The following is a 144179-nucleotide window of genomic DNA, read 5'->3' as shown; positions in this document are numbered from 1 at the left end:
TTCTTCTATCTAGAAAAATCTTTCAGCATTTAAGTCACTTGCTATTAATTGTAGCCAGAAGAGTGGAGCCACCTTCAATTTTTCTGCCTGAGAGATCCTACTGTATTATGGACACTGTAAATATTTGAAGAAACTTACGAGGAGAGCCTGAGTTTCAGGCATGAGAGAATTTGGCATGGGTTAAATGAATTGCCACGTGGGGATTTTTTTAACATTTAATTTTGTATTGGGGTATAGCCAATTAACAATGTTGTGATAGTTTCAGGTGCACAGCAAAGTGACTCAGCCATACATATACATGCATCCATTCTTTCCCAAACAGAGTTCCCTGTGCTATACGGTAGGTCCTTGTTGGTTATCCATTTTAAATATAGCACTGTGTACCTGTACATCCCAAACTCCCTAAATATCCTCCTCCCCCCTTCCCCTCTGGAAACCATAAATTCATTCTCTAAGTTTGTGAGTCTGTTTCTGTTTTGTAAATAAGTTCATTTGTATCATTTCCTTTTAGGTTCTGCATATATGATAGCATATGATCTTTTTCTGTCTGACCTACTTCACTCAGTATGACAATCTCTAGGTCCATCCATGTTGTTGCAAATGGCATTATTTCATTCTTTTTAATGGCTGAGTAATATTCCATTGTATATAGGTACCACATTTTCTTTATCTATTCATCTATTGATGGACATTTAGGTGGCTTCCATGTCTTGGCAATGTAAACAGTGCTGCAATGAACATTGGGATGCATGCATCCTTTTGGATCAGGTTTTTTTCTGGAGTGGGATTGCAGGGTTGTATGGTTGCTCTAATTTTAGTTTTTAAAGGACCTTCCATACATTCTCCATAGTGGCTGCACCAACTTACATTCCCACGAACAGTATAGGAGGGTTCCCTTCTCTCCACACCCTCTTCAGCACCATCAGCCACTCCCATTACTTGAAATGCTCTCCTCTCTTGAATTTGGCGACCCCACTTCTCTTAATTTTCCTCTTATCTCTCTGGCTAATCCTGTTTAGCCTATTTCCTAGCTAATCCTCCTCTACTAAGCCAGCACATGTTGGAGATTTTAGGTCTTCCTTTGTTTCTACTCTATAATTATTCCCTGATTGACTCCATTAGGACTCATAAGTTCTGATTTTATCTATATGCTGTTGTTGCTGCTGCTGCTGCTAAGTCGCTTCAGTCGTGTCTGACTCTGTGCGACCCCATAGATGGCAGCCCACCAGGCTCCCTCATTCCTGGGATTCTCTAGGCAAGAACACTGGAGTAGGTTGCCATTTCCTTCTCCAATGCTAATGATGCCTAAATTTCTGTCTATAGAAGACCTGTAAACCTAGCTGGCTACTTAATGTGTCCACTTGAATGTCTCAAAAGTAGGCCAAACTCAGCATTGCAAAACCACATTCAGGACATCTTCCCTCTGGAAGTGTTCCCTTTTATCATAATTGGCACTGTCAGCCATCCATTTATTCATTCCAAGAGCTGAGAAACAGTCTTAACCATCTTATCTCTCTTAATTCCCACTATCAAGTCCATTAATTTCTTGTTGATTTTACTCCCTAAAACATTTCTCAAACCCCTTTATTTCTTCCTCTTAGTCTAAACTACTATATTGGCCTCTGTCATGAGCTCAACCTGAATCCGATTCCACTTGGCACCCCCACTTCAGTACATCTACTCAGGAGCCATTGTGAAACTTTCTAGGCTTACATAGCATCATGTTAGTCCCTTCTTAAAATACTTCAGTCATTTTCTATTGCTCACAGGACAAAGACCAAAAGGTTCAACTGGCCTTGAAGGCCCTACAAGGGCTGGGCATTACCATCCTCTTCAGCTTTACCACTCCTGCCTTTTCCCCCTTCTTTTTATGTTCCAGCCACTTGGACCTTTCCTCTGTTCCTCCTACTCCCCACACCCACCCTGCCAATAAGACTTCTGCAGCTGAAGATTACCCAGACCAATATCTGCTCACTCCGTCCTTTACCCATTTGATTTCAACTTATGGTTTGGACCTTAGATTAAATGCCACTTGCTCATGGAAGCCTTCTTTGACAACTTAGATCATACTGTTGTTGTTCAGTCACTAAGTCATGTCTGACTCTTTGCAAACCCGTGAACTACAGCTCTCCACGTTTCCCTGTACTTCACTATTACCTGGAATTTGCTCAAAATCATGTCCTTTAAGTCAGTGATGACATCCAACCATCTCATCCTCTGTCATCCCCTTCTCCTGCCTTCAATCTTTCCCAGCATCAGGGTCTTCTCTAATGAGTCGGCTCTTCACATCAGGTGGCCACAAGTATTGAAGCTTCAGCTTCAGCATCAGTCCTTCCAGTGAATATTCAGGACTGACTTCCTTTAGGATTGACTGGTTTGATCTCCTTGCAGTCCAAGGGACTCTCAAGAGTCTTCTCCAGCACTACAATTTGAAAGCATCAATTCTTTGGTGCTCAGCCATTTTTATAGTTCAACTCTCACATCCATATATGACTACAGGGAAAACCATAGCTTTGACTAGACGGACCTTTGTTGGCAAAGTGATGTCTCTGCTTTTTAACATGCTGTCTCGGCTTGTCATAGATCATACTAGAGCTCTTTATTATATGTCCCTCTAGCACTGGATTCGTTTCCTTGAGGGTACTTTGCACAGCTTATAATGACCCATCTGTTACAATGATTCTTTGCTTAAGGTTCATCTACCCCACTGGATTGTAAGTAATATGACAAGAACAGTGCCAATTTTTGCTCCTGGTTGTGTAGCAAGGGTGCTTGGTACTGTCTGGGGCACACAGTTCAGTTCAGTTCAGTCACTCAGTCGTGTCCGACTCTTTGCGACCCCATGAATCGCAGCACGCCAGGCCTCCCTGTTCATCACCAACTCCCGGAGTTTACTCAAACTCATGTCCATCTAGTTGGTGATGCCATCCAGCCATCTCATCCTCTGTCATGCCCTTCTCCTCCTGCCCCCAATCCCTCCCAGCATCAGGGTCTTTTCCAATGAGTCAACTCTTCGCATGAGGTGGCCAAAGTATTGGAGTTTCAGCTTTAGCATCAGTCCTTCCAATGAACACCCAGGACTGATCTCCTTTAGAATGGACTGGTTGGTTCTCCTTGCAGTGCAAGGGACTCTCAAGAGTCTTCTCCAACACCACAGTTCAAAAGCATCAATTCTTCGGTGCTCAGCTTTCTTCATAGTCCAACTCTCACATCCATACATGATCCCTGGAAAAACCATAGCCTTGACTAGACAGACCTTTGTTGGCAAAGTAATGTTTCTGCTTTTGAATATGCTATCTAGGTTGGTCATAACTTTCCTTCCAAGGAGTAAGCGTATTTTAATTTCATGGCTGCAGGCACCATCTGCAGTGATTTTGGAGCCTCCCCAAAAACAAAGTCTGACACTGTTTCCACTGTTTCCCCATCTATTTCCCATGAAGTGATGGGACCGGATGCCATGATCTTCGTTTTCTGAATGTTGAGCTTTAAGCCAACTTTTTCACTCTCCTCTTTCACTTTCATCAAAAGGTTTTTTAGTTCCTCTTCACTTTCTGTCATAAGGGTGGTGTCATCTGCATGTCTGAGGTTATTGATATCTCCCGGCAATCTTGATTCCAGCTTGTGCTTCTTCCAGCCCAGCGTTTCTCATGATGTACTCTGCATATAAGTTAAATAAACAGGGTGACAATATACAGCCTTGACATACTCCTTTTGCTATTTGGAACCAGTCTGTTGTTCCATGTCCAGTTCTAACTGTTGCTTCCTGACCTGCATACAGATTTCTCAAGAGGCAGGTTAGGGGGTGTGGTATTCTCATCTCTTTCAGAATTTTCCACAGTTTATTGTGATCCACACAGTCAAAGGCTTTGGCATAGTCAATAAAGTAGAAATAGATGTTTTTCTGGAACTCTCTTGCTTTTTCCATGATCCAGCAGATGTTGGCAATTTGATCTCTGGTTCCTCTGCCTTTTCTAAAACCAGCTTGAACATCTGGAAGTTCATGGTTCACATATTGCTGAAGCCTGGCTTGGAGAATTTTGAGCATTACTTTACCAGTGTGTGAGATGAGTGCAATTGTGTGGTAGTTTGAGCATTCATTGGCATTGCCTTTCTTTGGGATTGGAATGAAAACTGACCTTTTCCAGTCCTGTGGCCACTGCTGAGTTTTCCAAATTTGCTGGCATATTGAGTGCAGCACTTTCACAGCATCATCTTTCAGGATTTGAAATATCTCAACTTGGATTCCATCATCTCCACTAGCTTTGTTCGTAGTGATGCTTTCTAAGGCCCACTTGACTTCGCATTCCAGGATGTCTGGCTCTAGGTGAGTGATCACACCATCGTGATTATCTGGGTCCTGAAGGTCTTTTTTGTACAGTTCTTCTGTGTATTCTTCCCACCTCTTCTTAATATCTGCTGCTTCTATTAGGTCCATACCATTTTTGTCCTTTATCGAGCCCATCTTTGCATGAAATGTTCCCTTGGTATCTCTAATTTTCTTGAAGAGATCTCTAGTCTTTCCCATTCTGTTGTTTTCCTATATTTCTTTGCCTTGATCACTGAGGAAGGCTTTCTTATCTCTCCTTGCTATTCCTTGGAACTCTGCATTCAAATGGGTATATCTTTCCTTTTCTCCTCTGCCTTTTGCTTCTCTTCTTTTCACAGCTATTTGTAAGGCCTCCCCAGACAGCCATTTTATTTTTTTGCATTTCTTTTTTTGGAGATGGTCTTGATTCCCGTCTCCTGTACAATGTTACGAACCTCCATCCATAGTTCATCAGGCACTCTGTCTATCAGATCTAGGCCCTTAAATCTATTTCTCACTTCCCCTGTATAATCATAAGGGATTTGATTTAGGTCATACCTGAATAGTCTAGTGGTTTTCCCCACTGTCTTCAATTTAAGTCTGAATTTGGCAATAAGGAGTTCATGATCTGAGCCACAGTCAGCTCCTGGTCTTGTTTTTGTTGACTGTATAGAGCTTCTCCATCTTTGGCTGCAAAAAATATAATCATCTGATTTTGGTGTTGACCATCTGGTGATATCCATGTGCAGAGTCTTCTCTTGTGTTGTTGGAAGAGGGTGTTTGCTATGACCAGTGTGTTCTCTTGGCAAAACTATTAGCCTTTGCCCTGCTTCATTCCATACTCCAAGGCCAAATTTGCCTGTTACTCCAGGTGTTTCTTGACTTCCTACTTTTGCATTCCAGTCCCCTATAATGAAAAGGACATCTTTTTTGGGTGTTAGTTCTAAAAGGTCTTGTATGTCTTCATAGAACCGTTCAACCTCAGCTTCTTCAGCGTTGCTGGTTGGGGCATAGCCTTGGATTAGTGTGATATTGAATAGTTTGCCTTGGAAATGAACAGAGATCATTCTGTCGTTTTTAAGATTGCATCCAAGTACTGCATTTCGGACTCTTTTGTTGACCATGATGGCTACTCCATTTCTCCTAAGGGATTCCTGCCCACAGTAGTAGATATAATGGTCATCTGGGTTAAAGTCACCCATTCGAGTCCATTTTAGTTTGCTGATTCCTAGAATGTTGCTGTTCACTCTTGCCATCTCCTGTTTGACCACTTCCAATTTGCCTTGAATCATGGACCTAACATTCCAGGTTCCTATACAATATTGCTCTTTACAGCATCGGACCTTGTTTCTCTCACCAGTCACATCCACAGCTGGGGTTTTTTGCTTTGGCTCCATCCCTTCATTCTTTCTGAAGTTATTTCTCCACTGATCTCCAGTAGCATATTGGGCACTTACCGGCCTGGGGAGTTCCCCTTTCAGTATCCTATCATTTTGCCTTTTCAAACTGTTCATAGTTATCCAAAAATGTGTGTTAAATAAATACCTTAGAGAATGGGTTGAGTCAAGCTGTATTATATTGTGTCTCATGGAGGGGTATTGTAGAAGCCTAGGTATACACAGTGGCTTTCTGGTCAGCAATGCCAGCTAAGTATGTGAATAAATATTCCAACCAGAGATTGAAAATTGGGGATCCTAGGCTATATAAAGTCTGGTAGAAATGTTTAATTTGGTCTGCACAAGTTTTTTTTTTTTTTTTTTTTGAGAAAAACTTGAACTATATGCAAACATTTCAAAATCTGGAGTTTTCATGTAAAAGTCTGAATTTCTGGCTTTCCCCTTTTTCAGGAAGCTCTGGCATTACTGGGCCCACATTTGCTTGAAGCACTAACAAGCTGGAGTTGAATAGGGGCTGCCCCATTTTGATAGGCACTAGTTCTTTGATTCATTATTGTTACCACCTAGTGTCCCTCACTTATTTAATTACCTGCCTGGCTCATAGAAGCATATCGCTCATTGAGTTTGCTATTCTTGGTCTAAGCTTCCTTTATTAGAAATGGTTGGATCCAACTAATTAGGTAGCATGATAAAAATCCCTGAACTGTTGGCATGAAAAACCACACCATCAATTTCTCTGACTAATTCTTAGGAAATTACCTTAAAAATGCAGAATTCTTTCATCTTACCCTTTCACTTTAGAGATGAAAGAGCGGAGGGCAAGAGTAGGTATTAATTTGCCTCAGCTTGCAAAGCCTGTTCTTTGACTCTTGGCTGATGTGCTTAGAAATATCAACAAAAATATTTAGGGATATGTATTATTTCATAGATTTGCCATTTAAATTTTTATCTTCCTAAATCTGGAAGAACTAATTTAAACACAATAATTGCTTTTCTAAGTCTCAATTTAATCTCATTAGTTTTTTTCTTTGTCTTGTTTGGGAAACTTAGTGTCAATTTTGTAGAAGCGGTGGTGTAAATAGTAGTAATAACCTAATCCAGTGTGTGAAAGTGTGAATTATTAATACTAGGCTAATAATTTCCTCTTGTAAAGGCTACTGATTTCTTTCTTTGTTTTTTGAGCTTGTGAATTTTGATTCCAGTTTTATTTTTAGCTTTTTAAAAATTATGGTAGGAAATGTCCCTGGAGGTCCAGTGGTTAAGATTCTGTGCTTCCAATGCAGGGGGCATGGGTTTGATCCCTGGTCAGGGAACTAAGATCTGAGATGCTGTACAGTGTGGCTAGAAAAGGAAAATTTAAAAAACTATGGTAAAACACTCAAACACAGGGCTTCCCTGGCGGCTCAGCAGTAAAGAATCTGCCTGCAATGCAGGAGGTGCACGAGACAAGGGTTCAATCCCTGGGTCAGGAAAATTCCTTGGAGGAGGGCGTGGCAACCTACTCCAGTATACTTGCCTGGAGAATTCCAGGAACAGAGGAAACTGGCTGCTACAGTCCACTGGGTCCCAGAGAATTGGAAACAACTGAAGCGACTGAGCATACATGCAGACACAGAGACACAATGATGAAACCTGTCGCCATAGCTGTACCCATTCTAAAGTGTACAATGCTGTGGCATAAGTGCATTCTCAATGCTGTGCAGCTATCAGTTCTGTCTAGTTTCAGAAATTTCTCATTACCTCAGATGGAAACCCTGTGTCTGATTAGTGTATGCTCAGTTGCTTCAGTCTGTCTGACTCTTTGTGACCCCATGTATCACAGCCTGCCTGGCTCCCCTGTCCATGGGATTCTCCAGGCAAAATACTGGAATGGGTTGCCACGCCCTCCTCCAGGGGATCTTACCAACCAGGGACCGAACCCGTTTCTCTTATATCTCCTGCACTGAAGGCAGATTCTTTATCACTGAGCCACCGGGGAAGCATATCTGATTAGTTGTCTTTCCCTATTCCTGCCTACCCTCAGTCCCTGGCAAGTACTGCTAATCTGCTTTCTTTGTCTATGGATTTACCTGTTCTGAACTTTTCATATATTAGTAAATGGAATCATACAATGCATGATCTTTTGTGTTTGGCTTCTTTCACTCAGTATAATGTTTTCAGTGTTCATCTGTGTTGTATCACGTATCAGTACTTTATTGTTTTGTAGTTAAATGACATTCCATTGTATGGATATACCACATTTTGTTTATCCATTCATCCATTGATGAATATTTGGGTTGTTTCCAGCTTCTGGCTATTGTGAATAAGGCTGGTATGAATGCTTGTGTATAAGTATTTTTATTCCACTTTTTAAAATTTGTATTTAAGGATCCACTTATCATTTCTGAAAGGCTGCTTGCCTATTGTGAATGAAGTTAAAAAAGGAGTTGGCAGGCCAACCGGGTATAAATTTCTATTGACTTCTCTTCTGCATCTCTGGGTCTGGCTTGAAATTGCAGTTATATTTACAGGCTACAAACAGCTCATTTTAAGTAGGCATCTACCTGGAAAATACCGGATGCTTTAAACAAATTTACAAAGAAGAAATCAAACTAACCAAATGGTGTGGCAATTATTAGCTATTAAATGTTATGGGGAAAGTATGGATCTTATTCAGCAGGTAATCTACTGAAGAACAGTTTAGCTTTGACTCAAGGTATGTTTGTTGAGCTTTTTACTTTCTTTCAACAACATTTAACAAATACATATTGAGTGCCTCTGAGCCTGCATGAATGGAGTTTAGAGTCTAGTGAAGAAATATAGATATTAATTAAGTAAATACACATGTGTAATCATAGACAATCCTCAATGAAAATGTGTAAGGAGTATGAGAGTATATAATGGTGCTATCTGCTCCCTTCTGGGGACCGTGAGATAGCCTTGCTGAGGAAGTGACTTTTGCCCCAAAAGACAGGCAAATAAATATCGAGGGTCTAACAGTTATTGCCCTAAATGCTCTGGCTTTAAGGATTACTAAGTGGCTTCTGTCTGGGCTTCCCTGGTGGCACTAGTGGTAAAGAACCTGCCTGCCAGTGCAGAAGACATAAGAGACGTGGGTTTGATCCCTGGGTTGGGAAGATCCCATGGAGGAGGGCATGGCAAGCAACTCCAGTATTCTTGCCTGGAGAATCCCATGGACAGCAGAGCCTGGCAGGCTACAGTCCAAGGTGTCACAGAGTTGGACACAGCTGAAGTGACTTAGCATGTGCACACCAGTGGTCTCTGTCCACAAGAAGTTTTGTCTTTTTGAGCTGGTTAAGTAAAATCCCTGCTGACTCATTCAGTAGTCACCTATTTGGCTGTATCCCATTTATTTTCCCAGAGGTTTTTAGGGGTCTCTCAGGGACAGGCTCAGAGAGGGTGGAGTAATTTTGACAGGAAAGTTCTCAAATTGTTCAACTGTGATTCAGGTCTACGTTCTGATAGGCTCACTGACAAACAAAGGATCCAGCATGAAGTAGTGAAATCAACAAAGAGGTGACTAGTTGATTTCAGCATTTTTTCTTGGGCAATTGTCATTCTATTACCTTTAACAATGAACAGCTGCTTGCTTCTTGGAAGAAAGCTATGATAAACCTAGATAGCATATTAAAAATCAGAGACATCACTTTGCTGACAAAGGTTTGTATAATCAAAGCTATGGTTTTTCTAGTAGTCATGTATGTATGTGAGAGTTGGACCATAAAGAAGGCTGAGTGTTGAAGAATTGATGCTTTCAAATTGTGATGCTGGAGAAGACTTTTGAGAGTCCCTTGGACTGCAAGGAGATCAAACCAGTCAATCCTAAAGGAAATCAACCCTGAATATTCATTGGAAGGACTGATGCTGAAGCTGAAGCTCCAATACTTTGGCCACCTGATGTGAAGAGCTGATTCATTGGAAAAGACCCTGATGCTGGGAAAGATTGAGGACAGGAGGAGAAGGGGGCAACAGAGGTTGAGATGGTTAGATAAATAGCATCACTGACTCAATGGACATGAATTTGAGCAAACTCCTAGAGATAGTGAAGACCTGGTGTACTGCAGTCCATGGAGTTGCAAAGAGTCAGACATGACTTAGGGACTAAACAACAACAACAGTGAACCCTCCCCAGCCTCTACATAGATGGAGCCCACACCCTTATTCAATGATCTCCTTCTCAAAGTCAAGCCAAGGTTGATAGGGCAGTGTGTGCGGTGCACATAGAAATAAGTATTGGGTGGTTCAGAGAAGTCCTGATCAGTCAAGATGCATTATCTTTGCAATGAGGCCTCATGCTGTGCAGTGTTCTGAGTAGAATAATGAGAAACGACTAGAATAATGAGAAACATAGGCTATTTGGTCAATAAGGAAATGGAGCCAAGTAGAATGTCAGATAATGCCAGTTTGCATTGTTTGAAATAGATCTGGGGTGAAATATACTATTCTCATGGAATAGTGCCTTTCTTTGGAGTGCGTGCATGCTTAGTTGATCAGTTGTGTCCAACTCTTTGCAATCCCACAGACTGTTGTCTGCCAGGCTCCTCTGTCCATGGGATTTCCCAGGCAAGAATACTGGAGTGGATTGCAATTTCATACTCCAGGAGATCTTCCCCACCCAGGGATTGAACTCATGTCTCCTTTGTCTTCTGCATTGGCAGGTAGATTCTTTACCACTGCACCACCTGGGAAGTCCTGCCTTTCTTTGGAGATCATTTCCTAAATGATTTTTACATCCGTCAACATCTGCTCTGCACTTCAGATCTTCCCCAGCTACTGAAATGTGAGGGTTCCTTTCATAGGAATGGAGATATGAAGAATATGAGAAAGAGTATTGCTGACTTGTATTGTTGTATTATTTTGAATATCAGGATGCATTTTTATTTTAAGGTTTCATTTTAGATTTCAGAAGGATGTCTTCTGGAAAGTTCATTCAAATGCAGTGACAGATCACCTGATTTGGGGAAATCTTAATTTAGAGGATGAAGAAATTTAAGCAATTATTTGATGTATAAAAGGTCTCACAGTGAGATTTCTCTAAGTGGCAAGTCCTCATGTTCATGGTAAATATGATTAAGTTAAGAGTGATGTGTCTTAAAACTTTTTAGGAATTCCTTTACTGAGAATGAGGTTACTGAGAATAAATTGCCATGGACATGCTCCCATTGTAGAATGTGACTGTAATTCTAGCAAAGTTGTTGCTCATTCCTGGAATGAGAGCCTCCAAAGAAGTGAGGTATTGTGTGTGGAAGGCTTAGTAGTCCTTTTGAGAAGAGCAGGGATTAGGGAAAGGGAGGGTGAAAGCAGAGAAAGAAGGAAAAGAGTAATGTGAGGGATGAGTAAGATGGAGAGTCACATGACATTACCTTTGTCATCAGTCAGTTACCTGGAGATTTTGGGGCCTGACAATTTGGGCTAGTGAGAAAAACCATTCTCTGAAGCCTGTGCCTGTTAAAGCTGCTCTTTTTGATTAGATGGTTCTAGAATCTCTGTGGTCCCACCCTATTTGAGATGACTGGAGCTATTTCGACAAAAGCAAAGACTCTCTTCTATGCTGGGGAGTAGTGAGGAGCATAAAGGGGAATCAGAAAGAGCACACATCTTCCTCAAGAAGGCATTAGAGAAACAAGATCTGGAGAGAGAGAGAGCAAGTGAATAACAGAATTAACACAGACAAAATACAAAATCATTGGGTACAAAGAGAAACTGGAAGAAGATAACAGAGGTGATTGATATTATGGTGATAGAATTGGAGGTCTCTTTCATTTTGTCCAGCGTTTTTGTGGCATGATTATATCATGTTTTTCATTTTAAGGGAAAGTAATTCATTCCAGTAGGGTGTGTCTGTGTGTGTGTACTTGTAGTCAGATGTTCTGAGTTCAGCCTCAGTTCTGTTACAAACTACTCGTAGAGTTTGGGGTTAATTATTCAACCCTTCTTGCCTTGACCTCTTTATGTTGAGAACTGAAACCCATATAAGTTCCTGTTCCTGTGTTTAACAACACTGCATGCACGCTAAGTCGCTTCAGTCATGTCTGACTCTGTGTGACCCTATAGACTGTAGCCCACCAGGCTCCTGTGTCCGTGGGATTCCCCAGGCAAGAATACTGGAGTGAGTTGTCATGCCCTCCTCCAGGGGATCTTTCGAACCCAAGGATCGAACATGCATCTTTTAAGTCTACCTCACTGGCAGGTGGGTTCTTTACCACTATCACCACCTTGAAAACCCCTTAACAACGCTAGGACTGGGCATATTTTCTTGTCCTCATGATATAAAATACTGAGAACAAGCAAAAATAACTTAAGCACATGCTTCAGGAAATAATAGTTCCTAGAAGCTACAACTATTAACTATCAATAAAATAACTACTTACTTAGATTACCAGCTTGCTCATAATGTCTTGTTCAAAACCCTTCTTTTGTTGTGTCCACAAGGCCAAAGCTTAAATTATGCCCCAAACTTGGCCCCGTCTCAGCCACCTTGCAAAACCCACCTTAAAATCATCCAGGTAAGACCCTAAAATGCTACAAAGATCCTTGACAACTTCTAAGTTACTATTAAAACTGTCAAGATGGTGTTCTGTCCTCCTGAAGTGAGTCTGATAAATGGCTTTACTTGATAACAGATTTTTCTGGGAGTTTTTCGAGGACTTGAAAATATGTAAAAGAAGATTGTTGGACACTATACTCTTGAAAATTCCTTTTATCTCACATTCTCAGATTCATGCTCGTGACATTTTCTCTTGGCTCTCTTTCATCCATGGATTCGGCCACTTCTGCAAAAAAATTTTAAGGTTTTACTGTTTCCTTTTACCCTCTTTAACTTGAAAGCACAATTGAAGCTGGACATTTCAGAGGAACACTCCCTGGGAGGTTTTAGTTGCAATTAAGAAGGAGAGATGAATGGTGGTGACAGTTGTAGAACAATGTGGATGTACTTAATGCCATAGAGCTGTTCGCTTAAAAATGGCTAAAATGATAAATTTTGTGTTGTGTGTGTTTTATTGTAAGAGGAAAAAAAAAAAAAAAAAAAGAAAAAGACACTTAAGGCAACTCCCTCCTTGCAACCTTTGTACAGGCACCATAGGATCCCAGGAAAAGTCTGCAGGAAATGCTATCTCCTTCTAGATTAAATGACATACATGAAGGCACAGTGGCTGTTAGGGAGTAAGGAAGTGCTCAGTGTTTCTAGCCTTTCTTCTCCTTCTTCTGCGACAGGGTGGAGTAGGGCAGTCAACTCTTTACTTCCTTTTTAAAGTAACTGGATTTCACACCTGAATTTCAATACCCAGAACCTGGTTCAGGAAGGCCTTAGTTCCATATTTCTCTCTATTCTGACTGCAGTTTTACACTAATAGATGAGTAGTGTGATGGCAGGAGGGGTAATGCAGGATGTATGAGTATCAGTTTTTTGGCAGTGAAAGGGAAGAAAGACCCAGGTTTTTTTTTTTTTTTAATGTAAGTATAACCCCTGTGAGTCTGGGTTTTCTAGTTCTCATCATGAGGCCCATCCAGGGTCAGCTCTATAATCTGTGGTGCAAAATGAGCATGCAAAGTCCCTTGTTCAGAAAGCAGGGGAAAGTGCAGTTAAACTTAAAATACAAAGCCTTTTCCTTTCTCCTGTGGTTGACCTCTTCACTTTCCTGATGGTTTTTATTTGCTATTTAATGTGGGTCTGAGTAAAGAAAAATTAAAAATTTAAATTGTCACGATGAATTTTACCATTCATATTTATATTGAAGAATGATAGCTTTAAATGCAAACATAAGAACATTTAACTCATGTGTGGAATCATCAAATGACACAATTTGTATTTTGTGGTTTGTGTATATATATATATGAATTTCATTCTTATTAGAATGGCAGAAATGCTGCGCAAAAGGAACCCAACCATTTTAATTTCACTGCTTGGTTCGTATGCATTCTACTCACTCTCTTTACCTTTGGCTCACTGACTAGTAAAGAAAGCCTGAAAAGAAAGGAAAAGGGTTTGCCCTATCTTCCTCTACCTTTTTAAAAAAATGTTTACCCTGTAACTGGTTGACTAATACAGAGAAGTAACACAGTAAGAAAGGACATGATAGGGCTCCTTAGTCATTTCTGTTTCTTCAAATGGGATTGAAGCCAGTTCAGCTTGCTTCATGCTTGAAGCAAGTTCTGGTTTATATGGAAAACAAGGCCTCTCCAGACCACTTAGTCAGTTGTAGACATCACACACTTACCTTATATGTACTTTGAGTCTCACTGAACTCCCAAGCATCATGGGTCCATTAGAATTCTGTGCTCATGGGGGCATCACAAAAGCTCTACATGAATGGAGTAGCAAGAAACGGTGGACGACCATATTGCATGTACTGCTTAAGCTCAAGCACATGCTCCTCTTGGGCTTCATTTATGAAATATATGTTTAAAGACAAAATTATTTAGAATTTTAAGGCGGCAACAGCAAACATTAAACCAATCTCTCGGGTCTTTCTGAACATGGGTCCCTGTGGGACTATATATGTTGCATGTTCATGAAGTGGGCCCTGGACCCATTGTAGCATTATGTGCTGTGCTAAGTCGCTTTAGTCGTGTCTGACTCTTTGCAACCCCATGGACTATAGCTCACCAGGCTTCTCTGTCTGTGGGATTTTCCAGGCAAAAATACTGGAGTGAGTTGCCATTTCCTTCTCCAGGAGATCTTCCCGACCCAGAGATCAAACCCGAGTCTCTTATATCTCCTGCATTGGCAGGCAGATTCTTTACTACTCGCGCCACCAGAGAAGTCCCTATCTTGATATCACATCCAAAAAATTAAAAAAAAAAAACCCAAAAAACAAAAAACCCAATACTCTCCAGCGTCCAAAAAATCTGTGAAATTCAACTTTGTTTTCACTGAAATTTCCTTGAGACTACTAGGAGAGGGTGTCAAAGCACATTACCAAGTAAAATTTTCCCCAAATCCTTTTTAAGTTTCTCTCTCATCAGATTTCTCCTGTTTCAGGCAGCTGCTATGTTGGCAGGCCCTGGCCCCTGGAACTCCAGGCTCATCCCAGGATGAATGAGGGACAGGATGGGTTTACGGCTGGACACCTAATTGGTTACAAACACCTACTTCCCCAAGGAAGCCAGTTGCTGAGGGAGAATCAGTTTTGTTGTTGTTGTTCAGTTGCTCTAACCAGTAGGAATATGAAAAGAAAGTGAGTCACTCAGTTGTGTCCAACTCTTTGCAACCCCATGGAATGTAACCTGCCAGGCTCCTCTGTCCATGGGATTTCCCAGGCAAGAACGCTAGAGAGGGTTGCCATTTCCTTCTCCAGGGGATCTTTCTGACCTAGAGATTGAAGCCAGATCTCCCACATTGCAGGCAGGCAGATTCTTTAGCACCTGAGCCACCAGGTGGACTGATAAACATAGTTCCCCTTACTTCGTCAGAGCGTTTAACCCATTGCTCTTTTAATGAACATATAAAGCAACTGCATCCATTTTTGGTAAGTTTTGAAATACCAGAGTGGGCTTGAAGGGAAAACAAAAGTTATCAAATCATCTTAGGGCATGGTGCAACATGGAAGCTCACTGGTAGCCCCAAGGTGAGTGGCACCACTGGAATTGGAACCCAACTCTCTCCCTCTGAAGCTGGACTCTTTCCTCTTGATTATGTTGGTCCCCATAAAAAGGAAGAAGACAGCCATTGAGCACCCACTGTGCCCCCAAATGTATAAGCTGCTTTATGTAACAGCTATGTGATGGAGGTATTAACTATTTCCCATTTTCCTGATAGGAGACTAAGGCTCAGTGCATTTCATAACCTTGCCCAAAGTCACAGAGCAAGTAACTGACAATGTCAGCACCTTGAAGCTCCAGGCTCATTTCTGAGCCCAAAATTCATGATGTCTCTCCAATTGGCACAAGGCTAGGGGAGAACCCAGCTTTCCTAGCTTCTCCTTCATTGATCTTTCTAGAATACCTGGCTGCTTCTATTATTAAACTCTCATTGGTTGATTGATTGATTGAAAAAAGTTACAGCAATCAAAACAGTAGGGTCCTGGCATAAAAACAGACACATAGATCGATGCAACAGGATAGAAAGCCTAGAAATAAACCCATGCAGTTATGGTCAATTAATCTATGACAAAGGAGGCAAGAATATACAATGAAGAAAAGACAGTCTCTTCAATAAGTGGTGCTGGGAAAACTGGGCAGCTACATGTAAAAGAATGAAATTAGAACATTTTCCCATACCACATACAAAAATAAACTCAAGAGCTAAATGTAAGACTGGATACTATAAAACTCCTAGTGGAAAACGTAGGCAGAACACTCTGATTGATCATCTCAAGGGCTGTTCTCGACTTGTCAAGGGACATAAGGCTTGATGTGGAGGAAGAAAGAAGAGTTCCACCAGTTGCCTCTTTGATTCAGTTCCTGAACAATGAAGCCTCTTCCCCAGTCCCTATTAACTTTTCTGCACCTTGGCCCTCCCTGAAACATTAGCTGGTGGGGCATGGTGGAGAGGGGGTGGGAATGGTTAGGAATGAGGAAAGAAGGCCATACCTGCAGTTCCTTTTGTCCTGTCCCAAGCTCTGTTGGGATATTTCTTCAAACATGTTCAGTGGCCTGTCACCACAAGAATTTGCTTAGTTCAGTGGAAACAGTCTGAACTTACATAGGATTTTAATTTCAGCTGCTGATGTTTAACCCAGATAGGTTGGAATTTTAGTGCATGTAGCCAAAGGCTATCAGAAAACTTCTGGAGTAAAAATCAGTTTATGACACTTTCTTCAGAATAAATTGTAAAATAAAAACAAAGAAGTAGTACTTCTAGCTTCTAAGTATGATAACCCATACTTGACATGAGCGTGCATACGTGCTTAGTTGTGTCCGACTCTTTGCCACCCCATGGACTGTCACCCACCAGGCTCCTCTGTCCATGGCATTTTCCAGGCAAGAATATTGGAATGGGTTGCCATGTCCTCCTTCAGGGGACCTTCCTGACCCAGGGATTGAACCAGCTTCTCCTGTGTCTCCTGCACTGTAGGCAGATTCTTTACCACTGAGTCATTGGGGAAACACCCACCCCCATCGCCCCGCACCATACTTGATGTGTAATGGTCTACAAGCTTTTTGTGGGAGGTCTACTTTTATTTCTTCATGCCTGAAAAAATGAAGAAGGCGAGGGTGAAGAATAGAGAGAGAAGAGAACTCTGCTGGAAGCATCAGGTGAGGTCTGTGAGGTGAAAATATTTCTGGGTCTCAGCCTCTGTGATTTGTTTGAGCATTTTGGATTTTGTACTGATGGCTGACTCTCAACTAACTAGAGTGGGAAGTTTGTCCTAAATAATATCTTCCTGCAGAAGAAGGAAGGCATGGTGGTAGGGTCAATGGAGAGAGGGAAAAACCCATCCTTAGGGTCTTCCTTCTTCAGACTGCTGGGGCTCCAGGGAGGAATGGCAGGTAGGAGCCCCTGAGTAGAGTGAAAAGGGTTGATGTCTAAAATTTTTTTCTTTACGCATCCCCGCGTGCATACTAGGCTGTTCATTCCTGGGTGCGGCCAGTGGCCTGTGGCTTTCAAATGTCAGCTCCTGTTGGTTTTGTCTACAGGTTTTCTCTGACTGTGGACACCTGCCTGATCCATACCAGGAGCCAGCCAGAAATGCCAGTTAATTCCTCCATGCCCCCCTACCTCCATCATCCTTCCATAATGACTGATTAGAGTTGGTGGACAAATACTTCCACTTCCCGGCTCCTTGCCAGGGAAACCTCTATGGTGTATTCTGTCCCATCTCCCAGAGCTCCCTAGCAGGCTTGAGCTCCACTGGCCCACAGCCTCAGCCCTTGCCAGCTTTATAATAAATGTCTTATCAGCTGCCTTCCTTTCTTATACCTCCTTTCCCCTGTCTCCTATGGCTGCTTCTCAGATCGACTCTCAAATAAAAGACTTGTACTTGAAGTCTTGTCCTCAGGGTTGGACTCTGAGGAAGCCTGGTAGAAGACAGGTCCTTTGTAGGCAAAATGACAAAAATCTGGAGGGCGTCTTGGCACTCCAGGTGTCACTGAGGGTCTCAGTGCTGCCACACGGAAATCAGGCTCCCTCCTGGGGCGCTCGGGCAGGGCTGTTTTCTTTCTGTGACTGGCCACATAAAGTGCAAAGCTGCCTGGAGGTCAGAAGTGCTTGATGACCTTGCACTTCTGTGATGTCTCACTTATGCTTTCAAATTCATCATAGGGTGCTGTGAAAGCTAGGAAGATGGCAGGTGCCAGCCCGTACTTTCTACTAGTTTATGATCTCCACAAATAGAGCAAGCAAGGTGTTTCAAGAATTTTCATACATGGCAGAAAGGAAGGGAAAAAACAAGAGTATTCCATAATTTGAGTGTTGACCATCAAGGATTTTTTTTGGGGTGGGTCGGTATCTGAGATGGTAACTTGAGGCAACTGAAAATGAACGGGGGCAAGAATTGCTTTCACTAAGTGGCACTGTTATAGAAAAAGCAACTTTTGAATCATAGAAAATAATGCAGTTGCATAATCAGAAGACTCACATGAGACTGTTGGTAAAGACTGAGTAGCAGAAATGTAGACTGAGAAATCTTTCTTGAAGTTTATAGTCCAAAGGAGCCACTTTATTTTAGGTGAGTAGATCAAAGAAAGCTGTAATATTTTAAATTATTGTTATTATTCATAACAATACTTTGAATTTGTATAGTACCTTTCTTCTGAGGAGCTTGAGGCATTTCACATATATTATCTCATTTATCTTTTATACCATCCCAGTGGGAATATGTATTATTAACTTTCTAGTGCCATGGGACTGAATCTTTTGCAAATTCTTTTTCCTGGGGATGAATGGAGCTACATCATTATAGAAGCAGATGTTGACTGAAGACACCCACAACTTGCTACTGAATGTGAGCTAATTATAATAGCTCGATTCTCTGACTTTACTTTGGGAAACCATTTTGCCTCTCTGCCTCAGTGTATAGGAAAATGAAGGAGCTTAGTTAATCAGCTTAGTTGATATGAAATCAACCCATAACTATAAAAAGAAAAAAAGTAGAAAAACCTCATGTGCAGTTAATTAATACATGTAGAGTTTGTTAGTTACAGCTAAATATTGACATAGTATTTTCAGTAGGAAAGGTTACATATGAACTTTGTCTGCTACCCTCTTTTAAGTGGGGAAATCTTCAGTTAACTGAAATTGCCTGGTTTTGGTCTTAGCTGAAAGGTAAATTTCTTTGTCAAGTTCAGGAACACTGTGTCCAATCATTATTGAATAATAGTGTTTAAATCCTGTTTCTATTGCACCCAAGAGGAAAATTTAGATATGGTTTTTCTCATTAACTGGAAACACTACAAAGTTCATCCATGACTTCTTCTCCATAAATTACTGTCGAGTAAGGTTTGCCAGAAAAAGTCAAAAGAAAACTTCTTTTTCTAAGTCACATCTGAGGAGTAGCAGGGTTTCTGAGAAGCTTTGCAGAACTCTCAGAGCCTCGGTCATATCTGGGTGTGGTGATATGGGTGCTAATGGCCAGGGAGGAGAAATGCCCCTTCTATTCCCTGTAGTTTGCATGCCTTTCAAGCTTCAATCTGTGTTGGAATCTGCCATTAAACACACCAGAAAGTACTTCTCCCTCAATCTGTAAAATCTGGGTTAAGAGAAGCCTGAAATATTGTCAGGCTTTACAGTCTGAATTCAGGGCGACCATTTTTAAGAATTTGTCATATTTCCAATCTATAGCAGGTTCCATAGGATTTGCAAATGCCTCTTTCATTGAAATGGCCAGGAGAATGGAAATAGCTGTCCTGTGAGACAAAGCAGAGGAGGCTCTGCTCCTCAAGGAAGCTTACAGTTGTCCCGTTGCCTATTTGGACAGGGCTAGGTTGGTGTCTTTGTTGATTTCAGTGGTGTCTTTGTTGATTTCAGCTCAGCTACTTTCTTCCATGTCTGATTAATGGAGGTGACTTGCTTCCAATTTCATGCCAGGGCTCATACTGCATTTGGTCAGAAGATTCTCCAATGGTCATACTAGACCTCTTGCTAGGCTTTAAGGAGATAACTTTATAAGCTTCATATATTCTTTTCTATAATCTTATGGTCATCTATAAAAATGATTAAGTGAATCTGGCCTCTTTTAGTCCTTCTGATTCAACAGAGTTGTCTCCTGTTTATAAATCCATTTCCGTAATCTAATCCATCTGGCCATCCCTTGTGGCCTCTGGACTTCCAACAGCTACCAAAACTGTAAATAAAGGGCCCCTGGATGCTTAAACAATCCATTTCTTCTGTCAAGAAACATGTGCTGTATACAAACTGAAAATGGAGCATAAGGAGAAGTAGGTGAGGTAAGAGGAAGAAGAATAAATATGTCATTGATTGGAACATACTAGGTATGCTCTAAATATGTACTGACTGCAATAAAAAATTAAAATACTGTCTGCAACATAAGTTGGATCTTTCTTTAGCTTTTTTGTGCCAGAAATGAGGGTCTAATATACCTAGAATGGCATAAATGATTGGCCAGGAGGGCTAGTAAAACGTTTAAGCTGATACATTCTGGCAACATACACAGTAAGGACATTTTGCACGCGTGTGTGTTTTGTTTTGTTTTGTTTTCACAGCATCCCTGACAGTCCCAAAAGCTTCTTGGGTGCTCATTGTATGCAGGGTGTGGTCTGCCTTCCAGTAGGATCATGAGCGAGAGAACACAGAGACCATACAACTGAAAGGTACACAATGTCATTTAATGATGAACAATGAACAATGACAACCGCACTTCTGTCATTTAATAGCATATTGTAAACATTTTTGAAACATAGAAAAAAAGGAAGACAGTATGTGATTTGGAGATTATAAGCATTCTTACTTTTTACAAGCTAAGAATTGTGATATAGGTAAGCACACACTACTATGCAAGCGCAGAAAAAGGGATCTTGGCCTGGCCTAAAGGTTCAGTGAAAGCTTCCTAGAGGAGGGATAGCCTGAACTACATCCTGAAGGATGTATTGGACTTAATCAGACCAAGAAAAGAGGTAAGAATGATATGAACAGCAAATCTAACTTGAAGCAAACCCAGAGGCCTTTGCATAGGAGGATCCTGGCATTTCAGTTTTACTAGAGGGTGGGAGAAGAAATTGGGTCATGGAAAGTCTGATATTCATGCATTCATTTATTCATTATTTCATTCAACAGATAACTGACTCAGTGTCTGCAGTGGGTCAGGTAGTGTTCTAGGCATTTTGGTTACAGTTATGAACAAGATGGGCAAGATTCACTTCTCAAGGAGCTACTGGTGGCAGGAGGTCCTAGAGATTTCACTAAGCAACCAGGTCTTATCCAATAGAATAGACATCAGGGAGTCACTGAAGGGTTTTAAGTAGCAAAATGATTTCTGTTTTAGAAAAATCATGCTAGTCTAGACAGATATAATAAGTGTGGCTCCAGTTCTTGGTGGCTATAATCAGAACAGTTAGAACAATGCTGATGGGAATTTTTGATGATTGGCTTATTTAAGTACAAGAGACATTAGGGCTTATAAGAAGAAAGAATTTACAGATGATAAAACATTGAAATATGGAAGGGCTTGTCATTCTATCTCCTAGAATTGTTCACGAAAAGAATGTATATCCTCTTTCTCTGAAAAAAAATGATGGGGACTTCCCTGGTGGTCCTGTGGCCGGGAATCCACACTCCCAATGCAGAGGCCTAGGCTTCGATCCTTGGCCCGGGAACTATAAGCCTACATGCCACAACTAAGAACTGCTGCATGCTAACTGAATAAATATTTTTGAAAAAATGATGAAAATGTCTTAAATGGTTCAATTGTTTTCTTAACTGAAGAGAGAAGGTTTAAAGGTTTAACAGATGACCTTTTAGAGTTTTTTAAATGACTTTATTTATGATTTACGAAGTGAAAATGACTACCATATAAACTGTACTTAAGACTGGGAGTAAGGCTGTGATCAAAGTTTTGCAGGCCCTGTCAGGGTAGGAAGTTTAATATTTTTCTCTTTTATAGATAAACTATTTACACAGAACTTATCACAGGACAGGTGGCCCATGAAGTCCTCAATATTTATTATTTCTAGTTGTTGCTCTCCTTCCCCTCCCCTCCCCTGCCTCCCCATTTCTTCTCCCTCTACTTCTTCCTCTTCTTTCTCTTCCTCCTTCAGTCCTACTATTTTCATTTATCCTAGAGGGATGATATTCCTCTTACCATATTATTGTGCATATTTTAGTTAAGTGGAAATAGTAGGAATGTCTGCTACATGGATTTCATTTTTATTCACTGTGGATGACTGTATGTGCTGTGCTTAGTCGCTCAGTCATGTCTGACTCTTTGTGACCCCATGGACTGTAGCCCCCAGGCTTCTCTGTCCTTGGGGATTCTCCAGGCAAGAATACTGGAGTGGGTTGTCATGCTCTCCTCCAATGAATATATAATTGTTCTCAATTACTCAATCCTACTTTCCCTGTAAGAGAATTATATATCTTCACCTATTGCCAGGTAAACTTTCCATGGCTCCCTGAGGAGAACTCTATTTCCCCATCTTGTTGTTCATATTTGACTAGGTGACTTGTTTTGGCCAATGAAATATGAACGGAAGCTTTAAATGCACCTGCCAGCTCTCTTATTCTTTGTTCTCTGTCCCAGATAGGGGAGACCCTTTTATTTGGGGCCCTAGAATGACAACAGAGAGTTGGAAGTGACCCATGGCAGACATGGGTGAGAAATACCCTTTGTTGACATAAGCCACTGAGATTTTCAGATTCTTTGTTACTGCACCATAACATAGCAAAAGTTGCCCAATACACATAATCAAGTGAAAAGTGTTAGTCACTCAGTCATGTCTGACCCTTTGTGACCGCATGGACTGTAGTCCACCAGGCTCCTCCGACCATGGGATTTCCCAGGCAAGCATACTGGAGTGGGTTGCCATTTCCTTCTCCAGGGGATCTTCCTGACCCAGGGTTTGAACCCAGGTCTCCTGCATTGCAGACAGACTCTTTACTGTCTGAGCCACCCAGAAAGTCAGTGTAGTCAAGAGATGTTAATTTCAATTGCTATGAAAGATAGTGACAATAAAAATATCTTAATTTTTACAAATTTCTAAGGTTTGTGCTAAACAGTGTTTATTTATTGCAATGAAATTCTAGTTTCTTGCAACCCCAAATTTACAGCATCCCTTGATATTCACTTGTCAAACACTATCCTGTGGTCCATATTTGCACAAAAGAGTTCACCCTATGAAAGGATTTGAGAGTTTAAGTTGTTCTGTTTTTTTCCCTAGCTTTATTGAGATGTAACTGACAAATATGCCTTGGTTGTAAATGAATAGATCATATATGCATGAATTTATTTCTGAGCTCTCTGTTCTATTCCATTGATCTATGTGAATGTTTTTATGTCAATACTATACTATTTTGATCAATCTAGCTTTGTAATTTGGTTTAAATCAGAAAGTGTGATGCCTCCAGCGTTGTAATTTTTCAAGATTGCTTTGACTATTTGGGATCTTTTGTGGTTCCATAAAATGTGGTGCTGTGTTTTAACACATAAATGAGCACTGAATTCTGTTTGAATGTGAGCTAGTGGGCCATAGTGTAATGCCTGAATTTCCCATTGTATTTAGAAGTTGGATAAAAGTTGCAAAATGTTGTCTCAGCTCCCTAAATAGCCAAGGATTAAGTGTGTGTGCATGCGAAAATTGTGATATTCAATTAATTTGATGATCTTCTGGTTTCTCAGTCCTTTGGTTTCTGAATGGTCAAATTTTTTGATGCTGAAGATGATTGTTTTTTTAAATTAATTGACCTCCCTACTCTCAGTGTGACATTTGTAGGAATGTGGCACTATTAGGACAATCTCCTGGAATACTTGGTCTGCTTCTTCCCATACCTGCTGTCTGAAAGGGCCACTTCTTTACTCTGGTCAGCTCCTCTTTCTGTTTTCTCCCCCTAGTTTATGATGCTTTAAACTAACTGGGCTTCTTTTTTTTTTTTTTTCTCTCACACACTATTAAGGATTCTTTGATGGAAGCAAATGTATGTAAAGTTTAAATCACCATAACTTTTAATGGAGTATAATCTGTGAAACTACTGAATCACTGTGCTGTACACCTGAAATAAATATAATATTGTAAATCATCCATACTTCAATAAAAAAAGTCATGAATGAATATTGAACTGTCTCAGTGAATGATGTAATTGTCTCCAAGGATTTGAGTGGCGTGATAGAATTGGCCGCCAGAAGAAGGAAGGAAAGTTGTGAGGAAAGGGGGACTATATGCTTACCTTCACTCTAATCTGAGGGATCCCATGATAGGCCACTGAACCAGCCTATCCCCTAGGCTACCTTAAGCTATGTATATGTGGAACATATAAAAGGACTGCTCACTATCTACTGTTGGGAGAAAAACTTTTCCTCTATCAACTTATAGTTGGGGAACTCTTGGTGAGGGTGAAAGAGGAGAGTGAAAACTTGGCTTGAAACTCAACATTCAAAAAACTAAGATCATGGTATCTGGGTCCATCACTTCATGGCAAGTAGAAGGGGAAAAAGTGGAAGCAGTGACAGGTTTTTATTTTCTTGGGCTCCAAAATCATTGCAGACAGTGATTGCAGCCATGAAAAGACACTTGCTTCTTGAAAGGAAAGCTGTGACAGACCTAGACAGCATATTAAAAAGCAGAGACATCACTTTGCCAACAAAGGTCCATCTAGTCAAAGCTATGGTTTTTCCAGTAGTCATGTACAGATGTGAAAGTTGGACCCTGAAGAAGGCTGAACATCGAAGAATTGATGCTTTTGAATTGTGGTGTTGGAGAAGAATCTTGAGAGTTCCTTGGACTGTAAAGAGATCAAACCAGTCCGTCCTAAAGGAAACCAACCCTGAATATTCATTGGAAGGGCTGATGCTGAAGCTCCAATACTTTGGCCTCCTGATGTGAAGAGCCAACTCACTGGAAAAGACCCTGATGCTAGGAAAGATTGAAGGCAAGAGGGGAAAAGTCGACAGAGGATCACTGACTCAAGGGGCATCACTTTGAGCAGACTGGGAGATAGTGAAGGACAGGGGAGCCTGGCAAGCTACAGTTCATGGGGTCGCAAAGAGTTAGACACAATTTAACAACTGAACAATGGCAACAAGTTGGGAGCCTGCAAATTAATTGGCAGAGACATGTTAACAAGAGGAAAGCTTATTTCACATGCATGTGGGAATCCAAGAAGAGTTGGCTTGCTGAATAGCCAGGGGTAAGTGTTATATACCAGTTTAACAAAAGGGGGATTTTTTAGGGCTTCAATGTGCAAATAGGGAGGGTCCTATTGGTCTTTTTTATTCCAATGCTAATGAAGAGTCTCCTTCCTAACTGGAAGCTCCCTTGGAGGGGGATTTATGGGAGCTGAATTCACACCTCCCAGGTGCTAAGGGTCAGTCTTCTCCCAAACAGGAAACATCCTTGAAACGGGGTTAATGGCAGCTGTATTTCAGGAGGCTCTGCATCTGTTTAGAGAAGGTTTCTTTTCTGTGACTGCTGTTTGTTCAGGTGTTTTCAGTTTAGAGTTATCTTCATGCTATGCTGGTGGGCTATTGGTCCCTTTATCTATTAATACTATCTATCTATCTTAGGCTTCCCTGGTAGTTCAGATGGTAAAGAATCTGCCTGCAATGTGGAAGACCCGGGTTCAATCCCTGGGTCGGGAAGATCCCCTGGAGAAGGGCAACCCACTCCAGTATTCGTGCCTGGAGAATCCCCTTGGATTCTTTCTTCTATAGCCTGGTGGGGTACAGTCCACGGGGTTACAAAGAGTAGGACACAACTGAGTGACTAAGCACATCTCTCTATCTGTCATCTGTTAAAAATTACTAATAAGTTCAGAGGTAGAACAGTTTGAAGGCACAGGGACAGAAAAGAGGTGATTGGGGTTTACTTTGTCTCCTTTTCTATCTTTTTACAAACTCTTTTCATCTAGGAGGACAGAGGATGAGATGGCTGGATGGCATCACTGACTAGATGGACATGAGTCTGAGTGAACACCGCGAGTTGGTGATGGACAGGGAGGCCTGGTGTGCTGCGATTCATGGGGTCGCAAAGAGTCGGACATGACTGAGTGACTGAACTGAACTGAACTTTCATCTAGGAGGACTCCTAGCTGAGCACTACTGGCCCAAACTCACATCTTACCAGGTAGGCAGCTCAAGCAGGGAGAAAGACTTTCCCTCCATTCCTCCAGTGGTAAAGTCCCAGAGAGGATGCCAATTTATGTGATTGGTTACATGTGCCCATACTTGACTCAACTACGATCAAGTGGAAGGGGTCCCCTGGCCCAGTCTTAGGGGCATTTGCCTTTCTTTTGATGTGTAACCACATGAAATGAGTTCTTCTGTTTCTAGAAGAGGTGGGCTTCTAGGCAGGGAATTTCCCTCTATGACTCTCCTGCCTATCTTCTTTGCCCTCTAATCTCCACCTCCATTTTAATGAAACTCCAGTAAAATAATTGGATGTTTTTGAGGAAAATGCTGTATAATCAGTGAGACAGAAAAAAACCCTGAAGTCATATTTAAAGATGTGTTTCTCCCAGACCTAGTGATTCTTGTGTTAAGTCTTAGAGCTTTTCTCTCTTGAGTTTTGTTTTGAGCTTGTGACTTGTTACTGAGATATACAATCGGCCACTTCACTTTTCCACCTGATAATGACACACTGTTAAATTAAGACAATGATAAATTCATAGGGGTATATAAGGGCTAATTAATTAAGGCCTGTAAAGTTCTTAGTGATTCTTCAATCAAAGGTACTTTATGAAATTACAAAACGGTAATGTTATGAGGAAAGCTCATGATAATAAACTTCAGATCTTTTTGTTGTATTGAAATCGATATCAAGTATCATTAGAAATACATGGTCTGGAATCCAGAAATCATTTTAGTATACAGAGAGTATGTCCTCTCATGGTTTGATTTGTATTACAGCCTCTAAATAGTTGTGAAATTCTCTTTGACAGATGGTCAACTGAGGCGGGCTATCTAATTTAACTGAAAATTAACATTGGCAGCTGTTCCTGCTGAAAAGATAATCTATCTCTCAAATTGAGTGGAGCAACGCTGACCTGTTTCCAAGTCCTTTCCTATAATTGTGGGCAAATGACAGTTTCCCTTCTGCAAACACTAAGCTCATACATGCTGGGCCCTTCATTCTAGGTCAAGTCAAATGGGATTCATAGCTGCCCTCTGTAGTAACAGCCACTGATAGCAGTTGTGGTTTCTGTTTAACCCTGTTTTCATCATAATTCTCATTGAGTGAGACAGGTCACCACTGGCCTCTTGTTTAGTCTTAATACCATCTAAAATCCTTCTAATTATCTTTACTCACAATATAAGGAATTCTAATCACTCATGTTTGGTGGGTATGGATTTCCTTATGTTTTTTAATTGGGGGAAATGTGGAAAACATCTTTCTTAGGGAAACCCAGAGTCTGGGTTCCCTGAAGCCAGACTCTGAGATGGGGAATTGTACACAGGAGGTTTATTGGGGGCTGCCCCTGGGCATATCATCTGTGAGGGAGTGAGGGAATAGGCTTAGGGAGCGGAAGACGCTGGGCTGCAGTGTAGTTACAGAGGCCTCTGCGGAAGCCATGGGCAGTTCCAGAGTTGGGCTGGCCCTTCAGAGATGTCTCAAATGATGGAAAATGGGACACATTAAGGAAAGCTATACCCCTATATTGATTAGAGATTGATGAGGGCTGTCCTCAGGCTATCCCTTCAGTAGAGAACAATGCCTAGAGAGAGCCTCAACTATGAGTCATCAGCAGTCAACACTCCTGGCAGCTGGGAGATGAAACACCCTGTCCTAAAGGGGAGATCTGGTGATGCACTACAGTCCACTGTAGTACCAGAAAGTACAAAGGCCCATCACCCTGACTCCTTTTACCTGCAGTGAACACCGGTGACATTTTGACACGTTGGATTCCTGTCTTTCTTCTATGTATATATTTAAACATTACTCAAGTAACATGAGCATAACCTTCTAGGAGTTAGAACATTACAAGTGAAGTTCCTTTGACTATCCCCTCCATTTCCAGTCCCTTGAATGCAGCATTGAAGAGGGCACCAGAAAAACCCAGAAAGATACACAGGTGTAGGGAAAGAGCAATTGGCCAAGATGGTGGTGGTCAGACACCCTTACCCTAAGGCCTCTCTCATGCTCTCGCCCCATGTTTTGTAAATAACGGCTATGTAACAGCTGAGATCATTTATAGCACCACACATATCCGTAACTTATAGAAGCACCACCTAAAAAGTCCTTGCGGCTGCATCTGCTGGGTCAACCACAAGCAAATACAGCATGTATGCTTTGTTTTGGTGCCAGCCAGGAGAGGATAAACACGTTTGCAGTTCCTATGGTTCCTCGCATCTTCTTCCAGCTTCCTAGCTCGGGCCTTGCCTATGCTGGGTTTAACCATCAGCGAGACAACATGGAACAAAACCAATGTCTGCTTTTAAGCAGCTGCAGAAGCACCAGCACTGCAGCCACAGAGGGTTTCTCTGTCCAGTGTTGCTCCCACGGGGCTACAGCATGGGGAATATCTTTGTAAACCTCTTCCAAGGGCCTTTTTGGCAAGAAAGAAATGCCTGTTCTCGTGGTGGGTGTAGATACTTTGGGAAAGACCACCATCCTGTACAAATTGAAGCTGGGTGATCTCATGACTGCCATGCCCACTGTAGTCTTCAGTGGGAGACTGTGGAGTATAAGAACATCAGCTTCACCATACAGGCCTTGGGTGGCCAGGACAAGGTCTGACCACTGTGGTGCCAGTACTTAAAAAGAAAACAGTATTTGATGTGTTATTTTCAAAAATCAAAAACTAGTGTAAAAAGGGATATATATATATAAATATATATATAAATATATATATAAATATAAATATATATAAATTTATTTATTTTAATTGGAGGCTAATTACTTTATAATATTATAGTGGTTTTTGCCATATATTGACATGAATCAGCCATGGGTGTACATGTATTCCCCATCCTGAACCTCCCTCCCCGTCCTATCCCTCAGGGTCATCCCAGTGCACCATCCCTGAGCACCCTGTCTCATGCATTGAACCTGGACTAGATATCTGTTTCACTTATGATAATATACGTTTCAATGCTGTTCTCTCATATCATCTCACCCTCACCTTCTCCCACAGAGTCCAAAAGTCTGTTCTTTACGTCTGTGTCTCTTTTGCTGTCTCATATATAGGGTCATCATTACCATCTTTCTAAGTTCCGCATTTATACTGTATTGGTGTTTTTCTTTCTGACTTACTTCACTCTGTATAATAGGTTCCAGTTTCATCCGCCTCATTAGAACTGACTCAAATGCATTCTTTTCAATAACTGAGTGATATTCCATGTGTATATGCACCACAGCTTTCTTATCCATTCGTTTGTTGATGGACACCTAGGTTGCTCTCATGTCCTGGCTATTGTAAACAGGGCTGTGATGAACATTAGGGGTACACGTGTCTCTTTCAATTCTCGTTTCCTCAGTGTGTACGCCCAGAAGTAGGATTGCTGGGTCATACGGCAATTCTATTTCCAGGTTTTTAAGGAATCTCCACGCTGTTCTTCATAGTGGCTGTGCTAGTTTGCATTCCCACCAACAGTGTAAGAGGGTTCCCTTTTCTCCACACCCTCTCCAGCATTTATTGTTTGGAGACTTTTGGATAGCAGCCATTCTGACCGGCATGAGATGGTACCTCATTGTGGTTTTGATTTGCATTTCTCTGATAATGAGTGATGTTGAGCATCTTTTCATGTGTTTGTTAGCCATCTGTATGTCTTCTTTGGAGAAATATCTATTTAGTTCTTTGGACCATTTTTTGATTGGGTCATTTATTTTTCTGGAATTGAGCTGCAGGAGCTGCTTGTATATTTTTGAGATTAATTCTTTGTCAGTTGCTTTGTTTGCTATTATTTTCTCCCATTCTGAAGGCTGTCTTTTCACCTTACTCATAATTTCCTTTGTTGTGCAAAAGCTTTAAGTTTAATTAGGTCCCATTTGTTTATTTTTGTATTTTTTCCATTACTCTGGGAGGTGGGTCATAGAGGATCCTGCTGTGATTTGTGTCAGAGAGTGTTTTGCCTATGTTTTCCTCTAGGAGTTTTATAGTTTCTGGTCTTACATTTAGATCTTTAGTCTATTTTGAGTTTATTTTTGTGTATGGTGTTAGAAAGTGTTCTAGTTTCATCCTTTTACAAGTGGTTGACCAGTTTTCCCAGCACCACTTGTTAAAGAGATTGTCTTTTCTCCATTGCATATTCTTGCCTCCTTTGTCAAAGATAAGGTGTCCATAGGTGCATGGATTTATCTCTCAGCTTTCTATTATGTTCCGTTGATCTATATTTCTGTCTTTGTGCTAGTACCATACTGTCTTGATGACTATAGCTTTGTAGTATAGTCCGAAGTCAGGCAGGTTGCTTCCTCCAGTTCCATTCTTCCTTCTCAAGACTGCTTTGGCTATTCGAGGTTTTTTGTATTTCCATACAAATTGTGAAATTATTTGTTCTAGTTCTGTGAAAAATAGCATTGCTAGCTTGATAGGGATTGCATTGAATCTATAGATTGGGTAGTATACTCATTTTCACAATATTGATTCTTCTGATCCATGAACATGATATATTTCTCCATCTATTTGTGTCCTCTTTGATTTCTTTCATCAGTGTTTTATAGTTTTCTATATATAGGTCTTTTGTTTCTTTAGGGAGATTTATTCCTAAGTATTTTATTCTTTTCATTGCAATGGTAAACGGAATTGTTTCCTTAATTCTTCTTTCTGTTTTCTCATTGTTAGTGTATAGAAATGCAAGGGATTTCTGTGTGTTGATTTTATATCCTGCAATTTTACTGTATTCATTGATTAGCTATAGTAATTTTCTGGTGGAGTCTTTAGGGTTTTCTATGTAGAGGGTCATGTCATCTGCAAACAGTGAGAGTTTTACTTCTTTTCCAATCTGGATTCCTTTTATTTCTTTTTCTTCTCTGATTGCTATGGCTAAAACTTCCAAAACTGTGTTGAATAGTAGTGGTGAGAGTGAGCACCCTTGTCTTGTTCCTGACTTTAGGGGAAATGCTTTCAATTTTTCACCATTGAGGATAATGTTTGCTGTGGGTTTGTCATATATGGCTTTTATTATGTTGAAGTATGTTCCTTCTATGCCTGCTTTCTGGAGGGTTTTTTTTCATAAATGGATGTTGAATTTTGTCAAAGGCTTTCTCTGCATCTATTGAGATAATCATATGGTTTTTATCTTTCAATTTGTTAATGTGGTATATCACATTGATTTGTGAATATTGAAGAATCCTTGCATCCGTGGGATAAAGCCCACTTGGTCTTGATGTATGATATAAAAAGGGATATTTTGATGAAAGAAATATCAAAATTTTAAATATAGGCAGGATCAGTCACCATGTTGTACTGAGTCATAGGGCCTGAGGCAAAAGGGAAAATCTGTAAATTTTCAGTCTGTATTTAAAATTTCAGTATTTTGTTCATCATATATTCTTGCATTAATTTTGATTTTTAAAAAACAATTACATTAAAATATTATCTTGATAACTGAGTATTTTGATATGCTGGTAAATTTTGTGCCTCACTCCTCTTACCCTAGTTCTAACCATGAGATGTAGTTACTGTTATACCTTTGGTGCATATATTTCCAGGCCTTAAAAAAATCCTTTTACATATATACTTATAGCTATTAGTATATATCTATATCTATCTACACCTATACGTATCTATCTAGTCATTGGCCATCCTGTTGACTTTATCTCTAAAGCAGATCCCCAGTCCTCAATCTCTGCGTCCCACCACATCCCAGATCCAGTCTCCATCTTTTCCCAACTTTTGCAACACCCTCCTAACAACTTGTGTAATAACTTCTACTCTTATTTTGTTGAGCCCTTTGTCTACAATGCAGTGATGTTTTAAAATCATAATTCAGGGCATGCCACTTCCTCATTTAGACACCCTCCCTCTCCTAGTGTCATCCCATTTCCTTTAAAACATAAGCTTCCAATATCGCCCCCAATGGCCCTACATGATCTGGGACCTGCCTATTTCTCTGTTCTCAGTGTGATTATTGTTACCCTTGCTCGCTGAGCTCAAGTCACGCTGGTTTCTCTTTGCTTCTCTATAAAACTATGCTTTGTCTTCCCCTAATGTGGCCTTCATACCATCTGTTTCCTCTGAATGGCCTGCTTTCTGTCCTTGGCTCAATGTGGAAGCATCCTTTTGTCATTCACACCTGAGGTCTTCTCTGACCAGCTAATCAAAATAGTTCCCAGTCACATTGAAACATACATCCTGTCTTGTTTTCCTTGCAGCATTTATTACTGCTGGATATTTTTGGCATATGTTTGTTTGTATGCTCCTCCTTCTGCTATTAAAAGAATATTCAGTTCAGTTCAGTCACTCAGTCATGTCTGACTCTTTGCAACCCCATGAATCGCAGCATGCCAGGCCTCCCTGTCCATCACCATCTCCTGGAGTTCACTCAAACTCAAGTCCATCGAGTCGGTGATGTCATCCAGCCATCTCATCCTCTGTCGTCCCCTCTTCCTCCTGCCCCCAATCCCTCCCAGCATCAGAGTCTTTTCCAATGAGTCAACTCTTTGCATGAGGTGGCCAAAGTACTGGAGTTTCAGCTGTAGCATCATTCCTTCCAAAGAACACTCAGGGCTGATCTCCTTTAGAATGGACTGGTTGGATCTCCTTGCAGTCCAAGGGACTTCAAGAATCTTCTCCAAAACCACAGTTCAAAAGCATCAGTTCTTCGATGCTGCTCAGCTTTCTTCACAGTCCAACTCTCACATCTATACATGACCACTGGAAAAACCATAGCCTTGACTAGACGGACCTTTGTTGACAAAGTAATGTGTCTACTTTTGAATATGCTATCTAGGTTGGTCATAACTTTTCTTCCAAGGAGTAAGCGTCTTTTAATTTCATGGCTGCAGTCACTATCTGCAGTGATTTTGGAGCCCAGAAAAATAAAGTCTGACACTGTTTCCACTCTTTCCCCATCTATTTCCCATGAAGTGATGGGACCAGATACCATGATCTTAGTTTTCTGAATGTTGAACTTTAAGCCAGCTTTTTCACTCTCCTCTTTCACTTTCACCAAGAGGCTTTTTAGTTCCTCTTCACTTTCTGCCATAAAGGTGGTATCATCTACATATCTGAGGTTATTGATATTTCTCCTGGCAATCTTGATTCCAGCTTGTGCTTTTTTCAGCCCTGCGTTTCTCATGATGTGCTCTGCATATAAGTTAAATAAGCAGGGTGACAATATACAGCCTTGACGTACTCCTTTTCCTATTTGGAACCAGTCTGTTGTTCCATGTCCAGTAAAAGAATATAAGCCCCATGAATATAGGACATTGTTAGGATCTCATAGTCTTGTTTACAGTACCTGGTTCACAGTACCTAGAACTGGGTCTGGCATATAGTCAATGTTTAATAACTGTTTCCTGAATAACTTAATGTAGTTATAATAAATATGTAGGATATGTTGGTTTTTCCTTTTTTTTTTTTTTTAAGTAGAACTTTTGTTTTTCCCTAACAGTTGTAAGTTCACAGGAAAATTGACTGGAATATACCGAGTGTTCCTATGTATTGTCTGTCCCCACACATGCACAGCCTCTACCATCATCAACTCTCTGCATCAGAATAGTACCATTTGTTCCAACCAATAAACTTATACTGACACATCATTATCACCCAATGTCCATAGTTTACACTAGTGTTCACTCTTGGTGTTGTACATTCTGTGAGTTTTAACAGATGTATAATGATGTGTATCCACTATTATAGTATCATGCAGACTAGTTTCACTGACCTAAAAATCCTCTATGCTCTTCCTGTTCATCTCTCCCTCTCAATCCCATGGTAAGCACTGATCATTTTACTGTCTCCATGGTTTTACCTTTTCCAGAATCCCATATATTTGGAATCATAAAATATGTAGCCTTTTCAGATAGGCTTCTTGCACTTAGAAATAGGCATTTAAGATTCCTCCATGTCTTTATATGGCTTCATAGCTCATATCTTTTAAGTGGTTAATAATATTCAACTGTCTGGATATACCACAGTTTATTCATTCACCTACTAAAGGGCATCTTGGTGGCTTCCAAATTTTGGCAATGAAAAATAAAGCTGCTGTAAACATCTGCTTGCAGGTTTTTGTGTGGACATAAACTCTTATCTCATTGGGTAAATAATAAGGAATGTGATTGCTGGATTGTATAGTAAGAGTATATTTAGTTTTGTGAGATACTGCTGAACTGTCTTCCAAAGTGGCTCTACCGTTTTGCATTCCCATCAGCAATGAGAGTTCCTGTTGCTACACATCCCCACCAGTGTTTGTTATTATCAGTATTCTGGATTTTAACCATTCTAATAAGTGTGCAGTGGTATCTAACTCTTGTTTTAATTTGCAATTCTCTAATGATATATGATGTGGAACACTTTTTCGCATGCTTATTTGGCCAAATAAGAAGGCTTTCTCTACCTGTATATTATAAAGTTATAACTTTACATTTTCTTATAATAATTTGAGATATGTATTTGTTTGTTGATATTTATAGGTCTTTTATCGACCTGGAATTTATATTTCTGTATGTGAAAGATTTAATTTTATTATTTTTGATTAATGAAATTCTAGTTATTTGCTTATGCTCTACACATTAACTTTTCTTTCCACCGAGTTTATCTTTGTGGCCTGTATCTTGGTGAACATGATGTACAGGGCACTTATCTATGGAGTCTGAACTTAACTATGTTTTACCACGTGGTAATTTACCCACTTACCACATCTTTCTGCAAACTGTAAATACGTAGATTCTTAGTAGTCATTAGCTAAAAAGAAGAATGTGTGTGCTAACTCACTTCAGTCATGCCCAACTCTTGGTGATCCTATGGAGTGTAGTCCATCAGGCTCCTCTGTCCATGGGATTCTCCAGGCAAGAATACTGGAGTGGGTTGCCATGTCTTCCTCCAGGGGATCTTCCTGACTCAGGGATCAAACCCACATCTCTATGTCTCCTGCATTGGCAGGTGGGTTCTTTTCTACTAGAGCCACCTGGGAAGCCCCAAAAAGAGAATACTAAGGCACCAAATGGTGAACATGGTTAAATTGTCCATTGAATCAGGGCAGGCTACCCAAGGTCTGACAAATATCTTTGGGTCTAGACTGAAGAAAATATTTCCAGAAATTCCTTGAGGAATACAATATAGCACAATGCCATTGCAATCAGACAGAGCTGGGTTTGAGTATTAGCTCTGCCCTGAATCTGTATAATCCCGGGCAAATTTGTTAATCTCTGAAACTGAGTTTCCATATCCTTAAGAAAGGTAATAGTAATTCTTATTTTTTAGGTTAGTTGTGAAGATCTGAGATAATCCTTATAAAGTATTTGGCACGTGTTTAGTGCTCTTTTAAACCATTATTATTTCTAATGGTTTATGATGATGACTTCTGCAGAGATGTGAATTCTGGGGGTGGGGCAGAGGAAGAGAAAGAATTGAGAAATGACAACCAAACATTTTTTTCAAATCTATTCTATTGAACTACAGTTGATTTACAATGTGTTAATTCATGCTGTACAGCAAAGTGGTTCAGACATATATTTACACAGATATATACATACACTCTTTTTCATTTTCTTTTCCATTATGATTTATCACAGGATATTGAATATAGTTCCCTGTGCTATACAGCAGGACCTTGTTGCTTATCTATCTTATATATAATTATTTAGAAATGCAACTAATCTTGAAGGGTTGAGGTGGAATAGATGTGAAGCTGTTGACACTCTCAGAGAAGCCCAAGAGAGGTTTTGTAGCCCTACTACAACAGTCAAACACCCATGCTAGGCCAGTAAGAAAGCACCTGGGGCTTGAGGCTCTTGGCTTGTTAAACAAAACCATTAGTCATGACCTTGGGAAAGAGTGTGGGACCTAGAGAAGGAATGTATGAACAGATGGTCTATTGTCTGAGAGCAAATAAACTGAGGATATATTCAGGTGGAAGTGGAACAAATTGTCCCATAAGGATGGCTTAATAGGGCTTAATAGACAGTTCCTAGGGCCAAATCTGAGAGCTGCAAAAAAGAACCCAAAGGGATGCCAAGATGGAGTGCACATGGAGAATCCCTTCATGCGTCTGAGAGCCTTGTTGGTTGGCATGGGGGAAGCCCTGTACCATTCTCTAGGAGGCACAGAGGCTCCTGATTTGCTGGTGGGCTTTGGCTGAAGTGGTTCAGATGTGGTAAAGACCAAAGAGGGAGGTGTAGATTCTGGAAAACATGGTTGTAGAGCAAATCTTGGTGACCTGTGTACTTCATAGATCTTTTGTACTCAAAATGGAGTCCATAGGCTGGCAGTACAGGCCTTCTCTGGGAGCTTACTAGAAATGAAGGCTCTTAGGTTCCACTCCAGACCTACTGAATTAGAATCTGCAGTTCACCAAGATTCCCAGGTGATTTGAACATATGCTAAAATTTGAGAAGTGCTTGTTTAGGTCAGGGACAAAACAGGCTCAAGTGGAAGAAGACGTTTCTTAGAAGATTTGTTGATTAGATGTCTCAAAAGTGAATACATTCTGTTGTGCGGCATGAAACACTTTTTTTTACCCTAAGATTTCAAATATTCATATTCCAGAAGTGTTGCATCTATTAGTGGTCAGGTAAAGAATACTTTGGCCTGGGATTATTTTAAAACCCAAATAAACCATTTTCTTACTCTAGATGAGAAAGAAATCCTACTTTAATTTTTCCACAGGGCAAAAGACTTATCAATATTAACAAGTACTATGTTTAATTCTTTTCTTTATTTTCAATTGGGAATCATCCTTAGTTATTGAAATGCTGTGTGAGAAAGAAATGCGTATTAGATATTTACTGAGACACTTAAATCTACTCAGTTGAAGAATTTTGCTCAGATGGGATCACCTCAAACACTAGGTCTTAACATTAAAGAAACTTCTAGAGTTTTCTTTTCATTTTGGTAAGTCCAGGGGAAAGTGCCTGGTGAAAATTCATTTTGTTCCATCTGCTACATTCTGGAATAAAAGCAAAACTTCATTTGGCTCCTTACCTTCTAAGAGCATATTCTCAAAGTTTGATCCTTGGACTAGCAACATCACCTGAGAACTTGATCAGTTCAGTTCAGTTGCTCAGTCATGTCCGACTCTTTGTGACCTCATGAATTGCAGCACGCCAGGCCTCCCTGTCCATCACCAACTCCCAGAGTTCACTCAGACTCACGTCCATCGAGTCCGTGATGCCATCCAGCCATCTCATCCTCTGTTGTCCCCTTCCTCTCCTGCCCCCAATCCCTCCCAGCATCAGAGTCTTTTCCAATGAGTCAACTCTTTGCATGAGGTGGCCAAAAGTATTGGAGTTTCAGCTTTAGCATCATTCCTTCCAAAGAAATCCCAGGGCTGATCTCTTTCAGAATGGATTGGTTGGATCTCCTTGCAATCCAAGGGACTCTCAAGAGTCTTCTCCAACACCACAGTTCAAAAGCATCAATTCTTTGGCGTTCAGCTTTCTTCACAGTCCAACTCTCACATCCATACATGACCACAGGAAAAACCATAGCCTTGACTACACGGACCTTAGTCGGCAAAGTAATGTTTCTGCTTTTGAATATGCTATCTAGGTTGGTCATAACTTTTCTTCCAAGGAGTAAGTGTCTTTTAATTTCATGGTGGCAATCACCATCTGCAGTGATTTTGGAGCCCCCCAAAATAAACTCTGACACTGTTTCCTCTGTTTCCCCATCTATTTCCCATGAAGTGATGGGACCGGATGCCATGATCTTCATTTTCTGAATGTTGAGCTTTAAGCCAACTTTTTCACTCTCCACTTTCACTTTCATCAAGAGGCTTTTTAGCTCCTCTTCACTTTCTGCCATAAGGGTGGTGTCATCTGCATATCTGAGGTTATTGATATTTCTCCTGGCAATCTTGATTCCAGCTTGTGCTTCTTCCAGTCGAGCATTTCTCATGATGTACTCTGCATAGAAGTTAAATAAGCAGGGTGACAATATACAGCCTTGACGTACTCCTTTTCCTATTTGGAACCAGTCTGTTGTTCCATGTCCAGTTCTAACTGTTGCTTCCTGGCCTGCATACAGATTTCTCAAGAGGCAGGTCAGGTGGTCTGGTATTCCCATCTCTTTCAGAATTTTCCACAGTTTGTTGTGATCCACACAGTCAAAGGCTTTGGCATGGTCAATAAAGCAGAAATAGATGTTTTTCTGGAACTCTCTTGCTTTTTCAATGATCCAAAGGATGTTGGCAATTTGATCTCTGGTTCCTCTGCCTTTTCTAAAACCAGCTTGAACATCTGGAAGTTCACGGCTCATGTATTGCTGAAGCCTGGCTTGGAGAATTTTGAGCATTACTAGCATGTGAGATGAGTCCAATTGTGAGATAGTTTGAGCATTCATTGGCATTGCCTTTCTTTGGGATTGGAATGAAAACTGACCTTTTCCAGTCCTGTGGCCACTGCTGAGTTTTCCAAATTTGCTGGCATATTGAGTGCAGCACTTTCACAGCATCATCTTTCAGGATTTGAAATAGCTCCACTGGAATTCCATCACCTCCACTAGCTTTGTTCGTAGTGATGCTTCCTAAGGCCCACTTGACTTCACATTCCAGGATGTCTGGCTCTAGATGAGTGATCACACCATCGTGATTATTTGGGTTGTGAAGATCTTTTTTGTACAGTTCTTCTGTGTATTTTTGCCACCTCTTCTTAATATCGTCTGTTTCTATTAGGTCCATACCATTTCTGTCCTTTATCGAGCCCATCTTTGCATGAAATGTTCCCTTGGTATCTCTAATTTTCTTGAAGAGATCTCTAGTCTTTCCCATTCTGTTCTTTTCCTCTTTCTTTGCACTGATCGCTGAGGAAGGCTTTCTTATCTCTTCTTGCTATTCTTTGGAACTCTGCATTCAGATGCTTATATCTTTCCTTTTCTCCTTTGCTTTTCACCTCTCTTCTTTTCACAGCTATTATTAAGGCCTCCCCAGACAGCCATTTTGTTTTTTTGCATTTCTTTTCCATGGGGATGGTCTTGATTCCTGTCTCCTGTACAGTGTCACGAACCTCATTCCATAGTTCATCAGGCACTCTGTCTATCAGATCTAGGCCCTTAAGGCCATGCTCACAGAAAACTAGTCAATCTAATCACACTAGGACCCCAGCCTTGTCGAACTCAATGAAACTAAGCCATGCCCACGGGGCAACACAAGACGGGCTGGTCGCGGTGGAGAGGTCTGACAGAATGTGGTCCACTGGAGAAGGGAATGGCAAACCACTTCAGTATTCTTGCCTTGAGAACCCCATGAACAGTATAAAAAGGCAAAATGATAGGATACTGAAAGAGGAACTCCCCAGGTCAGTAGGTGCCCAATATGCTACTGGAGATCAGTGGAGAAATAACTCCAGAAAGAATGAAGGGATGGAGCTAAAGCAAAAACAATACCCAGCTGTGGATGTGACTGGTGATAGAAGCAAGGTCCGATGCTGTAAGAGCAATATTGCATAGGAACCTGGAATGTCAGGTCCATGAATCAAGGCAAATTGGAAGTGGTCAAACAGGAGATGGCAAGAGTGAACGTCAACATTTTAGGAATCAGCAAACTAAAATGGACTGGAATGGGTGAATTTAACTCAGATGACCACTATATCTACTACTGTGAGCAGGAATCCCTCAGAAGAAATGGAGTAGCCATCATGGTCAGCAAAAGAGTCTGAAATGCAGTATTTGGATGCAATCTCAAAAACAACAGAATGATCTCTGTTCGTTTCCAAGGCAAACCATTCAATATCACAGTAATCCAAGTCTATGCTCCAACCAGTAACGCTGAAGAAGCTGATGTTGAATGGTTCTATGAAGACCTACAAGACCTTTTAGAAGTAACACCCCAAAAAGATGTCCTTTTCATTATAGGAGACTGGAATGCAAAAGTAGGAAGTCAAGAAACACCTAGAGTAACAGGCAAATTTGGCCTTGGAATGCGGAATGAAGCAGGGCAAAGGCTAATAGAGTTTTGCCAAGAAAATGCACTGGTCATAGCAAACACCCTCTTCCAACAACACAAGAGAAGACTCTACACATGGACATCACCAGATGGCCAACACCAAAATCAGATTGATTATATTCTTTGCAGCCAAAGATGGAGAAGCTCTATACAGTCAACAAAAACAAGACCAGGAGCTGACTGTGGCTCAGATCATGAACTCCTTATTACCAAATTCAGACTTAAATTGAAGAAAGTAGGGAAAACCGCTAGACCATTCAGGTATGACCTAAATCAAATCCCTTATGATTATACAATGGAAGTAAGAACTTGTTAGGAGTGCAAAATTCTCCGGCCGCATCCAAGATCTACCAAGTTAGAACTTCTAGAAGTGGGGCCCAGGAAGTTTAAACATTTAACAAGCCTTCCAGGTGATTCTGATTCACGCTAAACTTTGAGAACCACTGTTAGAAGCCATTCGGGCCAAGAGGTGAGCGGTCAAATGCATTCACATTTGTGGCAGTTGGTACAGAAACTGTGGGTTCCATTCCCATCTGTGACCTTCACCATGTGACCTTGGATAAGGCATCACATTACTCCAGGCTTCAGTGTCCTCATTTTTAAAATGAAGGAGTTGGACTAGATGATATTTAAGTTTCCTTAAGTCTCTGATAGATCAGATACAGCTATTGAAACTGTGAGTTTTCATTCAGGCATCCCCATCTGGAATTAACAAGATAAAAATAACAATCTAAAAATATCTTTAATGTTAAAGCATAGACTGTGAAGTGATCCCAACTGAGGGAAAAGGTTTTTGAGTACATTTAATGGTCTCCATTCATATATCAGATGTCTGTTCTTGACAGATAACATTGCCAGTTATGTATCAGGTAATCATCCATGGATCCACTTTACTACAGGTTAGGTCTGATATTTGACTCCTTGTATGACAAACACTTTTAAGTTCTAACTTATGAGAATTTACTTCCCTTTCTGAAACAATTCAGCTATCACCTTGGGATTATACTAAATATGTCCCCATGTGGTTGAAATAATTATTGAAAAGTCAAGGTAGTCAAGCTCATTTTATTATTTTTTTAATTTAACTTTTATTTTATATTATAATTGATTCAGGGCTTTCCTGGTAGCTCAGCTGGTAAAGAATCCACCTGCAATGCAGGAGACCCTGGTTTGATCCCTGGGTTGGGAAGATCCCCTAGAAAAGGGATAGGCTACCTACTCTGGTGTTCTTGGGTTTCCCTGGTGGCTCAGTCAGTAAAGAATCCACCTGCAATGCTGGAGACCTGGGTTCGATCCCTGGATTGGGAAGATTCCCCTGGAGGAGGGCATGGCAAGCCACTTCAGTATTCTTGCCTGGAAAATCCCCATGGACAGAGGAGCCTAGTGGGCTGCAGTCCATGGGGTCACAAAGATTTGGACTCAGCTGAGTGAATAAGCACAGCCACAGCACATAGTTGATTCACAATGTTGTGTTGGTTTCAGGTGTACAGCAAAGTGAATCAGTTATACGTATACATTTATATATTCTTTTTAGATTCTTTTTCCTTTTAGGTTATCATAGAGTATTGAGTACAGTTCCCTGTGCTATTTATAGTAGGTCCTTGTTGGTTATCTCTTTTATGTATAGTAGTGCATATGTTAATCCCAATCTATGCCCCCTGCCCCACACCTTTCTTCTTTGGTAACCAAAAGTTTGCTTTCTATATTTGTGAGTCTGTTTACATTTTGTAAATAAATTTATTTGTATCCATTTTTTTAGATTCTACATATGTGACCTCATATTGATGTTCATCTTTTTCTGAAGCCCATTAAATTTTTAGCACACTTGGTTTCATGGTTTTCCTGGCACATGGGTGATTAGAAACAACCAGCTGTAAGGTGATATCAGTAGTCATCAAGAAGGGGCTGCACCCTGCTACTGGGAAGCAAAGATGCTGACCTCCCAGGATATGGGGAAACTACAGAAGTAGGTCCAAGTACCAACAGGATAGCACCATTTACTAAAGAGGACATCTTTCTGTTGCTCTAGGTGATCATTGATGTTTCTACTAGCAACTTTCAGTGATGAAAATATTAAATATTAATTTAAATATTAATTTACCTTTGGAAGGTAGAGATTGTACAATTAGAATATTACTATCAAAGCCTTATTTCTCAAAGAATTATGTATCAGTTATCTGGAAGCTGAATTTATGTAACACACTGATTTTTCTAACAATGATGGATTGAGTCACTACTGTACTGAGGATAAAAAGGGAAATGGGTACAGGCAGCAAATGGCGATATACCACATCAAATAACTGAACAGCTTACTTGGTCATTTTAGGAATAGCGTTTATTGAAATGCTTTGAAAAAGGTACTTGTATGAATGGATTCAGATGTATTTTATGTGTTGTGGGGTATCATGTGTGATTTCCATAAATAGAGACAATCCTTTTATTAAGCTCTCATATTTTTTCTCCCCAGAGATTATTCCAACAGGTGAGCACTTGGAATAAAAATGGAAAAAAAAAAAAAGTAACAGAGCATTATCACCTAGGTTTTGGGTAAATAGAATTTGGCCATTGTTGTTCTTTGTCAGTTATACGGAAAGAAACCTACCCCATATCACTGAAAGTCAGGGGACTTGGGCTCTTAGCGTAATTTTATGCCTTGGGAAATTCATAGATACTTTTTGGGTTTCACTTCTTTTACCTGTAGAATGGTAAAGACTAGATAAAATATAAGGTTAGATTCAGTTCAGTTCAGTTGTGTCCAACTCCTTGTGACCCCATGAACTGCAGCACGACAGCTTCCCTGTCCATCACCAACTCCTGGAGTTCACCCAAACTCATGTCCATTGAATCAGTGATGCCATGCAACCATCTCACCCTCTGTCATCCCCTTCTCCTCCTGCCATCAATCTTTCCCAGCTCAGGGTCTTTTCAAATGAGTCAGCTCTTCGTGTCAGGTGGCCAAAATATTGGAGTTTCAGCTTCAACATCAGTCCTTCCAGTGAACACCCAGGAGTGATCTCCTTTAGATTAGATAAAATATAAGACTATAAGATAAAATGTAAGACTATATAGTGTAAGACTGTAACCTCTACCTAGTTTAGACTAGATAAAATATAAAATTCACTTCAAGGTTGGGATTCCATAATTTTTTATTATGCCCTCCAGCCCACTTCAGCTACATTTTGTCATGGCCATGTTCAATGGCTTTACCCTCTTCAGGCTCTTAATCTGAAGCACCTCAACTGTTTGACAACTACCTCCATGTTTTTAGCTTGCTTCTTTAGATACACTCAGTCCACAACTCTTTGATCCCACTAGGATCTCCAATGCATTGAGTGTACTCCTCATTAACGTCCTTATATGCCCTTGTAAACCTTAATTAGAATCCATGGTCTATGTTTACAATCTTCCCCTTGTTTAACTTTCAGTTCCCTTACCTGTCTCTTCTCTATCATGATGATTTGGTGCAATTGTATCCCTGGTGTCTGAGGGCAGGATCACTAGGAACTAGACTCAGATTTGCATGCCAAGAGTTTTTCGGGAGTGCTTTGGGGAACATCACGTGTGAGGAGTGAAAGAAGCAGGATTGGGCAGAAGGATTTGAACTGCGATGCCTTTGCAATAGAGGCTTCAGTTGATCCTACAGCGTATGCAGAAGAGCTGGGATGTCCCCACTGTCTCACCTTGGGATAAGATGACTGAGCTTTTTTTTAAGAAATCCCTTTCATTGATCAGTTATTAAGTGCCAGAAGTCCTTGGAAGTGGGCACAAGGCAACTTTTTTCAGTTAAGGGCGATTCCTGGAGAGTGATTCAGCTGAGAGCTGTAGGTGTCCCATGCTCCCAGCTGGGAGCATGAGTGTCTCAGTCCCGCAGGGGGAATCTGGGTGGTACAGCACAACACCCACGACCCCTAGTTAAGGCCAGCTCTCCACCTCCTCCAGGTCTGCAGCTGAGCAGCTGATGGAGGCTGAAAGAAACTTGGAACCAGGCTGAATAGTCTCATTTTAAATTCATCACCACCAACTGCAAGTAAGCTTCAGTTCTACCCACAGCCCTACTGCATTTCCCTGTTTCATACCTTTACCTTATTTTTCCAATACCCTTTCCCATCTTCACTCTTGACTCGTAACTGTGACTCACTTGAGAAAATATAGAGAACTTTGGTATTTTTCCTCCACCAGGATAAGAGTGTACACACAAACATATCCTTTTACTTTTTGGTATTTTGCTTTTACTTTTTTTTACCATTTTTGGTAAATTGTTGATATTCTTCTCTAAGTCCAGTTCCTCCTTGCACTGAATTCCGTTCATTCTTACCTACTCAAGGGCATCCCTTTTACAATTTTCCCTATTCCTCTCGCCTGATTATTTTTTTCCCCTTGCATTGGATCACTCCCATCGACCAAAAAACACGTGTGCAACAGTTTCCATCTTAAAAGTACCCTGCCATGACCCACATCAGTCTTCAGCTGCCAAAGTCACCGAAACTGTTGTTTATACTCTCTGACTCCCCCTTTCTCCACTTTACCACTTTTGTTCTCATTCTTTCTTAAACCCTATCCAGTAACTCCTACTACCTCAGTGATAATCCATTTGTCAAGGTCTCTAATCTCTTCATATTGCCTTACTTGGCCTGCAGTAGGTAATCTTTCTTTCCTTGAAACACTTTCCTCATCTGGCTATGGGGGTACCGTCATCTCCTGGTTTCCCTCGTATCTCACTGGCTGCTCCCGTTCAGTCTTCTGTTCTGGATTATCCAGTCTGCCCAATCTCTACATTTTGCACCGCTTCAGTGCTGAGTCCTTGAACTTATTTCTGTATCTTTCTACACATAGTTGCTAAGTGGTTTCATGCAGTGCATATCCTACTGCCTATTTGATATCTCTACTTGGATAATAATAATAACTAAAGAAATCGAATGTTTCCTATATACCAGGTATTGTTCTAAGCCCCTTATGTATATTTATTCAAATAACGTGTCTAATAGACACCTAAAACTCAGTGTATCTGAAACTGTACCTCTGACTCTCGTTCCCACTAAAACCAGCTCCTCCCTCAATATTAACCACTTCAGTGAATGGCAGAACCTTTGATCCAATTGTTCAGCCTCCAAACTGCAGTATGATCCTACCTCCACTCTTCTTTTATACCCCACGGGCAACCCATCAACAAATTCTGTCAGCACCGTTTTCAGAATATGTCCCCAATCCAAACAGTTCTTATCACCACCCCCTTGATTCAAGGCTCCATCATCTCTTGCCTGGAATATTGCCTCCTTACTGGTCTTTTTGCTCTCACTATTGCCCCTCTCCAAACAGAGACAGGGCTTCCCAGGTGACTCGGTGGTAAAGAATCTGCCTGCCAATGCAGGAGACACAGGAGATGGTGGGTTTGATCCTTGGGTTGGGAAGATCCCCTGGGGGAGGAAATGGCAACCCACTCCAGTATTCTTGCCTGAAGAATCCCATGGAGAGAGGAGCCTGTCTGCATCCGTAGGATCGCAAAAAGTCAGACACAACTGAGCATGCACGCACACAAACAGCAACTACAGTGAGCCTTTAAAAACATGTCAGATTGTATCTTTCCTTTGCTCAAAATATACAAATGCCTTCTCATCTCACTCTGACAAAAATTCAGTTTTAACTGTGGCTTGCAAGGTTTTATGGTAGGCCCCTGGCTTCCCTGGTGGCTCAGAGGTAAAGAATCCACCTGTGATGCAGGAGATGCAGGAGGTGTGGATTCGATTCCTGGGTCAGGAAGATCTCTTGGAGCAGGAAACTGTGACCTACTCCAGTATTCTTGCCTGGAGAATTCCATGGACAGACGAGCCTGGAGGGCTACAGCCCAGAGGGGTTGCAAAGAGTCCAGTACAGCTGAGCAATTGAGCACACACCCCCCCACATGTCAGGCCCCTAGTTAACTCTTTGCCTTCATCTTCTGCCTCTCTTTAATTCCATCACTGTTGTGCTGCACTGGCCTCCTTGCTGTCCCCTCCCTAAGAAGGCTTCCATTTTAGCACCAGTGCAATGCAGTTCCTTCTATAGGTTGACATAGGTATCGGTATGCTTAATTAAAATTGGCATTTGAAGATTGTTCCCTGGGACATTTTTATTTGCATGTATGGTCTGATTATTTTGAACTCACAAGCAAAGCCATGAAGTTATTATTTTTGCTTGACCTTCTTACGTAAACAGACATTCTCTGTATAGAAGTCAAAATATAGAAAGCAGTTAAATATAGAATTGCAGCTTAGGTTATGTCTCTCTACTATTAAACTCAACAATGATGATTTAGTTTTGAATTTTATTGATTCTGTAGTTTCGTTTGCATTTAATTTCTAAATTACTTCAGCTTTATAGCTGAATGAGTGATCAGCATAAGTTTATTTTTAGTTTTATGTTTGTGACTTTTAAAGTAATATTATGATAGAAATAATGAAACAACGCTGGAGTCTTTAAGCATATTTCTCCTTTAAAAGAAATCTGTGTATTAAATCAAACTTGAAAAACACATTGTAGGTGATTATGTAATTATTTTCACAATAAAAATTCCTTATAATAGAGAAATCAACAGAGAAAGCATGAGAAACTTAAATATTTCAGACTGAAGTTAAAAAATAAGAAAAGTGTTGGTAGTTCATTTAGCCAATTATAAAGAAAAAGAAATTGGTGAAATTGAAAAAAAAGTTTCCTGGATAAGGAATTATTAAACATTTAGAGCCAAGAAAGAAGTTTATAATAATTTTCCAGACATTTTCTATTTTCCATTTCTCTATTCCATTAAATACCACGCCCTCTATAAGAAAAAAAGACAAAAACAAACTAGAGACCTGAAGATGAAATAACATTGATAATTTTGAAAGGTTTTTTTTCCCTATAATAAAGCTACGTGTATCCTTGTCTTTTTTATCTTTCTGGAGGTAATTCTCATAAAGAGATGTTTGAAGTTCATGTTATGAATATCTGGAAGACAAAACAAAAACACAAAGCACCTCTATAAACTTAGCTTTCGTTTCAAAGAAAGACTTGAAAGGAGTTTTGAAAACTTTCAAAGTTTCTCCATAATTTGACTCCCCTCAAGTCACTGACAAAATGAACAAACTTTATAAAACCCAGTTAAAGTCATTGAGCAATTAGTTAAATCAGTATTTGGAATTATTGAGAAAGAAGTTGCAGGAGACAGAATTCCAAGATTCTGGATCCCTGCGGTACATGCCCTGTCTCCCAGTTACTCACTCAAATGGTAAAGTAGATACTGTTGTGAAAGGATCTTGCAAACGTAATCAAGGTCTTAAATCAGTTGACCTTAAGATTATCCTGGGCTTAGCTCAAATGGTAAAGAATCTGCCTGAAATGTGTGAGACCTGGGTTCCATCCCTGGATTGGGAAGATTCCCTGGAGAAGAGAATGGCAAGCCACTCCAGTACTCTTGCCTGGAGAATTCCATGGACAGAGGCACCTGGTGGGCTACAGTCCATGGGGTCGCAAAGTGTTGGACATGACTGAGTGACTGACACTTTCACTTTCACTTAAGATTGTCCAGGTAGACTTGACCTAATCACATGAGTTTTTTAGAAGCAGAATTTTTCCCAGTGGTCACAGAAGAGAATGTCAGAGAGACGTATTTTCTGGTCTGGAAGAGAGCAAACATCCACAGGAACTGCCTATGGAGGCCACATGGCAAGGAAATTTGGATGGCTTCTAGAAGCCTAGAGCAATCCTCAGCCAACAGCTACCAGGAAAAGAGGACCTCAGTCTGATAACTGCAAGGCAATGAATTCTGTCAACTTCCATTGAATTTTGAATAAGACTACAAGCCTCAGAGGAGAAACACAACCCTTGATGAACACTTTGATGTCAGTCTGGTGATACCTGAGCAGAGTCAGTCACATTGTGCCCAGACTGTCACCTACAGAACTAGGAGATAAGAAACGTGTGTGCATGTGTGTAAAGCTCCTAGGTTTGTGATAAGTTTACATAGCACTGGAAAACAAATGCAGAAATAATTTCTCTTTTTAACCAGTTATATCAGAATCATATAGGAACTGTCTATGTTGCCTCTTGGAGCAGAGATGGGTAGAAGTCAAAATTGCTATTTTTATTTAATCCATAATCTGACATTTCATTAAGATAGGACTGTGTCCTAAACAAACTTCGGACTGTCAAACAATACAGAATAAATAATGAAAACTGAACAGCAACAGGGAAACCACAGGGTATAACATGGGGTGCTGAGTTTTCTGCAACTCCAGCTGTGGACCTCCAGCTGGGAGTCTAGACGTGGTCTCTAGGAACCTCTGATGCACCATACTGAATTACAGGTATATGCTCAGATAATAAGACCTCAGGGGATGAAGCTCATTTATACAAAGTCAGTTTTAAATAACAGAAACTGTGATAAATCAACAATATAAATTCTGCATGCAAAGCATACACTGAGTACTATGAAGGTAGAATTGTTGGCATTATTTTGCTTGATGGAAAAAAAAAATCCCTCTGAGTAAAAGTTGAAGAGTATCTCTTGTCTTTCAAATTTATACAGTAGGAGACTATCTATACCAGGGGTTGGCAAACTTTTTCTAGAAAGGGCTAGATTTTAGGCCTTGTGAGCCATGTGGCCTCCATTGTAACTACTCAACTCTGCTGCTAGAGTGTAAGAGCTGCCAGAGATGATTGTAAATCAATGAGTGTAGTTGCATTTCAATAAAACTTTATTTACAAAGAGGGGTAGTGGGCTGGATCTGATCAGGGCTGTAGTTTGCAGACATGGCTGAGGAGGGCCTGAACTGGTGGTGGCATCTGGGGGACAACTGAGCACACACACACATGCACACAGACATCTGAGAGACATTGTGGAAACAACTCATGGGGCCTGACAACTAACTGGCTTTGAGGGGAAGGAGAAGATGGAAGAGATAGGGCTGCATGTTTGTGTGCATGTGTGTGTGTGTGTGTGTGTGTGTGTGTGTGTGTGTGTGTATGTGTGTCAGGGTGGGGGCTGTGGAGAAAGTGAGTTGGGTATTGAATTAATAAATTTGAGGTGACAGAATGTTTTTGTGGGAAAGTCTAGGAAGCAGATAGAAGTAGAACTTGGGTGCACATGAGAGAGACAGAGAGTGTGAGAGAGAGGCAGAGAGACAGATTTAGGTGATTTGGGAGTTATCTCCATGGAGATGATGTCTTGAAGCCATAGATATAGGTAGGATCACACATGGAAGGTTTGTAGAATATGAGCTAATGTATATAAAAGTGCTTTCAAAACTGTAAGGCATTATCCAAATGCAAAATAGTCTTATTATTAAATGTGACAAACAGAAGCATAAAAGGCAGTAACAACCATTTTATGTCTCAGAATCCCTGCTAGTTCCCAATTATTGCATTTTTATCCTGTGATGGCCTTTGAACAGCTTGTTTTCCTCCCCTTGCGTGCACACTGAGAGTATAATGCATTAAACATTATCAGTGTGGTGGCATAATGCCTTTTTTCCCCCAACAGATACTTTCAAACCTCAGTTGGTAGACATGAACTTCTAAAGGGGGTGGGACAAAGACACAGAGACACTACTTTGATATTAGGCTGGAATGCTAGAAGTTTTATTTAAATGAGGAATGAATGAGGCAGCAGGTTTAGGCAGATCAATATTTAATCACTTAGGAAAAGAGAAACAGAATGTAGGGGCAGAGTAGACTGAAGAGATGATATCAAGTTAGAGTTGAGGAAGCCCTGAATTCTTTTTTAAAAAAATTATTTATTTATTTTTGGCTGTGCTGGGTCTTTGTTACTGAAAGGGCTTTTTCAAGCTGTGGGAGTGAGAGATCTACTCTTTGTTGCGGTGCAAGGGCTTCATTGCAGTGACTTCTCTTGTTGCAGAGCATAGGCTCTAAGGTGCTCAGGCTTCAGTAGGTGTGGCAAGTGGGCTCAGCAGTTGCAGCTCCTGGGCTGTAGAGCACAGGCTCACTGGCTGTGGTGCATGGGCTTAGTCACCCCATGGCATGTGGGATCTTTCCTGACTAGGTATTGAACCCGTGTCCCCTGCGTTGGCAGGTGGACTCCCAACCACTGGAAGCCTCAAGCCCTGAATTCTTGAAAAGTCTTTTCTGTGGGGAATCACTCTTTTCTCTAATCTCAAGGACAGCAGTGCTATCCCTTAAGCAGTCTTGACTTCCATTTCCAGGGTATTTCAGTTACTTAAAATGGCTCAACAAATGATTCTAAAACTTAGTGGCTTAGAACAGCAACCATGTTATTAAATGTCATGATTTTGTGAATCTGGAATTTGGCTATGCCTTGGCAGGTTGATTCTTCTGTTCCATGTAGTGTCAGTGGAAGTCATTTGTTAGTATTCAGATGGTGGATGGACTGGTCTGAGATGTCAGAGACAGTTTCACTCACATGTCTGGTACCTTGATCAGATGGAAGGCTGGATCCAGCTGGGAGGGGGGTCTGGGGCACTCGGCGGAGGTGGGGGGAGTGCTGGGGCACTTCTGTGTGGCCTCTGTAGCATGGTGCCCTCAGGATAGTCAGATTTCTTAGGTAGCAGTTCAAGGTCCAAGAGTGAGTGACCTGGCAAAAAAGACATATGTTGTGTTGGTTTTCATGACCCAAACTTAAAGTCCTATTGTGTTACTTCTGCCATATTCTATTGGTTAAAGTGGTCATGAATCTTTGAATCTTCCCATGTTTAGGAGAAGGCTTCCCTGGTAGCTTGGATATTAAAGAATCTGCCTGCAATGCAGGATACACTAGAGATGGCAGGTTCAATCCCTGGGTGGGGAAGACCCCCTAGAGAAGGACGTGGCTACCCACTCCAGTATTCTTGCCTGGAGAATTCCATGAACAGAGGAACCTGGCGGGTTACAGTCCACGGGGTCACAAAGAGTCAGACACGACTGAGTGACTTACACAACACTACCACTATGTTTAAGGGAAGAATGATAAACCCTACCTGTATATGGAAAGAGCATGAAATAATTGGTGGCTATGTTTTAAAACCACTACAATGTCCCTTTGGCAGAAGGATGTGTCTTCTTGATTACAGCTCAGATAATATGGATGCTAGGAAACTCTGCTCTCCTAGGCCTAGCATTTCTTGGAGTGATGGAGGTTGCAGCATTCCATGTGGGTTGCATATTGGTGGGATAGGTTCCTCTACCTAGAGAGCAGATCTTGAGACCAGAACTTGGATACAGGTAGTTTATTTTAGGAACTGATCCCAAGAAGCAGAAGTCAGAGACTGGGAAGAGTGAAACAGGGAAGGAGCTAAAGCCATCCCAGTTTGTGCTGTTGAGTTGGTCACTGCTGTGGGTTTTTAGGGCACAGTCCTGTTGATATCTTCTAAGTTGCTGTGTCATTGCACCTTGGAATTGTGTGTTTGCAGGACAGAAGATAAATTCACCAACTCCCGTCTCCTATTGGTAAGGGGCTGCCCCATGGGATGTTGGCTCTCTTTTACTTCGGGCTGTACCCATGTGTAAGTCTTGATGGGATCCCATATTGTAACATCAGACAGATTCTGGCTCAGACAGCCAGACACCCAGAGGGCTGAATTAAGGTACTGTCAAATTATACTTGCATAAAACTGGTTGCCATAGCAACGTATGGGGTAAAAGGTGGGCTGGGAGGATGTGAGATGGTCACAAGAGGTACCTGATATGCATGCACGTGCTTGAACATTCCCATTCATTAAACCAAGGATACAGGCTTTAAAGCAAGGGACTACACAGCATAAACAGATGCACTATAGCTGTTTCAGTTTTTTTCCCCTTCTTCTGGATCCCCAGCTGTGATGAACATGCACGTGCTAGGAACATTCTCCTAAAGGCTCATGTCATCCTTCTGGAAGAACTTCCATCAGTAATCAATGAACTCCTTATTTAAGAAAAGATTTGTACAGATCAGACTTTTCCTGGTTCATGAATAATCAGCTCTAGCAAGGGTCATATTCTTATCCCAGAGGACAAACCAGAGTCAGTGACCTGTCCAGGTGTTCCTAAATAATGCCCCTGCCCTCAGCTCTCCAATGGACAGGAAAACTTAATTCCCTCAGTACAGAGTAATAACCATTCCCCACCCTCTAGTCCTAAGAGGGGTGTTGACAGCAGTCCTGATTGGCAATGTTTATCATTACATTTGCTTGACAGTATCAGAGGACAAACCAATGGATGGAATTGAAGGAGCCAGGAAATCAATGTAGTTTCAGAGGCCAGTTTCAAGGCACTTAGTGAGGGAGATGATAAGTTTATCCCATTCTAAGTGAACCTACATGTGAAATCCATATTTCTATATAAAAGAAGGATGGTTCATCTCTTTACCAAAGAAGTCTTCAGGGGACTAATTTGCCTGTTGAGCTCCCCTGGGGAATTTCATTTGTGGTTTCATTTTATTGAAAGCATAGGCCTGCGTAGTGTGCTGTAATGGTTCTCAAAATGATTCTAGACCATGGATATTCTGTTTCAGCAAAAAATTTTATGAAGGTTCAACAAGTGAATCTGATGGAAAGGGCTACTCAGCTTCAAGTAGGGGGTAGATACTTGTAATTGCACATTTTTTTCTCAGTCTCTCTTCATCCCTCCACTTTCCTTGATCCTTGAGAGAGATCAACATACCTTGTATAGCTCCTAAGATCACAATTTAGAAGTCTCTGATATGTAGTACAACTTAGGAATGTGTCCTGCTGCAAGCAATAGAAAATGGGACAACAGTGGCTTAAAGAAATAGGGAATTACTTTTTACTCCTTTATTGAGAAGCCAGGAAGTGGGTGAACACTATTGTTTCAGCAACTCCGGTCCTTTTCCTATTTTTGTTATGCTTAGTCTATTGACTTATTGCCTCAAGACTGAAAAAGAACTACAGCATCTCTGGGTGTCACATGAGTTCAAGGCAGAAAGAAAGTTGAGGGTGAATTTTCTTTTTGCCCCCTGAGTCTTCATATTTGGGGAGGGTGGGGGAAGTGACACATTACCAGAAGACTGTCATTTAGATAAAGAATCTGCTTGCAGTTCAAGAGACCTGAGTTCTATGCCTGGGTTGGGAAGATCTCCTGGAGAAGGGAATGACTTCCCACTCCAGTATTCTTGCCTGGAGAATCCCACAGACAGAGGAAGCTGGTGAGCTACAGTCCACGGGGTCACAAAGAATCGCAACCAACGGAGCGACGGACACTTTCACTTTCAGCCAGAAATAGCTCACAGGCCCATCATAGACCATTACTGACTAAAGGGCATGAATAACAACTTAGTTCTTGTGGCTAATGGAGGAGACTTTCCTCTCTGCAATCACAGAATCTCTGCCTGATTCTTGAACAATCAGGATTTTCTTAACAGGGAAGTAGGGAATAGAGAAGGGCAGTTGAATAGACAATTGGATAGATGACAAAATGCATCTCTCAGAGCCAGTGGGCCAGGAGACTTGATTGTGAGTTCTAACTTGGCCACTTAACTGATTGTGAAACATGGGACAAGCCACTTGACATGGCCTGGCTGCAGTGACCTCATGTATAAATTGATGAAAGTGAACAACTTCAGTGCCAAGTTTCCTTCTAGCTCCTATATTCAATGGTTTCAATTTTAATAACTTCCTGAATGTTTATGGCTAAGCCAAAACCAGTTTGTAATTGAAACAGATGCCCTAATGGAGCTGTTCTGGCTCTGAAGAACTGGCTGCTAGTATTTTCATGCTGTAGATTATGTGCTGTGAATTTCAAAGAAATTCCTACTTTTTTTTTTTAAACTTGGAGGAAAAATCAGCTCTCTGTTCCCCTCCACCCCATAGTTAAGTCTTATATTTGAATAGTACAGCTTTCTTCCATGTAATTCTTATTTAAAGTTTCTTAAAAAAAAGAAAGAAAAAGAAAATCAACTTTCCTATTTGGTATAAAGCTCCTTCTAAGAAACAGGAAATTATTGCCAGCCCTCTGTTTGATTGTACAATATTAAAATAAATAAAATAAATAAACAAAGTCTTAAAATGTATATAATTGCAATTAGTGTTTGGCTGTGTTGAGTATACAATTTTCACCAGTTGTTAATAAAAGTGAAACCTTAAGGTTCTGAATGGGTGATATACCTGTAGTTAGTATCGTGTGTGATTTTGGTAATTACTCAGTGTTTTTTTTTTTTTTTTGAATCCCCAAATTATGAGAAGTGCAAATGAGCCAGAGTTGACTAGGGTAGAATTAATCCCTCAGAGTTAGATTTTCATAGTTTTAATATCCTTGATGTTATAAAGGAGGGCATTGGAAAAGAGCTTACTTGAAACATTTGATTGATAGTTTATATTATTTGTACATTAGTCAATGTACAAACAAAAGTCAGAATTAGTGTAGCACGCCAGTTCAATCACCTTCTATTAAGTGTCCTCTAGGTGCTGAGCACTCTCACAGTAGTGCGGTACAACGGTGAATGAGCAAGACCATGATCCCTGCTCCCATGGAACTGCACTCTAATGGAGAAGGCAGGCAATAAATAAGCAAGAACTATTTCAAGTAATGGTAAAAACTATGAAGAAAATGGAACAAGATAACGTGGTAGATAGTGGGTGAGTGAGCAGCATTAATTAAGGCAGTCACGGAAGGCTTTTCTGAAGAGTTGGTATTTGAGCTGAGACCAGAAGGGAGTTAGCCCCATGAAGATCTGAGGGAACAGTGTTCTAGGCAGTGGAAACAGTTAATTGCAAATGCCTTTTGGTGGTAATGAGCCTGCTGCGTTTGAAGATGAATAAGAAAGCCAGTGTGACTCAAGCGTAGTGGACAAGATTAGTCAGGAGAGGTGTCCAAGGGCTAACCTGTACAGAACCTTGTAGAACAAGGATATTATTCTAACTGTAATGGACTCTATGTAGGATTTTAAACAGGGGGAGGACATGGCCTGCTTTAATTTTTTAAAAAATATTCTATCTTCTGGGTCAAGAATGGATCAGAGGGGGGAAGACCACACACAAAGACATCAGTTCAGTGGCTATTGCAACAGTTCCAGTGGGAGAAGACATTGCCTTATGAGCAGGGAGATGGGGAAAAGTAGATAGGTTGTATATCTATTTTGGAGGCACAGCAACAGGACTTGCTAATGGATTATATGTGGGGATTGGTGATGGATGGAAAGGAATGAAGCATGGCCTCTACGTTTTTGGCTGAAGTGAGTGGAAAGAAGGGGTGACTTTTTTTTCCTGATCATTCAAAAAGGGTGGGGAGAAGCCACTGGGGTGGGGGTGGTGGCTGGCAGTCAGAAGTTCTGATTTAGAAATGTTAGATCTAAGCTATGCCGCAGACATCTGCATCTTTAAAGTCTACTTTGAAGAGGGGCTTTACAAAGGCATCCTCTTTGGAATGCAGTGGTTAAAGATGGAAGAAAAGGAGTAATACTTAACAAACCTCAAATAACAGAATCTCCACAATGCCAGGTCTCTCTCTTCTTAAATAAACAGAGATAACTCTTCCAAAATAATCTCCCTGATCAAGAAAAGAATTGAGACCACAAAAGTTTAAGACCTTTGATATGGGCTTCCCTAATCCCCTCTTCACCTTTTTGATTGGCCCAAGTGCTTACCTCGGCAGAACAATCTAAGCAAATAGAGGCAACTTTGTAGAGAAATGAATTGTGAGGAAGTCTGCTAGGATTACCAAGATTAAAAGAAAAGAACAGAACTGTCCTCAGATAAGCACAAGATAAAATACCAGAATGATACAGGGAACAAACCAGAAAAGAAAAATTCCCAAATCTAAGGTTATATTTTCATTTTAATATAGTCAAAATGTGTAGGCAGGAAATTATTTTTGAAACATATTCACTTGGTGAAGCTGTTCAAATAAAATCTACATACTTTTAATTATAAATTGAACAGAAAGGGTTTTGTGTGTCTCTAAGTTTAGGATCAGAGTTTTATGTTCTTGATGCAGGTAAAGGTTTGAATGCTAGAATGTGCCCGATCCGAGATCTCATTGGGCCCCCATAATGTGTCTTGAGGTGGTATTAAGGCAAGGTGAATCTGATAATGGCCTAGTCATGATACTCTAGTCCTAGGAAAACATGAGACTTTTCTTAGAATCTCTTGTTTTCTGGATATATTGCTAAGAATTCTCTTATTCAGTCAAATGGATTGCTTCTCTTTTTTCCCACCATCCTTAGGGCCAGGTTCTGGCTAATGAACACTTGAGTAGGGGTCACTCACTGGGTGACCCACTTGGGCAGGCTTTTAGCTTTCTCTTTCTCCTTCTTCTGGCAGGTGAATAATTGGAGAGTGAGGGCATGATCAGGCTGGCTGGCACTTGACTTTGATGGACTGGTCTACAGAGGTCTTTAAAGTTTCTTTAGAGTCTCATCTCAAATGTGACATTTACAGGTTTTATAAGCAATAGTGTTTTTTTATTTTTTTAAATATAAATTTATTTATTTCAATTGGAGGTTAATTACTTTACAATATTGTATTGGTTTTGCCATACATCAATATGAATCCAACACAGGTATACACGTGTTCCCCATCCTGAACCCCCACCCCTCCTCTCTCCCCGTACCATCCCTCTGGGTCATCTCAGTGCACCAGCCCCAAGCATCCGGTATAATGCATCGAACCTGGACTGGTGATTCATTTCATATATGATATTATACATGTTTCAATGCCATTTTCCCAAATCATCCCACCCTCGCCCTCTCCCACAGAGAGTGGTGATCCATTAATATGTCATGAAATGGATTTAGTGCTATTGACCAAGATATTAAAGAGAAAAATAAGATAAATAGAATAAAAATGTCAGTGTGCATTGTGCATAATAAGGTTAAGTATCCTTTTCATTATAGGGGACTGGAATGCAAAAGTAGGAAGTCAAGAAACACCTGGAGTAACAGGCAAATTTGGCCTTGGAATGTGGAATGAAGCAGGGCAAAGACTAATAGAGTTTTGCCAAGAGAATGCACTGGTCATAGCAAACACCCTCTTCCAAAAACACAAGAGAAGACTCTACACATGGACATCACCAGATGGTCAACACTGAAATCAGATTGATTATATTCTTTGCAGCCAAAGATGGAGAAGCTCTATACAGTCAACAAAAACAAGACCAGGAGCAGACTGTGGCTCAGATCATGAACTCCTTATTACCAAATTCAGACTTAAATTGAAGAAAGTAGGGAAAACCGCTAGACCATTCAGGTATGACCAAAATCAAATCCCTTATGATTATACAGTGGAAGTGAGAAATAGATTTAAGGGCCTAGATCTGATAGATAGAGTGCCTGATGAACTATGGAATGAGGTTCGTGACATTGTACAGGAGACAGGGATCAAGACCATCTCCAAGAAAAAGAAATGCAAAGACATAAAATGGGTGTCTGGGGAGGTCTTACAAATAGCTGTGAAAAGAAGAGAAGTGAAAAGCAAATGAGAAAAGGAAAGATATACCCATCTGAATGGAGAGTTCCAAAGAATAGCAAGAAGAGATAAGAAAGCCTTCCTCAGCGATCAATGCAAAGAAATAGAGGGAAACAACAGATTGGGAAAGACTAGAGATCTCTTCAAGAAAATTAGAGATACCCAGGGAACATTTCATGCAAAGATGGGCTTGATAAAGGACAGAAATGGTATGGACCTAATAGAAGCAGAAGATATTAAGAAGAGGTGGCAAAAATAGACAGAAGAACTGTACAAAAAAGATCTTCACGACCTGGATGATCACGATGGTGTGATCACTCATCTAGAGCCAGACATCCTGGAATGTGAAGTCAAGTGGGCCTTAGAAAGCATCACTATGAACAAAGCTAGTGGAGGTGATGGAATTCCAGTGGAGCTATTTCAAATCCTGAAAGATGATGCTGTGAAAGTTCTGCAATATGCCAGCAACTTTGGAAAACTCAGCATGGCCACAGGACTGGAAAAGGTCAGTTTTCATTCCAATCCCAAAGAAAGGCAATGCCAATGAATGCTCAAACTACCACACAATTGCACTCATCTCACACGCTAGTAGAGTAATGCTCAAAATTCTCCAAGCCAGGCTTCAACAATACATGAACCATGAACTTCCAGATGTTCAAGCTGGTTTTAGAAAAGGCAGAGGAACCAGAGATCAAATTGCCAACATCTGCTGGATCATGGAAAAAGCAAGAGAGTTCCAGAAAACCATCTATTTCTGCTTTATTGACCATGCCAAAACCTTTGACTGTGTGGATCACAATAAACTGTGGAAAATTCTGAGATGGGAATACCAGACCACCTGACCTGCCTCTTGAGAAATCTGTATGCAGGTCAGGAAGCAGCAGTTAGAACTGGACATGGAAAAACAGACTGGTTCCAAATAGGAAAAGGAGTACGTCAAGGCTGTATATTGTCACCCTGCTTATTTAACTTCTATGCAGAGTACATCATGAGAAATGCTCGACTGGAAGAAACACAAGCTGGAATCAAGATTGCCGGGAGAAATATCAATAACCTCAGATATGCAGATGACACCACCCTTATGGCAGAAAGTGAAGAGGAGCTAAAAGGCCTCTTGATGAAAGTGAAAGAGGAGAGTGAAAAAGTTGGCTTAAACTCAACATTCAGAAAACGAAGATCATGGCATCTGGTGCCATCACTTCATGGGAAATAGACGGGGAAACAGTGGAAACAGTGTCAGACTTTATTTTTTGGGGCTCCAAAATCACTGCAAATGGTAACTGCAGCCATGAAATTAAAAGACACTTACTCCTTGGAAGAAAAGTTATGACCAACCTAGATAGTATATTCAAAAGCAGAGACATTACTTTGCCGACTAAGGTCCATCTAGTCAAGGCTATGGTTTTTCCTGTGGTCATGTATGGATGTGAGAGTTGGACTATAAAGAAAACTGAGCACCAAAGAATTGATGCTTTTGAACTGTGGTGTTGGAGGAGACTCTTGAGAGTCCCTTGGACTGCAAGGAGATCCAACCAGTCCATCCTAAAGGAGATCAGCCCTGGGATTTCTTTGTAAGGAATGATGCTAAAGCTGAAACTCCAGTACTTTGGCCACCTCATGCGAAGAGTTGACTCATTGGAAAGGACTCTGATCCTGGGAGGAATTGGGGGCAGGAGGAGAAGGGGACGACAGAGGATGAGATGGCTGGATGGCATCACCGACTCGATGGACTTGAGTCTGAGTGAACTCTGGGAGTTGGTGATGGACAGGGAGGCCTGGCGTGCTGCAATTCATGGGGTCACAAAGAGTTGGACACGACTGAGCGACTGAACTGAACTGAACTGAACTGATTGTTTCATGAAGCTTCATTTGCATATAAACTTGTATGTCCTGGGTTATGATGTAGAGTATATGTTTTAATCCAATTTGTGGTTAAAAAAAGTTTGAGAAACACTGCCCTAGAGTGTAGGGACTGAGAATGTGGCCTCTGTAGTTAGAAGGCTTATGGAGAAGAAGCTCAGCTCCATAATTATCAGGTGCCTAACAATGGGCAAATTTTATATCCTCTTTGAGTCTCAGATTCCTCATCTGTTAAGTAGGGATAAAGATAGATTCTGACTCAAAGGGTTATGTTTGTTGAGAGTATTAAAGCCTTGACTACAATGCCTGACACACAATAAGTAGCAATTGTTATGATTATCTATGAAAGTTGGTTGTTAATTTGTCATGAGGGTGTGTGGCAGGACAGTGTAATAAAAATGAGTCGTATGAGCCTGTTCCCAGGGTAGTAAATGAGTTCGAGTCCTCCTTAAGGAGCTGAGTTCTTCAGCCTCCACATTCACTGTTGGTCTTCTATCTGAAATAATGTCTGATATCCTATTTTGAATCACTTGTTTGAAAATCAAGACATCCTCACTAAGAAATAATTCTTAAGATTTTCAGAAGAGCGCAAATTGTACTTTGATTTCTATTTACCTTTCCCAAAGGAATAAAATTAAGAGTAATAGATGCAGTGATTGGATAGGGTTGCACCCTTCCCAAAGCCTCCTGGTATGGGAAGTGCAGGGCTGTGCCCCTCTTGGTTCTTGTAAGGTCTACTTGTTGAAGTCAGCTTTCTGCTGCTAGGAATTAATTTCTTCAGGCTATGCTTCTAGTAAACTCATTTGCATTACACTGTTCTAGGGGTGCTTAACACATTTATTAGTCATTTATTTAGGGCTAATATTTTTTGGTAATGGTTGTGTTAATTTTTTGAAACAGATTTATTAAAGCACAATTTATGTACCCTGAGTTAATGCAAGTATACAATTCAGTGATTCTTGAATGAATAATGCAATGATTGTTGACTTTATAAAGTTGACTAACCATCACCACAATCCAGTTTTAGAACGTTTCCATCACCCCCAAAAGACCCCTCATGTCCATTTGTAACTCTTCCCAGGAAACCAGTAATATAACTTTCTGTATTTATAGATTTGCCTTTTCTGGACATTTCATTAGAAGGAAATCATACAGTGTGTGGTCTTTTCGGCCTGGCTTCTTTCACATAACATAATATTTTTTGAAATTCAGCCACACTGTAGCATGTATAAGTACTTCATTACTTTTTATTACCTGATAGGGTTCTAGTGTGTGGATATGCACTTGTTTTCCCATTCCTAGTTGACAGATATTTTATTGCTTCCACCTTTTGCCCACTATGAATAATGGTGCCATGAACATGCATGTACAAGTCACTGTATGGATATGTGTTTTTATTTCTCTTGGATAAACAGTCAGAAGTAGAATTGGTGGGTCATATGCTAAAATTATGTTCAGACTTTTAAAGAAATTGCCAAACTCTCTTCCAAAGTATTTATACCATTTTAAATTCCCAGCAGCAAAGTAAGAGTCTAGTTTCTGTGTATCCTTACCAACTCTTACTACTGTTTATCTTTTTCTGATGATAACCATTCTAGTGGGTGTGAAATGGTAGCTCATTGTAGTTATAATTTGAATTTCACTAATGAGTAATGACTTTGAGCGTCTCTGTACATACTAGTTATTTATATATTTCTTTCCTGAAACATTCATTCAAAACTTTTGCCAAAAAGTTAACTGGGTTGTTTGTCTTTTGTTGTTGTGTTGTAAGAGTTCTATATATACTCTGGGTAGAAATATTTTATCAGATATATAATTTGCCCAATATTTGATCTCAGTTTGTGGTTTGTCTTTTAATTTTCTTAAAAGTACTTTTTGAAGAGCAACATTTTACATTTTTATAAAGTGCAATTTGTCATTTTTCTTCTATTGTATTTTTGATGTGGTAGCTAAGAATTCTTGGCCTTACTTGAGGTCATAAAGATCTTTCCCTGTATTTTCCTCAGAAAGTTTTATACTTTTAGCTCTTAAATTTGTACTGTGAGTTAATTTTTTATGGATAACATGAGGAAAGCATCTAAATTAATCTTTTTCCATATGGATATCCAGTTGTTCCAGTGACATTTGTTGAAAAGGTTTTCATTTCTCTGTAACATTGCATTGACACATGGAGGTCTAAGAAATAATACAGTGTGGCCCCTGGTACACTTTGCCTAGTTTTCTCTAATGGTAGCATTTTGCAAGGGCTTCCCTGGTAGCTCAGCTGGTAAAAAATCCGCTTGCAATGTAGGAAACCCTGGTTCAATTCCTGGGTTGGAAAGATCCCTTGGAGAAGGGATAGGCTACCCACTCCAGTATTCTTGGGCTTCCCTTGTGGCTCAGATGGTACAGAACATGCCTACAATGTGGGAAACCTGGGTTTGATCCCTGGGCTGGGAAGATCCCCTGGAGGAGGGCATGTTAGCCTACTCCCGTATTCTTGCCCGGAGAATCCCCATGAACAGAGGAGCCTAGAGGCTGCAGTCCATGGGGTTGCAAAGAGTCAGACACAGCTGAGCGACTAAGTACAGCACAGCACAGCGTTTTGTAAAACTAAGTCGCAATAATGTAATCTGGATATTAACATTGATAAGATCCACAGCTCTTAGTCAGATTTTCCTAGTTTTATTTATACTCATTTGTGTGTGTGTGTGTGTGTGTGTGTGTGTGTGTGTGTGTGTGTGTGTAGGGCGTGGAGTGGAAGGCTGTGGGTTTTTATTACAATTTCATTACCTTTCAAGGTACTGAGCAGTTCCAACAAGATCACTCCTGTTGCTCTCTTATAATCACTCCCATTTCGCTGCCACCACCACCCTTGCCCCTCCCTGACCCTTGGCAAACACTAACCTGACCTCTATTTCTAAAATTTTGTCATTTCAAAAATGTTATGTAAAGAGAAGCATGCATTATGTAATAATTCAGGATTAGGCTTTTCACTCAAAAAATATGGAACACTATGAATTTGCACATCATCCTTGCACAGGGGCCTGGCTAATCTTTTCCATCTCATTGCCATTTTTGTGTATGTGATGCCAAAGTACACATAATAATTTATTTTTAATGTAGGTTTTTATGTATTTGTATCATATCTCTCAATTTTTATTTATTCGCTGTGCATCATGTCTTTTTGTTCCTGTATTCCTTCTTTACTACCTTTTTTGTATTAAATAATTTTTTTCTGGTATACTCTTTAAATGCCTTTGTTTTTTGTTTTTAATTATATTTTTGGAATGATTTCCTTAGTGGTTCTTCTGGAGGAATTACAATACGTTTCTTAACTAAAAGCAATCTATTTCAGATAATTCTAACTTCATTTCAGTAAAATATAGAAACTGCTCCAATATAGCTCTATTCCCTCTCCCCCCCTTTGTGATATTATTGTCATATATATTGCTTCTTTATATGCTATATTCCTCCAATTATAACTATTCTTTATGCAATTCTTTTTTCAATATGTTGAGAAGAAAAGAGAGAAACTCTCTTTATACTATCTCTTTTATTGAACTACATAATTACCTTTACTCATGCTCTTTATTTCTTTGTGTGGCTATGAATTACTGTCTAGTGCCATTTCTTTTCATCCTGAAGAATTTCCTTTAGTATTCTTTATAAGGCAAATCATCTTTATCTGGGAATGTCTTTATTTTACATTCATTTTTGAGATACAATTTTGCCGGGTATGGGATTCTTGGTTGATTTTTTTCATCTTTCAGTACCTCAAGTATGGGCTTCCCTGGTGGCTCAGTGGTAAAGAAGTCCCCTGTCAATGCAGAAGGTGAGGGTTCAATTCCTAGGTCAGGAAGATCCCCTGGGGAAAGAATGACAACCCACTCTAGTATTCTTGCCTGGGAAATCCCACGAACAGAGTAGCCTGGGGGCTACAGTCCACAGGGTCACAAAAGAGTTGGACATGACTTACTGACTAAACAACAACTTTGAACATTTCACCCTACTGCTTCCTGGGCTTTCACCATTTTTGGTGTTAAATTATTGAGTCCCCTCCCCATTGTATGTGATGGATTTTTTTTAAATCTTGCTACTTTATATTTTCTCTCTTTTTTGGCTTTCAGCACTTTGACTATGATGTATCTCAGTGTGGATTTTTTTTCCCTCTGTTTGGAGTTCGTTGAGCTTTTTGAATGTGTAGATTAATGTTTTTGATCAAGGAATGCAGAGTTCCAGAGAATAGCAAGGAGAGATAAGAAAGCTTTCTTAAGTGAACAGTCCAAAGAAATAGAGGAAAACAATAGAATGGGAAAGACTAGCGATCTCTTCAAGTAAATTAGAGATACCAAGGGAACATTTCATGCAAAGATGAGCACAATAAAGGTCAGAAACAGCAAGGACATAACAGAAGCAGAAGAGATGAAGAAGAGGAAGCAGGAATACACAGAAGAACTATACAAAAAAAGGTCATTATGACCCAGATAACCATGATGGTGTGGTCACTTGCCTGGAGCCAGACATCATGGAGTGTGAAGTCAAGTGGGCCTTGGGAAGCATAACTATGAACAAAGCTAGTGGAGTTGATGGAATTCCGGCTGAGCTATTTCATATCCTAAAAGATGATGCTGTGAAAGTGCTGCACTCAGTATGCCAACAAATTTGGAAAATTCAGCAATGGCCACAGGACTGGAAAAAGTCAGTTTTCATTCCAATCCAAAAGAAAGACAATGCCAAAGAATGTTCAGACTACTGTACAATTGCACTTTTCACACACTAGCAAGGTGATGCTCAAAATCCTTCAAGCTAGGCTTCAACAATATGTCAGCCAAGAACTTCCAAATGTACAAGCTGGATTTAGAAAAGGCAGAGGAACCAGAAATCAAATTGCCAACATCTGTTGGATCGTCGAAAAAGCAAGGGAATTAAAAAAAAAATTACTTGTGCTTCATTGACTATGTGAAAGCCTCTGACTGTGTGGATCACAACAAACTGTGGAAAATTCTTAAAGAGATGGAAATACCAAACCACCTTACATGCCTCCAGCGAAACCTGTACACAGGTCAAGAAGCAACAGTTAGAACTGGACATGGAACAATGGACTGGTTCAAAATAGGGAAAGAAGGATGTCAAGGCTGTATATTGTCACCCTGCTTATTTAACTTCTATGCAAAGTACATCATGTGAAATGCCAGGCTGGATGAAAAACAAGCTGGAATCAAGATTGCTGGGAGAAATATGAATAAGCTCAGATATGCAGATAATACCACTCTAATGGCAGAAAACCAAGAGGAACTTAAGAGCCTCTTGATGAGGGTGAAAGAGGAGAGTGAAAAAGCTGGCTTAAAACTCAGCATTCAAAAAATGAAGAACATGGCATGCAGTCCCATCACTTCATGGCAAATAGAAGGGGAAAAAGTAGAAACAGTGGCTGATTTTGTTTTTTTTGGGCTCTGAAATCACAGCCACGAAATTAAAAGATGCTTACTTCTTGGAAGAAAAGCTATGACAAACATAGACAGCATATTAAAAAGCAGAGACATCACTTGCTGACAGAGATCTGTATAGTCAAAGCTATGGTTTTCCCATTAATCATGTACTGATGTGAGAGTTGGACCATAAAGAAGGCTGAATGCTGATGGATTGATACTTTTGAATTTTGGTGCTGTAGAAGACTCTTTGGACAGCAAGGAGATCAAACCAGTCAATCCTAAAGGAAATCAACCTAAATATTCATTGGAAAGACTGATGCTGAAGCTGAAGTGCCAATACTTTGTGCACCTGATGTGAAGAGCCAATTCATTGCAAAAGACCCTGATGCTAGGAAAGATTGAGGGCAGGAGGAGAAAGGGGTGACAGGATGAGATGGTTGGATGGCATCACTGATTCAATGGACATGTATTTGAGCAAGCTCCGGGAGATGGTGAAGGACAGGGAAGTGTGGCCTGCTGCAGCCCATGGGGTTGCAAAAAGGTGGACATGAGTTAGTGAGTGAACAACAACAAGCATTTTTAGCCATCATGTCTTCAGATGTTTCTTTCTGTCCCTTTTTGTTTCTCTTCTTGAACTCCTGGAACACATATGTCGGTAAACTTTATGATGTGTCTCAGATCTCTCAAATTTTGCTAAAATTTCTTCAGTATGTTTTCTTTCTGTTCTTTGGATTGGACAATTTCCATTGATTTACCTTCAAGTTTGCTGATTCTTTCTTCTGCCAGTTTAAATATTTGAATCCCTGAAATGAGTGAATTTCTTATGTCAGTTATTGTAGTTTTAAACTCTAGAACTTGAAAATAGTCCTTTAAAAATAACTTTAGTCTCTTTATTGATATTCTGTATTTGATGAGTCATTATTGTTATTTTTCCTTTTAATTATTTAAACATCATTTTCTTTAGTTCTTTGAACATATTTGTAATACCTGCTTTGAATTCTTTGTTTGGTAAGTCCATCACCTAAGATCTTTCAGAGATAGTTTATATTGCCTGTCTTTTCTTGTGTATGGGTCACACTGTCCTGTTTTTGTTTTGTGCTTGCCTTTTTGTTGAAAACTGGACATTTTCAATAATGTATGGCAGCATCTCTGGATTCTGATTATCCTCTCCCCTGGTTTGTTTTTGCTGTTTTTTTTTTGTTTGTTTATTTATTTAGCAATGTGCCTGAACTAAGTCTATTTCCCTAGTAGTGTGCAATCACTGATGTGTTTACTCAATATTTTAAGAAAATAATTCTTTTTCCAGCTTTTTAAGGAATCTCCACTGTTCTCCATAGTGGCTGTACTAGTTTGCATTCCCACCAACAGTGTAAGAGGGTTCCCTTTTCTCCACACCCTCTCCAGCATTTATTGTTTGTAGACTTTTGGATAGCACCCATTCTGGCCGGTGTGAGATAGTACCTCATTGTGGTTTTGATTTGCATTTCCCTGATAATGAGTGATTTTGAGAGTCTTTTCATGTGTTTGTTAGCCATCTGTATGTCTTCTTTGGAAACAGAACTGCCATACGACCCAGCACACCAAGGAAACCAGAATTGAAAGAGACATGTGTACCCCAATGTTCATCGCAGCACTGTTTACAATAGCCAGGACATGGAAGCAACCTAGATGTCCATCAGCAGACAAATGGATAAGGAAGCTGTGGTACATATACACAATGGAATATTACTCAGCTATTAAAAAGAATGTATTTAAATCAGTTCTAATGAGGTGGATGAAACTGGAGCCTATTATACAGAGTGAAGTAAGTCAGAAAGAAAAATACCAATACAGTATATTAACGCATATATACGGAATTTAGAAAGATGGTAACAATGACCTTATATGTGAGACAGCAAAAGAGACACAGATGTAAAGAACAGTCTTTTGGACTCTGTGGGAGAAGGCTAGGGTGGGATGATTTGAGAGAACAGCATTGAAACATGTATATTATCATATGTGAAACAGATATCCAGTCTAGGTTCAATGCATGAGACAGGGTGCTCAGGGCTGGTGCACTGGGATGGCCCTGAGGGATGGGATGGGGAGGCAGGTGGGAGGGGGGTTCAGGATGGGGAACACATGTACATCTATGGCTGATTTATGTCAATGTACGGCAAAAACCACTACAATATTGTAAAGTAATTAGCCTCCAATTAAAATAAATTAATTTTAAAAAAACAAAAAAATTCTTTTTAAAAATTGAGGTATAACTAACATGTAAAATTAGTGTCAAGTGTACAAAATGATGATTTGATATTATATAGTTTGAAGTGATCATTATAATAAGTCTGGTTAATTATCATCAACATACATACATAGTTACAATGTTTTTTCTTGTGATAAGGACCTTTACTGCCTTAGAAACTTTCAAATATTCTGTACAGTATTATTAACCATAGTCACAATGCTGTACATTACATCCCTATAACTTATTTATTTATAACTGGACATTAGAACCATTTGACCCCCTTCCACTCATTTCACCCACCCATCAACTCCCCATCTCTGGCAATTGCCAATTTTTCTTTGAATCTATGAGCTCATTTTTTTTTAAATTCTCTGTATAAGTGAGATCATATGGTTATTTGTCTTCCTCTATATGACTATTTTACTTTGCATAATGCCCCCAAGCTCCATCCATGTTATTGCAAATGGCACGATCTCATTCTTTCTTATCGCTGAATAGTATTTGTATTTACTATTACTAATAGTCTTTGCATATATGTATATGTATGTATGTATAAGAAAGAAAGTAAAGTCACTCAGTCATGTCTGACTCTTTGCAACCCCATGGACTGTAACCTACAAGGTTCCTCTGTCCATGGGATTTTCCAGGCAAGAGTACTGGAGTGGGTTGCCATGTATGTGTGTGTGTGTATATATATATATATATATATATATACACACACATATATATAGATATATATCACATCTTCTTTATCTGTTCATTCATCGATGGACACTTAGGTTGTTTCCATATCTTGGCTATTGTAAATAATGGTACGTGGAGGTGCATACATATTTTTAAATTTGTATTTTTGTTTTCTTTAGATAAATATTCCCCACTCCAATTTTTAAAAAAATAATTGTGAACATGGAAGTGCATATTTATTTTCAAATTTGTATTTTTGTTTTCTTTAGATAAATACTCCCCACTCCAATGTTTTAAAAAAATAATTGTTGATTTCATTTTTAAGCCTGGTTTTCTGTGGTTGCTCCTTGGTTGACATAACTTAGTGATTAGCCAAAGATTGGTCAGATGATATATTTAATCACCTTGAAACAGTAGGACTTTTATCCTTGCCCATGAATCTATGTGTTTGGGAAATGACATTCAGAGTTTAGGTACTGTAGAAGTCCTTAACAGCTATTGCTTTCTGTGCTTGCAAAGTTTTACATTTATCCAAGGACAAATAGTTCACTAAGGGCTTCTCCAGTCTTTCTGAGTGTGAACACATAGTCTTTCAGACCTCCAGGGATGTTTGGGAGCTTATCAAGGCTGACGGTGGTTGTCTTGATCCCCAGATCTCACTGACAATTCTTTTTTAGCTTTCTGCTGGTATACCCATCTAGTATGGCAAACTCAGACTAGCTTTTTTGGTCTTCTTTGATTATTTGCTGCTAATATTGCTATTGTTTTCAACAGTGCCCCTGGGCATGAGTTTTCCTCTGCTTACTCCAAATCATGTCAGCCCCTCTAGCAATGGAACTGCTGGTGTGTGTGACCTGTGTCTTAGAGCTGGGAAGCAAGAAGCAGCTTCAGACAAAAACACAGTAAACTCTCCTTGTTCTCACTGAGATTTAACAGTTTTTTTTTTAAAATAAGTGCTTATCTGTTTTTTGCCTTTGGTCAATTTTGAGATTCCAGGAATGGTTGTTTTTTGACAATTTTGTCCAGTTTTATTGTTGCTTTTGGTGAAGAGGATTTACCAAGCTTCTCACCAGCAATTCTGGAAGCCCTTCTCCAGTAATGACCTTCTGAGGTTGTGTTCACCACAGACAACACCCAAACAGGAAGGCTTCCCAGAACAGATTCATATTTGGAGTAGTGTCTGCACATCTTGGGTGCGGCAAGGGTGGAACAAGTTCCACTGATAGATCCATCGTTTTAATATCTCATTCAACTTTCAAAGGAGACTCACAAAGAGACTGAGCATCCTGTAATCAGACAGAGGATGAAGAATTGGCGCCCTAGAAGTCTGCCATTCTACATGGAAGTGAATAGGAAAGCTGGTGTGGGTGGGGTCTCCACATCCATTTTTAGAACAGTCTTCAGGATGGAAAATTGAGAAGGGGGGATGTTTTCCTTCATAAGACATTAATTGTGGGAGATGAGAGGATGGAAAACCACCTCTGGAGAAAGCTTCCAGATGAAAAACATATTGCTAAGGAATATGTTTTTCTTGCTCTTCACATATTTATACATCTATAAATTGTTGTGTGTCTCTTTGTCCATTGAGTCAGTGGTCTGTCTTGGCCTGGCTATCAATATACTCATGAATATAGATGGACATCCTTCATGGTCAGAGGGAGTGATGGTTTCTGTAGTGTTGTGGGGTCACTGAGTGTCTGTGTGTGTGCCAGAGGGAACCCCTTCCCCCACAAAGCTTCTTGGAATACCAGAGTTGCTATATGCAAATGAAGTTCTTTGATGTGTATTTTCAGGTAATCAATGACTTGCACTGCTTTTTGCTTATTTTACTAATTACTTGTGCAAGAGCATAGTGTCTGAATTGGTCTAAAGGCATCTTTCTATATTTAAAAACAATGTTGAGAAGCAGTACTCTTCTCAAGTATGAGTCTTATGAATGAGGGCGAGCGTTTAACCAATTACTATGCAGAAACCACATACCAACTGCTGCCTGAAAGGAGAATAACTTGCTTAACCCCATTTGAAAAAAAAGTAGACCTGTTTTTGTTTTCTCTTTCTCTGTTTTAGCTGGTATTTTAAAGAGAGATTTGATTTTGCAGCTTCGGAAAGTACTTGTCTATTTCGGGCAATTGTCAGAACCAAGAGAACTGGAGGAACTTAAGGAGAGGGCTCCAGTGCTCTGTTCTAAAAAAGTATTGCAGAAGCAGAGAGTCTTTAGTTTTTAACAGCCAAGTTCTGTCCATTTTGTGAGCAAGTGTCATACTGAAAGACAGAAATACAACTCAGAGAAAAGCTTCAGAGGACAAATGGTGGGGGAAGTCCAGGCAGCTCTAACTTAGTGCTTTAGTTATCTTCAATAGAAATGGAGCCTCTAGCCAAGCTTGATATATAATGTATCATAAAGCATATGTCTGTCAGTCTCCCAGGTATGATAAATAGGGAAAACAGACTCAAAGGGAGGCTATGGCGGGCCGTGCAGATTGGCTCAAATTACTTGGCTTGTTGTAGGGGGTTGAAGGCAGTGGAGGAGGAATGATGTAATGTGTATTTTTAATGTTTCTAAGAAGTGACTGTCTCCAGCCTTGTTCTGGTGGGTCGTGGGAGGGGGAATGGGAAAGGGAGGGGCTGGAAAAATTGAGTTGGCTCCCCATTTTACAGGTGATTTAAATTCTTTAAAAATTTTTTTGGAATACACACACACAAACACACACCCCGAAGGAAATATAGTATAGCAGGAGAGAGATAGGATATATCTAACTGATGGCATTTCACAGAATGTCCACCAACTTTGCATCTTGCTATTGCCTCATCCTTTGCTCTTGGTGAAACAAGGGCCCAAGGCAACCTAGTAAGGATGGTTGTTTCAGTCCAGATGCTCAAGAGGCACAGTTAATTGTATCTCTCAGGGTGCCCTAAGCCACCATCTGAATTTCCTGCTGTCCCAGCATGGGTGACAGGAAAATTTGGCCTTGGAGTACAGAATGAAGCAGGGCAAAGGCTAACAGAGTTCTGCCAAGAGAACACACTGGTCATAGGAAACACCCTCTTCCAACAACACAAGAGAAGACTCTACACATGGACATCACCAGATGGTCAACACTGAAATCAGATTGATTATATCCTTTTCAGCCAAAGATGGAGAAGCTCTATAGAGTCAGCAAAAACAAGACCAGGAGCTGACTGTGGCTCAGATCATGAACTCCTTATTGCCAAATTCAGATTTAAATTGAAGAAAGTGGGGAAAACCACTAGACCATTCGGGTATGACCTAAATCAAATTCCTTATGATTATACAGTGGAAGTGAGAAATAGATTTAAGGGACTAGATCTGATAGATAGAATGCCTGATGAACTATGGATGGAGGTTCATGACACTGTACAGGAGACAGGGAGCAAGATCATTCCCAAGAAAAAGAAATGGAAAAAGGCAAATGGCTGTCTGAGGAGGCCTTACAAATAGCTATGAAAAGAGGAGAAATGAAAAGCAAAGGGGAAAAGGAAAGATATACCCATTTGAATGCAGAGTTCCAAAAAATAGCAAGGAGAGATAAGAAAGCCTTCCTCAGTGATCAGTGCAAAGAAATAGAGAAAAACAATAGAATGGGAAAGACTAGAGATCGCTTCAAGAAAATTAGAGCTACCAAGGGAACATTTCATGCAAAGATGGGCTCAATAAAGGACAGAAATGGTATGGACCTAACAGAAGCAGAAGATATTAAGAAGAGGTGGCAAGAACACACAGAAGAACTGTACAAAAAAGATCTTCATGACCTAGATAATCATGAAGGTGTGATCACTCACACTCACATAGAGCCGGTCATCCTGGAATGTGAAGTCAGGTGGGCCTTAGGAAGCATCAGTACGAACAAAGCTAGTGGAGGTGATGGAATTCCAGTTGAGCTATTTCAAATCCTGAAAGATGATGCTGTGAAAGTGCTCCACTCAATTTGTCAGCAAATTTGGAAAACTCAGCAGTGGTCACAGGACTGGAAAAGGTCAGTTTTCATTCCAATCCCAAAGAAAGGCAATGCCAAAGAATGCTCAAACTACTGCACAATTGCACGCAACTCACATGCTAGTAAAGTAATGCTCAAAATTCTCCAAGCCAGGCTTCAGCAATAAGTGAACCATGAACTTCCAGATGTTCAAGTGGGTTTTAGAAAAGGCAGAGGAACCAGAGATCAAATTGCCAGCATCCACTGGATCATGGAAAAAGCAAGAGAGTTCCAGAAAAGCATCTATTTCTGCTTTATTGACTATGCCAAAGCCTTTGACTGTGTGGATCACAATAAACTCTGGAAAATTCTGAAAGAGATGGGAATCCCAGACCACCTGACCTGCCTCTTGAGAAACCTGTATGCAGGTCAGGAAGCCACAGAAGTGGACATGGAACAACAGCCTGGTTCCAAATAGGAAAAGGAGTACATCAAGGCTGTATATTGTCACCCTGCTTATTTAACTTCTATGCAGAGTACATCATGAGAAACTCTGGGCTGGAGGAAGCACAAGCTGGAATCAAGATTGCCAGGAGAAATATCAATAACCTCAGATATGCAGATGACACCACCCTTATGGCAGAAAGTGAAGAAGAACTACAGAGCCTCTTGATGAAAGTGAAAGAGGAGAGTGAAGAAGTTGGCTTAAAGCTCAACATTCAGAAAACTAATATGGCAACTGGTCCCATCACTTCATGGCAAATAGATGGGGAAACAGTGGAAACAGTGGCTGACGTTATTGATTTGGGCTCCAAAATCCCTGCAGATGGTGACTGTAGCCATGAAATTAAAAGACGCTTACTCCTTGGAAGGAAAGTTATGACCAACCTTGGGCTTCCCTGGTGGCTCAGAGGGTAAAGCATCTGCCTGCAATGCAGGGGACCTGGGTTCGATCCATGGGTCAGGAAGATCCCCTGGAGAAGGAAATGGCAACCCACTCCAGTACTCTTGCCTGGAAAATCCCATGGGCAGAGAAGCCTGGTAGACTACAGTCCATGGGATCACAAAGAGTTGGACACGACTGAGCAACTTCACTTACTCCTTGGAAGGATAGTTATTACCAACCTAGATAGCATATTAAAAAGCAGAGACATTACTTTGCCAACAAAGGTCCCTCTAGTCAAGGGTATGGTTTTTCCAGTAGTCATTTATGAATGTGAGAGTTGGACTATAAAGAAAGCTGAGCACCGAAGAATTGATGCTTTTGAGCTGTGATGTTGTAGAAGACTCTTGAGAGTCCCTTGGACTGCAAGGAGATCCAACCAGTCCATCCTAAAGGAGATCAGTCCTGGATGTTCATTGGAGAACTGATGTTGAAGCTGAAACTCCAATACTTTGGCCACCTGATGCGAGGAACTGACTCGTTTGAAAAGCCACTGATGCTGGGAAAGATTGAAGGCAGGAGGAGAAGGGGACAACAGAAAATGAGATGATTGGATGGCATCACCGACATAATGGACATGGGTGTGGGTGGACTCCAGAAGTTGGTGGGGAACAGGGAGGCCTGGCGTGCTGTGGTTCATGGGGTTGCAAAGAGTCATACACGAGTGAGTGACTGAACTGAACTGAACTGAACAGCATGTTCTGCCCCCAGCTAGACAATCCTGCTGGGTAGATCCTTTCCTTTCCTTTTTTAAAAAATCATTGTATTGTATAGTTTATTTTTTTAACTATTACTTTATTTTGTCTGCATTGGGTCTTCGTGGTTGCATGTGAGCTTTTCTCTAGTTGCAGAGAGTGGAGGCTACTCTCTAGTGGCCATGCTTGGGCTTCCCATTGTGGTGGCTTCTCTTGTTGCAGAGCACAGGCTCTAGGGAGCGGGCTCAGTAGCTGTGGTGTGAGGGTTTAATTTCTTTGCAGCATATGAGATCTTCCCAGACCAGGGATTGAACCCATGTCCCCTGCATTGGCAGGTGAATTCTTAGCCACTGGGCCACCAGGGAATCCCCTGCATGGTAGATTCTTGTCCTTTCCCATTACTGATCCTACTTTTGTGAGTGCCAGTTCCACCTATGAGCTGAAAGACCTTGGATATAACCTCTATGACTCTGAGTTTCCTTATATGTATCATGGGAAAACTAACCTATCTCTTTGGATTTCAAATGTAGGTATGCTGACTTTAACTCTAAACCATGCTCTATGGCTCACCACAGGGTCCCTACACTCAAAATGTCATTTCTGCTGTATTTTGCCAAGCTACAGCTGACCCTTAAACAATGAAGGGCTTAGGGCTGCTAATATCCTCTTCCCCACCTTGGTCAAAAATTCATCTGAAAGTTTATAGTCAACCCTCCGTATTCACAGCTGCAAGTCCACATCCAGAGATTCAACCAACCCCAGATTGTGTAATACTGTGTAGTACTGTATATTTATTGAAAAAAAATTCACTGACCAGGGGACCTAGGTAGTTCAAACCTGTGTTGTTCAAGGGTCAACTGCATGCCCTGTTTCTCCCAAGAAAAACCCATTGAAATAATTTCCTACATCAAGTTTTTTCAAAATAGATGAACTTGGCTCCATTCATTCCATTTATGCTAAGAATTCTCTGTACTTTTGGATCTTTCTAGCATTCCACCTCTCCTGTGTCTCACCACAGAGGCCAGCATGTGTGATCACCATGGAGCATGGCGAGAGTGTCTCTTCATGTGATGTTGTTACCAAAAGAGTGTGGTGGGGCCTGGCTACTCACTGTTCAAAAGCCAATAAACAGACCAGGTTGGTGGAAAGGAAAGTTTGCTTTATTTCAGATGCTGGCAACTGGGGAGAGGGGTGGAATGCATGGCAGAAGTCTGTCCAAAGGCGGACTATGCCTCCTAAAGCCCCCTGCCCATTGGCAACCAGTGGGGCGAGAGCTTTTATAGACGGAAGTGGGGGAGGGGACTACTTGCACAAACAGCACAGTCAGCTCTGACAGTCATCTTCAAATCGATCATCAGTGATCTGACCAGTGGCATCTTGGTGGTACAGTTAGTTTTCAGTTCCAAAAGGGTCTGTTTGTTCCTATTTCTTTGAGGTCAGTTCTCTGAGTTGTGGCAGCTCATGTCCTGGTTAGTCTGGTCATCATGTAGTTAACTTTCCCACCTGGGGTTTTAGTATCTATAAGACAGCTTACAGGATGTGGCTCAGAATATTCTATAGCCCTTGAGAAGGAACTAAAGGAGCTAAAGGTGATTATGCTTAATGACTACATCGGGGCTTCCCTGGTGGCTCAGACGGTAAAACGTCTGCCCGCAATGCGGGAGACGCGGGTTCGATTCCTGGGTCAGGAAGATCCCCCGGAGAAGGAAATGGCACCCCACTGCAGCACTCTTGCCTGGAAAATCCCATGGACAGAGGAGCCTGATAGGCTACAGTCCATGGGGTCGCAAAGAGTCGGAGACGATTGAGCGACTTCACTTCACTAATGACTATATTATTATTATTTGGTCTCCTTTGACTGATTTACTTTGTTTTGTATGTTCTCATTCCTCTGATTCGGAGACAGCAATGGCACTGCACTCCAGTACTCTTGCCTGGAAAATCCCATGGACGGAGGAGCCTGGTAGGCTGCAGTCCATGGGGTCGTGAAGGGTCGGACATGACTCAGCAACTTCACTTTCACTCGTCACTTTCATGCATTGGAGAAGGCAATGGCAACCCACTCCAGTGTTCTTGCCTGGAGAATCCCAGGGACGGGGCAGCCTGGTGGGCTGCCGTCTATGGGATCTCACAGAGTTGGACAAGACTGAAGCGACTTAGCAGCAGCAGCATTTCTCTGATTAAACTTATTCTTTGGCTAAAATCTTCTACAGGCGAAAGGCAGGCAGAGGACATAGTGGGGAAGGTGTGGCAAAGACCATAGGGTCCTGCTCTGTTCCAATATGTGGTTTAAAGTTGTAGTGAGAGCAGAGTCTCTAAAATGAAGAAAGCAGCCCTTTATCCAACTTTAACAGCTTAGTTCTTTCTATTCATGATGCTTTTTCCAGGCCTATTCTACTGGGAACAACTAAGTTATTCCCTCGTCCTTGGCACGCCTGGGCACAGGTGAGGTACCTGGAGACTGGGGGCAGGCTGCTATTCGGGGCGGGGGGGATGTAAAATGGGCACCTAAGTTCACCTGACTCTTGTGCCAATGTTTCTCAGGCTCAGCCCAGTCCACACAGCTGTGTCTGGTGTTTAGATGTTGCTGTCTTTTATGAATATTTAAGCATACTCACACTTGCCCAGTTTCTCAAGATTTAAAAATCCCCTTCAGGGCCTGAGCCCTCCTTTTCTCCTTTTGCTGTCTCTTCTAATGTTGTCTATGGGGATCTCTTTCTCTGGTGAAATCGCTTTAGCTTTTGATCATGATCCTGCCTAAGAAATACATTTTATACTTCAACGTAGTATATACGTGCAGGTATACAAATATGTGACTGAAATAAGGCTTTTCCAAAGCTACACTAACACTTCCTGTCTGCTAGGTCAAATGCAGTTGATCGATTCCATTGTGTTCTATCCCATTTTATTTTCAAACTTTAAACTTTTTATTTATTTTATATCGGAGTATAGCTGATTGACAATGTTGTGGTAGTTTCAGGTGAACATCGAAGGGACTCAGCCATATATATCAGCCATATATATATACGTGTATCCATTTTCTCCCAAACTCCCCTCCTATTCAGGCTGGCACGTAACATTGAGCAGAGTTCCATGTGCTATATAATAAGTCCTTGTTGGTTATCCATTTTGAGTATAACGGTGTGTACATTTCCAAAACTCCCTAACCATTCCTTCTCCCTGGCAACCATAAGTTTGTTTTCTAAGTCTGTGAATCTCTTTCTGTTTTGTAAGTAAGTTCATTTCCTTTTAGATTCCACATTTAAGAGATGTCACATATTTCTCCTTCTCTAACTTACTTCACTCAGTATGACACTCTCTAGGTCCATCCATGTTGCTGCAAATGGCATTATTTCATTCTTTATAATGGCTGAGTAACATTCCATTGTATATGTGTACCACATCCATTCTATTCCAGCTTTTGATCCACTGTGGTTAAAATGGTTACTGAACCCATTTCTTCTTTTGGGCATACAGCTAGTCTACATTTTCCAGCCTCCCTCGTGGTTTGATGTGGCCAAGCCTCTGAATCCTAGCTAATGAAATGTGGTCAGGAGTAATATGTGCCTTTTTCAGGTCTGACCTATAAAAGCCTTCCACATAGGATCCATCACGCCACCGTCTTGACACAGACAAACGTGGCAGTCTTGAAAGGCATGTGTTTAAGGTGGCAGTGCCTGAAGGTGGAGTGAGCCTGAGTTCTAGGCCCCGAGTCTCTAGTTAGAACAGCCACTTTGGACTTCATGTGAGGGACAAATAAGCTTCTATCATTTTAAACCACTGTACATTTTGGGTTTATTATCACAGCCACTAGCATTATTCTAACTTAATATACATCTAATAAATGCATCAGTTGAATTTACATACACTATCCTTTTTAATTTAAAGTTTTCCAAAGAGACTTTCTGCAGTACCTGACAGCTCTCTTTGATTCCCTTGGAACCAGCAGCCCCACAAGCAGCACTTTGTAATAGAAGAAATCAAAGCACAGGAAACTGCTAACCAGATTGTTGGATACAGTTGCTAGAATACATCTGTGACAAGTATTTGGGGCCACATTTGCAGGCCACTTAACCCAATCATCTTGTGCTCACAGCGCAGTGTTTCTAAAAATGGCAGCTGTAGGTTGTGATAGTGAGAAGTGTAACTTGATTAGTATGGGGGTTTCTTGCTATAGATTTTAAAATAAAGCCACCTTCCTTGCCTGGGATGCAGAATGAGAAAAGGGATTTTGTTAAGAATGGTCAAAGCACAGCCTGTCATTGCCCTGCCTTGTGCTTTCTGAGACCTTTGGGGCTTTATGGCCTCTGATTATTGCTCTTAAACTCTTGATAAACTCACAGAATAAAATTAGCTTGGACAAGAGACAGACATCCTGGCCAGCCACAGATTCCTTCATCCTGAGGGGAAATAAGAGCAGAATCCATAGGCTTATCATTCTTCAACTTCCTCTCTTCCTCCCTGTAGCCCTTTAGCTTCCACTCTGCCTGTCTCCTTTCCTAGAACTCAAACTGAAAAAGTCTGGTATTGGGAAAAGCCCTTGTTGGGCTTTTTCTTACACAGTAGTGACTGGAGAAGAGTGGCGTCTGTTTTCCATCTGTCATCTTCTTTCCAATCCTGCTACAAGGAATACTAAAAATACCCCAACTCTGTAAAAACTTCTCAAGTGGAGCCAGGGTTGGGAACCACCTTGGGAGCCTCCAGCCAAATCACTGCCTCTCACACTTTCTTTGCATGTTGGTCACCAGGGGATCTTGTTAAAATGTAGATTCAGTTTCGCTAGGTCTGGGTTCGATGTCCTGCACTCCTAACGCCCTCCCGAGAGATGTCTTTGCTGCTGGTTCTTGGACCACATTGTGGGTAGCAAGAAGCCAGGTGACGTGGTCAGATTGCTCTTCACCATCGGATGCTGTAGGTGCTCATCAGCAAGAATAAGAGGAGTCCAGAAGCATTTTCTGGCTTTCGTATTCATCAGGTGATCTGGCTCTATTCCACATGGCAGGCACTGTGAGGATTACCAACCATCTCCAGACAAAGCAGGTGCTTTTGCCAGACTCTGACTTTTAACTGCTGAGTCCAACTCTTTGTTGACCCCATAGACTTTAGCCCTCCAGGCTTCTCTGTCCATGGGATTCTCCAGGCAAGAATACTGGAGCAGGTTGCCATTTCCTTCTCCAGGGGAATCTTCCCAGCCCAGGGATTAGATCCGGGTCTCCTGCACTGCAGGCAGATTCTTTACCATCCAAGTCATCATGAGTACCCCATAGGTAACATATCACTCTGGTGATAATTTCAAGATTCTTTGTTAAGGTGAAATTTATTTTTAAAAATCTAAACATCCCCAAACCTTTCCAAAACTTTCCCTTTGGAAAGGTTAGGAGGTTCTCTAACAAATAACCTTCCTCATTGAATATTTGACACCAGAATTTTATTGAAGAATTCATACAGGATTGACACTGGAAAGGATGTTGGAACCCTGCTTCCCCACCACCCTGCATTTGAAGAAACTGGAGAAATTGTAGACTCATGCCTTGTGTTGAAGTACAATCTTCAAAATGTTAAAAACATGACTCTCATGCAGATATAGAATGTACACATGTCAAAGATTTTATTCATTTCATGAATTAATGAGGGAACCAGCAAGATGGTGAGGCTGATTCAAAGGACACATTAGGTACATATCCTCAGTCGAAGGGATGCTGAAATGAATTTGCTAATAGAGACAAAACTGGTAAATGTTTTATGGGACCATAAATCTGTTACCTGTGCATGCGTGCAAAGTCACTTCGGTCATATCTGATTCTGTGCAACCCCATGGACTGTAGCCTGCCAGGATCCCCTGTCCATGGGGATTCTACAGGCAAGAACACTGAAATGGGTTGCCATGCTCTCCTCCAGGGGACCTCCCTGACCCAGGGATTGAACCTGTGTCTTCCTGCCTTGTCAGATGGGTACTTTACCCACCTGGGAAGCCCCCACTGTTACCTGTGGGATCAGCTTTTCTACTGAACTAAAAGATGCAAATTAATATCTAACATCACAGTCTTGGGGCCCCTATCAGATAGCAAATAGCAAAGTCAAACACAAGTGCATTCTTCTGTACAATGAAATAATTTGGGGGTAGGCCTGGTTAAAATGACATTGAAAGGATATGCCATCATTCTCTTGCTTAAGTTCCCAGTTTTGGATAATTTTTCTCAATACTAGGCAGAACTTGGATCCCAGGATACTTTTAAACTTCCCTGTTCTTGGCAGATTAGCAATGACATCACTTTGGGCAGCTGTTTTAAAGTTTTTCTTTACCAGTAATATCCGATGACAGCCACATATGTGACACCCCCCCCGGGCTCACCCAGGGTTATATGGGGGCTCTAACACCACCTTTTTTTCTCCCACTAGAGAAAATATTTGTGTATGTGACCCTGATGTTATTAGGGGAAATATATGTATTCATATATTTTATTTAAGAAACTAATTCTTGAACGTTGCTGTGTAAGCTAGTATTAGTAAAAATATATCTCCTCAAAACTCACCTCAAAACTGACCTCAACATATTGGCATGGCTTGGCATGGCTTGAGGAATGGTGATTTGTGAGAGCAAAACTCCCACATGTTTTGCAAAAAAATCCCTTACTGCCTTGATTGAATTTGTTTCTGTTTCCTTTGTATGTTGCCTTGTTTTGTGCTGTGGAATCTCAGGTTCCACGTACTTGGCTTGACAGGAAGAAATGCTAGAACATATGGAGTTTGAGACACACTGAATGATCCTTAACCATATAGAGCCCGACAATCACAGCCTGGTGGTCACTAGGGACCTGAGACGAGCTTCTAGTTTGTCACATGGTGTCTGTCAAATCTGTGTCTCAGCTCTCTAATAGGCAGGAGGCTGCATTTTTCAAATTCTCTGGGTGACATGTCTCAGTTGTTTCTCTCTGCTGAGATGATGCTGTCAGGCTCACAGTGGCTTCAGGATTATGGTGGACACACTTTTCCTGGACTTGAAAACTCGGCAGTGGTGTTGCATGGCCATATCTGTACTCTGTGACCTCATTACCCGGGCCGTGGTTGATGGGGAGTAGAAACGCAACTCCCCTGGGGTAGGTGAGGAACTCTCTCTTGGAAATTTGACCTTGGGACAGAGACAGACAGTATTGGAGTGATGTTGGCACCAAGTCCCTGCTGATCATAGCTCTTTAGGGAGAAACTCAGTGAATGTTTTCTCCCGAGGGCCCTGGAACTGCTCTAGGGTTAACAATTCATTTGATTCTATAAGATATCCTAGGTGCTGCTGCTGCTAAGTCACTTCAGTCGTGTCCAACTCTGTGTGTCCCCATAGATGGCAGCCCACCAAGCTCCCCCATCCCTGGGATTCTCCAGGCAAGAACACTAGAGTGGGTTGCCATTTCCTTCTCCAGTGCATGAAAATGAAAAGTGACAGTGAAGTCACTCAGTCGTGTCTGACTCGTAGCAACCCCACGGACTGCAGCCCACCAGGCTCCTCTGTCCATGGGATTTTCCAGGCAAGAAGACTGGAGTGGGGTGCCATTGCCTTCTCCCAAGATATCCTAGGTACTTTTCTATTAAATTTCACTCACCCACCAGGCTCCTCTGTCCTTGGGGTTTTCCCAGCAAGAATACTGGAGTGGGTTGTCATTTCCTCTTCCAGGGTGTCTTCCTGACCTAGGGATCGAACCCACGTCTCCTGTGTCTCCTGCATTGGCAGGTGAGTTCTTTACCACTAACGCCACTTGGGAAGCCAGTCAGCATGAGTAAAACCACTCAAACCACAGACAACACTATCCAATGACCAACAATAAGATTTAATATGGTACTTTTCATGGGCATCAACAGTCTAACATTGAAAGGAATGATGCCCTTAAGGATCAGAATGTCTGGAATTGACAGCAGGAGGGTTGTATTAATTTATGACTCAAGTCAGTCTGAGTCAAAATGAGGTGAATATAGCAGGGCTACACAAGGGATCATCCAAGACCCCTTCCTCTTTCTCCACTGGGTTTCTTTGCCTCTTCTCCTTGCTTCTCTCTGCGGCTTTGCAGCATTCTCTCTTTCAAGTGGAATGGTTTCTTCTGCCTCTCTGTGTACATGAGCCAAACATGGCAGCATCAGATGATGCCCTGGCTTCTAAGTCTATCAGCTGACATGTCCATCACCTGTAGTTAACTACTGAACTGAGTCTCACTTCCAAGTTGCAGTCAAGAGACCATAACGCAGCTTGGATCCAAGTACACTGAACTGTGGGCAGGTTTGTTGTTTATTGCTCAGTCCCATCCGGCTCTTTGCAACCCCATGGACTGCAGCTCACCAGGCTTCCCTGTCCTTTGCCATCTCCCAGAGCTTGCTCAAACTCATGTCCATTGAGTCAGTGATGCCATCCAACCATCTTGTCCTCTGTTGTCCCCTTCTCCTCCTGCCCTCAATCTTTCTCAGCATCTGGGTCTTTTCCAATGAGTCAGCATTTCTCATCACATGGCCAAAGTATTGAAGCTTCAGCCTCAACATTAGTCTCTCCAACGAATATTAAGGGCTGATTTCCTTTAGAATTGACTAGTTTGATCTCCTTGCAGTCCATGGGACTCTCAACAGTCTTCTTCAACACCGCAGTTCAAAGCCATCAGTTCTTCAGTGCTCAGCCTTCTTTATGGTCCAGTTTCCACATCCATATATGACTACTGGAAAAATCAAAGCTTTGACTGTATGGACCTTTGTAAGCAAAATAATGTCTCTGCCTTTTAATATGCTGTCTAGGTTTTGTCATAGCTTTTCTTCCAAGGAGCAAGTGTCTTTTAATTCCGTAGCTGCAGTCACCATCTGCGCTGATTTTGGAGTCCAAGAAAATATAGTAGGCAGACTTAGCCAGTCTGGAAAAGTTTGCCTGGGCAGGTCTTCTGAGCAGAAACCTGCATAGGAAGAAGGGAGTGGACACCACCTCTCTTGCACTGGAGGGGAGATTTGCAGTGGAGGCCACCCTGGGATACAGATTCTGTTATTTGATTACTCACAAGGCTGAATTTGTCCTTAGTAACCATCCTGGAGACCATTGGCAGTCATTGCTAGGAACGTCCTCCCCTTAGCTGCTGCTGCTGCTGCTATTAAGTCACTTCAGTCGTGTCCGACTCTGTGTGACCCCAGACCCAGCAGCCCATCATGTTCCTCTGTCCCTGGGATTCTCCAGGCAAGAACACTGGAGTGGGTTGCCATTTCCTTCTCCAATTCATGAAAGTGAAAAGTGAAAGTGAAGTCGCTCAGTCGTGTCCGACTCTGCGACCCCATGGACTGCAGCCTACCAGGCTCCTCTGTCCATGGGATTTTCCAGGGAAGAGTACTGGAGTGGGGTGCCACTGCCTTCTTCTCCCCTTAGCTACACAGTTTCAAAAGAAGATGGAAAAGATCAGTGACAGCTGGTGGTTTATTCTTTTAAGTCTCAGATGACTGCAGTTGTCTGTTAATTAGCCTCCAGGAAAGCCCTCTTTTACTTTGTTTCCTGTGATGGACCACTGGGCATTTAAGCCTAGACATGGTGGCACCTTCACTGCCATTTTGCTTGCCCTGTTTTCCCAGAAGTTAAGGTAGATGCATCTCCTGTTAACTCAGTTGCAACAATAAAGAAGACAGTCTGGTGCTTCAGAGAAAATCCTGCCCACTGAAGCCTCAGAAAGGGCAGGATGCTAAGTTACATCGAGCTCCTATTGTGTGCTGGGAACATTTCCTCCAACTTCTTCCATTGATCTCATAGCTTCGATGCGATGCTCAGCAGTGAGAAGTCTCATGTGGTGGGTGGGTTTGTAACTGCACAGCTTCTTATTTAGATATTGCCTTTTTTTTTTAATCTGGATGTGGAATCATCGTAGTTCCCCTTGTTTCGTGGAGAATGAAATGAAGGTACATGGCTGTTAGAGCCCTTTTTTTCCTTTGAAGTAACACAGCACCACTGTTAGAGAAGAATCCACCCCTAGAATCCTTTGGATTTTTAAGCAGGGATGCTGTCTATGTGAGGGATTTGCTTTGGAGGGGGTATTCTTTTGTGAAGGAGGGGGGACCACAAGAAGAGAAATATCCTTTGTTTGATCTTAAGTATTTTCATAAAGAGCTTTAACATTCAATATCTTGCCTCTCAGAATGAAAGAATTCCTTTAATTGGCTTCAAACAGCAAATTGAATGTGTGTACCTACTCAGGTTGACTAAACTTTGTTTAGTTGCTGTAATGAAATTCCTGGTCATTTTAGGGCCCTCCAGGATTAATTCCTAGTTTCTAAAACTGGGGAGCCTACCAGGGGGAAGGTGAGCAGGAAGTACTGATGTTGGTATTTAACCCCAAAGCTGTAAATGAATGGAAATTCTGTAGCCATAATAAAAGATTATGAACGTGAAAGTCACTCAGTGGTGTCTGACTCTTTGCGACCCCATGGACTATACAGTCCATGGAATTCTCCAGGCCAGAATACTGGAGTGGGTAGCCTTTCCCTTCTCCAGGGGATCTTCCCGATCCAGGGATTGAACCCAGGTCTCCTGCATTGCAGGTGGATTCCTTACCAGCTGAGCCACAAGGGAAGACTGAAATTTCTTGAGTGCATCAATGACACAAGGAACCTTATTTGGATTTGTTTTGGTCATGCTGTGCAGCTTGGGGGATTTTAGTTCCTGACTGGGGCTCGAACTCTGGGCCCAGGCAGTGAGAGTGCTGGGTCCAGTGAATCCTAACCACTGGATGGCCAGGGAATTCCCAGGGTGCTTTAATGGATTTTCACAATGATCCTAAAATGGAAGCAGCATTATTCCAGCTTAGAAAGAAGGGGACTCTAGGTTCAGAAGTTAAGTATCTTGCTCTGGAGAAGGAGTTCAAGGGTCATGGATTCACATGTCCCCTGTAACTTCTTAGGCATGGGAACTTAGCCTCAGGTTTCTCATCTGTAAAACTGTGATGATCAAAATCACCTATTTCATTGGGTTCGGGTTCAGGTTCAGGTGAAACAGGATCCAATATGTTTGGGTCCTCTTCTGACTGCTCCTTAAGGCTGTGCAGCCTACAAGTGACAGGCCTAGGACTTGAACCCAGGGCTTCTGGATTCACAGCTTTTAACATTCCACACTGCATTCCTTGGGGGAATTTTTTTTTTTTTAACATTTATTTGGCTGTGCCGGGTCTTTTGTTTATGTGTTTGGGCTTTCTCTAGTTGCAGAAAGTGAGGGCTACTCTTTGGTGTGGTATGCCTGGGCTTCTCCTGGTGGTGGCTTCTCTTATTGTGGGGCACAGACTAGGCACATGGGCTTCAGTAGTTGTGGCACAGGGACTCATTTGCCCTGCAGCATGTGGGATCTTCCCCGACCAGGAATCGAACCCATTTCCTCTGCATTGGCAGACAGACTCCCAACTACTGGACCACCAGGGAAGTCCCCATGGGGGAGATTTTGATTCCAAACTGAAGACAGACTGGTGACAAGGAAAAATTTTGGTGTTCAGAGTCAGTTTAACTGATGGGTGACAGTCCCTCTCCTCCATACATCCACATATACTTATTTATTTGAGGACATGTGTGTACAGATTTAAGGAGAATTTTATTAGGATTGCCTTTTCATACTGTTTATGGGGTTCTCAAGGCAAGAATACTGAAATGGTTTGCTATTCCCTTCTCCAGTCACAAAGAGTCACAAAGAGTTGGACATAACTGAGCAATTGAATTGAACTTATTAGGACTGGGCAAGAAAAAGTATACCATGATGTAGCATGTATACTTATTGACAGATGTTAGTTCAGCTAGGCAATCCTTTCATTCTTATTGTTTTCCTATATAAACCAATGCCACTGAAGTATAATTCACATGTAATAAAATGTACCCATTTTAAGTTTGAGGAGTTTTTTGACAAATGTATAATCTGTCAATGTTGGCTTCTGAGGTGGCACAGTGGTAAAGAATCTACCTGCCAATTGCAGGCAACTTGGGTTTGATCCCTGGGTTGGGAAGATCCCCTGGAGGAGGAAATAGCAACCCACTCCAGAATTCTTGTCTAGAGAATTCCGTGGACAGAGGAGCCTGCTGCTGCTGCTGCTGCTGCTAAGTCGCTTCAGTTGTGTTCAACTCTGTGTGACCCCATAGATGGCAGCCCACCAGGCTCCCCCCGTCCCTGGGATTCTTCAGGCAAGAACACTGGAGTATGTTGCCATTTCCTTCTCCAATGCAAAAGTGAAAAGTGAAAAGTGAAAGTGAAGCCGCTCAGTCGTGTCCGACTCTTAGCGACGCCATGGACTGCAGCCTACCAGGCTCCTCCGTCCATGGGATTTTCCAGCAAGGCAGTCTACAGTCCATGGAGTCACAGAGTCAGACACGACTGAGTGACTGAGCACATACATGTCTGTGATAGCACCATGATAATCAAGTTACAAAGCATTCTCATCATCCTAGAAAGTTCTCTCATGCCTCTTTGCAGCCGATTTCCCTACTCCTAGCCCTAGGTGACTGCTGATCTGCTTTCTATTACTATATAATTTGCATGTTTTAGAATTTCATATGAATGAATTCACGTAGTTTATACTCATTTTGTTTCTGGTTTCCTTTGCTTGGCATAGTGTCTGAGATTCATCCATGTTGGTTTGTCTACCCGTGGTTTATCAAACCCTTTTCTTTCTGTGTAGTGTATCCTTGTGTGGATATGTACACATGTTTATCCATTCATGCTGACAGGCAATCATCCAGCCAAGGTTTGGGCCAGACAGAACCACCTTAGACGTGGGCAACTGGCACCATTCCTTCGGCCCTGGGCTTTAGAATACCTCTCTTTGATCCTCCTCCAGACACTTCCTTCCTTGTGAGGTGAAATGTCTGTGGGGTCACAGGGATTTGACCACTTGGAACTCTTGCCTAGGTACCCAGAATCAGACAATCCCCTGCCCAGATGGCCCTGAATCTGCTGCCAGGACCTGCGGGGGCCTTTCTCCTACATCAGTCCTGTAGGTGTTCAGCTTCTGTAAACTAAATTATGTGTGTGTGCCATGAAATTAAAAAATACTTGCTCCTTGGAAGAAAAGCTGTGACAAGCCTAGACAGGATATTGAAAAGCAGAGACATCACTTTGCTGACAAAGCTATGGTTTCATATAGTCAAATCTATGGTTTTTTCAGTACTCATGTATGGATGTGAGAGTTGGACCATAAAGAATACCAAAGAACTGATACTTTTGACCTGTGATGTTAGAGAAAATGCTTGAGAGTCCCTTCGACTGCAAGGAGATTAAATCAGTCCATCCTAAAGGAAATCGATCCTGCATATTCATTGGAAGGACTGATGTTGAAGTTGAAGCTCCAATACTTTGGCCACCTGATGAGAAGAGCCGACTCATTAGAAAAGACCCCTCCATGCTGGGAAAGACTAAAGGCAGGAGGAGAAGGAGATGACACAGGATGAGATGGTTGGATGCCATCACTGACTCAATGGACATGAGTCTGAGCAAGCTCTGGGAGATGGTGAAGGACAGGGAAGCCTGATGAGCTGCAGTCCATGGGGTTGTAGAGTCAGACATGACTTAACGACTGAACAACAACCACAACTCTGCAATTCACTTGTTGAAAATTAATCCTCAATGTATTTGGAAGTGAAGCCTTTGAGAAGTGGTTAGGTAATAAGGACAGTGGGATTAGTGCTCTCATAAAAGAGGCCCAGATAATCCTCTTTCCCCTTCTGCCATGTGAGAATATAGTAAAAATATGGCCGCCTATGAACCAGGAAGTAGGTTCTCACCAGACACCAAATATGCCAGTGTCTTGATCTTGGAGTTCCCAGCCTCCAGAACTGTGAGGAAGAAATACTTGTTTATAAGTCACCCAGTCTATAGTGTTATGTGACAGCCACCCAAATGGACTAAGACAACAGTTCTATACTCCCCAGCCTGAGGGACTATGGTCTGCAATGACTAAGGGGTGTGAGGGGCGGGGAGTGTAGGGAGAGTGCCAGGCCCTTGGAAGAGCAGGCTGAGCTGCCCATGCACATTCACACAAGACTCCTCCCTGAAAAAGAAGACGAGGCCTGCTATAGGCTGCTGTCCTTTGTTTTTATTCTTTCCTCAGCCCACAAATGTCAGTGGTGGGTGTGTGGCATTGGAGCAGGAGCACAGGGATAGAAAAGAGTCTCATGAAGAAATAAAAATTGTAAAGAGACAGAAAACCAATCTTAGAGGTCATAGAACAGGGGGTTTTAGAACAGGAAGTGACTTTAGGTTTCATGTTCTCTCATTTTGTCATTTCACAGATGAGAAAATGGAGGCCCGGAGAGGATAAGTGACTTCTCTAAGGTCACACAGCTGGTTAGTGGTGGCACAAAGATAAGACGTGAGATTTTCTAACTCTAGGCCAGTGCTCTTTTAGTAGATAGAAAAGCAGCAGTTTTCAAACTCTTTTGTTCGCATATCCCCTAAATTGTTTTTGTTAAACTTGTGCACGCCCTTTACATATTTTGAAATTAACACCTAAAATATTTTTAATCACAAACTAAGTAGTTGCAGAGAATTTAATTTCCAGTTTTTTGGAAATATTGTCATTTTAAAATAAGACATTTTTGTTACAATTGGAAGTGGAATCCAAATACCATAGGGATTGGCTCAGTGGTAAAGAATCCGGCTGCCAGTGCAGGAGATGCTGGTTTGATGCCTTGGGAAATGACAACCCTCTCCAGTATTCTTGCCTAGGAAATCCCATGGACAGTGGAGCCTGGCAGGCTACAGTCCATGCGGTCACAAAGAATCAGACATGTCTGAGCATACAACATCCATTTACAAAACACATGAACAAGTTCTACCTTAATAAATAGAAATTTATATCACTCCTTTTTCTCTTTGAACTTGAATTTTCTTTCTATTCTCCCATCAAAATTGTACTGATATTGTATGCTTGAAAGATTTCTATTTATCACTCTAATTTCCTGCACACAAACACACATGTACACAATCTATATACATATATATATACATATATTGAAATTTCACATTGCTATTTTCCATCTCCTTCATTTATTAAGCAAATATTTATTGAATTTTTATTATGTGCCAGACATTGTTCTAATAAACAGAACAGACAAAAATCCCCATCCTCATACAACTTACTTTATGATGAGGGAAACATTTGATATACATGATAAATAAGCAAAATATATGTAACTTTTTCATGCAAAGATGGGCTCAATAAAGGACAAAAATGGTATGGACATAACAGAAGCAGAAGATATTAAGAAGAGGTGGTGAGAATATACAGAAGAACTGTACAAAAAAGATCTTCATGACCCAGATAATCACGATGGTGTGATCACTCACATTCACCTAGTGTGAGACATCCTGAAATGTAAAGTCAAGTGGGCCTTAGGAAACATCACTAAGAACAAAGCTAGTGGAGGTGATGAAATCCCAGTTGAGCTATTTCAAATCCTGAAAGATGATGCTGTGAAAGTGCTGCAATCATTGGCCAACAACTTTGGAAAACTCAGCAGTGGCCACAGGACTGCAAAAGTTCCATTTTCATTCCAATCCCAAAGAAAGGCAATGCCAAAGAATGCTCAAACTACCACACAACTGCACTCATCTCACACGCTAGTAAAAATTCTCCAAGCCAGGCTTCAGCAATAAGTGAACCATGAACTTCCAGATGTTCAAGCTGGTTTTAGAAAAGGCAGAGGAACCAGAGATCAAATTGCCAATATCTGCTGGATCATTGAAAAAGCAAGAGAGTTCCAGAAAAGCATCTATTTCTGTTTTATTGGCTAGGCCAAAGCCTTTGACTGTGTGGATCGCAACAAACTGTGGACAATTCTTCAAGAGATGGGAATACCAGACCCCCTGACCTGCCTCCTGAAAAATCTGTATTCAGGTCAAGCAGCAAAAGTTAGAACTGGACATGGAACAACAGACTGATTCCAAATCGGGAAAGGAGTACGTCAAGGCTGTATATTGTCACCCTGCTTATTTAACTTATATGCAGAGTACATCACGAGAAACACTGGGCTGGAGGAAGCACAAGCTGGAATCAAGATTGCTGGGAGAAATATCGATAACCTCAGATATGCAGATGACTCCACCCTTATGGCAGAAAGTGAAGAAGAACTAAGGAGCCTCTTGATGAAAGTGAAAGAGGAGAGTGAAAAAGTTGGCAAAGCTCAACATTCAGAAAACTAAGATCATGTCAACAGGTCCCATCACTTCATGGCAAATAGATGGGGAAACAGTGGAAACAGGGGCTGACTTTATTTTTTGGGCTCCAAAATCCCTGCAGATGGTGATTGCAGCCATGAAATTAAAAGATGCTTACTTCTTGGAAGGAAATTTATGACCAACCTAGAGAGCATATTAAAAAGCAGAGACATTACTTTGCCATCAAAGGTCCATCTAGTCAAAGCTATGGTTTTTCCTGTGGTCATGTATGGATGTGAGAGTTGGACTATAAAGAAACTTGAGCACCAAAGAATTGATGCTTTTGAACTGTGGTGTTGGAGAAGGCTCTTGGGAGTCCCTTGGACTGCAAGGAGATCCAACCAGTCTATCCTAAAGGATATCAGTCCTGAGTGTTCATTGGAGGAACTGATGCTGAAGCTGAAACTCCTATACTTTGGCCACCTGATGGGAAGAGCTGACTCATTTGAAATGACCGTGTTCTGGGAAAGATTGGAGGCGGGAGGAGAAGGGGATGACAGAGGATGAGATGGTTGGATGACATCACTGACTCAGTGGACATGGGTTTGGGTAGACTCCGGGAATTGGTGATGGACAGGGAGGCCTGGCATGCTGTGGTTCATGGGGTCGCAAAGTGTCAGACACAACTGAGAGACTGAACTGAACTGAATTGATATGTAACTTTAGATACTGTAAAGTGCTAGGAAGTGAAAGAAAGCAGGACGGGAGGTGGTATTGACGTTTTCCATAGGGTGGCCTCCCTGAAAAGGATCTGAAGGAAGTAGAGGATCCAGTTATGTGAATCTGAGATGAAGCACCTGCTAGATACAGCAAATAGCTGGCACAAGCCTGAAGTGAGCATGTGCCTGTCATGTCTGGAGAAGGGCAAGAAGGCATGGCCAGAGGCAGATGGAGAGTGGGGACCCTTGGAGGTGAGTTCAGAGGTCACGTGTAGTAAGATTATGTAGGGTCTCGTAGGATATCTGCTGGATCATGGAAAAAGCAAGAGAGTTCCAGAAAACATCTACTTCTGCTTTTGACTATGCCAAAGCCTTTGACTGTGTGGATCATAATAAACTGTGGAAAATTCTGAGAGAGATGGGAATACCAGACCACCGGACCTGCCTCTTGAGAAATCTGTATGCAGGTCAGGAAGCAACAGTTAGAACTGAACATGGAACAACAGACTGGTTCCAAATCGGAAAAGGAGTGCATCAAGGCTGTATATTGTCACCCTGCTTATTTAACTTCTATGCAGAGTACATCATGAGAAACGCTGGACTGGAAGAAACACAAGCTGGAATCAAGATTGCTGGGAGAAATATCAATAACCTCAGATATGCAATTGACACTACCTTTATGGCAGAAAGTGAAGAGGAACTAAAAAGCCTCTTGATGAAAGTGAAAGAGGAGAGTGAAAAAGTTGGCTTAAAGCTCAACATTCAGAAAACGAAGATCATGGCATCTGGTCCCATCACTTCATGGGAAATAGACGGGGAAACAGCAGAAACAGTGTCAGGCTTTATTTTTTGGGGCTCCAAAATCACTGCAGATGGTGACTGCAGCCATGAAATTAAAAGACACTTACTCCTTGGAAGAAAAGTTATGACCAACCTAGATAGCATATTCAAAAGCAGAGACATTGCCGACTAAGGTCCGTCTAGTCAAGGCTATGGTTTTTCCAGTAGTCATGTATGGATGTGAGAGTTGGACTGTGAAGAAGGCTGAGCGCCAAAGAATTGATGCTTTTGAATTGTGGTGTTGGAGAAGACTGTTGAGAGTCCCTTGGACTGCAAGGAAATCCAACCAGTCCATTCTGAAGGAGATCAGCCCTGGGACTTCTTTGGAAGGAATGATGCTAAAGCTGAAGCTCCAGTACTTTGGCCACCTTATGCGAAGAGTTGACTCATTAGAAAAGACTCTGATGCTGGGAGGGATTGGGGGCAGGAGGAGAAGGGGACGATAGAGAATGAGATGGCTGGATGGCATCACTGACTTGATGGATGTAAGTCTGAGTGAACTCCGGGAGATGGTGATGGACAGGGAGGCCTGGCGTGCTGTGGTTCACGGGGTCGCAAAGAGTTGGACACGACTGAGCGACTGAACTGAACTGTAGGATATTTTGAGGATTTTTATCTTTGACTGATTATGGAAGGTTTTGAGCAAAGAAATGACGTTTAAAAAAGAAATGATGTCATCTGATTTAAGCTTTAGTAAGATCTTAGACATGAACTTGAGCAAACTCTTCAAGTTGATGAGGGGCAGAGAGGCCTGGCATACTGCAGTCCGTGGAGTTGCAAACAGCAAGATCTTTCTGGGGGCTTCCTTAGTGGTTCAAATGTTAAAGAATCTGTTTGCAATGTAGGAGACCCGGATTGGATCCCTGGGGTGGGAAGATTCTCCTAGAGGAGGAAATAGCAACCCACTCCAGTATTCTTGCCTGGAGAATTCCATGGACAGAGGAGCCTGGTGGGCTACAGTCCATGGGGTTGAAAGAGTCAGACATAACTCAGGGACTAACACTCACTAACTAAGGTTGCTCTGACTCATGCAGTTCTGGGCTAAAGTGGGGAGAGCTGTTAGGAGGGGTGCTAGATGGCTTTCATTTGCTCTTCAAATCTACTCTCCACCTTTCTCCAGCCTGCTCTGTGTCCTGGAAGGCTGACATCTAGGGACTACAGAAGTGGGCTACTTGCTCTCTGGCCTTTAGTGGATTCAGCTCATGGGTACCCGTTGGAGACGAGGGAAAGAGAAGAATGAGATGCAGGCATATATTCCACTTAGTCCTCTGGTTCCATCCCTGTAGTCACTGCCATTTGGCTGTGGCCCACAGGTCCTATCAGGTTGTGAGTTTCCCTGTAGCTACCCTACTGGGCTTCTGGTAACTGCTGTCTTCTGTTGCTCCTTTAGGCCTAGAGACAGACAGGGAGGCCTTCTCACTTGAGTCCCTGTGGCTTCATTATCCATTAACCCTCGTTACACCTTTGCAAATATAGTTCCTGAGTTAAACTCGCTTCAGTTACCCCATCAGTATGCCATTTATGTCCTGTTGGGATTCTGGCTCTTTCAGTTATTTATTGGTATAGAAGAAACCACCCCCAAACTCAATGGCTTACGACAACCACAGTCGTGGATATGCTCATGATTGTATAGTTTAGGCGAGGCTTGGCATGGATGGCTTATCTTCACCCCATGTGGTATTGGCTAAGGTATCTGAGGCTGAGGATTCACTTTCAAGAAGGCTCACTCAATTGACTGGAAAGTTGGTCCTTGCTGCTGTCTAGGAGCTCAGCTGACTCTGTCAGCTGGGGGCTTTGATTCTCCTCCAAGTTGGCCATTAGGGCTTCCACTTGGCATGGGGGCTAGGTTTTGGGAGGCAGGAAGCAGAAGCTGCCAGTCCTCTTAAAGCCTGGCATAGCATGGCTCCATCTATATGTAACTGGCTAAAGAAACACAAGCTGGAATCAAGATTGCCGGGAGAAATATCAATAACTTCAGATATACAGATGATGCCACCCTTATGGTAGAAAGTGAAGAGGAACTAAAAAGCCTCTTGATGAAAGTGAAAGTGGAGAGTGAAAAAGTTGGCTTAAAGCTCAACATTCAGAAAACGAAGATCATGGCATCTGGTCCCATCACTTCATGGCAAATAGATGGGGAAACAGTGGAAACAGTGTCAGACTTTATTTTTGGGGCTCCAAAATCACTGCGGATGGTGATTGCCACCATGAAATTAAAAGACACTTACTCCTTGGAAGAAAAGTTATGACCAACCTAGATAGCATATTCAAAAGCAGAGACATTGCCGACTAAGGTCCGTCTAGTCAAGGCTTTGGTTTTTCTAGTAGTCATGTATGGATGTGTGAGTTGGACTGTGAAGAAAGCTGAGCGCCAAAGAATTGATGCTTTTGAACTGTGATGTTGGAGAAGACTCTTGAGAGTCCCTTTGACTGCAAAGAGATCCAACCAATCCATTCTGAAGGAGATCAGCCCTGGATGTTCTTTGGAAGGAATGATGCTAAAGCTGAAACTCCAGTACTTTGGCCACCTCATGTGAAGAGTTGACTCATTGGAAAAGACTCTGATGCTGGGAGGGATTGGGGGCAGGAGGAGGAGGGGACGACAGAGGATGAGATGGCTGGATGGCACCACAGACTAGATGGATGTGAGTCTGAGTGAACTCCAGGAGTTAGTGATGGACAGGGAGGCCTGGCGTGCTGTGATTCATGGGGTCGCAAAGAGTCGGACACGACTGAGCGACTGAACTGAACTGAAAGCACTCAGAGGCCAAGGCCACATGCAAGGAGGTAGAAAGGAGCACAGTGAATTCATGACCATCTTTCATGTACCATGCCACCTGAGACAAGAGGCTGTTGTCATAATCTGGGTGAGAGATGAAGATGGCACGAACCACGTGATGGTAAAAAAGCTGTTGGATCCTGGCTATAGTGTGAAGTGAGCTGACAGGGTTGGCTGGTTGGCTGTGAGGTGGGAGAGACAGAGAGGAGTTGTGTTCATCTGTGCCTTCTGAGAAACAGAGGCCCAGATGGAATTAAACACATCAGTGTTTTATCATTATTATTTCCAGTGTGAAAGAAAATAGGAAAGGGGCCAGGGAAAGCTGGGTGAGCCATCCCACCATGATGGAAATACGACTCAGGATGAAGAGGAGAGGAGAGAATTTGGGTTGAAAGAGTTCAAGGCCACCATGCCGTCTAAGGAAGCTTTGGCCAATCCATTGGAGAGTTGGCCAGCAAAGGAGTCCTATGTCTCCTGGGAATGAGTCTGCCTTAGTATTCCTGCTATACTCAGTTACTGGTGGGGAGCAGTCCATGGAAGAAGTGGCCTTCATGCATATGTGATGATGGCTTTTAGGCACAGCATCTGGTGCTCTCACTCAGTTGAACTCTCTGGTTGGGAGGTCCGTGAGGCATAGTCTCATGGCTACCTCAGGAGTCAAGGACAACTCTAAGGTTTTTTCTCTATTTTTGGTTGTGCTGGGTATTTCTGTGGTGTGCATGCTCTTCTTTGCAGTGCTTGGCCTTTCTCTAGTTGTGGTACACAGGGGCTTATCTTGTTGTGGCGCATGGGCTCTAGACAGCATGGACTCAGTAGTTGTGGTGCTCGGGCTTAGTTTCCCCATGGCGTGTGGGATCTTAGTTCCTCAACCAGGGATCAAACCCACAACCCCTGCATTGGAGGGTGGATTCTTAAGCCACTGGACTACCAGTGAAGTCCAAACTCTAAGGTTTTTGACCTGAGCAGCTGAAAGGATGAGTGCCTTTATGAACTGTGGAAGTCTACAGGAAAAGCTGATATGAAGAGGAATACCAAAAGTATGATTTTAGACATGTTAAGTTTGAGATATCTATTACATATTCCAGTAGAAGTATCAAATAGGCAACTTAATCAACATACCTTGATTTGGGGGAGATGTTCATGTTATAGATAATACATTAGAAACAGTAAGACCCTGAAAAAAATCTCTTCTCAATGAAGTTATAATGACTGCATTATTGGTACCAAATTGATAAAAATAATATAATATATATCAAAGTTTGGCAAATGAAATGTAAATTACCAAGTATAAAAGTAAAATTGTATTGGAAATGCATCTCTTTATAAGATGTATCTGTGAATGAGTATTACTTATTGCTAGAAAGAAACATTCAGCATCAACTGTATTCCTCTTTTTCATACGTATTGATTTAAGTGTCCAGAAATCTTATTCACATAAATACACAGATCAGAGTGGAAGACATTTTATTATAGTAACATTACTTGGCTCTTTAAACTCTTTCTGCACCACATGCTGAAGATCGTGTAGCACACTATTATCAAAAAATATTTTTAATTATCAGCTGACAACTCCAGTAGGTCTTCCTGCAGTTTTGGTGAAAGCAAAAAAATGGATCCCACCCGACTGCAACAAAATTAGTTACTGAAAGATTAGAGTCATCTGCTTCATAAACACAGACCCAAATTTTGAAACTTTCCCTCTGTTCGATGCCTAAGGCATTTTTACTGTCTGGGGCATACAACCTGTAGAAAATTCTGGAAGGATGAGAGGTAGATCTTTACTTATTTATTTTTCTTTTTTTAAATTTAATTTTATTTATTTTAATTGGAGGCTAATTACTTTACAATATTGTATTGGTTTCAGCAGAGTGTAAAAGAGAGGTAGGAAAGGAGGGTCTGCATTTCTATCACAGTGTTCAGTCTTTTTCTGTAAGATGACTCTTCAGTTCAGTTCAGTTCAGTTGCTGAGTCATGTCCGACTCTTTGCAACCCATGAATTGCAGCATGCCAGGCCTCCCTGTCCATCATCAACTCCCGGAGCTCACTCAAACTCATGTCCATCGAGTCAGTGATGCCATCCAACCATCTCATCCTCTGTCGTCCCCTTCTCCTCCTGCCCCCAATCCTTCCCAGCATCAGGGTCTTTTCCAATGAGTCAACTCTTCGCATGAGGTGGCAACGTATTGGAGTTTCAGCTTCAGCATCAGTCCTTCCAATGAACATCCAGGACTGATCTCCTTTAGGATGGACTGGTTGGATCTCCTTGCAGTCCAGGGAAATCTCAAGAGTCTGTTCCAATACCACAGTTCAAAAGTATCATTTCTTCGGTGCTCAGCTTTCTTCAGAGTCCAACTCTCACATCCATACATGACTGGAAAAATCATAGCCTTGACTAGATGGACCTTTGTTGGCAAAGTAATGTTTCTGCTTTTTAATATGCTCTCTAGGTTGGTCGTAAGTTTCCTTCCAAGGAGTAAGCATCTTTTAATTTCATGGCTGCAGTCACTATCTGCAGTGATTTTGGAGCCCCCCAAAATAAAGTCTGACACTGTTCACACTGTTTCCCCATCTATTTCCCATGAAGTGATGGCACCTTTTGCCATGATCTTCGTTTTCTGAACGTTGAGCTTTAAGCCAACTTTTTCACTCTCCACTTTCACTTTCATCAAGAGGCTTTTTATTTCCTCTTCACTTTCTGCCATAAGGGTGGTGTCATCTGCATATATGAGGTTATTGGTATTTCTCCCGGCAATCTTGATTCCAATTGTGCTTCCTCCAGCCCAACGTTTCTCATGATGTACACTGCATATAAGTTAAATAAGCTGGGTGACAATGTACAGCCTTGACGTACTCATTTCACGATTTGGAATCAGTCTGTTGCTCCATGTCCGGTTCTAACTGTTGCTTCCTAACCTGCATATAGGTTTCTGAAGAGGCAAGTCAGGTGGTCTGGTATTCCCATCTCTTTCAGAATTTTCCAGTTTATTGTGATCCACACAGTCAAAGGCTTTGGCATAGTCAATAAAGCAGAAATAGATGCTTTTCTGGAACTCTCTTGCTTTTTTGATGATCCAGCAGATGTTGGCAATTTGATCTCTGGTTCCTCTGCCTTTTCTAAAACCAGCTTGAACATCTGGAGTTCACAGTTCATGTATTGCTGAAGCCTGGCTTGGACAATTATGAGCATTATTTTACTAGTGTGTGAGATGAGTGCAATTGTGCAGTAGTTTGAGCATTCTTTTTCACTGCCTTTCTTTGGGATTGGAATGAAAATGGAACTTTTCTAGTCCTGTGGCCACTGCTGAGTTTTCCAAAGTTGCTGGCCTATTGAGTGCAGCACTTTCACAGCATCATCTTTCAGGATTTGAAACAGCTCAACTGGAAATCCATCACCTCCACTAGCTTTGTTCGTAGTGATGCTTCCTAAGGCCCGCCTGACTTCACATTCCAGGATGTCTGGCTCTAGATGAGTGATCACACCATTGTGATTATCCGGGTCATGAAGATCTTTTTTGTACAGTTCTTGTTAATATTCTTGCCACCTTTTCTAATATCTTCTGCTTCTGTTAGGTCCATGCCATTTCTGTCCTTAATCGAGCTCATCTTTGTATGACATATTCCCTTGGTATCTCTAATTTTCTTGAAAAGATCTCTAGTCTTTCCCATTCTGTTGTTCTCTATTTCTTTGCCTTGATCGCTGAGGAAGGCTTTCTTATCTCTTCTTGCTATTCTTTGGAACTCTGCATTCAGATGCTTATATCTTTCCTTTTCTCCTTTGCTTTTCACTTCTCTTCTTTTCACAGCTATTATTAAGGCCTCCTCAGACAGCCATTTTGCTTTTTTGCATTTCTTTTCCATGGGGATGTTCTTGATCCCTGTCTCCTGTACAATGTCACGAACCTCCATCCATAGTTCATTAGGTACTCTATCTATCAGATCTAGGTCCTTAAATCTATTTCTCACTTCCACTGTATAATCATAAGGGATTTGATTTAGGTCATACCTGAATGGTCTAGCGGTTTTCCCTACTTTCTTCAATTTAAGTCTGAATTTGGTAATAAGGAGTTCATGATCTGAGCCACAGTCAGCTCCTGGTCTTGTTTTTGCTGACTATATAGAGCTTCTCCATCTCTGGCTGCAAAGAATATAATCAATCTGATTTTGGTGTTGACCATCTGGTGATGTCCCTGTGTAGAGTCTTCTCTTGTGTTGTTGGAAGAGAGTGTTTGCTATGACTAGTGCGTTTTCTTGGCAAAACTTTATTAGCCTTTGCCCTGCTTCATTCCATACTCCAAGGTCAAATTTGCCTGTTACTCCAGGTGTTTCTTGACTTCCTACTTTTGCATTCCAGTCCCCTATAATGAAAAGGACATCTTTTTTGGGTGTTACTTCTAAAAGGTCTTGTAGGTCTTCATAGACCTGTTCAACTTCAGGTTCTTCAGTGTTACTGGTTGGCGCACAGGCTTGGATTACCGTGATATTGAATGGTTTGCCTTGGAAATGAACAGAGATCATTCTGTTGTTTTTGAGATTGCATCCAAGTACTGCATTTCGGACTCTTTTGTTGACCATGATGGCTACTCCATTTCTTCTGAGGGATTCCTGCCCACAGTAGTAGATAATGGTCATCTGAGTTAAATTCACCCATTCCAGTCCATTTTAGTTCGCTGATTCCTACAATGTTGCTGTTCACTCTTGCCATCTCCTGTTTGACCACTTCCAATTTCCTTTGATTCATGGACCTGACATTCCAGGTTCCTATACAATATTGCTCTTTACAGCATCAGCCCTTGCTGCTATCACCAGTCACATCCACAGCTGGGTATTGTTTTTGCTTTGGCTCCATCCCTTCATTCTTTCTAGGGTTATTTCTCCACTAATCTCCAGTAGCATATTGGGCACCTACCGACCCAGGGAGTTCCTCTTTCAGTATCCTATCATTTTGCCTTTCATACTGTTCATGGGGTTCTCAAGGCAAGAATACTGAAGTGGTTTGCCATTCCCTTCTCCAGTGGACCACATTCTGTCAGACCTCTCCACCATGACCCACCTGTCTTGGGTGGCCCCACAGGGCATGGCTTAGTTTCATTGAGTTAGACAAGTCTGTGATCCATGTGATCAGATTGGCTAATTTTCTGTGATTATGGTTTCAGTGTGTCTGTCCTCTGATGCCCTCTCACAACACCTATCGTCTTACCTGGGTTTCTCTTAACCTGGACGTGGGGTGTCTCTTCACGGCTGCTCCAGCAAAGTGCAGCCACTGCTCCTTACCTTGGACGAGGGGTATCTCCTCACGGCCGCCCCTCCTGACCTTGAACATGGAGTAGCTCCTTTTGGCCCTCCTGATTGTCTTTCACTTCATTTGAGACAGTTTTGTTAGATTGTATTGTGACAGCTGTCATGAAAGTGAAAGTGAAAGTGAAGTTGCTCAGTCGTGTCTGACACTTTGCGACCTCGTGGACTGTAGCCCACCATGCTCCTTCGTCCATGGGATTCTCCAGGCAAGAATACTGGAGTGGGTTGCCATTTCCTTCTCCAGGGGAATCTTCCCAACCCAGAGATCGAACCCGGGTCTCCCACATTGGAGGCAAATGCTTTAACCTCTGAGCTACAAATCTTATCAAAATTGGTGAATTTTTGTGTAGCCATTTTAATTTTGAAGATGGAAAAAAAAAGCAACATTTTCAGCATATTATGCTTTAATATTTCAAGAAAGGGAAAGCTAACTGAAATGCGAGAAAGTATTTGTGCAGTGTATGAAGAAGGTGCTGTGATTGATCGCATGTGTCAAAAGTGTTTGTGAAGTATTGTGCTGGAACTTTCTCAATGTATGATGCTGTCCTGTCAGGAAGACCAGTTAAAGTTGGTAGCAATCAAATCGAGACATTAATTGAGAACAATCAACATTATGCCATGTGAGAGATAGCCGATAGACATACTCCAAATATCCAAATCAAGCACTGAAAATCATTTGCACCAGCTTGGTTATGCTCATCACTTTTAATGTTTGGGTTCCATATAAGTTAAGCAGAAAAAAACCTTCTTGACCATATTTCCACATGCAATTCTCTGCTGAAATGTAATGAAAATGTTGTTTTTGAAACAAATTTTGATGGGCAATGAAAAGTGGATACTACACAGTAATGTGAGATGGAAGAGATCAAGGGCAAGTGAAATGAACCACCACCAACCACACCAAAGGCTGGTCTTCATCCAAAGAAGGTGATGTGTATATTGTGTAATTGGAAGGGAGTCCTCTATTATGAGCACCTTCTTAAAAAATGAATGATTAGTTCCAACAAGTATTGCTCCCAGTTAGACCAACTGAAGGCAGCACCCGATGAAAACATGTGGAATTAATCAAGAGAAAACACATAATCTTCCAGTAGGATAACACAAGACCACATGTTTCTTTGATGACCAGACAAAAGCTGTTCAGCTTGGCTGGGAAGTTCTGATTCATCCACCATATTCACCAGACATTGCACTTTCGGATGTCCACTTACTTAAGTCTATACAAAATTTTCTTTGTGGAAAGAATTTCAATTCCCTGGAAGACTGTAAGGTAAACAGTTATTTGCTCAAAAAGATAAAAAGTTTTGGGAAGATGGAATTATGAAGTTGCTTGAAAAAATGGCAGAGGATAGTGGAATGAAACAGTGAATTTGTTGTTTAGTAAAGTTCTTGGTGAAAAGGAAATATCTGTCTTTTATTTTCACTTAGAAAAACCAAAGGAACTTTTTGATTAAACCAATACAATGGAAAGTCTTCTTATATCTCAGTTTGTACCATACGAAGCACAGTGATCACAAAAGTCCTTGGACAAGACGGTAGGGTTTATTTAGAAGGTGATTGGAGCAGGTCTCCAAGGCGTTTGACATAGGAACATGTTAGGGAGCTGATCTGAGGGGTCCCTGCATTGGTACAGGACAAGGCTTGTCCCTCGGCCTGGAGGAAGGCGATCCTGTTTTTCTGGCGTCTCAGGCTGTACTGAAGTATAAAAGCCAGGCGTAGGCTAGGGCCAGAGTAAGGTAAAAAGATTGGAGAAAGAAAACTGATAATGATGCTAAGGGAGGAGACTGATGTGGAAGATTGAGGTGGGAGTGGCTTTTAAGAACCCAGCAATGAGTTTGACCCCTGGAAACCAGTTTCAAAAATTGACGGGCTTCCCTGGTGGTACAGTGGTTAAGAATCTGCTTTGCAATGAGTGTGGGGGGTGTAGGTTGCATCCCTGGTTGGGGGAACTAAGATCCCACAGGCTCTGAGGCAACTAAGTCTGTGTCCTGCAACTACTGAAGCCCATGTGCTCTGGAACCCACATGCCATGACTAGAGAGTCTGTGTGCCACAGTGAAAGATCCCTCATGATGCAGCAAAGATCCTTGCAGCTAAGACCTAACGCAGCCAAATAAATGAATAAATAAATAAGTAAATAAATATTTTTTTTAAAAAAACTTGAGACTAGGTGTATAGAATTGGGGTGAATTGGGGATCGGAACCAGCTTAAAGATTGTGTAAGGAGAAACAACAGTTCAGATGGCAGGTGGAGAAATTACTTACTCTCAAGGGATCTGGCTCCTTAGAAGCTCCTTTCCCAGTCCCTTGGGTGCCATGAGGTCTCCCCACAGTGAAGGTGAGTAAGTAGCCAGCTGAGGGTAAGCCAGCTAAGCCAGCACCTTAACTCATCCCTCCCTCTTCTTGGTGTTGTAGAGAGATCATGGCATTCAAATCAGAAGACCATTGTCCTTCACTGGTTGCGTGACCTTTGGAAAACTCAATTGTGAGCCTCAGTTTCCTTATCTCTAAAATGGGAACAAAAAATTGACTTCTACTGCTTAAAAAAATTAATCTAAATGGCTCCTTTGTTATTTTGCTGCTTTATAATGTTTTAAAAGTCAAAGATGCCTATTTGTGACTGTGCTTTCTGAATTATGAAATACTATATAATTAGTGAAGTGAAGTGAAAGTCTTGCAGTCGTGCCTGACTCTTTGCAACCCCATGGACTATACAGTCTATGGAATTCTCCAGACCAGAATACTGCAGTGGATAGTTTTTCCCTTCTCCAGGGGATCTTCCCAACCTAGGGATCGAACCCAGGTCTCCTGCATTGCAGGTGGATTCTTTACCAGCTGAGCCACAAGGGAAGCCCCAGAATACTGGAGTGCATAGCCTATCCCTTCTCCAGCTGAAGTTCCCAACCCAGGAACTGAACCAGGGTCTCCTGTATTACAGGCAAATTCTTTACCAACTGAGCTATCAGGGAACCACATATAACTAGAGGCATGGGCAATTCAATTCAGTGAGTAAGCCCCTATGTGCCAGGCACTATAAGGTGGGAAGATTCAGACACAGAAGGCAGAAACTGCCTGGGGTGAGAGCCAGGCACTGATAAAACTCAGAATAAGGGAGAGTCAAAGAGAGGTACTAGCTACACTGGCAAAGCAATCTGAAGCCACATGGAGAAGTGATAATGAAATTGAACTCAGGGGATGAGAAGTTGGTCGTGGAGGAGGACAAGTTTGCCTTGAACCTTGAAGGCTGGGATAAAGGCATTGCTGGCTGAGGTGCTCATATGGAGGCATGGAAGTGCCTGTCCACAGCGCAGAACACTGTGGACATCATTTAGGTTAATTTAGGTTAGATATTTTTTTTTCTATTTGAAATATTGCTGCCATGAGCAGTCTTATACGTATAACCTTGTCAGTTTAGTTCAGTCACTTAGTCATGTCCGATTCTTTGAGAGCTTATAGACTGCAGCACACCAGGCTTTCCTGTCCATCATCAACTCCTGGAGCTTGCCCAAACTCACGTCTATCAAGTTGGTGATGCATCCAACCATCTCATCCTCTGTAGTCCCCTTCTCCTCCCACCTTTGATCTTTTCCACCATCAGAGTCTTTTCCATTTGAGTAAGTTCTGTGCATCAGGTGGCCAAAATATTGGAGTTTCAGCTTCAGCATCAGTCCTTCCCATGAATATTCAGGACGGATTTTCTTTAGCATTGACTGGTTGGATCTCCTTGCAGTCCAAGGGACTCTCAAGAGTCTTCTCCAACACCACAGTTCAAAAGCATCAATTCTTTGGTGCTTAGTTTTCTTTATGGTCCAACTCTCACATCCATACATGACCACTGGAAAAATCATAGCTTTGACTAGACAGACCTTTGTTGACAAAGTAATGTCTCTGCTTTATAATATGCTGTCTAGATTGGTCATAGCTTTTCTTCCAAGGAGCAAGTGCCTTTTGATTTCATGGCTGCAGTCACCATCTGCAGTGATTTTGGAGCCCAAAAACATAGTCTGTCACTGTTTCCATTGTTTCCCCATCTAGTTGCCATGAAGTGATGGGACCAGATGCCATGATCTTAGTTTTCTGAATGTTGAGCTTTAAGCCAACTTTTTCACTCTCCTCTTTCACTTTTATCAAGAGGCTCTTTCATTCTTCTTCACTTTCTGCCATGAGGGTGGAGTCATCTGCATATCTGAGGTTATTGATATTTCTCCAGGCAATCTTGTTTCCAGTTTGTGTTTCTTCCAGTCCAGCATTTCTCATGATGTACTCTGCATATAAGTTAAATAAATAGGGTAACAATATGCCTTGACATATAGCTTTCCTGATTTGGAACCAGTCTATTCTTCCATTTCCAGTTCTAACTGTTGCTTCTTAACCTGCATACAGATTTTGAGGAGGCAGGTCAGGTGGTCTGGTATTTGCATCTCTTGAAGAATTTCCCACAGTTTGTTGTGATGCACACAGTCAAAGACTTTGGTGTTCAGAAGTAGATGTTTCTCTGGAACTCTCTCACATTTTTGATGATCCAATGGATGTTGGCAATTTGATCTCTGGTTCCTCTTCCTTTTCTAAATCCAGCTTGAATATCTGGAAGTTCATAGTTCATGTGCTGTTGAAGCCTGTCTTGGAGAATTTTGAGCATTACTTCGCTGGTGTGTGAGATGAGTGCAATTGTGCAGTACTTTGAGCATTCTTTGGCAGTGCCTTTCTTAGATATTGGAATGAAAACGGACCTTTTCCAGTCCTGTGGCCACTGCTGAGTTTTCCAAATTTGCTGGCCTATTGATTGCAGCACTTTCACAGCATCATCGTTCAGGATTTGAAAGAGCTCAACTGGAATTTCATCACCTCCACTAGCTTTGTTCGTAGTGATGCTTCCTAAGGCCCACTTGACTTCTCATTCCAGGATGTCTGGCTCTAGGTGAGTGATCACACCATCATGATTATCTGGGTCATGAAGATCTTTTTTGTATACTTCTTCTGTGTATTCTTGCTACTTCTTCTTAATATCTTCTGCTTCTGTTAGGTCCATACCATTTCTGTCCTTTATTGTGTCCATCTTTGCATGAAATGTCCCCTTGGTATCTGTAATTTTCTTGAAGAGATCTCTAGTCTTTCCCATTCTATTATTTTTCAATATAAATAGCAGATATCAGGTCAATGGATCAAAGAGCCCTTTCTAGGCCTCTGAATATATAATACTATATTACCCTCCCTAAAAGTTGTGCTGCCATCTCTTGTATGTGCGTGCTGGTTTTAATTACATCCTTCCTCTGAATCTACAATGATTTTTTTATGTCAACATAACAGGATTATGATATCTGATGATGGTGTTTGATCCATGATCTATGATTTGATCCCAAACCTTCTTTTCAATCTCATTTTTGTCTCACAGCACAGGCAGTGTGTATAGTGGTTAGGGCCATTGCTCCAGAGAATGTTTGGGATTGAATCCGGGAACTACCAGTTCATATAGAAGGGTTGAGTACTCCTGCCAAGGTGAATGAGGCTCTCCAGGCTTTGGTTTTCTTATCTCTGGGGGAGAGTGGCCCTATGAAAAATTTGGGGGGGGCTATCTTTTGGTTTTCAAATCTTTTTATGATGATTATCCATTGTGTGTTCTTTTAAAACATCTTATGACATATGAATGGCTTGACATGATCAGTCTCTTTGGAAGGTCAATGATAGCCATTAAGACATTGAATCTGATAAGGCAGGGCTGCGAGGTTGGCAGAGTGGCCTGGATGGAGGTGCTCAAGGGAGGGACAGCAAGATGGGAAAGGCTGAGATTCTGGTGGTGACAGTCAGAAGGGAGAGAGTCAAGTGGAAGAGAGAGCGGTGGGTGAAAGTGGTCAGGAAATACAAACTTCCAGTTATAAGATGAATAAGTTCTGGGGATGTCATGTATAGCATGATGACTACAGTTAACAATACTGTATTGTATATTTACAAGTTTCTGAGTAGATTTTAAAAGTTCTCATCATAAGAAAAAAACTTATAACTATGTAAGGTGATGGATGTTAATTAAACTTACTGTGATAGTCATCTCACAGTATATACACATACCAAATCATGTTGTATGTCTTATACTAATATAATTATATATCACTTATTTTTCAGTAAAACTGGAAACAATTGTATACAGCCTAGATTAAGAAACATATTATTTATATAATGTTTAATTTTAAAATCTATGGAATATAAGTCGAAAACATTCAGAAAAGAGAGAGAATAGAGAAGGCTACCAGAGGGAGACTCAGTGGGGCATGGTGAGGGTGTGGATGAAGTGTGAGTGGGTGGGTAGGAGGTCCTCTTCCCAAGTCTGGGGGATGCTGTGGTCCTTTTTCACACCGAATCTACCTGTGGGGAAAATATTGGGCTTGTTCAGCATGCCAGAGAGAGCTGGTTTTTATTGCTACCTCACTGCACCACTGGTTTTATCCTGGCTTCAACGTGGCGGATTCATGTTGATGTATGGCAAAACCAATACAGTGTGGTAAAGGAAAAAAAAAAATTTAAATTAAAAAAAAATAAAATGACAAAAAAATAAATAAAAGGCAGCCACTAAAGAAATAAATAAATAAAAATAAAAAGTAAAACAAACAAAAAAAATGCTCTTTTAACAGCAAATGCCATTCTGATGAGACTATCTTTTCCTTGTCCTCCCGCTTTCATTTCCCCTCACTCTTCTTAACTCCTTTATTACTGGGCCGCTGGGCATGTACCATGGGTAAGCACCATGGCAGCTGCCATGGAGGACATAGAAAAGAGACAATGTGAACCTCACTCTTAAAGGGACATGGCAGTGCACCTGCAGTTCCTTATGGTTTCTTCCCCAGATGACTTTGGAAATCACAGTGTGACGAGTGAAGTAGAGAAGGGGCCCATTGGTTATTGATTACCTCCTGCCATGTGCCAGGTAGCTTGCTAGATGCTCTGCATACATTTTGTTATCTAATCCTCTCAATGAGAGGTAAGTATTATTACCTTGTCTTATAGATGAGATACGATTCTTGGGTTGGCAACATCCCCTGGAGGAGGGGATGGCAACCCACTCCTGTATTCTTGCTTGGAGAATCCCATGAACAGAGAAACCTGGCAGGCTACAGTCCGTGGGGTCATAAAACGTTGGACACGACTGAGTGACTAACACTTTCACTTTCATAGATGAGAAAATTGTGGCTGAGAGAGTTTCAGTAATTGTTGCAAGGCTGTAAAACAGATCTGAGAACAGATCTGTTTCATTAACATTCCACCCCACTCCGCCTTCCCGGTCTTTACATCCATTGGCAGAGGGACTGTGGAAACCCATGACCATCCCTCTCTGGCTGTGTTGAGGGCCTTGTTTATACTTCTTCTGGAAGGGAGGCAAGAGTTCTTGAAGTGAATGAAGAGCAGGTTCCAGTCAGCTCTTGCCTCTGAAAAGAGTCATGTGTGTGGCCCTGGGTCCCGGAGGATGGTGATTGCCTTGGACTGGTGAAAGTTCTGGAAAGGCTGTGAGCAGTGAACTTTTTAGAACGACTTCCGTTCTCAGGCTCCTCAGGACCATGCTGATCATCTGCCTGGATTCCCAGTGGCATGAGGAAAGCCAGACTTGGATCAGCAGGCAGCCTAGTGCGCTTGCTTTCTGTAGAAAACCCTGGAAGCCACCACGTTGCTGTTACTGGTGATGTTGAGAAGTGATTATGAGAAATGGGCTGACTGCAGAGCCTCACAGCTTAAAGGACATTTGAAAGCGAAAGTGTTAGTCACACAGTCATGTCCTACTTTTTGCAACCCCATGGACTATAGCCTCTGTGCATGGATTTCTCCAGGGAAGAATATTGGCATGGGTAGCCTTTCCCTTCTCCAGGGGTTCTCCCTGACCCAGGGATCGAACCTGGGTCTCCCACATTGTGGGCAGTTTCTTTACCATCTGAGCCACCAGGGAAACCCCCAAAGGACATTTAGCCACCAGGTTCTGGGCCCACTTGGTTTTATCCATGGTATGGCTTCTTTCAAGTTGCTGTTGATTAGACCTCTTGAGAACAGTGTGAGCTTGGCTACTCTGAGACAGCCTGAGGTGTCTCTCAGGACAGCTTGGGAGGCCCTTGTTGCTAGGAGTCCTGAGGTGGTGGCTGCCAGGGGATCTGGGGGCAGCCTCAGCCATGCAGTTCTCAGCATCCAGGGCCTTCAGAGAGCCCTGGTCTGACCACCTGATACTCCAGGAAATTGTGTTTCTTGTTGAGGGATTGGGGAGCATTTCTCTGGCCCTCAGCTCCCCAGTGACCGAAAGAGATGTTGAAGGCGGAACATTTCTGAGGTTCCTCCCTGAAGGGAGTTCCAGGAAGCTCTTCTGGCAGGCTGGGTAGGAGACTTCCCTCTGGGAGTCCCTAATATCACATCCACATCCCAGGCCTATACTTATCTCATTAAGCTGAGATGAGCTGCCACTGAAATTAAAGATAGATCATTAGAGGCAGGTAGAGAAGACTCGCCAGCACCTAGCATGGTGCCTGCCTGGTACACAAGAGATGCTCTGTCAGTGGTGACCCATTTGTTGAACTGAGAGGGCTACCCTCGAGCAAGAGATGGGGTGGGGGTGGGGGACTCAGGTTCTTTCCATCTTCTGGATCTGCTTGTGTCCTCAGAGTTGCACAATGGTTGATTTGTTCCTATAGCATGTGTCTGCATTGGAGGCAGTAAAAAGGAGACGTGGAGAAAGTGGAAAGGATGACCTTTTTTCAAGTAAACAGAATTCCCTGGTAGATCAGTGTTTTCTGGCCATCTCTAAGCAGCAAGAGTGTCTGGGAAGGTAAATGTGTTTACCTAGGTTTGTTTTCTTAAACAAAATCAGGCTGTTTTAGCTTACATGGGAATGTATTCTTTTTCTAGTGCTGCTGTAACAAAGTACTACAAATTGGGTGATTTAAACGATCAATATATATTGCCTCACAGTTCTGGGGGCCAGAAGTCTGAGATCAAGATGCTGGCCTGGTAGATTTTTTCTGAGGGACGTGAGCGAAGGATCTGTTCTATGTATTTTTTGTAGTTTGGTGGTTTGCTGGCAATCTTTGGCATTCTTTGGCTTGTTCCTTGGCATCACTCAGATGTCTGCCTCTATCTTCACATGGCATTCTCCCTGTGTGTGTGTGTTCTCTGGGTCCAGATTTCCGCTTTTCATGAGTTGCTTGGAATGCATGGAGTGACCAAAATGCTGATTTTATCTGAACATTCAAATAATCATTTTCATGGGAAAAATTGTGTCCACTGTAATCACAGCTAACTATTGTAATGAAAGCAGTGATCCTTGGCTTGTCCTTTCACCAATAGGCTGCTTTGCCTGAACTGGGGATTAGCTGTCATTGGAAAACATGGTGCTGGCTTGTATTAATATAACTTCGCCAAGAAGTAGGTACCTCCCATCCCCCCTTTTATAATCAATGAAAGGCCCTATGGGTAGCATGTTTCTGGCAGACTCTGAATTCTGCACCATAGTTTTCAGTTTTCTAGTTTATTCTGGGGCTTCCAGAACCAGAAATCTAGTTCTCAAGTGATGGATGAAAACAGGGGCTTGTCTTGTGATAGAATTTTCTGAATATGCTAAAGGTCATTCTGTGCTGGCCAGCTCACCTGTGGGTATCTGTGTTGCCTGCAGTGTCCAGGTTCTACTGCATTTCTGTCCATGTGGTTCTATTTCTCTGTGTGTTTGCTAGGCCTGAAGACTCAAGATTTCTCCATTATCCCTTCTTTATATTGTGTCTAATCTTGATTAGACCTTGATTTGTTCGACCTTTGTTCTATTTTCCTTGACTTCTTTGTATTCAGTTTCATGCTTTGCTCAATCTCTCTCACAGCAGTTGCCAAGCAACTTCCTTTCTTTTCTACAGATTCTCTCTAAAATTCCATGTTTCATGAAGCCCTTTGCTCAGCCACACTGGTATGCGCCAGTTTTTGTGTATAACTGTGTTAAAACTATGGATTATAAACCAAAGGGAACACTACATGGAGCAGGATGCAAAGTGGTTAGGGAATAGGGTTTGAAGTCAGAGAAGCCTGGGTTCAGATTCTGGCGCTGCTACATATTAACTGGGTGATATTGAGCAATCTGTTTAACTTTCCACACCTCCATTTCCTTATCTGTAAAATGGGTACAACAAATTGTATTTTCCCAAGATGGCCACAACATTCTCTCATCACCCATTTTCTTCAAGAACCTTGTCACTTCCTTTCAGAAGATGGGGCCCATGCTCTTTACTTTTGAATCTGGACAGGTTTGTGGCTTGCTTGTAATTGATTGAATGCAGTGGATATAATGCTACATGACCTTAGAGAGTAGGTAAGAAAAGGTGATGCAGTTTCTAGCTTGCTTGCTAGAACATTCGTGCTGAAGTTGCCAGCTTCTGAGTAAGCTGTCTAGCTGTCTAGAACCCACCATGCTGTGAGGAAGCCCAAATGAGTTGAGGTTCAGTTCAGTCACTCAGTCATGTATGACTTTGTGGCCCCATGGACTGCAGCATGCCAGGCCTCCCTGTCCATCACCAACTCCCAGAGTTTACTCAAACTCATGTCCATTGAGTTGGTGATTCCATCCAACTATCTCATCCTCTGCCTTCCCCTTTTCCTCCCATCCCCAACCCCTCCCAGCATCAGGGTCTTTTCCAATGAGCCAGTTCTTCACATTAGGTGGCCAAAGTATTGGAGCTAGAAACCATATTGAGAAGCTCTCAAAATACTGTTGATCCTCCCTACAGGTAAATCTCCCTACTTGCCAAAATTTATGTGTAACCCAAAATCAATACTTGCAGAGGGCTTTTGTGGTCTTTTGGGGACATGCGTATAGTGACAAATAATTTGAGTCACCTGATGCACAGTTCCCAGCTAATATTGAACAAGACTTCAATCTCTGCCTTCTTGTTTCAGCACTCAGATGGTGCTAGTGGTAAAGAATCCACCTGCCAATGCAGGAGATGTGAGACGCCAGTTTGATCCTTGGGGCGGGAAGATCCTGTGGAGGAGGACCTGGCGACCCACTCCAGTATTCTTGCCTGGAGAATCCCATGGACAGAGGAGCCTGGCAGGGTCCATAGGGTTGCAAAGAATCAGACATGACTGAAGTGACTTAGCACATTCACACACACTAAACAAGTGTCCTTTTGGCAGTCTAATATTTTGTGCCATGTTTTGTTGAGTGTGTGTTTGTATTTTTTATTGGTGTTTTTGCTGCTTAAAGTAACCCCCAAGTGCAGTGTTGAAGTGCGGCCTTGTGTTCCTAAGTGCAAGAAGACTGTCATGTGCTCTATGGAGAAAATATGTGTGTTGGACACATTTCCTTCAGGCATGTTCTATTGCTGTTGGCTGTGAGTTCAATGTAAATGAACCAACAATATGGATCCAATAAGGTGTCAGAAACACATGAAACAAGGTTTACATATTGATCAGTTGTTGAAAATATTGTAAAGAGAGGCTTGTGGGAACTTAAACCTGGTATTTCCTCAGGAGCATTTGCTAATTTAGTTTTTATAGTGGTGACTTTATAGGGTGTAAGTACTTCAAATAATGAGAATAGACTGTGTTTGAACATGGAGGATGCTCAGTCAGCCCCCAGCTGCTCCAGCCTCCTGCAGTCCCTGCTACAGTCACTGTCTGACTGCAGCTGCAGGAAAGACACTGAGCCACACAGCCCAAGAGAGTCCCCAGATTCTTGACCTCAGGAAACTGTGAGATATGGTCATTTTGCTTCTAAGCAAAAATATTTAATATCTTATTGTTGTTATTTATATATTTATAATACTTATCATATCATTGTTTAGTCACCAAGTCATGTCGGACTCTTTGTGACCCTATGGACTGCAGCCCGCCAAGCTCCTCTGTCCATGGAATTCTCCAGGCAAGAATACTGGAGTGGGTTGCCATGTCCTTCTACAAGGGATCTTCCTGACTCAGGGATTGAACCTGCATCTCTTGCTTGGCAGGTGGATTCTTTACCACAAAATCACTGCAGATGCTGACTGCGGCCATGAAATTAAAAGACACTTACTCCTTTGAAGAAAAGTTATGACCAACCTAGATAGCATATTGAAAAGCAGAGACATTACTTTGCTAACAAAGGTTCGTTTAGTCAAGGCTATGGTTTTTCCAGTGGTCAAGTGTGGATGAGAGAGTTGGACTGTGAAGAAAGCTGAGCGCTGAAGAATTGATGCTTTTGAACTGTGGTGTTGGAGAAGACTCTTGAGAGTCCCTTGGACTGCGAGGAGATCCAACCAGTCCATTCTAAAGGAGATCAGCCTTGGATGTTCTTTGGAAGGAATGATGCTAAAGCTGAAACTCCAGTACTTTGGTCACCTCATGTGAAGAGTTGACTCATTGGAAAAGACTCTGATGCTGGGAGGGATTGGGGGCAGGAGGAAAAGGGGATGGCAGAGGATGAGATGGCTGGATGGCATCACTGACTTGATGGACGTGAGTCTAAGTGAACTCCAGGAGATGATGATGGACAGGGAGGCCTGGCGTGCTGCGATTCATGGGGTTGCAAAGAGTAGGACACGATTGAGCAACTGAACTGACTGACTGAACTGAACCGGCCACACAAGAGAGTTGAAAGAACTCTTATGACTTCTTGTCCAGCTTTTTGGTTCTCTGAGCCAGGAGAATGGGAGAAGATTTGAGTTGGATATGAGATTAAAATATTGACTTATATTGGATTTTTAAAATGCTAAAATAAGGCTTGTTTTTATTTTTATTTTTTTTAAATTTTAAAATCTTTAATTCTTACATGCGTTCCCAAACATGAACCCCCCCTCCCACCTCCCTCCCCACAACATCTCTCTGGGTCATCCCCATGCACCAGCCCCAAGCAAGCTGCACCCTATGTCAGACATTCTGGAAATAAAAGCAAAAATAAACAAATGGGATCTAATTAAAATTAAAAGCTTCTGTACAACAAAGGAAAATATAAGCAAGGTGAAAAGACAGCCTTCTGAATGGGAGAAAATAATAGCAAATGAAACAACTGACAAACAACTAATCTCAAAAATATACAAGCAACTTCTGCAGCTCAATTCCAGAAAAATAAACGACCCAATCAAAAAATGGGCCAAAGAACTAAGTAGACATTTCTCCAAAGAAGACATACGGATGGCTAACAAACACATGAAAAGATGTTCAACATCACTCATTATTAGAGAAATGCAAATCAAAACCACAATGAGGTACCACTTCACACCAGTCAGAATGGCTGCGATCCAAAAATCTGCAAGCAATAAATGCTGGAGAGGGTGTGGAGAAAAGGGAACCCTCCTACACTGTTGGTGGGAATGCAAACTAGTACAGCCACTATGGAGAACAGTGTGGAGATTCCTTAAAAAATTGCAAATAGAACTACCTTATGACCCAGCAATCCCACTTCTGGGCATACACACCGAGGAAACCAGAATTGAAAGAGACACATGTACCCCAATGTTCATCGCAGCACTGTTTACAATAGCCAGGACATGGAAACAACCTAGATGTCCATCAGCAGATGAATGGATAAGAAAGCTGTGGTATATATACACAATGGAGTATTACTCAGCCGTTAAAAAGAATTCATTTGAATCAGTTCTGATGAGATGGGTGAAACTGGAGCCAATTATACAGAGTGAAGTAAGCCAGAAAGAAAAACACCAATACAGTATACTAACACATATATATGGAATTTAGGAAGATGGCAATGACGACCCTGTATGCAAGACAGGAAAAAAGACACAGATGTGTATACCAGACTTTTGGACTCAGAGGGAGAGGGAGAGGGTGGGATGATTTGGGAGAATGGGAATTATAACATGTATATTGTCATGTAAGGCTTGTTTTTAAAGTGACCTGGAAGCCAGGAGATTTTAGATCTGAAACTAACACAATATTGTAAATCAACTGTACTTCAATTTTAGAAAGTCAGGAGATTTGTCTAGGACATTTTCACAAGGCAGGGAAACTGGTTTGATGTAACCAGATTGAAGGCAATAATGAAGAAAAATACAGCCATTTCCTGTTTATACTTGGTCAGCTTGAGCTTGTTTAATAAACTAGTTCCACAGGCATTAAACTTGTATGAGTTCAACTGTACACATTGCTACATCCTTCCATGGTCATCAGTCTTTATCTCATATAATTTAAAATACTTAAAATGCTATTTTGTATCTCTTCTTTATTAAATATTCTTCACTACATACTTAATACATATAAAATACATGTAGAAATTCATATAACTGTATAGTGTTGCACCATATATACAGAATCACCTATACTGTTCCTTGCGGAAAATTTAAAGCATTTTTTCAAGGGCTATTTTTACAATATGTGATTTTTGCCTTATGCACTGGTTGCTGAAGTTAACACTCTATGTAAAATGAAGGTATGACTCTTTTGCACTGCAAAATTCAGGGGCAAGGGAAGGTAGGGTGAAGAAAGCATATTGTTTTTGTAATCATTGATGTGCCCAGTATATCCAGTTCATCCAGTTTCTTCTAGAGAAGGTGTGGTTTCATGTTTTCACCTAAAATGATAACATGTTAGAGATTAAAGCAATCTTAAAGGTCTTTGTTGTTGTTCAGTCACTCAGTCATGTCTGACTCTTTGTGACTCCATGGCCTGTAGTATGCCAGGCTTCCCTGTCCTTCACCATATCCCTGAGTTTGCTCAAACTCATGTCCATTGAGTCAGTGATACCATCCAACCATCTCATCCTTTGTCGCCCCCTTCTCATTTTGCATCAGGGTCTTTTCCAGTGTGTTTGCTCTTTGCATCAGGTGGCCAAAGTATTGGAGCTTTAGCTTAAGGTCACTAGCCACCCCTCATTTTACTTTATTTTTTAATTAATTAATTTATTTTAATTGGAGGCTAATTACTTTACAATATTGTAGTGGTTTTTGCCATATACTGACATGAATCAGCCATGGGTGTACATGTGCTCCCCATCCCATCCTTCAGAGTCATCCCAGTGCACCAGCCCTGAGCACCCTGTCTTATGCATCGAACCTGGACTGGACATCTGTTTCACATATGATAATATACATGTTTCAATGCTGTTCTGTCAAATCATCCCACACTTGCCTTCTCCCAGAGTCCAAAAGACTGTTCTGTACATCTGTGTCTCTTTTGCTGTTTTACATATAAGGACATCGTTACCATCTTTCTAAATTCCATATATATGCATTAGTATACTGTATTGGTGGTTTTTTTTTTTTCTGACTTACTTCACTCTGTATAATAGGCTCCAGTTTCATCCACCTCATTGGAACTGATTCAAATGCGTTCTTTTAAATAGCTGAGTAATATTCCAGTGTGTATATGTACCACAGCTTTCTTGTCCATTCCTTTGCTGCTGAACATCTAGGTTGCTTCCATGTCCTGGCTATTGTAAACAGTGCTACGATGAACATTGGGGTACATGTGTCTCTTTCAATTCTGGTTTCCTTGGTGTGTATGCCCAGCAGTGGGATTGTTGGGTCATATGGCAGTTCTATTTCCAGTTTTTTAAGGAATCTCCGCACTGTTCTCCATAGTGGCTGTACTAGTTTGCATTTGCACTAACAGTGTAAGAGGGTTTCCTTTTCTCTGCACCCTCTCCAGCATTTATTGTTTGTAGACATTTTGATAGCAGCCATTCTGCCTGGCGTGAGATGGTACCTCATTGTAGTTTTGATTTGCATTTCTCTGATAATGAGTGATAGTGAACATCTTTTCATGTGTTTGTTAGCCATCCGTATGTCTTCTTTGGAGAAATGTCTGTTTAGTTCTTTGGCCCATTTTTTGATTGGGTCGTTTATTTTTCTGGAATTGAGCTGCAGGAGCTGCTTGTATATTTTTGAGATTAATTCTTTGTCAGTTGCTTTGTTTGCTATTATTTTTTCCCATTCTGAAGGCTGTCTTTTCACCTTGCTCATTGTTTCCTTCATTGTGCAAAAGCTTTTAAGTTTAATTAGGTCCCATTTGTTTATATTTGCTTTTATTTCCATTACTCTGGGAGGTGGGTCATAGATGATCCTGCTGTGATTTGTGTCAGAGGGTGTTCTGCCTATGTTTTCCTCTAGGAGTTTTATAATTTCTGGGTTACGTTTAGATCTTTAGTCCATTTTGAGTTTATTTTTGTGTATGGTGTTAGAAAGTGTTCTAGTTTCATCCTTTTACAAGTGGTTGACCAGTTTCCCCAGCACCACTTGTTAAAGAGATTGTCTTTTCTCCATTGTATATTCTTGCCTCCTTTGTCAAAGATAAGGTGTCCATAGGTGCATGGATTTATCTCTGGGCTTTCTATTTTGTTCCATCGATCTATATTTCTGTCTTTGTGCCAGTACCATACTGTCTTGATGACTGTAGCTTTGTAGTATAGTCTGAAGTCAGGCAGGTTGCTTCCTCCAGTTCCATTCTTCCTTCTCAAGATTGCTTTGGCTATTTGAGGTTTTTTGTATTTCCATACAAATTGTGAAATTATTTGTTCTAGTTCTGTGAAAAATAGCATTGGTAGCTTGATAGGGATTGCATTGAATCTATAGATTGCTTTGGGTAGTATACTCATTTTCACTATATTGATTCTTCTGATCCATGAACATGGTATATTTTTCCATCTATTTGTGTTCTCTTTGATTTCTTTTATTAGTGTTTTATAGTTTTCTATATATAGGTCTTTTGTTTCTTTAGGGAGATTTATTCCTAAGCATTTTACTTTTTTTGTTGCAATGGTGAATGGAATTGTTTCCTTAATTTTTCTTTCTGTTCTCTCATTGTTAGTGTATAGGAATGGAAGGCATTTCTCTATGTTAATTTTATATCTTGCAACTTACTATATTCATTGATTAGCTCTAGTAATTTTCTGATGGAGTCTTTAGGGTTTTCTATGTAGAGGATCATGTCATTTGCAACCAGTGAGAGTTTTACTTCTTTTCCAATCTGGATTCTTTTTATTTCTTTTTCTTCTCTGATTGCTGTGGCTAAAACTTCCTAAACTGTGTTGAATAGTAGTGGTGAGAGTGGGCACCCTTGTCTTGTTCCTGACTTTAGGGGAAATGCTTTCAACTTTTCACCATTGAGGATAATGTTTGCTGTGGGTTTATCATCTATGGCTTTTATTTTGTTGAGGTACGTTCCTTCTATGCCTACTTTCTGGAGGGTTTTATGATAAATGAATGTTGAATTTTGTTAAAGGCTTTCTCTGCATCTATTGAGATAATCATATGGTTTTTATCTTTCAATTTGTTAATGTAGTGTATTACATTGATTTGTGGATATTAAAGAATCCTTGCATCTCTTGGATAAAGCCCACTTGGTCATGATGTATGATCTTTTTAATATGTTGTTGGATTCTGTTTGCTAGAATTTTGTTAAGGATTTTTGCACCTATGTTCATCAGTGATATTGGCCTGTAGTTTTATTTTTTTGTGGTATCTTTGTCAGGTTTTGGTATTAGGGTGATGTTGGCCTCATAGAATGAGTTTGGAAGTTTACCTTCCTCTGCAATTTTCTGGAAGAGTTTGAGTAGGATAGGTGTTAGCTCTTCTCTAAATTTTTGGTAGAATTCAGCTGTGAAGCCATCTGGTCCTGGGCTTTTGTTTGCTGGAAGATTTCTGATTATAGTTTCGATTTCTGTACTTGTGATGGGTCTGTTAAGATTTTCTATTTTTTCGTGGTTCAGTTTTGGAAAGTTATACTTTTCTAAGAATTTGTCCATATCTTCCAAGTTGTCCATTTTATTGGCATGTAGTTTCTAATAGTAGTCTCTTATGATCCTTTGTATTTCTGTGTTGTTTGTTGTGATTTCTCCATTTTCCTTTCTAATTTTGTTGATTTGATTCTTCTTCCTTTGTTTCTTGATGAGTCTGGCTAATGTTTTATTTTATTTATTTTCTTGAAGAACCAGCTTTTAGCTTTGTTGATTTTTACTATGGTCTCTTTTGTTTCTTTTGCATTTATTTCTCTCCTATTTTTTGTGATTTCTTTCCTTATATAACCCTGGAGTCTTCATTTCTTCCTTTTCTAGTTGCTTTAGGTGTAGAGTTAGGTTATTTATTTGATTTCTCTCCTGTTTCTTGAGGTAAGCCTATATTGCTATGAACTTAGCACTGCTTTTACTGAATCCCATAGGTTTTGGGTTGTTGTGTTTTTATTTTCATTCATTTCTATGCATATTTTGATTTCTTTTTTAATTTCTTCTGTGATTTGTTGGTTTTTCAGAAGAGTGTTGTTTAGCCTCCATATGTTTGTATTTTTAAGTTTTTTTTTTTTTTTCTGTAGTTGACATCTAATCTTACCGCATTGTGATCAGAAAAGATGCTTGGAATGATTCCAATTTTTTTGAATTTATCAAGGCTAGATTTATGGCTCAGGATGTGATCTATCCTGGAGAAGGTTCCATGTGCACTTGAGAAAAGGTGAAATTCATTGTTTTGGGGTGAAATGTCCTATAGATATCAATTAGGTCTAACTGCTCCATTGTATCATTTATTATTATTATTATTTACTTATTTTTTTAATATAAATTTATTTATTTTAATTGGAGGTTAATTGCTTTACAATATTGTATTGGTTTTGCCATACATCAACATGAATCCACCAGAGGTATATACGTGTTGCCCATCCTGAACCTCCCTCCCCATATCGTTTAAAGTTTGTGTTTCCTTGTTAATTTTCTGTTTAGTTGATCTATCCATAGGTGTGGATGGGGTATTAAAGTCTCCCATTATTACTGTGTTACTGTTAATTTCCCCTTTCATACTTGTTAGTATTTGTCTTACATATTGTGGTGCTGCTTTGTTGGGTGCATATATATTTATAATTTTTATATCTTCTTGGATTGATCCTTTGATCATTATTTAGTGTCCTTCTTTGTCTCTTTTCACAGCCTTTATTTCAAAGTCTATTTTATCTGATATGAGTATTGCTATTCCTGCTTTCTTTTGGTCTCCATTTGTGTGAAATATCTTTTTCCAGCCCTTCACTTTCAGTCTGTATGTATCCCTTGTTGTGAGGTGGGTCTCGTGTAGACAGCATATATAGGGGTCTTGTTTTTGTAGCCATTCAACCAGTCTTTGTCTTTTGGTTGGGGAATTCAACCCATTTACATTTAAGGTAATTATTGATAAGTATGATCCCATTGCCATTTACTTTATTGTTGTGAGTTCAAGTTTATAAACCTTTTCTGTCTAGAGAAGATCCTTTAGCATTTGTTGAAGAGCTGGTTTCCACCCATCATTTTAGAAGAGGGAAGCCAGTTCCTAGAGAAGTGAATTAATGTGTCCATGGTTACATGGCACCTTAGTGGTAGATCCAGTAATAGAACCTGGTAGTCCTGTATGCAAATTGACTTTCCCTTTCATCTGCCATGCTGCTCTGCACTCTGGCCAGTCAAGCAGGCACTGTGAGCTTGCCATGGCTTTAAGCCATCTAGGGACTGAGGGTCCCCACAGCTTGGATCCAGGCCATTGCCCTTGGTTCATTCTGGAGAAGACAGGGATGCAGGATTGATCTCAGTTACGAGAAGGGTGCTTCTGTATCAGAGCTGGTTTCTTCTTCAAAGCAGGATTCCCAGGGTAGAAGGGATCTTTTCCTTTCCCTTTGTGTACATCCCAAACCTGTTCCCTGGGCACGTGCACTTCCTACTTCCCTATTCTGGTCCAGGCCCTGGACTGAGACTCACCACAACAAAGACTGGCACCGTGAGCAGATCAGCCCCGAGGCTGTAGTCCTAGCCATGGAGGCTAAAACATTCTTCTACAAGCCCTCTGATCTCAGTGGTTTTAACTCACTCTTGGAATCAGCTTTCCCTGGGATTCTGTTCTCAGCAATCACTTATGTCAAAGGTTGTAGTCCCTGAAGAGATCTTTGTGAAGGAGAAGGATCTCGTTCATCCATCCCCCTCCCTGGCCCCCATCTGATTCCAGGGGACATAGCGCTTAAAATTCTTCTTGGTTCCTTTGGGACATTCAGATCCTGAATGCTCTTCTTCCTCTATCAGATGTTTGTCTTGATTTTGTAGCTTTTACTTCTAGAGTTTCAAAGCAGGTAAAGTGAAGCCTTCCTGTGACATTTGGAAACCTCACTGTTTTTCTTTACCTCAATTGGTAAAGCGAGTGAGATCTCCTGATACCCCCAGATGTTTAAGCATCTTGGTTTTAGATAACCATGGAAAATTCCAGCCTGTATTTTGTTTACACCTGCTGCCCAGTGCTGCTGCCCCTACCACAGGGAGCACTGCTCTGTTTCCCAGCCTGGAAGAATTCATTTATATCCCTCACTTTCCCTTAAGACAGTATAAAACTTAACAAAGCCCATACAAAGAAAATCAGTGCCTATGAATGGGGGGATTTTTTTTCTACTTAAAAATCAGTATTGCATTTTTCCTGTTATTTTTTGACAGCTGATCATACTGAGGCCTCTCAAATAATCTGTTAATTGCAATGAGCTGAATGTCTGTCTTTCTCATGGAACACACATCTGATTCATGTCTTCTGCTCTTTCCTGTGCAGCCCTGACACTGGGATGATGATGCAACTGGAATATAAATCTTCTCACTCATGCTGGAGCAGAAAATACAAGCAGAGTGTCTGCCAGCCCCCCGGGTATCGTGGGATGAAAGGAGGCAGTCACAGAGGCAGAAAAGAGTGGATGCTGTGTTTCATCAGGGTATTTCCCAGGGTGTTTCACAAATGTGTGTTTGTGTGTGTGAGAAAGAGAGAGAGAGATAGAGAGAACCTTCAAACTCTGAAGAAGCCACCATCTTTGAATTGGCATCTTTGTGTGTTCTGGAATGTCCTCAAGGGCTTGGGAGGAGGCCAGTGATGATACTGTATCTATTTCAACAGATACATATTTTTATGATGTTTTCTTAAGGGTGTTAGGGGAATTCAGAAGACTGGGGCTCAGCCTTTGATCACAACATTACATCAACAAGTGCTCAGACATCAATTGAATCATATAATGGGAAACAAAAGTCTTTTTTTTCCTGTCTCCAGCTGAGCAAGTCCTAACACAAGGGTGATCAGGACGTGTCAGTCTTCAGAGGGCTTTGCCTTCTTCTTCCGGGTGCAAGTCACTTAGGGTAAAGGTACCCACCACTTGCCAAACCCTTATGTGAACGGCTGGGTGCCGAGGATGCAATATGGAGTGTGACAGGCATGTTAAAGAGACCTGAAGATATGAAGGAGGTTTAAGAAGAATGATGTGACAATTCTAGGCCCTTGAAGAGTAGGTTCTCCTCCATATGTATTAAATTGTGCCCATTTATGTTAGCCTTTATACATACTCACATCCAACCAGCTTCTATGTCCAAACAGCTGGGTAGTTTAAATCACAACTAGATGTTTTAGATTTTTTATCTTTAGTCTGGTGGTTCTCAAAGTGTGGCCCAACTGCATCACCATCCCTGGGAACTTTTGAGACATGTGGATTCTCAGGCCTCATCCCAACTCTGGGATGAAGTCTAGAACTCAGCGTATTTTAACTGGTCTCCAGTAGATTCTGAAGCACACTCATGTTTGAGAACCACTGCTTCAGGAGGATTTGTGCCCACTGCTTTTAGTAGCGTTGTTGTTTTCACTCCTCCATATGGAAGCCAACACGGTCAAATAAAGATCAGGTGAAGCATTCCACACAAGAGGAGTGCAGTTGTCACCTGAGTTCACTTGCTAAGATTTCCCTGGTCTCTTCCAGCATCTGGTTGTGAAAGTGGGTGCTGTAGGAAAAAAAAATGAACCATGGATATGATGACCTAAGAGATTTTTAAGAACTCTAATTTTGGTTAGCATTTGTTCCTTGAATGACTCACCTTTTCTTTGCCTTTGGGGAATTTATTTCTTGGTAAAAAAAATACTTTGAGTTGCAAAGGGGCTTCATATTAGATTTCCAGTAGAGATGAAAGGGACATAGGCAATAGATTGTCTTATAAGATGTAATGCTATATTGAATTGAATGTCAAGTTAATGATCTATTTTCTTTGAAGTTAAGGTTATGGAGGATCTTGAATCAAAATGATTCAATGAGGCAGAAAGGCAGCAAATTCCTTTTAGTGATTTACTTGGTAACTTTGAGTAATTCTGCTGTCTACTGCATCTACTTGCCCCACTTCCTTTAATGACAGGCTTTTACAGGTTGTGTTGGGTATTGGCGGTGGTTCACAGCTCTAACATCTCTTAAACATGACATTTTGTGGTGTGAAGAATAAGAGGTTTGATATTGTGCAAAGAGGGTCTTGAAGGACCTTCTGCCCAAGGAGAGAGTATTTTCCACTGTGTCGATGGGTGTGCACTGGAGCCGTGCCAATTGTCTGCCTAATTGGATCCATTAATCTCCACTGATAAGGTAGCCAATGTACAACCCTGCCCAGGTAACTACAGTGAGTGAATCAGTAAACATCTGTTGAGGACCAACTGAGTGAGGAAGATGCTGAGAGTTTAGGGTTGAGGTGAAGGAAGCGTTTTTTGCTTTCAAGTAACTTCAGTTCTGAACAAATGCATCTTTTAAAGAAAACCCTAGCAGAGTGACCAAGAATGAGCCTTGTAGGGGTTGTTAAAATGCCAGTCAGACCATGACACTCCCATGGGCACAACTCCTAGACTTCCCACCTGACACAGTGTAAATGCCCTTGTGCTTACTAGGCACTCCATGTCCCAGTCCTCTGAGCCCCTTCTGATGGCATCCTCTTCCTACTCACCTCTCCCCATTCACTCATAGGTTGGGGACTCTGCCAGGTGCAATTCTAACTCTCTGCTTTTGGATTTCTTGTTCCCTCTGCCTAGAATGTTTTGTGTGTCCTGCCTGCCTTCCTTGCAGCACCCTCCTCATTATCACCTTTTTCCCTCCTCCCAATCCTTAGTATTGGTCACCATTTAACATGCTTTGTACTTCCTTTTAATAGATCTTATTTATTATTTGTGACTCCAGTAGAATGCAAAGGGACTTCCCAGATGACTCAGTGGTGAAGAATCTGCCTGCTAAGCAGGAGATGCAAGTTTGATTCCTGGCTTGGAAAGATCCCCTGGAGAAGGAAATGGCAACCCACTCCAGTATTCTTGCTTGGGCAATCCCATGGACAGAGAAGCCTAGTGGGCTACAGTCCATGGGTTTGCAGAGTCAGACACATCTGAGTGGTTAAACAACAGCAAATACTCTTTTCCACAGTGGCTGCACCAACATACATTCCCAGCAATAGGGCTAGAGGGTTCCATTTTCTGCACACCCTCTCCAGGATTTATTATTTGTAGACTTTTTGATGATGGCCATTTTGACCAGTGTGAGGTGATACCTTGTAATTTTGACTTGCATTTCTCTAATAATGAGCAATGTTGAGCATATTTTCATGTGCCTGTTGGCCATCTATATGTCTTCTTTGGAGAAGTGTCTATTTAGGTCTTCTGCCCATTTTAAAAAATATTTATTTATTTGGCTGCCCTGGGTGATTTTTGTTATGGTACATGGGATCTTTAGTTTTGGCCTCTGAACACTTAGTTGAGGCATAGTTCCCTGACCAGGGATTGAACTCTGGCCCCCTGCCTTGGGAGCACGGAGTCTTAGTCACTGAACCACCAGGGAAGTCCCCTGCCCATTTTTTCATTGAGTTGTTTGTTTGTTTTTGATACCGAGCTGTATGAGCTGTTTGTGTATTTTGGAAATTAAGCCCTTGTCGGTTGCATCATTTGCAGATATTTTTCTCCTGGTCTGGAGACTGTATTTGTGTTTTGTTTATGGTTGGGCCTTGGTAAGTTTGGGCTTCCCAGGTGGTGCTAGTGTTAAAAGAACCCACCTGCCAAAGTAGGAGACACAAAAGACTTGGGTTCGATCCCTGGGTCAGGAAGATCTCCTGGAGGAGGAAATGGCAACCGACTCCAGTATTCTTGCCTGGAAAGTTCCATAGAGAGAGAAGCATGGCAGGCTACAGTCCATGGGGTCACAAAGAATCAGGCATGACTGAAATGACTTAGCATGCATGATTGGTTTAAGATACTGATTTGACATCCAAATGGAGGTGTGAGGTAGGCAGGTGAATGGAAATCACTGATATAACTGTGGGAACTGGTGTGCTTTAGATTAACATCACCTCCTGACTTAAGAGGGAAACTGAGCCATAACTTGTCTGTTAGGCTGACTGTGTTGAATATATATCTCCCCTAGTGCTGCGAGGGCCTTGGTGTTATCTGCAAACCTGTGATGCTTCATTTTGTTAAAAAATAACAACCTCATCACCTCTTTTTACCATGTTCAGAGAAGCAATGGCCATCATAGTACATGAAAATTTTATTAGGGATTCAGACCTATGTGAAATTTAATTTTTTTTCTTTTTTTTTTTTTTACACCCAGAGATAGTAGCCCATCAACTTCTGGCTTTTTCTTCTGTATCAATTGGTTATGCATGTTTTCATTTCTATATTATGAGTAAGAGTAATGAAGTGATCATCACAGTCCAACACATTGTCAGGCACATATTAATATGTGTCCCTCTGCCTGGAGGTTAAAAAAGGCCTTCTGACTTCTTGCAGTTGAGGTATGCATGAGGTGGGGAACACCCAGAATGCAAGCTGACCATTGGTTATCATCTTGGAGTTGGCAGCAGGTGGGTGAGGTGGAAGAACCACCAGTAACTGGCATACCATTTTTGTCACACATGCCATAGGTTGTCAACTTGAATGCTAGAAAATGTACAAAGTAGTTATCAGGCTTAAAGGGATCAAGATTACATGTTTTTAAACAAACAATTAATGAGCACTGTGATAGTCAGGATAATGGCTCCTGAAAGATTTCCTCATCCAAATCTCCAGAACCTGGGAATATACCTTACAGGGCAAAAGAGACTTTGCAGATATGATCAAATAAGGATCTTATGAAAGAGATACCATTCTGGATTATCTCGTGGGATCCATGTCATCACAAAGGACTATATAAGAGTGAGGCAGGCAGGTCAGAGATACTGAAGGAGATGTCACAATGGGAGTGGAGGGTGAAGTTATGGGCCCATGAGCCAAAGAATGCAAGCAGACTCTAGAAGTAGTAGGAAATTAAGTGCTTTATGATATCTGTGCTAAGTCTTTATATTTATTATTTTACTTTACCTTACCAACACAACTCTGAGGAGTCATTTCTATTGTCCATTTTAAAGATGGTAAAACTGAGGCTCGGAGTACTTATGGCTAGTGAGCTCCACCATGGTCACATAGCAAGTAAGTGGCAGAGCCAGTTTTTGAACCAAGGCCTTTCCTAATACTAAATTGGAATTCCAAAATAATATGTTATAATACTTCATATGCGTGAATGTTAAGTTGCTGCAGTTTTGTCCGGCTCTTTGCAATCCTGTGGACTGTAGCCGACCAGGCTCCTCTGTCTATGGGATTCTCTCCAGGCAAGAATACTGGAGTGGGTAGCCACACCCTCCTCCGAGGGATCTTCCTAACACAGGTTTCGAACCTGAGTCTCTCATGTCTCCTGTGTTGCAGGTGGGTTCTTTACCATTAGTTCCATCTGGGAAGCCCAGTACTTCATATATATACATATACATACACACACACACACAAATATGTAAAAGAAAAATTGACTTTAAAAAATTAAGCAGAAAAGCAGAATCGATTTTTTAGGGGAAGAAGGCAATATCTACTTAACTCAAGTCCCTTTGAGGTCAGACAACCTCCTTTCATCTGGCACAACCAGCATATGGTGGATACTCCAGTGGTATTGATTGGTCAAACCATCAGTATATGCTATGCCTCACATGTATGCTGTGGCTTCTAATTTTATCCCACTAAATATTTGGGTCAGACTTGAGGGGTAAGCCTTAGCATGGTGGCCAACCCTCACTGTGGATGTGTCCTGGCAGAGCTACTATAGAGTCACATGCTTAACTACATGCAAATGGGGGGCTCTGTGAGCCCAAATAATTAAAAACACTGAGAATAGTCAGAAATCATCTCTCTAGGGCTTTTAAATATCTTTACCTCCTCATCAGATTGCTCTTAAAATGTTTTCCTTTGCCTGAATATATATCAGCTCCTGTTCGGGAAGGTTACCAGATATAGGGTGAATGTGACAGAAAAGCAGGGCTAAGGTATACATTTTGCTATTGACCGTCCACCAGCTAGAGAATCCAGCTGAGGATAATTAAGAGTGAATGGACGGTTTCCAGGTTGTCCTCCTTTGTGTTTATTTGTGCAGGTATTTATGCTGGTTCTAACCTCTCTGGAGATCAGGTCTCAAGACATACAAGGTCCCTTTGCACCTCTCACACTAGTGTTCTTCCTGGCCTTTCCTGCCATTTCCCAACACCTCTGCCTGTTCTTGCCTGTGGTCACGTTTCTCTGCTAAGGCCAACTTCTCTGTCTCAGTATTTCCAGAATCTTCTTTCACTAAAAGCTATTCCACGGGGAGTTGTCTGACCTTGAGCAGCAGAACCTCTAGGGGCGTCACCAGGCTGAGCCCTTCCTAGCATCCTTCTCCAAGTCCTCTCACACTCCCTGTTCCTGCCTCTTGTGGTCACTTTTGTGAAAACTGGAGCAAATAGATGTCTCTGCAATGAAGACCCTGCCGTCAGAAGGCCTCCTCAGACTGAAGCCCAGCATTCAGGTCCAGTGGGGAAAGGGATCACTGTTTAATCTTCTGCATCAATCACACATCAGCATGAGGAAATCTGGGGCTCTTTCCTGAAAAGAGAGCTACCTGAATGAACTAATTAATGAAATGATTTTTAGTGGAGAATCCAAGGAAGCTACCAAAAGATTTTGCACATGGTTGGGGTTCCAGAATGATTTGTGTTGAAAAGGTGAGAAAACCTGTGGTGGTGGTTTGGTGGTTTAGTTGCTAAGTTGTGTCCAACTCTTTGTGACCTTGTGGACTGTAGCCTGCCAGGCTCCTCTGTCCATGGAATGTTCCAGGCAAGAATACTGGAGTGGGTTGCCATTGCCTTCTTCAGGGGATCTTCCTGACCCAGAGATTGAACTTGGGTCTCCTGAATTGCAGACAGCCTCCTTACCAACTGAGCCACCAGGGAAGCCCAATTTAATGAATTAACTAATTAATGAAACAATTTTTAGTGGGGAGTCCAAGGAAGTTATCAGAAGATTTTGTACATGGTTGGGGTTCCAAAACGATTTGTGTTGAAAGTGTGAGAGAATTAGATCCTAAAAAAGGAGTAGAAGGGGTCTTAGGATGGAGTCCTTGAAAGCTGACTCTACCAGGTGGTTTATTTGAGAGGTAGAAACCCCAAGAAGCACCACAGCGGAGGTGCACTCTCGAGCCACTTATCATGTGGGTGACTGGAGCCCTGAGAGACAGTGAGGGGATGCGCCTCAGTTTGATCCCACTCGAGGGGCAAGGTGGCCTGGGTGTTCCAGTCTGCAATTGGTTGAGAGCTCCCCCTGCAGGTGCAAACTGCCCAGAACTTCCAGACTGCCAGTGCTTGGGAGACACGTGTTCTCTGAGCCAGAAAAAGCCCCCAGACAGACGTTGCAGGTGTTGGCAGCCAGAAACTCTTGACCTGGATGGAGATCAGAGAGATGTGCTGAGGAGATTCAGGTGGGAATGACCACACCTAATATAGCACCAGAGTCCTGAGGGCTGTTTCAAATGCAAAACTTCCTCCTCCACAATGTTTTGCAAGCTTGGTCTTAATACTCCTCAAACAGCATAGCTCCTAACAAAGGGCTTTGCAGGGAGTGGCTTAGTCTGTTTGGACTGCTATAACAATCATTAACTGGGTAGCTTATACACAACCAGGGCTTCTCTGGTGGCTCGGATGGTAAAGAAACTACCTGCAATGTAGGAGACCTGGGTTCGATCCCTGGGTTGGGAAGATTCTCTAGGAATCCCATACACAGAGGAACCTGGCAGACGATAGTCCAATGGGTCTCAAAAAATCAGACATTACTGAGCGACTAACACTGCACACTGTAAACAACCAACATTTACTTCTCGCAGTTCTGGAGGGTGAGAAATCCAGGACCCTGGTTCCTGCCCATTTGGTGTCTGGGGAGGGCCTGCTTACTCATATATGGTGCCTTCTTGTTGTGTCTTACATGGTCAAAGGGCAAGGGAGCATTGTGTTTTTGCTTTTATAAGGGCACTAATCCTATTCCTGAGGGCTTCATCCCCATGACCTAATCACCTTTCAAAGGCCCCCACCTCCTAGTACCATCATCTTGGGTATTAAGTTTTCCACACATGAATTAGGGGGACATAATTCAGTCCATAGCAGGCAGTAATCACACTGTACATACAAGTTGATGGATCCAATGAGCCAATGCCCTGCCCCAGAGATTGGATTTTCTCCCCAAGCCTACCTGTAACCCATTACTATTTCCTGTAGGCCAGGCATGTGCATCTTCCACATGTACTTTACATATACTTGTTCTAGAACCTGGGCTTTCTGAGAACAGAGACATTTCCTATTGCTGCCTCAGCTTGGCCCATAGTTTGCAGGTAATATATTTCAGTAACATTTAGAAAAATTTACTGCACAGCTTGTTCTACACACAAAAGCTAAATGTTAATGCAGTGTTTTACTAACTGTGCTAAAATCAGCTAACCAGCTGGTGAATTACCCAGAGGCCCTTTACTGTTGAGACTCACATGGGGTTTTGTAGCCAGCCTGAATATCATTTATGTAAAATCACAGTGGTGATGTCAGGTGGGCGCTCTTCAGCTTTATGGCTGGACTGGGCAGATTAGATATTTACCTGGGACTTTCTCTTAACCCCTGCCATGTCCCCTTTCTCTCATCCTGCCGGGTGGATGTGCCCACCACATGGAGGGCCCAGGGCATGGCAGAGCCACAGCAGGGTGCCAGGCAGGAAGTGTTCCTGTTCAGTGGGTCCATCATTAGCAGAAGGAGTCGCAGATGTAGAGTGAAAGTGAGAGGCCCAGCTTTGCTGCTCAATCTGTCTGGCTCCTGGTTTGAAGGCAGATTAGTGCCAGGGTCGATACCAGTGTGGCTGTCAGCACCAGGGAATCTGGGTCTGTCTGGTGGACTCAAACATTGAACTGGGTCTCTGGGTTTGGACTTTGGCCTCAGGGTTAATTTTTGCCCTGGTTCTCCCTGTGATTATTTTCAGCAAGCCATTTTACTCTCTCAAAGCTCTGGTTTGCTTATTGCTAGAACATGCAGTGAATATATTTTACTTTGTAGTATACATTGATACTGGAATGCACATTCATTCATGTGTTAGTTCATTAAATATTCCTTGCATGCCCACTAACATAGATGGTGGGAATATAGCTCGCAACTGAAACAGTCCTGGCTAATTCTCCCAGCCATATCCTGACCCAGGTTGGAGAAATCTGGAGGCTGGGTTTCTAGTGACTTCACTGCTGCTGCTGCTGCTAAGCCGCTTCAGTCGTGTCCAACTCTGTGCGACCCCATAGACGGCAGCCCACCAGGCTCCCCCGTCCCCGGGATTCCCCAGGCAAGAACACTGGAGTGGGTTGCCATTTCCTTCTCCAATGCATGAAAGTGAAAAGTGAAAGGGAAGTCACTCAGTCATGTCCGACTCTTCGCGACCCCATGGACTGCAGCCCACCAGGCTCCTCCGTCCATGGGATTTTCCAGGCAGAGTGCTGGAGTGGGGTGCCATTGCCTTCTCCAAGTGATTTCACTAGTAATGGCTGAATCAGGGGCAGTTTGGTCCTGTTGCCAGGTGGTAGTCTATTTAAAGAATTGAAGCTCACTATTACTTCCTTGAAGAATTGGAGAATATTTATTTTAAGAAAAGTGAAATCTTAGGGCTGATATCAAGAGGGTTTTGTTTCCTTTTGTTCTTTATCACAGATTAAGATCCAGAGTTTGATCTGCTAGTTGAAACATTATTCTTACAATGACAAATCTTGCTTATAGTCTCAGATTATTCTAATGTGTTCACTGACCAGGTGTGAGGAATTGTCATCTTCTTGTTCATATTCTCTACTGGCTTCCAGAGCTGTCTACCAATGGGAGTGAACACAAGAGGGTTGTAAACAGGAAGGAAATCTCAATGTGCATCCTGAGACTCTGAGTGGGTGTAAGCGTAATACAGTACAAAAGAAGACACTATATAGAACACACTCCTCTGCATTTGGAAGCTGCCTAATTTCATACTCACTTGTCTTAAAAGTAGAATGTTTGGCAATTTCATTTTGCCTCTACCTTCCCAGAGGGGAACAACTGAAGCAATTTCTTTCTGGTATTCATGTCATCACGATGAAAATCTTTCCATGGCAGCTCAACAGTGGGGAACTGCTATAGTATGCCCATTACTTGTTTTCCTTTTCTTCTTCTAACTCACATTTTTCCTTCTTTGATTTGGAGTGTTTGGCTTATTTAAGGAACAAAGTGGAAAGTAAAACCATCCCTGGTGAGTGGCAGTTAGGGGGTGTTGAGGCTGTGGAGGAGAGGCAGAAAGAAGGGTTTATGATAGAAGTGGAAATGCCTGCTGTCTCCTTGGGGGAGGGGCCAGCAAGACTACACTGTGATGAGGGCTTATATCTGAATTCATATTATTGGAGGAGGGGCAAATGTGTTATCATCATCATCATTATTATATTATTATTATAATTACTTTTATATTATTATTACATTATTATTATTCCTATAATTCATGAAGCTACCAGGAGAGGTTGACAGATATATATAACAACCTATGTCTGAGGAAAAGGTGAGAAAAGCTGCTATTGTATCTGTCTGATAACTTAGTGTGTGTGTGTCTGTGTGTGCGTATGAGAGAGAGACAGAAAGAGAGAGAGAGAAATAATTTTATTCTAAAGTGGTTAACTAATCTGTAACTGACAAATACAATAGAGGATTGTAGCCAAGAATGAGTAAATGAAATAACCTAGGTAGAAATTAGTCCTTTTTTTGTATATTGCAGCGCTATCTATTATTGCCACTCTTATGGTCTTGCTTCGTCATATTAACTGACTAGTCTCCCAGCATTACTTGGGAGAATCTTTAAATAAATAATCTCTGCTGTAGCTTGTCATGGAGCATCTTCTTAGAGCTGTCCAACTTAGAAACATCCCGATCACAAATCAGTGCTTGCAAATCACACAGCCCACTTACGGACTCAAAATGGAAATCCATCTTTTTCAGTTGTCTCTCTTTACACTGGGAGGCCTAGGGGTATCTTGTTACACCTTAGCCTTGAGTGGTGTAGAGACTGAATGTTTCTCTTATGGATAAGGACCTCTGATGGACAACTCGATGTGATTTCCTATATAACATTCAGCATATATTTTATCAGGCAATTCAAAACATATCTTCCAAACCTGATGAAAATCCATTCAATTATTTTCACATGATGTGGCAACCATCAGACAGAAACTCGATGTCACTTATTTATATGAGAAACTTTTGATTCTTATGCTATGCATTGCATATTCAGAGCTTTGCAATAGCTGCTTACAGCCGAAATGGAAAGAACGAGGAATACCTCTGTTTGCTCAGCATTTCTCAGCATTCAGAGCAATGCTAACATCTTTCCAATACAGCCCTAAGAACCAGTTGGCAGGATATTTCCAGAGGTCAAGAGCTACTTGATAGTTTCTTTGAATTCTTGGCTATTGAAATTTGGAATGTCTCCAATTGATGTGTCCTGCAGCCACAAACCCATCCTTTACATCTTCTTTATGGGAGACAGAAGCGAGGAAGGTTAGCTGTTGCTTCACTCCTAAAAATCTTTGAGTAAAAATAGGGTGGTTATGGCTTGCGGACAACTAGATTTCAGGCAGGGGTGGCAGCAAGGTTTGGGAGTAGATGGTCACACCTGGTCCTCTTTCATTTAGAATGTGTGATAGGAAGTGCCACTGAGATATTAAACTGTGCTTTGTTCTCACTATATTTTTGCCTCTTGGGTTCCAAGAAGGTTTTCTAACCAGATCAATTTCCTCTGTCTTGGGGAGATTTATGTCACCGGGCTAAGTACCCCACTGTGCTTCACTTCCCTTTCTGGCTTTTGTTTTCCAAAGCCACAGCATGGAATGTTAGGGATTTTGCATTTTCTTCCACGGCTGATTATGAAAAATATCCAACATATGGCAGAATTGAAAGAATTTTACAGTGAATACCCATTACCCACCATCTAGATTTTACCATCAACATCCTACTATGCTTGTTTTATCATCGTCATCCATCCTTCTATCCACTCAGAGAGCTGCGCTTTTTTTTTTTTTTGGAAGCAGATGGTACAAAAAAAAAAAAAAAAAAAGAAAGAAAGAAAGAAAGAAAGAAAAGAGGGAAGTATTTCCAAGACTGGAAAGGGGGTGCTGGTTTCATGCTTCATGGGTGATGGAGGCTCATGGCCCATGGCTTTCACAGTGCCTGAGAGAAGAATTGAGAGGAGTGTGGCTAGGAGGTGTGCAAGATTATCAGGCCCCCAGGCACTGAAGTGCCCAAGTGGGGCACATATATGGCAGATCTGCATTCTGGGAACAATGGAGGCTCCACCCTTGGTGATAGTGAACTTGGATTGAAGATCAGCAGGCTTTTTCTGACCTTGGAGTGGTGCCTTAAATCCCTGGGGGCATCTGAGCCACTTCTCGGAGTCAGGGAGAGGTTCAGTTCCCAATGATGAGAGTTAGTGTTTTTTCAGTCTGGTGAGAATGGGACCTCAGTGTTAGATGCGATTTGATTTCTGAAAACTTAATGTACTTTTATTTGCACAGCTGGGTTTGGAGAGTTACATTCACTCCTGTTACAAATCTACTTGTATATGGGAACTTGGTCAACTGGTATTTTTGAGCAATTATATAATACAGAGGGAGAAAGATTCATGAAGGTGTTTTCTTCACCTTTCTGGTAAGTTGTGGTTCAAATATCTTAAGGGTCTTTGTGAGACTTACCTGCTTCTACTTGTTTAATTCAGAACTAGTCACTTAAATCCACTTTCCAGTTTCATTTTCCCTTTTAACCAAGACAATTATTTTTTTCATTTTCCACCTGTAACCTCCCACTTAAAGGGGATGGGAGGTAGATTTCAAAGCAGCAGTGGGAAGGGTGCATCAAAGCCAGAGCCAATAATGAGCAGTGATTAGCTTCCAGATTTCCACCAGATAAAAGATGGCGAATTAAATGTTTCCTCACAAAGAGTGGGAAATTTTATCAATTTCCATTCTTTGGTCCCACTCTCCTGTTTAGGAAGCAATTCTATTCAAAGAAATTGTCCCTTTAGAATGAAGCATTTTAGGCTCCCTTTTGTCCTAAGTCCCCAGTACATGTTTGATGGCAAGATGTGGTACGGCTTAACCAATCTTTTCACATCCAGGCATGCTATTTGAATCATATTGTTACAAAGCCAGTGGAGACGAAGTCTTTGGTGGCTCAGCTAACCATCTCTGGTTTATGTTCTATAATAAATCACATATCGGTGGGGGTGGGGGGGGTGGGGGCTGATGCTTTAGCTCAAGGCTTTGGATTTCAATCTGTGCTTGCTTCCCAGTTCCTTTACCAGCTCCTGTTTTTCCATAAAAGGATAGTGTCAGCTTAAGAGACAGCCCCACCATTGCCTGTATGAGGCTGCTCTGTTGTGTGTGAGCAGGTTTCTGAGCTATACTTTAGAAGATAAGGAAGGGTTGGACTAGGAGCTACAGAGACTTCAAGATTAAACACAGTTATACTGATGATGAGAGCAGCAAGGCTGGAACAAGCTGACTGCTAGCCTACATGTGAGCTTGTGCGGGCTGTGGGCACAAGGGGCAGGCCCTGTAGTCATGGAGCATCCCCTGGCTCTCTGCTCTTTGGGTTTTAGAATATAGCCATAAGCAAGAACTGTATACTGCCTGACAATTTCAGAAGCAGGTTAGATTAAGAAGGGCCTTCCTTGGTGGCTCAGATGCTAAAGAATCCACCTGACAATGCAGGCAATGCAGGAGAGGCAGGTTCGATCCCTGGGTCAAAAGATCCCCTGGAGAAGGGAATGACTGACTACCCACTCCAGTATTCTTGCCTGGAGAATCCTGTGGATAGAGGAGCCTGGCAGGCCACATACAGCCCATGGGGTCACAAAGAGTCAGGCACGACTGAACGACTAACACACACACAGTCAGGCTCCGATATTATAAAGTAGATAAGATTGACAGAGAACTTAGTCTAGAAAGTGGCCCTTTCAAGTAGCCCTCTAGTCTGGCCCACACCTTTATGTTCACCATGAAATGACCAAGTGCCCAGCATAGTGCCTGGCATAGCACAATCCCTCAATAAATATTTGAATGAGTTAATGAATGAGTGAAAAAAGGAATTCTCAAAGCTAAGATGCTACAAACCTCTTTGGACTCCCAAGACCTCTCTCTAGTTAGAGACCTCATATTTTCATCTCCTTTTTGGTTTAGTTAAACTTAAAAAATGCCTAGAGAATTATGCTTTGTTCAAACCATTTTCCCTTTGGACTTGTTAGGCAAAAGTCAGGCTAACCTGTCACATATGTGCTGGTCTCTACTTAAGGAGTCAACTGAAATGTGATCAGGAAACTCTTATAGTTTTTCAGGCCCAGGAAAACTTACTGACTGCCCTGGAACCACAGGTGGTGGGAAGAAGGATTTTAAACAGCCAGAGACCCCTTGTCATGTGAGTGGTTGATTTAGTGCTACTTGAACGGTCAAGGTGTTTTGTAGCTAGTTTATTGAGACAAGTGGAGGTAGAAGTTTGCAATAGAATGGAGTAGAGAACCAGGGTATCTTAAAATGCTTTTTGCTCGACACAAGTAATTATTGATTGAAAAATAAATGTGTTAACTATGCTCTTTATGGATACCTAGAGGGGGGCAAGAAAGGGTCTGTTTCATCCATCACATGATCTATCATGGTTACCAAGCAGCTACCATGATAAAAACCCAGCATTGTGCATACAGAGAAGAATATCAGGTATGGTTATTTTCAAGAAGACAAAAGTAGGTTTTGTCTTCCCAGCTCAAAGAACACTGAAGTGTCATTCAGTTGTCTGTTGTAGAGGAAGATAACGTGGAGGAAGGTGGACATGAACTGTTTTAAAGGACCACTAGGTCAGTAGCTTCTGTCAACCATTCGATGGGCATCCTTCAACCTTACTTCTGTGTTTGCAGACAAGCAAATGCAAGTATACTATAGCAAATTCCCATGACATGTCAATTCTGTACATGCTGGTCTGACTTCTAACTACCATCAAGTGTGGATCTTTATTTGAAGATTTTTTTTCCAATTGTGGGAGGATGATCTGTCTGCATTCAAGACAAGCTGGCAGTGTGAAGGACTTCATATGCCCCAGGAGCAGCCCTCAATCAATAACTGATGGGCATTGGTATATAATCACCACAGTTCCTCACCTCTCAGTTGGGATAACTCTAGAGTGTGTTCTAGGTTTTCCCAGGGGGCCCCAGAGGAATTAAGCTCCCACTACCCACAGTGCTAACCTGTTTGGTAACACCTTTTTTTTTTTTTTTTGGCTTTCTTCCCTTCCCTGTCCTATGTCTTCACTCTCCTGCTGGTATTTCCTAGGATCACCTCCCAAACAAACTACTTGTACTTGAATCCTTGTCTCGCAGTTTGCACATTAGAATCTATCTATGTAAAGAGGCTTTGCCACTTATTGGAGTGTTGGAGATCTCACATCAGTATGTATAGATTTGTCTCATTATCTTTGGGATTTCACAGTATGGGTACATGCTATTTTAGTAACCATTTTCTACTGATGAAAGTTTATTTTTCCTGTTTTATGCCCCCCTCTCACTAACAAGGAAGCAGTGAGCTCCTGTTAAGACTCAGTTTACACTGCATCTGTTACAATGTTGATACCAAAAAAAAATGCTTAAGAAATTCTTCTGGGAGGTTAAGGTGATAAACTTTAGCACAACATGTGCTTGAGGATAGGGACTGCAGATACTACAATAGTTTGTTGCGAGTAATAGTGGTATCTGCATAACTCACTCCCCTAGGTTCCATGGGAAGAATTATTTGTTCATTATGTCCTTGTGGGTCCCAAATTCAGGTTCTAAAAGGAAGGACAAAGTCAATGATAATTCTTCTGTGACTCTAGGAAAGCTAGAGTGAGTGAGGGTAGAGCTTAAGAAACCTATAACCAGGGTGACCACTTTGTATTCTGGAAGAGCTGGTAGGCATCCGATTATGTAGGCTTTCCTGTATTATCTTTGAGATTTGATCCCTTTGAACATCGTTGAGTTTAAGAGCATCAGATTTGGAGCTGCGTTTAGTTCTTGTTTGACTCGCTAATTGGAAGGGCCCTTATCTGATCATGTGTAGCTATCTTCCTATTTTGTGTGTGTGTATGTGCTCAGTCGTGTGTGACCCTTTGTGAACCCCATGGGCTGTAGCCCACCAGGCTCCTCTGTCCATGGGCTCTCCCAGACAAGAATATTGGAGTGGTTTGCCATTTCCTCCTCCAGGGGATCTTCTTGACCCAGCAATTGAGCCCACGTCTCTTGCATCTCCTGCATTGGCAGACGAGAGTCTTTACCACTGAGCCAACTGGGAAGCCCACCTTCCTATTTTACATATGTGGGAACTAAGGCCCAGTGCAATTAATATGTCATTGTCCAAGGTCACACAGTAAGATGGTAGGTTATATGGAGTTGGGTTTATTTATCATCAGAAATGTTTTTAGATTGTCTTGAAGGGCATTTAGGTCAGCTACAGGAAAATGATTCTAGATGTAAGCTCTAATACACATTGAAATGGACTTATCTTCCTTGGAGATGTCAAAAGGAATAAGACACCACAATGAAATGTGCTGGGACTCTTAGAGCCCTTCCAAGAAATAGAAGGTTAGATCAGATTAATTCCTTGACAGGTTTTTCTTAAACACCTGTGACAAGTGGAGGATGCAGAGGAGGTCATATGTGGTCTCCTGAAGCTTATGGTCTACCTGGTAGTGCAAGGTGTTGTCATCAGCGTGACAGCTCAGAAGGAGAAGGCTGCAAGTAGGCCTGCCTCATCATTTAGACACAACAGGCAAAGTGCCTGGGGCCCATAATACTTTTGGGGGTTCATGAAAATGTTTCCGTTTCTTTTAAAATCAGAAAAAAAAAATGAATCTTAAGTCAAGGAAAGTGTTTGAATATCTGATATTTCTATATTCATCTTTATAACAATGAAGTCATAAAATGTAATCTTTAATAGTTTTTCATGAGAAAAGGGCCCACAAAGGCAAAAGTGTCTAGGGCCACAGACATTGAAATGTGGCCTTGGGTCCACATTGTCACTAAGTACCAAGTGAGAATTAATATATTAGTTTGCTGGGGCTGCCATAACAAAGAACCACAAACTGGATGGCTTAAACAACAGAAATGTATGGTCTCACAGTTTTGGAGGCTGGAACCCTAGGATCAAAATGTCAGCAGCGGTGGCTCCTTCTGAGGGTGTGAGGCAAGCATCTCTTCCTGGCTTCCCTCCTTGGCTTGTAAGATGGCCATCTAATTCCTGCATCTTCACAACCTTCTTCTGTGTGCATGCTAAGTTGCTTCATTGAGTTAGACAAGGCTGTGGTCCATGGAATCAGATAGGTTAGTTTTCTGTGATTGTGGTTTTCATTCTGTCTGCCTCTGATAGAGCAGGATAAGAGGCTCATGGAAGTTTCCTGATGGCAGAGACTGACTGAAGGGGAAATTGGGTCTTTTTCTGATGGGCAGGGCCATGCTCAGTAAATCTTTAATCTAATTTTCTGTTGATGGGCAGGGCTGTGTTCCCTCTCTGTTCTTTGACCTGAGGCCAAACTATGGTGGAGGTAATGAAGATAATGGCGACTTCCTTCAAAAGGTCCCATGCACGCACTGCTGCACTCAGTGCCCCCAGCCCTGCAGCAGGCCACTGTCAACCCATGCCTCTGCCGGAGATTCTGGACACTCATGGGCAAGTCTGGGTCAGTCTCTTGTGGGGTCACTGGTCCTTTCTCCTGAGTCCTGGTGCACACAATCTTTTGTTTGTGCCCTCCAAGAGTTTGTTTCCTCAACCCTGTGTAAGTTCTGGCAGCTTGATGGTTGGGTTAATGGCGACCTCCTCCAAGAGAGCTTATGTCATACCCAGGTCTACTACACCCAGAGCCCCTGCCCCTGCAGCAGTCCACTGCTGACCCATACCTCCACAGGAGACACTCAAACACAGTTCCGAAATAAACTCAAAATGGATTAAAGATCTAAACGTAAGACTAGAAACTGTAAAACTCTTAGAGGAGAACATAGGCAAAACACTCTCCCACATAAATCACAGCAGGATCCTCTATGACCCACCTCCCAGAATACTGGAAATAAAAGCAAAAATAAATGGGATCTAATTAAAATTAAAAGCTTCTGCATAACAAAGGAAACTATAAGCAAGGTGAAAAGACAACCTTCAGAATGGGAGAAAATAATAGCAAATGAAGCAACTGACAAACAACTAATCTCAAAAATATAAAAGCAACGCATACAGCTCAATTCCAGAAAAATAAACGACCCAATCAAAAAATGGGCCAAAGAACTAAATAGATATTTCTCCAAAGAAGACATACAGATGGCTAACAAACACATGAAAAGGTGCTCAAAATCACTGATTATCAGAGAAATGCAAATCAAGACCACAATGAGGTACCATTTCACACCAATCAGAATGGCTGTGATCCAAAAGTCTACAAGCAATAAATGCTGGAGAGGGTGTGGAGAAAAGGGAACCCTCTTACACTGTTGGTGGGAATGCAAACTAGTATAGCCACTATGGAGAACAGTGTGGAGATTCCTTCAAAAACTGGAAATAGAACTGCCTTATGACCCAGCAATCCCACTGCTGGGCATACCCACCGAGGAAACCAGAATTGAAAGAGAGACACGTGTACCCCAATGTTCATCGCAACACTGTTTACAATAGCCAGGACATGGAAGCAACCTAGATGTCCATCAGCAGAAGAATGGATAAGAAAGCTGTAGTACATATACACAATGGAGTATTACTCAGCCATTAAAAAGAATACATTTGAATCAGTTCTAATGAGGTGGATGAAACTGGAGCCTCTTATACAGAGTGAAGTAAGCTAGAAAGAAAAACACCAATACAGTATACTAACACATATATATGGAATTTACAAAGATGGTAATGATAACCCTGTATGCGAGACAGCAAAAGAGACATAGATGTATAAAACAGACTTTTGGACTCTGTGGGAGAGGGAGAGGGTGGGATGATTTGGGAGAATGGCATTGAAACATGTATAATATCATGTAAGAAACGAATTGCCAGTCTAGGTTTGATGCAGGATACAGGATGCTTGGGGCTGGTGCATTGGGATGACCCAGAGAGATGGTATGGGGAGCAAGGTGGGAGGGGGGTCCAGGATTGGGAACTCATGTACACCTGTGGTGGATTCATGTTGATGTATGGCAAAACCAATACAGTATTGTAAAGTAAAATAAAGTAAAAAAAAAAAAAAAAGACATAGTTCTGTCTCAGTCTCTGTGGGGTATCTGGGTCCTGGTGCCCACAAGGTTTGTTTGAGCCCACTGAGCATCTCTGGCAGGTATGGGGTTTGATTCTAAACATGATTTCACCCCTCCTACCATATTTCTGGGGCTTTTCCTTTGCCCTTGGACGTGGGGTATATTTTTTGGTGAGATCGATGAAACTTCTCCTGTTGATGAAACTATGAGCCAATCCACGTAGGGCCACCCAAGACAGACAGGTCATGGTGGAGAGGTCTGACAAAACGTGGTCATTGGAGAAGGGAATGGCAAACCACTTCAGGATTCCTGCCTTGAGAACCCCATGAACAGTATGAAAAGGCAAAAAGATAGGACACTGAAAGATGAACTCCCCTGGTCGGTAGGTGCCCAATATGCTACTGGAGATAAGTGGAGAAATAACTCCAGAAAGAATAAAGAGATGGAGCCAAAGCAAAAACAACACCCAGTTATGGATGTGACTGGTAATGGAAGTCAAGTCCAATGCTGTATTGGAAGTGGTCAAAAAGGGGATGGCAAGAGTGAACATCATTTTAGGAATCAGTGAACTAAAATGGACTGGACTGGATGAATTTAACTCAGATGACCATTATATCTACTACTATGGGTAGGAATCCCTTAGAAGAAATGGAGTAGCCATCACAGTCAACCGAAGTGTCTGAAATGCAGTACTTCAATGCAATCTCAAAAATGACAAAATGATCTCTGTTCGTTTCCAAGGCAAACCATTCTATGTCAGAGTAATCCAAGTCTGTGCCCCAACCAGTAATGCCGAAGAAGCTGAAGTCGAATGGTTCTATGAAGACCTACAAGACCTTCTAGAACTAACACCCAAAAGAGATGTCCTTTTCATTATAGGGGACTGGAATGTAAAAGTAGAAAGTTAAGAAATACCTGGAGTAATAGGGAAATTTGGCCTTGGAGTACAAAATGAAGCAGGGCAAAGGCTAACAGAGTTTTTCAAGAGAATGCACAGGTCATAGCAAACACTCTCTTCCAACAACACAAGAGAAGACTCTATACATGGACATCACCAGATGGTCAATACCAAAATCAGATTGATTATATTCTTTGCAGCCAAAGATGGAGGAGCTCTATACAGTCAACAAAAACAAGACCAGGAGTTGACTATGGCTCAGATCATGAACTCCTTATTGCCAAATTAAGACTTACATTGAAGAGAGTTGGGTAAACCAGCAGACCATTCAGGTATGACCTAAATCGAATCTCTTATGATTATACAGTGGAAGTGACAAATAGAGTCAAGGGATTAGATCTGATAGAATGCCTGAAGAACTATGGACACAGGTTCGTGACATAGGAGGCATTGATAAAGACAATTCCCAAGAAAAAGAAATGCAAACAGGCAAAATATTTTTCTGAGGAGGCCTTACAAACAGCTGAAAAAAGAAAAGACAAAAAAGGCAAAGGAGGAAAGGAAGATATACCCATTTGAATGCAGAATTCCAAAGAATAGCAAGGAGAGATAAGAAAGACTTCCTCAGTAATCAATGCAAAGAAATATAGGAAAACAATAGAATGGGAAGGACTAGAGATCTCTTCAAGAAAATTAGAGCTACCAAGGGAACATTTCATGCAAAGATGGGCTCGATAAAGGACAGAAATGATATGGACCTAACAGAAGCAGAAGATATTAAGAAGAGGTGGCAAGAATACACAGAAGAACTATACAAAAAAGATCTTCATGGCCCAGATAATCATGATGGTGTGATCACTCACCTAGAGCTAGACATCCTAGAATGCGAGGTCAAGTGGGCCTTAGGAAGAATCACTATGAACAAAGCTAGTGGAGGCGATGGAATTCCAGTTGAGCTATTTCAAATCCTGAAAGATGATGCTGTGAAAATGCTGCACTCAATATGTCAGCAAATTTGGAAAACTCAGCAGTGGCCACAGGACTGGAAAAAGGTCAGTTTTCATTTCAATCCCAAAGAAAGGCAATGCCAAAGAATGCTCAAACTACTGCACGATTTTACTCATCTCACACACTAGTAAAGTAATGCTCAAAATCCTCCAAGTCAGGCTTCAACAGTATGTGAACTGTGAACTTCCAGATGTTCAAGCTGGATTTAGAAAAGGCAGAGGAACCAGTGCAAGCTGGAATCAAGATTGCTGGGAGAAATATCAATAACCTAAGATATGCAGATGACACCAGACTTATGGCAGAAAGCGGAGAATAACTAAAGAGCCTTTTGATGAAAGTGAAAGAGGAGAGTGAAAAAGTTGGCTTAAAACCCAACATTCAGAAACCTAAGATCATGGCATCTGGTCCCGTCACTTCATGGAAAATAGATGGGTAAACAATGGAAACAGTGACACACTTTATATTTTGGGGCTCCAAAATCACTGCAGATGGTGATTGCAGCCATGAATTTGAAAAATGCTTGCTCCTTGGAAGCAAAGTTATGACCAACCTAGACAGCATATTAAAAAGCAGAGACATTACTTTGCCGACAAAGGTCCTTCTAGTCAAAGTTTTTCCAGTAGTCAAGTATGGATGTGAGAGTTGGACTTTAAAGAAAACTGAGCTCCTAAGAATTGATGCTTCTGAACTGTGGTGTTAGAGAAGACTCCTGAAAGTCCCTTGGACTGCAAGGAGATCCAACCAGTCCATCCTAAAGGAAATCAGTCCTGAATATTTATTGGAAGGACTGATGCTGAAGGCAAAACTCCAATACTTTGGCCACCTGATGTGAAGAGCTGACTCATTTGAAAAGACCCTGATGGTGGGAAAGATTGAAGGCAGGAGGAGGAGGGGATGACAGAGGATGAGATGGTTGAATGGCATGATCGACTCAATGGACATGAGTTTAAGTAAGCTCCGGGAGTTGGTGATGGTAGGGAAGCCTGGCATGCTGCAGTCCATGGGGTTGCAAAGAGTCGGACATGACTGAGAGACTGAACTGAACTGAACTGAAGTTGCTTCAGTCATATCCAACTCTTTGTGACCCTATGGACTGTAGCCTTCTAGACTCACTCTGTCCATGGGATTCTCCAGGCAAGAATACTGGAGTGTATTTCCTTGCCCTCCTGCAGGGGATCTTTCTGACCCCTGGATTGACCAGATGTTTCTTACGTCTTCAGAATTGGCAGGTGGATTCTTTACCACTAGCGCCACCTTGGAAGCCCTTTCTCCCTCTATACTAGCATCTTTCCTTTGCATGGTATTCTCTTTTTAAGGATACCAGTGATACTGGATTCTAACCCACCCTAATGATATCATCTTAACTAATTATATCTGCAACTACTTGTGTTTCCAAATAAGATACTGTTCTGAGATATTGGAGATATTAAGACTTCTACATGTGATTGGGGAGTGGGGTCGGTTACAGGTAGTAACAGTAACTGCCTGGGCTGGGCGGGTGGGGGGGGGTGTTTGCAGTGACAGTGGAAGGGAGGGTAGAGAGCTTAGAAACTGGAGGAGAGAAGAGGCAGACTTGGTCCATTCTCAAGTATGGGATGAAAAAGAGAGAAAATGTTAGGTATGCAGAAAGAGGCAAAGTGGCGACTGTACGAGCAAAGGGTTGCAGGTGGCAATGTAGAGTGTAAACTGGATGGATACGGAGGAGGCCAGTTAATCAGGTGTTAGGGGAGTAGCATCAGGTGTTAGGGAAGGTTGGAAAGGGAGCTGGGTGCCTGTGTTTTGGAAAGCCTTGAACAGACTGTAAAAGGGAACACTGGATGATGCTATGATTTCTGAGAGTCTCTTCCTGTGTAATTATAGCCACCCTTCCCTCTTTTGTCTACCTAACCTTACCAGCTTGGGAGATTCAAGAACCTAAAGACTCATTCTTGTTTTGAAAGCTGTCAATTTGTGATACAGATTTTCGCATCTCTTTTCTGATTTGGGACACCACCTAAGGGAGATACCTTTATTCTTTATTTCCATCTAGCCATTGTATATTTTTGCCTCTGAAAATACTTGAACTTACTGAAAATGATTGAGGCTCCATGGTGTTGCAAAAGAGAGTTTGCCTTTCACTGATAACCTGGAAATATTAATTAATCCACATGTTATTTAATTGGCTTAACTTTTCTGTATTAAGGGCATGGTGAGAGGGAATAGAAACCTTGGTCTGTCTCAGCTTTCAAATAAAACTCAGTCCCTTTGGAAAAACATCTGGGACTAATGTGGATGCTAAAACTGTTACCTCACACACACGAGTTTTATTTGCTCTTTCATGATGAAAATTTTCCCCTTATAGTTGCCCAGATCCACACGTACGTTATTCAGTATCTGATGTAGCATGGGCACCATTTGTGGCCACATCCTCTGGAAACCACTTTAAGTAGGTTTCCAGAGTCTTTAAAAATAGGCTGTATTCTGGCAAATCTTACAAGCACAGGAGGGAAAAACTCCACAACTTAGCTTTTTGAAAATGGTTTTAATTGTAGCTTTTTCTTCCTACTTTTACTTGCTTATAGATCTCAGGATATTAGTAGAATGAATATTATGAATTTCCTATTCATTTTTCCCCAATAGATCCAAACTGACCATCTGATTTAAATTCTTCAATGGCAAAATTCTTGTTTTCTGTGTTGTTCTGATCTCTTAAAAGCTCTTAGTTTTGTGTTTTCTGTACTCCAGTATTATTGCCTGGAGAATCCCATGGACAGAGGAGTCTGGCAGGCTACAGTCCATGGGGTCACAAAGAGTCAGACACAACTGAGTGATTGAGCATGCATGCAGGCACGTACTCAGCAAATCACTTTGCAGTGCTGAGTGAAGCTCCCCCATAGAGACTGGAGCACTGCTTGATTATTTCAACTGTGACTTCTTTGACACCTCTGAGCAGTAGTGTGCTTCCCATCCGGTGGTCACATTAGAGCACATTGCATCTAAATGGCTGTCAAGCACGTTGCCATAGCAATGGAGCTCCGCTGGTCAGCTGGAATGGAAGTTCTTCAGTTTTTGCCAGAAGTCATTCTCAGTCTTGGTGTGCCATGGAAAGAAGTACCTGGGTGCTTGTTAGAAATGCTCACTCCCAGACGCTGCCCTTAAGCATCCTGATTCAGGAAGTTTGAGGGAATGAGCCTGGAACCATACTTCCAGGTGAGGACCATTCAGGTGGCCTACAACCATCAGAAAGACTGTGTACAGCACCTAGACATGGCCCAAGTTATGCCTCTTAGAGGGTGTTGATCTTTGTCCCCACTGAATCAGTGTCCAGTATTGCCCCCTCCTTCAAGTTGCTGAAGAATTTTCATTCTGCCTCTTGCAGGATCTTCATATGTGAGTATCTGCCACACATATGCTTCATGTTTACTCTGTTTTTCTCTGGGTAAGATCCCCCAGCTCCAAAAGGAAGGTCATCTGTTAGTAATTCTCTGTTGCAATTGGCAAATGACCTACCAAGGACAGGCAATTGAAATTAACATATGCATTCTGCTGGGGTTTACAGTTTCCTTCTGCCTGGGACTTCCTGGATAGCTTATTATGGTGCGTGTATGGGGAGGGGCGGTAAAGGAGGCACTTATGAAACCCCTTTGAAAAGACCAGCACATCATCTGCATGAGAAAGCAACTCCTGCTGGACTAGCAGAGTCTTCAGGAATTCAGGGCTTCTCTTAGCTCATTCTGTATTTTAGATTTTTCAGTGGATGGGGATCAAGCATGTTGATTTATGAGAAGGGAAAGAATGAATTCTTTGTTGAATGTTGTGATCAGTATCTTTGCAGTGGGTACCATTCACTGCAGTGTCTGGATGCTTTCCTGTTAATGTGGTTACTTCATAAACTTCCAGAAAGGAAGCAATAGCTAACTGTGAAAGAGGTGAAGTGAAATGGGTGTACAGTTGTAGTGCCAATATTGACTTAGAGCAGTGGGTGCGTGTCTCAGCCCCTACCATGGTGGAAAGCCTATTTCAGCCCTCTTCCAACGGAGGAATACCTACCTGTTCATCAATTAATCTGTTGACCTCTCAGCTTCTCAAAGGATATCTTAGATGGTTCTTCTATTTAACAACTATTCATAAATTCACCTGTATTTATTCATTGTACATATTGAAAACACTGACTTTATCTTGGGCATTGTGCTAGCTGAAATAGAGATTTTAAAAAAATAATCCTTTTCTAAAAGTATTGCAGCCTCACTTTTTTCCCCAAATGAGGTGGTTCCAACAGGTAGGAT

This window comes from Capra hircus (assembly GCF_001704415.2).
Source record: "Capra hircus breed San Clemente chromosome X unlocalized genomic scaffold, ASM170441v1, whole genome shotgun sequence".
NCBI lineage: Eukaryota > Metazoa > Chordata > Mammalia > Artiodactyla > Bovidae > Capra > Capra hircus.
This window is presented reverse-complemented; position numbering follows the sequence as displayed.